Consider the following 126,251-nt stretch of genomic DNA (forward strand, 5'->3'; position numbering starts at 1 on the left):
GAAGTTGAGGCAGAGAATTCAGAACGTGAGATCTCCCACTCGACCGATGTCAACACCCAAATCAAGTCACTGACATCCCACTCGATCGAGCTACTGATCATGCCGCACTCCCACCGCTCGACTGTCGCCTCTCCAGACTCCCACACAGATGATTGGTCGGAACTGAAGGCTCCAAAGGTAGAACTTAAAACTCTCCCTTCCGGACTCAGGTACGTTTTTCTGGGAACCAATTCTACTTATCCTGTCATAGTGAATGCTAGATTGAGTGATGATGAATTGGGATTGCTAGTAACTGAGCTTAAGAAGTATAGAAAGGCAATAGGGTATTCATTAGATGATATCAAAGGTATTTCGCCTAGCCTGCATAGAATCAACCTTGAAAATGAATCTTATACTAGCATTGAACCCCAAAGGAGATTGAATCATAATCTGAAGGAAGTAGTAAAGAAAGAAATCCTAAAACTGCTTGATGTTGGAGTTATCTATCCTATCTCTGATAGTACTTGGGTATCTCCAGTGCATTGTGTACCTAAGAAGAGAGGAATAACTGTAATCAAAAACGAAAAAAATGAGTTAATCCCAACTAGGACCATCACAGGACATAGGATGTGCATTGATTATAGGAAGTTGAATGCTGTTTCAAGGAAAGATCATTTTCCTCTACCTTTCATTGATCAAATGTTGGAGAGACTAGCTAGTCATCCCTACTACTGTTTCTTTGATGGGTATAGTGGATTCTTCCAAATCCCTATTGACCCAAATGATCAGGAAAAGACAATCTTTACTTGTCCTTATGGCACTTTTGCCTACAGGCGCATGCCATTTGGTTTATGCAATGCTCCTGCCACCTTTCAAAGGTGCATGGCATCAATTTTCTCGGATTTGATTGAGGAGTCACTGGAAGTGTTTATGGATGACTTCTGTGTATACGGTTCCACTTTCTCCTCCTGTTTGTTGAATCTGTGCAGGGTATTGACGCGATGTGATGAGACGAACACGGTGCTGAACTGGGAGAAGTGCCATTTCATGGTTGAAGAAGGGATCGTTCTGAGACACAAGATTTCTGAGAAAAGAATTAAGGTTGACAAAGCTAAGATTGAGGTCATGGTTCAGCTTCAGCCGCCTAAGACAGTGAAGGACATCATAAGTTTTCTGGGACATGTTGGGTTTTACAGGAGATTCATCAAGAACTTCTCAAAAATTGCAAGACCATTAACACGTTTGCTGTGCAAGGAGGTTGAGTTCGAATTCGATGCAGCATGTCTAGAAGCTTTCAGCAAGATCAAGGAGGCCTTGGTTTCAGCATCCATAGTGCAAGCTCCGAATTGGGATCATCCGTTTGAGATTATGTGTGATGCTTCTGACTTCGCAGTTGGAGCAGTTCTGGGACAGCGTATTGACAAGAAGCTTCATGTCATCTACTTCACAAGTCGCACCTTGGACGAGACTCAAGGAAGGTATGCAAACACGGAGAAGGAACTCCTAGCAGTTGTATTTGCATTCGAAAAATTTAGGAGTTATCTTGTGGGTTCGAAGGTCATTGTGTATACCGATCATGCTGCTCTGAGACACATTTACTCGAAGAAGGATACCAAGCCAAGACTGTTGAGATGAGCCGTATCTGTACAAAAGAGGTTCTGATGGTCTGTTCAGAAGATGCATAGCAGAAGAGGAAGTGCAGGGAGTGCTTGAACACTGTCATGGTTCCACCTATGGAGGTCATTGTGCCACATTTAAGACAGCTCAGAAGGTTCTTCAAGCGGGTCTCTGGTGGCCAACCTTGTTCAAGTACGCTCACAGTTTCATCACTAAGTGTGATGCTTGTCAGAGGATGGGCAACATCACAAGGAGGAACGTGATGCCCCAGAATCCGATCCTGGAAGTAGAGATATTTGATGTTTATGGCATAGACTTCATGGGTCCTTTCAACCCTCCATCAAATGGTAATGTCTATATTCTGGTGGCGGTTGATTATGTTTCTAAATGGGTTGAAGCCATTGCCAGTCCTACCAATGATCACAAGGTTGTTCTGAAGCTGTTCAAAAGTATAATTTTCCAAGGTATGGGATACCCAGAGCAGTGATCAGTGATGGTGGAACTCACTTTTTCAACAAGGTGTTTGAGAGTATGCTGAGAAAGTATGGGGTCAAGCACAAGGTGTCTATTGCGTATCACCCTCGAATAAGCAGATCAAGGGTATCTTGTCAAGGATTGTTGGGGTTTCGAAGAAAGATTGGTCTGTCAAGCTGGACGAGACTCTCTGGGCGTACAGAACAGCTTTCAAGACACCAATAGGCAGAACACCATTTCAGTTGGTCTATGGTAAGGCATGTCACCTCCCTGTGGAGGTTGAGTACAAGGCGCTTTGGGCTATCAAGCTGCTGAACTTGGATATTGATATAGCTCAGGCTAAGAGGACTCTTGATCTACATGAGTTGGAAGAAATTAGACTTGATGCCTATGAGAGCTCAAAGATTTACAAAGAAAGAACCAAAAATTTTCATGATAAGAAAATTGTTGTCAAGGAGCTCAAGGCTGGAGATCAGGTTTTGCTTTTCAACTCCAGACTTAAGTTATTTCCTGGAAAGCTTAAGTCAAGGTGGTCTGGACCTTTTGAAGTCAAGGAAGTTCTGCCATTCAGAGCAATTACTCTTCTGGACAAGGATTGTAGTGAATTCACTGTAAATGGTCAGAGAGTCAAGAAATATTTAGCTGATCAAGTCCGAACAGAGGGGTCTTCTGTGCTCCTCTATAAACCCCCAAAACCTTAAAAGGTGAAAAGTCAAGCTAGAGACTTTAAACAAACTCACTTGGGAGGAAGTCCCAAAGGTATCACTGTAAATATATTTTTTTTAGGATCCTTGTGTTTTTAATTTTTGTTTCTTGTTTTCTTGTGTTCAGGAATCTACATAAGGGAGTTTAAGCAACAGAAAAAAAAAATGCAGTTAAACGAGTGAGTTTAGCGTAAAGTCGAGTATAATGAGTTTTACAGAAGAGATTGAGGATTAAAAAAATATAAGGGAGAAGCAGAGTCAAAAGAGTGTGTCGGTCTCATGGGGAACGGAAGAAAATACAGAGAAGAATCTCTATTACATCCCATTTATCACTTTTCTCCTCTCTCCCACGTGCCTATCATTTCAACCTCTCTCACCACTTGTTTCCCACCACTAGACATATCATCTTTATGTCTCATCTTCTCACATCACCCCAACATCAATCTCATTTTCTTCTCCCACTTGAACGACATTTTCACCATCCCCATTATTTAATCAACACTCTCCTCACTCTTTACTCCTATCAACCAAACACAATTTTATCTCCTCATAACATTCACTTCACTTCATCATCTCCACACTCCACTTGCTCGCCGACCAGTGCCCACTCGACTGCCAGACACTCTCGCTCGTGCCACTCTTGTCACTCTTGCCGAACACTCTCGCTCGAGCCACACTCGTCACTCTCGCCGGATATTCTCGCTCGAGCCAACAAGTCAACCTTCACTTAGGAGCTGTCATCAACTCGTCATTTTCACCACTCGATCCAGCTTCATCACCGTCACTCGAGCCAACACGTCGCGACTCGACCTCTAGTGCACTGTTCACGCTTATATCACTTGATCCTCAGTTCCGGACCGTCTTGCTCGAGCCACTTTCGAGGCACCGATCGAGTCACCGTCACCTCGCGAGCCACACACGAAGTATCCATCAAGCCGACTTTTTCCTACTCGACCAAGCAACTCATCTCCGAAGTCTCAACCGGCATCAACACGTCTCACTCGATTCGACATTCACAACCTCGACTCGAGATCCACTGATCGAGCCGACTTCGTCACCCACTCTCCCAACTTTTCACTCGATCCACACGGCGAAGCTACTACTCGATCTGTATCAACCTTCCAAGTGAAACACTAAGTCACGCCGACGACTTGAATCGACTTGCTACGTGATCGGTTTACTTTCTCTTTGCACTTGTTATTTGCTCACTAACATATTAACGTTTAGCTTTGAGTTCATTATGTCTCAGAGAAGCAGGAAGAGTACTGAGCTCATTCATGAGATGAGAGAGGCGTATGGTTGTGTAGGTGGAGAACACTCATCACCCGAATCCATGGCGAAGCGATTTTTAGAAATGAAGAACATGGTCAGAGAAGCTGTTGATGGTTCTAGGCAAGCAGCAGTGTCAAGCAGACCGGCAAAACCGCTTACCAAGAGCAAGAGTCGCGGGAAGAGACCGGTACCAACTTCTACCTCAAGACAAGAGGACAGTGATTACGAACAATAGGAACATGCATTGCGTCCAGAAAAAGCGCCAAGGAAATCTGTACGACGGAAAGCATCTGAGACGAAATTGACTCCCAAGGAGTACTACGAGCTGTTCCAACAGTTGGAGTTCAGTGGAACAAGATATCCACATGTTGAGACGATGGAGAAACTAGGGATTGCGGAGGATGTTCAGTATCTATTTAGGTGGTGCCATCTGGAGAGAATTATGAACACCCCCAAGAATGGATACATAGAGGAGACAATTCAGTTCCTTTCCACTCTGGAGATGCACTTATATGCTGATGAGCCAGACACGATGTCTGATGGAGGTCTGGACTACATTACCTTCCGCGTTCACGGCCAGTTCTACAATCTTACATTCCCGACCATCAAAGAGATATTTGGATTTCCCAGCAGAACGGGAACTATGCTGCAGTTTGATAGGAACGAGGTATCCGCACTCTGGGCAATGATCGGAAGCGCGCCAACATTTACTTTATCGAAAACAAAGGCGATGAACCTGAGAAGCCCAATGTTGCGTTACTTCCAGAAGGTGGTTGCCAATGCATTTTACGCCAAGGAGATTAAGGGATACATTACGAGTGGCGAGCTTGAGATGATTGATCTCGCTCTTAAAGGACTCTCGTTCACTGCCATGGATTGCACAGCGCTGGAAGGTGGCATGGCCACCACTTCCGTCTCGCTCTACCTTCTCAACTACATAATGTCATACAAGACTTGGGTTTCGAGACTCAACAGCAACCACACTCCAGGAGTAATGTGCATGGGAGGCGTGGTGACTTGGTTTCTTGAGGCTGCTGGTGTTCCCCTACAATCCGAGCCATCCCCACCACACTGGATAGACATAAACAACGTGCGGCAGCTACACACTTTGGACTGGGGTTTGAGGAATGGACGATTGCTATACAAGTTTGTGCATCCTGCGGTTGGTCCCTCGAGATTACTCCTCCCTTCCGTCGAGTTGACTACAATCTTGAGGGGTGAGCATATCGAGTTCATCCCTCCCGCGGATACCCTATACAATTCTGAAGCTGAGGAGCAACATGTGGACGTCGCGGAAGCAGAAGCCGATCCGATGGAGGAAGACGTAGTTGAGTACTGCCATGAGCAGTTCCACTTTGAGGAGTACTCAGAACCAAGAATGGCCAAAGGGGTTAGGATAGCTCATGAACACCTCAATAAGCTTCAGCAATGGGGAAGGCAAGAGACAAGGCGCTCAACAGCTTCACCAATAGTTCACGAACTTCATGCGGAAGTTCAGCTGCTCGACATCCACCACCGCCATCCCTAGGTCTGTCCCCGAGGAAACCAGAACCACGCAGGGTCTTGCTTCATCGAGCCTCGAGCGAACTCACCAACGAACACCTTCTCCAGTCCATTCTCCAGCTCGCCAATCTTCATATGTATCCCGGCAGCGTCAGCCTTCACTCGTCCCTTCACGCCACTCGTCACATGAATCTAGGGAGAGAAGGAGACAAAGTTCGCGTGGTTCCAGAGCCTCCTCAAGTCGTCCATCAGCGCGTCGTTCTGCAGCTCAAGCTGAGCAAGAGGTTGAGCAGCGAGATGAAGCTCAGGGTGATTATCAGGACATGCAAAAGGTTGAGCAGCAGGTCGAACATCAAGGCGATTATCCGCCTACCGAGGTGGTTGTGCTAGTATCGGACCATGGTGAGTCCAGAGTTGACGACATGCAGTGCGGCGAGCAGCCAAACACTTATCAGAACACACAAGCGGTGGAGCAGCAAGTTGACCCACCAGCTGAGGCCACTCCCGTGGATCCCAAACAAGGTGAAGGACAGAGTCAGCATCACGCACCAACTCCTTAGGCGAGCTCCGACTCCTTCTTCTACTACTGAGGTACTCCCACCTTCCCTTTGTATATACCATTTCATTCATGCATTGGTTTTGTTGTGATTCTCAAATCCTTCTGCAAATTTTTCTTACACAGGAGACTGTGTAATTTAAGTTTGGGGGAGGGTTTGAGATGATATATATGATGTTGTGTTTTGTGATTCTTATTTCAAAATTTTGCATAATATCATGTTTGAGTCTGCATCCATATATTTGCATAGAAAAACCATAAAAAATTTGAAAAACAAAATTTCGAAAATTTCCACAAAAACAGAGTGTTCATGTAGTTTACACTTGCATATCAGGATTGAGTCTAGTGTTATTCATATAGGGTTGTTGCATTTAGCATAGGGGTTGATGATGATTGTAACCTTGTAATCATGCTGGATTCAATAGGATAGGATCAAAGCCCTTATTATTAGTTCTTTGATGCTTGTTGATTGAACTTGAAATGCAAGACTAAACCAGGTTTTGATTTCTCGAAATTGCATTCTAGTCTTGATTGAAACATTTTTTGAATTGACATCATTCCCTATCTATCTGAACCTAATCTTGACTTGCAATTATCTTGTTATGCATTGAAGTTGAACTCATGGATACCATATACATACTTGGATTATCTTTCACATTTTTACCACCCTTGTCAATCCAAGTAGCTGATTCCCATCTTTGGAACAGTTTCCCGCACCCTTAACTAACCATTCTTTCAAGCCAATTGTATTCTTGAGTGTCAGGCCTTTTCCGAGTTGAGCTTGTTAGAAAGTGTTAGGTTCTAACCGACAAGAGTAGGATCCTGTGTAGTTCTAGTTCGCGTTATCTGGACTAGTAGGACTAGGTGAGAACTCAATTTTGGGTATTGGGTATGGATTTGTGCAGAAAAGTAAAGGGTAGAAATTCTTAAGGAGGGGGATGTGTTTTCAAAGTTTACAAGTCTAGTAAAGGATTTGGGTTGAGCAAAGTAAAAAAGAGTTATTGGTTCTGGGCATAAAATAAAAAGATTAGACAAAGAAAAGAAAGTAAAAATGCTTAAGATGTTTAGAGTCCTTAGAAGAAAAGAAAAAGAACCATAGTGATAATAAAGATTTCCCAATCCGCTAGAATGAAAAGAAGTGAGCTCCTCCTAAGACTAAGTGTAAAGAGTTTGAGATGATGTTTCTGATGAAGGGTAGAGATAGGACCAACTTCTGGGTTAGAATGTTAGAACTGAGTTTCCCTGGGGACCTTTGGGTAGACAGGGCGCTGCTCTTGTATGTATTAGTTGGTTTTAACCTTTAGCCTTCTCCTAAGCTCAACTCCTTTTCGTGAGAGAACCTTGTTCTGTATTGATAAAACCACTTGAAAAGGAGACCATCTTTGTCTCTGACCTTTTACCCTAGCCAAATGAGTTCAATGACATTGTTTAGCTTGATTCACGGTTCTCTGTTAATGAATGTTAAAGGGAGTAATTGATAGGATTGTATGTGTAGATTAAAGATCAGAATCGTTTCAATTAAGTTAAGAAATAAAATTCTTTCACCATGCATCATAGAACTAAAAACAAGGACCTTGATTCTAACTATTTTATTCAGCATGTTTTAGGTTCTGAGACCCCATCTTCACACCTCTCTTCCATACTTTGTTCTTGATCGTTTGCTTGAGGGCAAGCAAAGACTAAGTTTGGGGAGTTGATATGTCTATATTTTGTCTCTCCTTAGCATATATTTATCATTCATTTAGCTAGAATAACTCATTGTTTTGCATCATTTTCTAGTCTTTTCTATACACTTTGCATGTCTAGATAGTTCTTGCATCATCCTTGCACACATTGTGCATTTTGGAGTATTTCAGGTATCTAGGAGACGTCGGAAATGCATCGTTCGAGCCACCGTTCGAGCCGTCGTTCGAGTCACCGTTCGGGCCACCCATTCGAGTCACCGTTCGAGCCACCCGTTCGAGCCACCCTTCAAGTCACCTTCGAGCCGTCCGTTCGACCTCGCTCGAGCCAGCCTCACCACGCGTCACTCGAGCCATCTTGATCGAGCCACTGGATGCACACCGACTCGTTCGCATATGTCAGGAAGACGCTCCGTCTTACACGCTTGGGGAGATTGCCAAACCGACTCTTAGCCTTGTCGTTTTAAGTTTTAGAGATTTACATGTTTTTACTATAAATACATTTGGTTAAGTATTGGCTGGAGACATCTTTTATCTCGTTTTTTTCTAAGGTTTAACTAGCCACCAAAAACGTTCTCTGATCTTGTAGTCCAGATAACTTTGATTTTATTGAGTTTTTGCATTTGATTTCGTGTACAAAGTTTTTCACCTCATTTTTATCTATCTTACTATGCTTGGTTCAATGTTTTCCGAATTCGTATCTTTGATGATGATTTCTGGATCTGAGTAGTGTGATTGTTCTTGAGGACGGGATAGATTAGGTGGAGGATCTTAGTATGTAGGGTGTTTAAGCTTAGATTCGTATGATTCCCTTCTGGACTAGAGTTAGAAATACTAGTTTCTCTCTGATCAATTGGAACTAGGTCTTAGACATTTCCACACCCAAAAGGTGTTTGATGAAATGTCTGACCAACTAGTACCAGAGACTTACATTACTAGCCTAAGAGATTAGTTGTCTAGGATGTTTATTGACGTGAATGAACTTGTTTCTCATGCCATGTTTGATCATGTTTCTCTAGCGAGAGCTTGGTTTGGAAGTGGTTGAGTCTGAGTAGCTTCTGTCAAGAGATTGGATTAGCTAAGTCGTGATGTTCATTGTTTAGGGATAGTTTGCTTGTGGCATGTTAAACACTCTGTACACTAGGATACTCCATCGACATCAATTACTCCCATCCTTAGGACTTCTATCTTTCTGATTTTTATTACATCCTGAAACTGTTTATGATCTTGCTATCTAATTCTTGCCTAGACTCGTTTTTTGTTTTCATTTATTTTTGCTTCTTGTCATACATTCTCGTTTCTAGTCCTGTAGCTCATTTTCGTTTTGCATTCTGATCATTCTAGGATTGTTAGATAAAAACACTCTCTTTGAATTGGCTTGACTTGTAAAATCTTGATTGTATCTTGAGTGACTAGCATCATCCCATTTGGATTGATACCTTAAGTACTACAACTACATAAGGTTAATTGAACCTACTAGGATAGACACACAAAAAGCCTAGTATCAGTTAGATACATCAAATGCCCAACAAGACTTATGTACATTTCCCTAACTTCAAGTAACTCTCCAGATGTATTGGAAAGCGTTAAGTTGGGAATCATAGGAGTAGAAGCGGGTTTATAGGCCAACATACCAGCAGAAGAGAGCAATTCCAATGTATATTTACGTTGACAGATAGAAATTCTCTCTGTGTTCCGAGAAATTTCCAGGCCTAAGAAATACTTCAAAGGACCAAGTTCTCACATTTTGAAATAGATCTTGGGAACATTTGTCAATTGAGTTGCTGATGCTTCTATTGTACTCGCAATCACAATGTCATCAACATAGACAAGGACTGCCACAAACTCACTCTCACCATATTTGACAAATAAAGTGTGATCACCATGAACTTTAATGAAGCCAAGCTGTAGGCGACAAGCAGAAAACTTTAAAAACCATTGTCGAGACATCTGCTTTAGACCATAAATTGATTTCTTGAGACGACAAACAACATTCTTAGGCAATTGGTCCCCCTACCCTCCGGAAACTTCATATATATCTCCTCCTCCAAGTCGCCATTCAAAAAAGCATTCGAAATATCCAACTGATTAGGAAACCATTTATTTGACTGAGACCTTCAAAAGCAACTTCAAAGTAGCCATTTTAGCCACATGATCAACGTTTCATTTTATTCCAACCCTTCCTTCTATGTGTATCCTTTGGCTACCAAGCGAGCTTTGTATCTCTCTAGACTCCCATCAGCATGAAACTTCAACATGAAAACCCACTTACAACCCACTCCTTTCTTCCCCGGAGGTAAACTGGTTACATCCCAAGTGTTTGTCCTTTCCATAGCTCCAATCTCTGTATCTACAAAATCACTCTGTTTGGAATTCTTTGCCTCAGAATATGATTGAGGGATTGGAATTTGAGTGATATGAGTGACGTAAGAAAAATGTGAGGGATAGAGTTTGGAATAGGAAAGATAAGATGAAATGGGGAAACAACATCACTAACAAGAGAATAACAATGATAGTCTAGCAAGTGAGCAGGAGGTTTCTTAGCTCGATGAGATATGGAAATTTGTGTTTGTGGAGAAATTTGTGTTGGTGGAGAAGGTTGTGAAGAAGGGATTGAAAAACTATTAATTGGAGGAAAAGAATCCATCGATGTGATCATTTCAGCAGACAAGTCAGCTTGTCTCCCTTTTGCCAGTGGAAACACTTCTTCACAAAACTCAACATTTCTGGATATGAAAACTCTGTTACTTTCTGAATCCATTATCTTGTAACCTTTATAACTGGCAAGGTAACCAAGGAAGATGCAAGCCATTGATCGAGGTTGAAACTTATGTCTCTGTTTTGGAGAAAGGGATCCATATCAGAGACAACCGAGAGTTTTAATCTGATCATAAACGGGCTTCTTACCGGTGAGGATTTCAAAAGGAGTCATATTTGAGAGCAGAGCAGAGGGCAATTTGTTAATAAGAAACACTACAGTGAGAATGCAATCTCCCTAGTAGGCTAACGGGACTTGAGACTAAAACATGAGGGCCCTTGCTACATTGAGGATACGTTGGTGCTTACGTTCCACAATGGAGTTTTGTTCTGGTGTTTCCCGGCATGAATGGTAAGAGACGATCCCATGTTCTTGATAAAACTTGGTAAACCTCAATTGTTGAGCATTATCGGATCTTACTGCCTTTACTTTCACGTTATACTGATTCTCTACTTTTTTAATGAATCTGGAAACACTTTCAATACTTTTGACTCAGTTTTGAGAAGATAAACCCATGTAGCTCGTGAATGATCATCCACTAATTTCAAAAAATTCTTATATCCATCAACAGTTTCCACTGAAAAAGGTGCCCTTAAGTCAATCTGTAACAACTCAAAATTCGAATTACATAGATTGTTTGATGAGAGGAAAGACAACTTCTTTTGCTTAGCCAAATGAAAAACATGACACTAAGTTGAGCCTTTATTCTTATGTCTTGATGTTCCCCAAACTTTTGATATAGCACCCACTCGTGAATAAAAGGGTTTCCAAGCGTCTTGTGCCACATGTTAATGTCCACCACTGCATTCACTGAGACTGAGACTGATGGAGGTGGAGGTGTTGTGTCTAGCACATAGAGGTTTCCAATCCTTCTACCTTGTCCAATGGTCGATCCCCTAGTAAGATCCTGTATTTCACAACAAGAAGGATCAAAAATAACCTTGGAGCCTAAACAAGACGTTAAAGAGCTGATGCTGATCAGATTCAAGTGAAATTCAGTGATAAACAGAACATTGCAGAGAATCATGTCACTGTTAAGTCTTATTTTCCCTATACCACTGATTTTAACAGTTGATCCAGTTGGCATATTGACATAGCTTTCAATAGTAGTATCCAAAGAGATAAAACTGTTTCAGTCATATGAAACATGGTGAGTTGAACCAAAGTCAATCACCCATGTTCCACTTGAAAGGCTATGTTGAGAAACCGCTAGGATGCCAACAAAGTAAAAGGTAGAAGGAGAGAATGAGATAATAGTGTAATCAACCGCAGAGTGTGATGGTCCTGCATTAGTGTTAATGGAGGTAGAAGGTGTCTATAACTTTGCATTGAAGAGAGCCACAAAGTGTTGAATCTGATCCTTAGTAAGATTGCCAATCAAACTCTCTAGATTGTCATTTGATGAGGTAGGTTGTGGTGCCATGGAAACATGAGCAGCAACAATAGGCGGCTTCTGTGACTTATCAGAAATCTTGCCTTTGTATCCAGGTGGGAAGCCATGTTTCTTGTAACACCTCTCTACAATGTGACATCCTTTGTTGCAAAACAAACAGATAGGACGTCCTTTCTTAGGCACATTATGCACATAGCAAATCATTTGTGGTTCCGCATAAGTAATATTAACCATTAAAGTCATTTTTGAAACCTAACAGCCGGCTGAGCAACTGTGGGAGAGAAATTTTTCTGACTATCATCTTGGTCAAGAATGTTGTAAACTTCCACAAGAGAAGGAAGCACTTTCTTAGCAATGATCTGCCTTCTCACAATTGCATAAGATTCATTCAAACCTGCCAAGAATTTAACTGTCATTGATCTCTCTACTTTTTTCTGCCATCTAGCCGCCTTACCACAAATACAAGGCTCATCCAACTCCTTTGTATTGTCTAGCTGATCCCACAGTATCTTCAATTGAGTAAAGTATTCAGAGAGAGACATGGTACCTTGGCGTAAGTCTTGAATCTTCTGAATCAGATTGTATGTGCGTGGCAAGTTGGTCAAATGAAAACGACCATAAATGTCACGCCATATGGAGCTAGCATCACAGATACGTAGGATACTGCGATAAATCTGAGGAGACACAAAGTTCAACAACCAAGATTTGACCATGCTATTACATCTAGACTATAGACGAAAATTGCTATCTGATTCAAGAGGTCTAGGTGAGGTTCCATCAATAAAACCTATCTTGTTCTTTGCATCTAAAGCGATCAGCACAATTTCACTCCAATCATCATAATTTGTTCCATCTATATGATTAGAAACAATATTCAAATCTGGATGATCAGCACTATGCATAAAAAAACGGAGAATGGTTCGGATCGATGAAATTTGGTGTTGGTTCAGCTCGTGAAGCTTCAATAGCCTGAGATCCAGCTGCTAAAGGAGAGATGGGAGGAGAAACAACAGCACCAGTAGATCAAGGACGACTTCCGGGTAGCTGAGCTTGTCGAAGTCTTTGAACAAGCTGGTTTCCGAGAGGCTCGAGCAACCGTCACCATCGATGCTTGTAACAAACGAATGGGATGAAGAATCAAGCTCAAAAACAAAGAAAAAAGATTGAAATCAGAGTAGATCTGAGCTTGACGGCTCTGCTACTATATTACGATCAGAGAGAAGAAGATATAAGAAAAGTTTGTTAGAGAAAGTTCTAAAAAATTTTATTCTTCATTAAATGAATCAAAAGATTGTACATGTGAGTTGTTTATATACAAATACAAATATCTTATCTGAGTTAACCAATTAAGCTAACCAATCTATTAACTTGAAGCGAATATCAATTCCAATAAGGAATGTAGGATGACGGAGAGTCTGAACTATCGCCAGTAGTGACGGCTTCGACGAGGAAGATGGCGAAAATAAATATTAGAGGTAACTTGCCCAAGAAGTAACCGGAATAACAAGACCGTTCAGCTTTTTTTGCCATTGAAAAATAAAGTTATGATGGTGTTGTTGATCTCAACATGGTTCTTATATAGTAGTACTATTTACTATATACTTTGTCCGTTTCAAAATATAAGATGTTTTAACTAAAGCACGCAGATTAAAATTTTTTTACTTTTAACAGGTTCAACCAATCAAAAACAATACTACTTGATATAAAATACTAAACTAATCTAAAAGTTGCATAGAAACTTAAAAACATCCTATATTATGAAACAGAAAATTTCTCTAAAACATCTTATATTTTGAAAGGGAGAGAATATATAACTATTTAGATATTTTTTTCTGTCGGCAGGTTTTGTCTCAAGCTATTAATTACAGTAACTGGTGTGATTAAGATACATATAAATACATAGTAATCATATAAATTAATGACTCAGTCATCTAAACTACTGGTTGATAATTCTCGCACGTTTTTCAGGATCCTTCAAGAATTCAACGCTTACCTTCATTAATACTTAGGGACAGGTGGTCAACTTGTGATAAACGATATGCAGAGCCATGAGTTTTATTCAAATACTATTTTAAACCTCATACACTTTGATGTACAAGAAATGTGATCTGTGTGTTACATTGATTTGATAGTAAAAAATTGTACTAATTTAAGTTTATTTAAAATATTTTAAAAATAAATTTTTGACATTTGCAATCTTTGAAATTTATCGTTTGATTGTAAATAGGATTTTAAATACATTTTTAAAATTTATTGACATCATTTTTGCTTCCACAATCTTCGTTCTAGCCAACAAATCATAAATGAATTTTCTCTACATTAAATGGAGACCCTGTGAAGTCCTTGTCGCTTAGGTGCCAAGAAAATATGTAAAGTCTGTTGGATTCTTCAAGGAGAAGCAGGGCGATAACACTGTAATAAAGTCTATTACCCAAGCGTTGCTGCTGCCTGTGACTAAAATATCATTGACATAGACTAAGCAATAAAAAGCTTGATTCCCTTGGATCGATGTAAACGAAACCTGATGTATTTACAACAGAATTCAAAACCCCATAGAACAAAGGAAAATTTTCAACTCTTGGTACAAGCACGCATAGTTTGTTTCAGTCCATCAAGGGCCTTCTTCAAACGACAAACATGATGAGGACGTTCTGTATCCACAAAACCAGGCGGTTGATGATAACATCGTATTCTTGCCCACTTTGCTATATTTTTAATAGATTTCCAAATACGATTTCAAGTGACTGTGGAGAATTAAAGACCAATTTCAAGTATTTATGCTTCAAGATAGGTTTATAGGATTTCGTTGCTATAAATTTTATAAACATATATACAAATAAATTTTTTAATTTAATGACCGCCTGAGATTTAATTTTTAATTTAATTTGGTATTCACCATTCTTTGATTCTTGTGTGATAAAGTAGTCTTACGGTGTTTATGGTTATCAAAAAGAATCATACTAAGTATAACGTATTTGAAAAGGAACAAAGTTGAGGTGTTACAAGAACCAGGAAGATCTTTTAAGGAGTGTGAAGAGATGAAAAGTACAACACACACACACAAACTGTATTAGCTTTGAGCGATTTTATTATTGTTAATTGTGCATTATAGATGGCACATAATCACATTACAGATGATGTATTATGAATGTCAAATTCTTGATGATGTATTATGGATTATGAATTTTCACATGATTAGGCGATCCCTTCACTAAAGAAGTATTTCAATTAACCTATAGTTATTGCACTTAACCTATAGTTACGCGATCCCTTCGCCATAATGTTGCACTTATTGAAGCTCTAGCCTATAGCTGCTATGTCCGAGAAGGAAGCTATGGTATTACCTTTTTCAGTCCCATCCCATTACACTGCTTTAAAAACCCAAGTGGTCACCAATACCATATCTCGGTAAAACATCAGCAGAGAGTAATTTGATTGTATTAAATTCTTCTTTTTGTTTGGTAAAGTCTCCTTACATGCTAAGGACAGCCATATCTTGTGTAGTTTCATAAAACTACTATGATAATTGTTAAACTTTTATGTGAAATCAAATCCTTGGCTAAAATAATAAAATCTGATGAAAAATTATAAAATACAACTGGTTTTGCAAATAGCAATACATTATGAAAAGAATGTTAAAATTCAGAGATAACCTATAATTTTATTCGGATTCCCCAAATCAGTTAAAATTCACTAACCAATATACTCTACTGAAAACTACTCAACTCTAAAGTGAAAGTGTCCACTGTATCACAAATTTTTTGGTATCGCATATACATGTCTCACTCTCAATAAGGAAACTAAATCTAAAAGAATTAAGTAAAAGTGATTGCTTAAAACACTGCACTGCTTCGAAGAACATAACTTGGGCTTCCTGAATCTCTGAATTCAACTTCAGAATGGGATATTCGTGGATGTGATTGACGCCCTGATTTTGACAATGATCAGTATCGCAATTACGAGCCATAAAAATACACTATTGATGAATTTCATGTTACTAACCAAGCCTGCCTGCATTTAATTGCTTCTCCCCGAACTCTCCGTTTTGGATCATCGAGTGACTTTGCTATTGCTTGTAAAACCTTTTTAAGTTCAAAATTTCAAATTCATGAGACGCATTTCTTACTCTCTACATACTAAAACCTGCGTTTTCGATAACTAACCTGTATTCTGAAAGGATAAATTCTTCTATGCGGCAATTCCAACAGCGCAACAAGACACTGAATCGCTGTCTCCCTAACAACCTGCATTCAATTTAACATTGAACTATTATATCAAAAGATCCACGAATCAATCTCATTGAAAAAAAAAAGATGCAACTGAAGAGAAACTGATTAGTCACCATTAGATTTGGATATGATGTAAGCTTGACTAGGCATTCGATGATTATATGCGCATTATCTTCGGCAGATTGTTGTCCTGCAAACAGATCAAATGGTGGTTAATGGGAAATAAAAAAAAATGTTGTTTCTCAAAGAAAAAAATGAATATGAAATTCCTTTTGAGATTTAGTAGTTACTGAATCACTCAACCATCTGATCATAACCCCTAAAATCATTACCATATAATCATTCTTTACGGTTTGGCGCAAACGAATTAAAATCCTATAAGAACTACGTCATCTTCGACAAATGAAGCAAGATTTGATATTATAAGCTTTCGCCACGTTTCTTCTTACCTTTCGAATCAGTAAGCGTTCCAGATAAAACCAGTAATAAACTAAAGAGCGTTTCTTTCTCCACAGAGTCTATGCTTAAAACAGACAAGCCTTCCAGTATCATCGGTTGTAGCTACACAGACCAAGGACTGATAAGAAACTGTTTCTAAAGGTACAAAATACAAAGTCTATATGGAGGCTTACCTTTTTGGTATTGTCCAATATGACCGTTACTGGAACATTGGATATAACATGCGCGAGAGCTACATGCAACATTTTTCTGAAACAATGACGAAACCAGTAAGAAGAAAATCGATTAAAATCCACAATAAACTGGAACTTGCTTATTTATGATGAGTATTTGAAACTTGATGCAACAAAGAAGCCTAAACTAGTATGACTTTATTATGTGCTAGCTACACCTAGCGAAAATTAAACTATCAATCTCCAAGAGGTCTTCTTATTGTTCCAGAAAGGAACACTAATAAGGTTCTTTTAGGTGCAGTTGCATTTTTTCCTAGGGAAATGACATAGAAGGACTTATGGTGAAGGCACAGTACAACACAAGAGCATTAAAGATGTACCGAACTTTTTCTATGGAAGAGTAGTAGAACCAATCAGATATAACTTTATATAACAGAGTAACAGTATATATATATACTTAAAGCTTGTATACCTCGATAGTGGAGTCTGGAAATTCATAATCAAAGACTCCAAAATGGGAACTATTTTAGAGAAAAATCGCTGCTTATAGAGTGGCCGTATGACTGCATGAAACTTTCTGTTCAGACACACTTCAGAATCAGACATTAATATCGAGAATGCGTCTGCTGCATGTTTCATGGCAGAAGGATGTAGAGCATGCCCGGAACAATTGGTGGATTTTAAGCACTCCACTAGTAGCAGAGCTATTTCATTGACTCTTTCATCACCCCGCATGAGTAAACCTTTCCCAATCCATGCTAGTCCTGTGATAGCATGGGTTTGATGCTCCAGAGAACCACAGAAACCTAAACATATTTTTGATAAGGTTGTCTCACTTCCACATATAAATTTACCAGATCCATTGGAAGAAATCTTTTCTTCCGATGCAAAATCTGCTTGAAATATTATATCACATGCTTCTTCCATGGAACAACCGCTTGTGATATATGCTCCACCGGTACCTCGGCCCAATTTGTTAACCATTGACCCCAAAGCTTGAGCTGCTGGGATATAACCCTTATGAAGTGAGACCAAAAACAGATGTATAAGTGATTTCGCATCTGGAATGGATGCTGCGGGAGATGCGGCTATGATAACTGATGCGAATAGTGAAAGTATCAATTCATCCCTAGTGGACAGGTCACGTTGAAGATCCTCTAATGCAACAAAGGTCAAAGGAATAGACTTCATAGCTGCAAGCGTGCTTGGCAAGACCACTCTATAAGCTTTTTGGATTATACTGTTCTGTGAATCTACTAATGCAATTCCAACAATTTGGCCCATTGTTGTGATCGCTGCCTCAACAAACTCCTGCTGTAGAAGGGCAACTAAATTTATACCATAAATTCATAACATTAACAATAGATAAATCAAACCTACTTTGAAGAGAAAACAAAGGATATAAAGTTTGACCGAGCACTTACCCCACCATTAAAATCACAACTGAAAACTCCACAGGATTCAATTTGATTCCACATACTGATAGCGAAATGCACCAAGAGTTTCTCGAGACCATCTATCTCGCCCACACTATTTGAGATCAAAACAAAATAACACGAGTCAAAAGGACTGATACGAACTGACAGAAGATATAGAGAGAAACAATCTCCAATCAGATGAAAAACAGTGAAGCCCTGGATGCGCCACAAATATTTTGAAGTCTTCACCCTCTGAACGATAAAATTTGTAAATGAATAAAAGACAGAAAGAGGCTAAGATCACATCTTCGTAAAGTACTAACGTTTATCATCTCTTCTCCTCTCACAAAATAATCATAGTTATCATCTCTATTTTGTGAAGGACTAGTAGAAAAGACACTCGTGCTATTGCATTGCTTGTTGGTTTCCATGTGTTTTTATTATAAACATTCAGTGTTAAGTTGATGGGATATCTACTTTGTATGAGTTAGAAGGGGTTGACGAAGAGAAATAACACATTGAACCTTAACAGCGAGCCTAAATATTCTACCGAAGTATGATAGAGATTAACATGGAAACCAACAAGCAAGGCATACCCAAGTATCATCCAGAATTTTTGGTTGTTTACAAACAACTAAAATTCTAAACACACACGACGGCAAAGCTAGATTATCTATGAGATATAAGAAATTCAAGAAAAGTTTGGATACCGTGGAAGCAACTTGTTGGTTAAACACCCCAGGAGATGAGAGCAATTGTTAATTGACTTGAAGTTCCCATTGACCTGAAAAGTGTTATCCAAATAGTAGTTAGATACAAGGAAGCTCTCGATCCCTTGCTTGATGGAGATAGAAACAGTTATCTCGAATATAAATGAAAACTTTATGATCTGGAGTCATGGAAGCAATACATACATAGAAATCAGACAAACTGGAACAAAAAGCTTCTTCCAATCCTAGAACCAGTTTCTCCACATACTTTGGCCCAGTGGAGCAAACTTCTGAAGTTGCTTCTAGCATCATTGGATATGGAAGACCACAATGACCAGGACATGCCAATGAGACCAAATTGTCGACAACTATACTCATGTAGCTCATAGCCTTGTCAGTCTCATGATACCGATCAATAAATGAGCCGATGCAGACCAATGCTTTCAACGCCAGTTCCCACATCATTGTTTTACCACTCTTGGATGTGATGATTGATGTTAAGGTCACCAAAATCTTCTCGAATTCAGATCTCGATACAGGAGAAGAGCCACCACAAAACATACCCATAGTTAGCAAACCCTTTACTGTATTGATTCAGAAGAAAAAAAAAATAGAATTCAGTATTACATTAAAGTAGCACGGGTTCAGTATTACGTTAAAGTAGAGGCAAGAAAAAAGAGGGGAAAAAAACATTAAGATGGGATATATATCTATTAAGTAACGACACGCATTTACCTCCAAGATATACATCCGCAACAGAATCATCACTAGAGCTGTATACTGCAGAAGCAAACACCTGGATCAATGGAACTGAGAATCTTTTCACCATAGAGCACCATGATTCCTGTACACATTCAGGTGTTGGAGAACATTCCTCGAAACCCAGGGTAAGGTCTTTTGATGCTGCAAGAAGTTCGATGCAAAGATGAAGACCTCCATGATAGAGTCTGGTAGAGACCGTAGAGTTTCCGTTTTGAACAACATCGCCATTAGAAGTTTTCTCTACAATTCCTAGAGTGTTCATAAGGCGAAAGAAAAAGGTTTGAAAGATTATATTGCATGACTGAACCGAAGCTTTGGCAGAAACAGACAGTATCTGACTGATAACAAGAACCTCCAGTTTGCTTGTGTCAGGCATTCCCCTAAACTGAGAGTATCTAGAGATGGTATCAAAGACCGTGTTTATACGTATATCCTCAACGACGAAACCTAAAAAGGAGATATCTTGCTTAACAAGCCTCTGAAGAAGGCTAACAGCTTCATTGTGAATCTCATTCATTTCAAACCCTGGACTAGTGATGGATTCTAGAGCGAAGGACAAGTGTGTCCCAGTGGAAGAATAAAATGTATCTTTCAAAGCGGACCAAAGACCTCCATAATGCTTCTTCATTCTGTCTACTCCATACTTCATAGCGCAATCTTTCAGACATTTCAAAGAATCAACCTAGACAGATTTGAGTGGAACAAAAATAACTACACTTGTCCAGCATCCAGAGTGGCATATAATCTAGAACAGAAAACTACATGTTAAACACACACCTTTGCGATAGGTAGAGTAGAAGAAAGCTTTTCAAGAAGCAACGGAATAGCATAAGGTTCAAACAAAGGTGTCGAAGAGATCGCCAACTGCAAAATTGAACGACGTACATCAGTGAATTCATAATTTCTCCATTTAAACCTAATACCTTTTCACCCATTCTTGAAACTGGAAGCCATACTTAGTTAGATGTAGAAAAAATATATATATTCCTATCTACAAACCAGCATAGTAAGGAAACAGAGACAGATTTTCAAGATCAAGATTTACAGAAAATCAAGGCATCTATACCCTCAAAGCAGAGAAGCACAACAAAATCAGATATACAGGGTTAGTCACTGTATTCTGGCTTACAGCTTCCAGGGATGGACATGAGATGCAAAATAGTTATTCTGTCAAATCTTCACACCATTTTCTAAGGATCTAATTTTTTTTTTGAAGAACACTTAACCAGAATAATCAAACTTGATACTTAACCTTGAGAACCTAAACCATTGAGCTACAATAAGACAGTAAAAACTTTACTAAAATCATAAATACTGACAAGATACTCACCGATAGTCCCCTTGCGAGGTCCTCTCTTCTAATATTAGCTTCATCGTCTTTTGTCTAAAAAAAACAAAGAGAGCGCACCAAACAATTAAGTGAAAGAAAGAGAAACCCATCTATATATCAAATTAAAAAAAGGATAAGCTTTAAACTCACATGCGTAAAATGAAGTGGGAAGTAGCAACCAAAAACCTCAAAAAGATCAGATGCATCAGAAGCAAGCGGACCAGAAGGACTGGGGAACAATTGAGCCAAAAGCTCAATTAGATGAAAAGCTACTATTAAGCATTGAGGGTCTTTTTCTCCATCGATGGCTTCACATATAGCATAGACAAGTAGATTACCCTAGAAAACGGTTGTTTAGTCATAAGATTAGAACAAAGTAAGGAAAGGCCGCCAGTAGATCTAAACAAGAAACTAGACAAAAACACAAAAGTAAGATGAAATTGCGTGTGTTTTGTCTATATAGACTAGCCAAACTAGGAAAACCTGAACGTGACGCTTTTGACAAGCTGACCATATATTACATATTTGCATGTTTAGATTATTATTTGTCTTCTTAGAAGGCAGACACAAAAAGATTTAACGAGCCAAGAGCTATATATCACATATCTGCATGTTGATATTATTAATCTTTCCACCAAACTAACGCAAATAGATTTGCAAGAAACCACTCATACAATAGATCGAAATTTCAATTCTGAACTACATATCAGCAAGTAGAGGGTATTATAAACTAACATACATACATACCATAGTGGACATAGCTTCAGAGTATTGTTGTAGAAGGCACTCCAGAAGTTCAAAACCAAGCTGCAAAGTCATTTAGCAGAAAGTCGTGTATTAATTCAAGAAAAAACACCACCCAGTGTAGAACAAAGTAATTCAGATAACAGAATAGCGATAGTAACTGCTTCATACCTTGCGGTCAAGCGGTGCTAAAGCCTGCAGTTGCACATTCTGTACCATTGACTTCGCCATAGCTTGTGCATCAATGTCAGTGACCACACCAGCTACATCTTTCCTCTTCATTAAGGCCAAGCAACCAACAAGTGCCCCACGCAACGCTCTCCAATCTGCCTGATACAAGCAAATTGTTTCACTTATATGTTAAAAAAAAAAAAAAAAACCAACTAGACACATTGGAATTGAGTACAGTTCGATAAAAATCAAATTATAAAGTATCAAAATCACCAGCTTCTCGGTGAAGAATCCAACGAGAGTATGAACAATTGCATTGGCTAACGGCTTCGCTTTCAGAGAATCGAGAACCTCCGCAAGCAGGAGAATACCTAATGTTCCAATTCCGTTCAGATTGAGAGACAATATAAAAAACTAAAAAAGGCAGTGAATCGAAATAACCTCGTGCTCGAACAACGTTATCAGTTGTCGTCAAATACATCTCCATCTCTCTAATCTAAAAGATTAGCAAAATTAACAACAAAAACAACACTAGAACAAAAAGACTACAGAAGATGAAAAGTGAAGTGTGATAAAGTTTTTTTTACCAATTGGTTAATAGACAAAGAATCATTATCCAAGGAAGAAGCAATCGCTTTAAGACTATCATCCTGAGAGAGAACAAACGAAACTTGCGTAAATAAAAATATCCATGGAACTGTTCCAAGTCGTCAAATTCGAGAGCGAGAGAGAACAAAAAGTACCTGCTCAGTAGGGGAACGAGTAATGTCAACAAAAGTTCCGAGATACTGTGTGAGCTGATTCGTTTCTACCATCCTCGCACGCACGCAGAGCTTTGGGTATGAATCAATTGAGCTTTAGGGTTTTTTTATTTCTGAGGAGAGGTTTCGCGGAGCTCCGACGAGAAGAGGAAGAAGAGGAGGAAAATAAAAAAAAAGAGCCGCCAAAGGGAAGTGTGAGGAGAAGGACGGAGGAGTGGGTATTTATGTAATTTAGTTGGGTAATGGAGTCTGTTTCCGTAACCAAAAGTTTATATCATTACGTGGCGGATGTATATTATTTGGTCGCCTAAATACGCTCGCTATTTGCTTCTACTTGGGCTATTGTTAGTCAATTTCCATCTCAATGTTGGGCCTAAGATTTGAATTTTAAATGTTTCAAGCTATCTCAAAGATATTTTCCTTCATATCTGACATTTTTTTTATAATCTATATTAACATTTTTAAAAGTACATTGTGTTATGCCCTTTTACTTATAGTTATTTTAAAAAATTAACTCCTAAAAAATTACACAAGATAACCATAACTAAAATATGGCAAATCAAAATAGTTTCCTAAGATAATATGTCTATAAAATCGCATTTATGATTATGTCGAGATGTTTTCCCAAAAAAAATTTGATCATGTCGAGATTTTGGTAATTTGGTATTGATTTTACAATATTCAGTTAAGCATGAAATAATGCTTATAGTTAGCATTACTCTTATTAGTTAATTTCGCAAACCTTATGTGGTAAGCATTTCTTTGATTATGATAAGAAATATATATATATTGAATCTCAACTAATGCTAATGTATAAGGAATTATATTCCATATCTAGATTCTAAATCATAATTGTATTTTTCAAGATATTAACCCGTTGTACACCGATATTAAATCATAATGAAGTACCAAGATATTAACCCATAATTGTATTTTCCAAGATACTAAATCTAGATAAATTAAATATTGTATCAATTTTTTCTTTTAAAATAATCTTATTTTCTCTGCTTTTGTCTAATTAACTAACATTCTGGTTTCTCTATTATAATTTTCAAGGTAATTTATAATTTAGAAATTTATAATAATTTGTGTGATTTTAATAATTGACAATGTCAAACAATTACCTATGCATTTATTCTACATTTTAAACCAGTTAAATCTATATTAACATTTTTGAAACACATTTTTCGTTTAACCTTTTTAGTTTTGCTTATGTAAATTTTAATTTAAAATCTTAATCCTACAAAATTACACAAAAGTAAATAAATGACATATAGTAAATCGACCAAGATCAATAAATTTTATTCCCATAAATTATCTTTACTTAATTGCTATTTTCCTTTTAAAATTAAGCAATATTTTATTGTTTTATTTAAGAAACAAAAATAATATTAGCCTAAAGTATATATTAATATTTGGGTAGTTGTTTCCATATCTTAAATATAAATATATATTTACAATGTTATGTCTTAGGCGTGATCCATTATTTTGGCAAAGATGAGTTTAATTATAGTATTTTTTTTCTTCAAAATGAACATATTTTTAGTTCTTTTAAATTTAACCCACATATATTCAATAAAAAATACTATTAATTATTATAAATAAACCAAAATATATATAATATTGTAATATCTGTATTAGTTTTAAAAAAACTCAATCATTTTATAGAATAATAAAATTATACTGAAAATTACATTGTCTCTTGGTATACCACAAGGGTTAAATCCTAGTTCTAATAAATATTAAATACCACCGAAATAAATTATAATTAACAATTTATAACACGAAGTCTAAATGTTCTAGTTATACCACCCTTCCACTTTTCTAATGATTGAAAAACGCTCGCTTTGATTAACAATTAGACCCTATTACAATACAGTATAATATTTATTTTAAAAATGTGATATTGTAAGATTTAAGGGTAGTAACACATGTATGTTCTTAGTGTTAAAATTAGTCATCCAACTCAAAACCAATTGGCAATAAGTGGAGAGCTCTAATCTTTTATATATCACTTTGATAATTTATTCACTGGGATATATTACATTAACACCTCCCCCTCTCATGCTCAAGCATGATCATCTAAAGCATGGGCATATGTGGGAACAACATCCACGAGGTGGTCCAATAATCGTGGCTCTGATACCATGTTAAATTTGGGTTTTACTTTGGACTTCCAACTCAAAATCAATTGGCAATGAGTGGAGATGCCCTAACCTTTTCTATATCATTTGATAATCTATCCAACTACCGATGTGTGATATATTACACTAACACTTAGTTCTTACTTTTATAATCTTAAAATTTAAGAGTTCAATCCGATTTTATATATTATTAGGTTTTTTGGATTTTTTATTTATAAATAAAAGTATAGAAACAAAAAAAAAAGTCGAATATATAGTATAATTAGAATTCTTAATACAAATACCACTAGACTACTTATATACGCTTCAACAAATGTGAATGTAACATTTCATGGAATCTCAATTTCTAGGTTATGTATGATTTTACATGTAGAAACATTTCAAACATTTGTTGGTTCCATTACATTTCATTCCGATTTTAGGAGATATCTTCTTTGTCAAGACAAGAATTTAATTTGTCTTGATGCAGATAAAGTAAAAGTAACAAATAAAAATGTTACAAAACTTGTTGGAAAAAAAAACTATTTTAAAAGAAAAAGAACATATTAAGGATGCGTGCAGCCATATATATAGCTCCTCCAATCATATTTCGGCGCTCCATGAAAATTCTGCATTCGGTAAAGAAACAAAGAGATATGCATGGAGTGAGTAGAGATGTGGCCAGAGTCGGCCCAAAGGCCAAGCTGATGAAGCATAAGCTTGTGGTCTTTTTTTTTTCCTTGTATTTTATATATAATACAAGGAAAATACAAGGGAAAAAAACACCATATATATATACATATATCATTTTTAATAATTATCAAGAGTACTCGTGTTCAACCCTTACTGCTAGCAAAATAGTCTTTTTATTTTAATTTGATTGTGCCTTTATTGACATAGAGCCGGCTGTGGTCTGGCTCTAACTGTTGAAAAAGGAAGCCAAATAAATTAATAATGATTCTATGAAGGTTTTTTCGATTAAGTGGAATAAGATAGTTAAATAGAGAACTCTTGATAATATAGGAAGGTTTTCTAAAAGGTATTTTAGATGAAAGAGGGACAAAGAAATGAAAAAAAAACTTATCGGAATGTTCTAAAAATAGTTAAGTTCTACATGATGTGCACGGCTATCTTTGAAAAATTTGAGCTATTCACTCTATATGGTGGAGCTAGTATAGTTTTTCTCTCAATCTAGTCATATTTTGTTAGTTGGTTGGTTATTTCTCCACCAATCAATTGGATACATATATATATATATATATATATATGCAATGTTACAGACAAATTCATTCACTAATCTATATATAATAGCAATCCGAATAAATGCCACCAAAGGTTATGTTTTTTCAATTGTATATTTTTGATATTTTCCAAAAAAGTTTGTAGAAAATTTAAATTATGTGTTTTACAAAAAGTTGTGGTGGTTCATTGTAACCGTGTTTTGTAAAGTTGCAACTGTTCATTGTAGAGTTGTCTATTCGAATATTCGAATATTTGTGTGTTTGAACTGTTTTCATTTTTTACAATGTCACAAAAAAATGTAAACTTTCAATCTCAACGGTTTTTACAGCTCTCTAAATTATTCTATAGCATTCATTCTTTTAAAACTAAATAATTTCCTCCAATTCTTGATTTAGAATGATGAATCTAATTTACAACTTTTAGTTAATTTTCTATATAAAATTTTAATAAAAATACCTATATATAATAGCAATCCGAATAAATACCACCAAAAATTGTGTTTTTTCAATCATATCTTTTGGATAATTTTCCAAAAAATCTGTAGAAAATTTAAATTGTGTATTTTACAAAAAGTTGTGATTGTTCATTGTTATGACAACCCGTCCCGCGGACCCCACTAGCTCACCGCTAGCTGCCTCAATGGACCGTCCGTAGACCCCACTATCTCACTGCTAGCCGCCCAAACGGACTCCAAGCTGGCCATGCAGGGCATCGATCCTAACCAATCACTGTGGATATCCAAATCCACCAGTAGGTTATTGGTGCGACAGTCGTTCCTCGAATCCTGGTCCCCACCCTTTAACAACCTTCCCACAGGACAAGGTGTCACCAATTGATCAATTTTTATATGACAACCCGTCCTGCGGACCATACTAGCCCCCTGCTAGTTGCCCCAACGGACCGTCCGTGGACCCTACTAGCCTACCCGCTAGCCGCCCCAATGGACCCCAAGCTGGCCCTGCAGGGCATCGATCCTAACCCTTCACTGTGGATAGGAACTATTCATCCAAATCCACCAGTAGGTTATTTGTGCGGCAGACGTTCGTCGAACCCTGGTCCCCATCCTTTAACAACCTTCCCACAGGACAAACTGTCACCAATTGATCGATTTTTATATAACATTATTGATCAATTGAGATGTGTCCACAGTGATGGGTTAGGATCGATGCCCTGCAGGGCCAGCTTGGGGTCCGTTGGGACGGCTAGCGGGGGCTAGCAGGGTCCACGGACGGGCCGTTTGAACAGCTAGCCGAAGGGTAGTGGGGTCCACGGGACGGGTTATCATAATTGTAACGGTTTTTTTGTAAAGTTGCAACTGTTCATCGTAGAATTGTGTCTATTCGAATATTCATATCTTTTGAAATCTATATATATTTGTTTGTTTAAACTGTTTTCATTTTATTGTCATGACACAAAATAATATAAAATTTCAATCTCAACGGTTTTTACAGCTCTCTAAATTATTCTCTAGCATTCATTTTTTTAAAGTAAAGAAATTACTTCAATTCTTGATTTAACAAAAGATTTTGGAATGATGAAGATGTCTTCTATTTAAAAGCAGTTTATATCAATTTGTAGGTATAATCAAGTGTAGACACAACAATTGCGATTTTTCGTATTACCTTTTCATAAAAATTGTTTTTATTTGTTTTTTTTTTAATTCAAACAGTTGTATCTGTTCGTTGTAGAGTTGCGTCTTTTCACTATATTCTATTTATATTTTTTCATCACAACTTCTCGTTCTAATTAGTGTGTCTATTTAAATAGTCATGCTTTTTGAACTCTTTTTATATTTGTCTCTTCATCACTAACGAACAAGTTCGTCGAAACAAATTTATTACTAAATTTTAACGTTATTCTATAATCTAACTAAAATTTAAGAAATGAATATAGCAATAGAAAAATTTAATACAACTTAATATAGATTTTACAGTTGCGCCTATTTATCGTAACTTGTCGCTAAAAAAAAATTTAATATTTAAAAATAATAATAACAATCTGAATAAATTAGAACAATAGTTACGACTTTTCGTAGTACTTTTTGAAAAAAAATTGGTTTTATTTGTTTTTTTATAACTCAAACAGTTGTATTTGTTCATTGTAGAGTTGGTTCTTTTCAGTATATTTTATACATAATTTTTCATCACAACTTTTCGTTCTAATAGGTGTGTCTATTTAAATAGTCATATCTTTTGAACTTTCTATATATTTGTTTCTTCATCAATAACTAACAAATCATTGTTCGTTGAAACAAATTTTTCGTTTTATGTTGAATCTAAATAATTTGAATATTAATATTTAATATTCAACGTTATTCTATAATCTAACTAAAATTTTAGAAATGATTATAGTAATATAGAAATTTAATAAAACCTAATATAGAATTTACAGTTGCGTCTATTTATCGTAACTTTTCTTAAAAAACTATTTTAATATTTAAAATTTATTTTATTTTGTTTTTAAGAGTTGTGTATTTTAATTTTAATTTTTAGTTGATACAGTTTTACTCATTATTAAATATATTTTAATTATAGTTATTTAATAAAAATTTACATTTACTCATTACAACCATTAGTTCAATATTTGCAGTTAGGATCACTTTGTTATAATGATTTTTTTAATTGTAGCTCTTTACCGTAATTCTTCATAAAAATATCTTATATTTATAATATTTTAAACAATATGTTTTGCAAAGTTGCGTCTATTCTACATAATATTTTTTGTTATAAGTTTTCATTTTGATGGTTGTGTTTTTACTAATTGTTTATATATATTACTCAATGATACTAAAGTAAAACGTAAAACAAGTCATGATGAAAAACATTATAAGTAATTTAAAATATATATATATATATATCCCCTATATATATTAAAATAGAAGCATTCTGGAGAAAAATACGGGACGAGAATTTTGTGTGGGTATCCTACTATATTAATTGAGAAGTACATTTATAACAGTAACATTAATAGTGTAAAAAATTACAATAGAATGCCACTGAAAATAGTATAAAAAGGATATGATCATTAAGGATAATTAAGATAATTTAAATAGAGTAAACAAAAAATAATTTATTAAATTTGTTGCTAAAAATATATATATTTAGAAATATCCATTCAGTTAAACAACTAAATTTTTTTCTGATATAGTACCATAAAAATAATCAGATTTTCTACAGATTTATTTTTTGCAACAACCTCTGCAGCAATAATTCGATTTGTAAGTAGGATGTTGCATTCACATTTTCAAACGTTACTCACACGATACTCACATTTGCTTGCATTATGGATTTTATTTATTATTTGTTTCAAATTCAGTTAGTAGGATATCTTTTAAATTTATCCAATATAATAAAGATAAAGTTTCCATTTACGTTTAATAATAAATAAAGAGTAATGTTGAATAAATAAAAATTATTCTTCAAAATAAATTCTCATTTACATGTTGTATATAGACACAAATTATTGCAAATCACAAAAGATTATGAATAACAAAATAACAGAAAAATATATTTTACTTTACTTTAAATAAAATGTTCACGGTCCATCGTGGATAATTACCTAGTATTCATGTATAACAAAATACGGGACGAGAATTTTGAGAACAAGAATTTAAGTAGTTAATACTTAATTTCCGCTCTTGATTTCTCTGTTATTTACCATTTTCCCGTAATTCACTGATTCACTATTAGTTAAGTATTTGCATAACTCGAAGACTAGATAAAAAAAAAATCATTAATAATACTCACCAAAATAACTATTTCGAGTCTTTTAACATGTAACGTATGAAAAAGAAAAAAAAAACTTATGAAAAAGAAACAGAAATGGTTGGAGTAAAGAGCACAAAAACGTTGTTGAAAAAAGCAAATAAAAATGTTATAATACAAAGATTTTTCAACCCTTCTCAACACTCGAGGAACGTCGTCTTCAACTTATATAGCCTTGAACTTTGAGATCGTTAATTATTTTTTTTTGAGCTCAACACTCGTGTGCATCTGACTTTTGACCACATCTCTACAAAAAACGCATATATGTGTGTGTGCCCGCATGCAAGTAGGCATATATAGTTTAATGTTTGATAAAAACGAAACCAAAAGAAACTTGGTTTTTCTCAAATCTTCCGTAGCTTCCTCTTGTTTTGTGGATCCTAGAACCCTTTTCTTCCTCTTCAATCCCCGAAACACGCAAGTTTAGTTTTTTCTTCTGAAATTTTGAATGAGAAGAAGAATAAATGGACGACCAAATGTCTCTAGCTAATTTCATCATTACCACCATATTGGTTTTGATATATATACTTTTATCTAATTAGCTTTCACAAGTTGTATACTCTCAATAATGGAAACTTACAGCTTCAAGGATGGTTCGTCCGTTGCCTCCAGCCCGATTTCGTCTCCCAATATCAGTACCCTTTTGAAAATCAAAGTTCTTTCTTGGTATGTATCTCAACATTCATGTCTTCTTTGATGTCATATATGCAAGTCTGAATTATTCATGTTGTACGTAGACTTATGTAATGTATCTTTGTATGTGCGTGTGTGTCTCTGTCGCAGGAGTAAAGAGACCGGTCTACCTGCTTCAGTACATGTTCGAGTTTGCAACAAGACTTTTAACCTTCACAAGGTAATAATGTTAAACCAAACCTCTCAAGGAAATTTTTTTGGACCAAGAAATAATGTAGCCTATTGGTTTGTGTTAGTGTTCTAATGCCTCCTATGTTTTGTAGACTCTCTTGTGTACAAAGAGCGGATATTTTAAGGAAAGAGAGGATCAGCTATCAGAGATCGAGATACCACAAGATTTTCCTGGTGGAGCAGAGACCTTTGAGAAGATTATGCTTTTCATCTATGGCTGCCCAACATTAATACATCCTTTCAACATAGCTGGACTCAGATGTGCAGCTCAATTTCTGCAAATGACAGAGCATTATTCGACGAGTAACCTCTGCGAAAGATTTGACCTATATCTGAACCAAGTTGTCTTGCAAAACTGGGATGATACGTTAGTTGTCCTGAAGACATGTCAAGAACTATTGCCTTGGTCTGAAGATTTACTAATCGTAAGCCGGTGTATAGAATCTCTGGCTTTCACTGCGTGTATGGAGATTCTTGATCCCGAAAGACGAAGAGAAAAGCCGATGGTCATGCTTGAAGATTTGATGAATCAACCATGGGAATATACAACCGTAGAGAAAATTATAAACCAAGATACTTGGATCAAAGACCTCACAGATCTTCCATTTGCATTCTTCAGACAGGTTACTGGGTCACTTAGAAGACAAGGAATGAAAGAAAGATATGTAAGTCCGTTGATCGTCTTTTACGTCAACAAGTGTTTTATACCTGAAGATCAAACTAATACTGATATTCTGCAAAGAGCTCTAGATCTGCTTCTTACAAGAGACAAGGCGTATAGGTTTATTCCTGTAGGGTTTTATTTCGCGTGTCTCGCACGCAATTTGAAGCATGAAACTTTGGTGAAGCTGCAATATCAGATTGTATCTCTTCTTCACACCGCCCACACCGAAAACTTTATTTACCCGAAAGCCTGGAGCGGGAACGTTGCTTTCAGCCAAGAGTTGCTTACAATGGAAAACCTGTTTGTAGCATATGTATCAACGGAATCTGAACGTCATCTGACTTCCTCCCCAAGCAACGTGATGAGAGTTGGAAATTTGTGGGATATTTATCTCTCTAGTTTACCATATGATCAAGATATGGAAACGAAAAGGTTCATTGAGCTGATTGAGACAGTCCCAATGTTATTCAGAGAGAGTCATGACCAACTCTACCTTGCAGTGAACGCATTTCTGCAGGTATGCCTTCACTTTTTTTTCCCTTCTTCATTATGTATAAAATCAACATTGTACCTTATGTGGTGCTGCTCTCTTATAGGTACATAAGGCCATATCACAAGAAGAAAAAGGATCAATCTGCAGTTACCTAAACTGCCAAAAACTTTCAGAAGAAACGTCCCTCGAACTTGTGCAAAACGAGCAAATGCCATTACGTTTGGTTGTCCAAGCACTATTTGTTCAGCAGCTCAACACGCACCAAGCTTTCAAAGACTGTTCTGACTCATTCAGATTCACAAACTCAGCAGACTTCTCCGGTAGTGTTGTTCCAACCTCAAGACCCTTGACCTCCCAACACAGCCCTTGCACTGATGATGAAACCGGGCCTAGAAACAGACCCTTGTGCTTCTTGATGCAGAAAGATGCAACATTAGATGAGTACGAGTCAACAAGCTTCAGAATCCATAACCTTGAAGAACAACTAGTTTCTTTAAAGAAGACCCTTCAGTCCCAAAGCAATCCAAAGAAGCCAACTTGCCTTGGAAAAAGATCAGCGAGTAGAAACAGAAGCACTTTTGGACAAGTAACAACGGCTTGCATTGGCTCTGTAAGCTTTACTTCACAGAGAAAATATGCAAATAGGCTGCTCCGGGTACTACGTAGAGTTAACTTGTTTGGAAGTAGAAAAACTAATAAAAGTGAAAGATGATACATGTATCAAATGTAAGTATATATAGTTTTCATGAATAATCTCAAAACTATATAATATAGTCGCTTAACTATGTTGAATGCAGTATGGAAACAGACACAAATTATAAAAATAGTTTTTTTTTGTTTCCGAAGAATGATTCCTTTTTTACAATTTAGCCAAAAGCTCAAAAGAAACATACATATATTACAAAGATGTCAATTGAAAAAGCATACAGCATACACTAGGGTGTACATTATATTTATATATTCATATATACACTTCTCTACTTTAGTGTCTTTGTCACCGGGCTGCTACACGCTTTCGGAACCTGAGTTCCCATCAGTTTTGGGGATACGTTTGAGCATTGGAATGTCGCTGGACCGTCAGATCCTGTATATTTGATGTTAATGTTACCGAGCTCCACGTTCTGACATGGATGTCCCTTGCTGCACAAAAGCTTCACTGCGTCTTTGTTCCCTGATGTTCCTCTAATGTTCTTGAAGCTTATTTTGGACAGCTTGATCGTTGATGCTTTCTAAGAACAGAAAAAAACATAAAGCGTCATAACCTATACGAAGTTGGTTAAGTGTAACGAAGACCCCAAAGCCAAATGTCATTTGATTTTTTGAATCTGAAAGAGAAAATGATGATATATCACATTAATTTGTAGGTACCTTCTTGTCGCACTGGTTCCATGGGCAGTACTCTTGGTCAATGAGGATGGGGTTGCTGACGTTCTTGAGGAGGATGTTCTCGAAATGGATATCGGAGGCGCTTGTGCTGCAAGCTGCAGTAGGCCATGTTTTGATCCTTAGCCCATTGTCAGTCTCTTGGAGGGTACAGTTGACGATCTTGATGCCCATGACGTCTTGCTCGTGTCCGTACCTTCCGAGACTTCCAATACTGATTCCATGTCCGGGACCGCAGGTAACTCTTTCCACAAGAAGGTTCTTCATCCCGTCTCCGACAGAGACACAGTCATCTCCCGTGGAGATAAATGAATTGATGATCTTGATTCCATCACTTCTTCCCACGAGGATACCATCGGTGTTAGGACTCTCTGCAGGGGCCACGATCTTGACTTCTTCGAATGTCATGTTCTTTGCACCAATCACGTTAATGTGGAAGTGCTTTGCGTCTAATGAGGTTATGCCTCTAATTTTCGCGTTCGTAACAAAATCAAAACGGATGCTCTGTTCAACAATGACACCAAAACCATCAATATATTAAAAAAGCTTTGGTCATGACCTCGAAAAATGTATGGACCTAGACCAAAACCTTTTCGATATTAAAATAATAATAATAATAATAATAATAATAATAATAATAATAACGTTGAATGATCTTAATATAGTATGAAAAGATTTCATACGATGGGTAGTTTCTTGCACTTCCAAGTATGGTGGCAGTTATTGACCCTCCAAGCTGCGTTACCTTCACCGTCGAAGACACCACCTCCGTTCAACTTAAACCCATCAATGTTGTGGAAGGCGATCCATTTCTCACTATGAACAGCGTTTCCGTCAGCTTTCACGGTACCTTGAAGAGCAATCCTTATCGGAGCTTTGCATGGACCCATCATCTCGATTTCCCCAAGCTTGTATTCACCTTTTGGGATCAGAACGGTGCTCTTGGTCGGGAATTGGCATGCCTGGTTGAATGCTTTTAACAATGCCTGCACCGTGCAAAGATTTTTAAATTGCTTGGAGAACAAGAAGACAATGTCAATCAACAAAGATGGTTGTTAGGTTTTAGAATTTACTTTAGTGATGTCACAGCCTGGTTTAGAGCCAATGTTGAATACCTTTGCATTAGCTGATAAACCTAACAAACAAAAAACAAAGAACGCCAATACTCCAAAATTTACACGACCCATAACTGGGACTTATTTTAGTCACTAGCTAGTGATTACTTTTAAAATTTTTATTTTTATTTTTATTTTTATTTTTGTAATACACTAGTTTTGACTATTTTATTATTTGGAAGTTTATTTTTTTTTTATTTTTTATGTTTCGTCCTTAGTTTTGCTGCCATTATATATAGTATCTAGGAGGAGGAGAGATTTGAACGTTCACTTTCTTTCCCACCGTTCACCTTTTTAACCGATATTATTGAAAGTTTTAGAATTTCATTATTAGACACGAAGACTTTTTCCAGCCGTGATGGGGCCTAAATATTGATTGTGGGATTTGTGGAGTACCTAGGCCACCTCCAACGCAATGATCTAACAGGGGTTTTCAAAAAATTAAGGCCATGAATGGATGCTATTTTTAAAATCAATTTTTGGATATAGTTTTTAGTTTTAAAATTTTATATTTTGGTTTTAGATCTTTTCTTAATTTTTTTGGTTTTTGAGAAAAATTAACTTTTAAAAGCAAAAACTAGATTTTCTAAATTATAGGATAACTAAAAGTAACTAAAAGGATAGCTAAAAGAATAACTAAAAGTCTAGAATTGTGAATGTGAGATTAAAACAAAATAGTTTCTTTACAATTTAGGAAAAACAAAATTTAAAATCTTAATTGGTATAAAAATGAGTTTTTGAAAAACAAAAACCAACTCCAATCAGCCAGACGATTTCAGTTTGCTCAAGGCTTATTTTCCATTCTTTTTCAGAAAATTTTCTTGTCTAGGATTCCACGTGCGTCTAGTTTGCAGGCAGACTGCCTTGCTAGGTCCTTGAGATCTTTGTAACTACTTTTGTAAACTCGTTTACTTCTGTTTGAGCAATCAATCTTGAAATTCTCTTTTAATTAAATGTTTGGTTAAAAAAAAAACCAAAACCTCTTATCAAAATCTACAAAACATTCAAGGCCTAAATTATTATTTTTTTTTAAAGAAAAACTGAAGAGAGAGAACCAGTATCTAAGGAGATTTTAGAATCATTTCGAAGTAAATAATTAAAACATGTCACATATCTAATAATTTAGTTAATAAGAAAAGAAAAAAAAAAGTTATACTAAAATAATTTTTTTTTCTTCTTTTTTAGAAACTTTTCTGGGTTGTAGGTGGAGGTAGCTAGATTGGAAATAATGTAACACCCAAACTCGGTACCTGGAGCTGGTCAACGGTTTGACTTCCTAGCCCGGCCCAAAACACTCCTTAAATACAAAATCACCACCTAACAACGCAAAATTAACACTTCGCTTAACTAACCTGCAAAAAGAGAGGGGTGAGTAATTGATAATTACTCAGTGAGGGAAAGCCTTAGGGCTCCCTAATTCTCCACACCCAAACACGCTTAGACAATCACAAAATCTAAACCTAAGACAAGCAGCAATCATTGTGTGCTAAATCCTGTTAATATGTCTATATTTTGCATCTCCTTAGCATGCATTTGTCATACATTTAGCTAGGATAACTAGTCGTTTTGCATCATTTTAGAATCTTTTTTATACACTTTGCATGTTTGGAAGTTTTTGCATCATCCTTTCATACATTGTGCATTTCGGAGTATTTCAGGTGTCTAGGAGACGTCGGAAACGCAGACTCTCATACACGCAATCGAGCCACGCAATCAAGCCACTCTCAGCCACTCAATCGAGCCACTCTGAATTCACCAGTCGGAAACACTCAATTGAGCCACTCTCAAGTACCTAGTCGGGAACACTCAATCGAGCCATTCTCAGGTCACCAGTCGGGAACGCATCACCCAAGCCATTCTCAGGTCACCAGTCGGGAACGCATCATCCGAGCCATTCTCAGGTCACCAGTCGGGAACGCATCACCCGAGCCATTCTCAGGTCACCAGTCGGGAACGCATCACCCGAGCCATTCTCAGGTCACCAGTCGGGAACGCATCATCCGAGCCACTCTCAGGTCACCAGTCGGGAACGCATCACCCGAGCCATTCTCAGGTCACTAGTCGGGAACACATCACTCGAGCCATTCTTGAATCGCCAATTGAGCCACTGGTTGCACACCGACCAAATCTCGCATGTCAGGAAGGTGCTACATCTTACACGCTTCAGGAGATTTCCGAACCGACGTTCTATCTTGTCGTTTTAAGTTTTAAGGATTCACACGTTTTTTTATACTATAAATACGTTTTGTTGAGTCTTTGCGGAGACATCTTATCTTTTATCCCGTATTGTTTATTTTCCTTAAGGTTAACCTAGCCACCAAAAAACGTTCCGAGACTTGTAATCCAACAACTTTGAGTTTATTCAGTATTTTCATTTGATTTCTTCTACAAGTTGTTCATCTTATTTTTATCTACCTAATAATGCTTGTTTCAATGTTTTCTGGATTTGTATCTTTGGTGATGAGTTCCGGATCTGAGTAGTGTGGTAGTTCTTGAGGATGGGATAGATTAGGAGGAGGATCTTAGGATGTAGAGGGTTTAAGCTTTGATTGTACAATTCCCTTCTGGACTAGAGTTAGAAATACTAGTTTCTCTCTGATCAATTGGATCTGGGTTTTAGACATTTCCGCACCCAAAAGGTGTTCGATGAAATGTCTGACCAACTATTGCCAGAGACTTACGTTCCTAGCCTAAGAGATTAGTTGTCTAGGATGTTTGTTGACGTGAATGAACTTGTTTTTCATGCCATGCTTGATCATGTTTCTCTAGCGAGAGCTAGGTTTGGAAGTGGTTGAGTTTGAGTAGCTTTTGTCAAGAGATTGGATTAGCTAAGAAGTGATGTTCATTGTTTAGGGATGGTTTGCTTGTGTCACGTTAAATACTTTATAGACTAGGATACTCCACCGACATCAATTACTCCCATCCTTAGGACCTCTTTCTTTCTGATTTTCATTACATTCCTGAGACTATTTGGTTTCTTGCCTTTTTAGTTCATGCTTAGACTCGTTTATGTTTTTATTCATTTTCGCTTCTTGTCATACATTTTCGTTTCTAGTTCTAAGACTCATTTCCGTTTTGTATTTTGACCATTCTAGGATTGTTAGAAAAACACTTTTTTTTGAATTGGGTTAACTTGTGACTTCTTGATTGCATCTTGAGTGACTAGCATCATCCCATTTGGATTGACACCTTAAGTACTACAACACATAAGGTTAATTGAACCTGCTATGAAGGACATACAAAAATCTTAGTATCAATTTGGCGTCGTTGCCATTTGGGATTCGTTTTGCTACATTTAAGATTTCAAGTTTTGCAAGATTAAGTTCTATTACACTTATCACTCCGAGTACTGACTTGTTTTGGTTGTCTGCTTGTTTGTTTTGTATCTCAGGAACCTGTTAACCTTGCATGCACACCAGATCAAGAGGGCATCAGAATCTCTTTCCAGTTATCGACGACATTAATCGGTTACAACAACCACAACAAGCTCATCAACTCACTGATCATCCAGCACCAGTCAATATGGAACACCAGAATGAACCAAATCTGAGACCGTGAAACATTAGTGCTGGGGATGCACCGAATACTTATACTCAGCGTGCTGGTATCGTCCCTCCTGCCGTGCAGAACAACAACTTCGAAATCAAAGGCAGTCTGATCTCCATGATCCAGGGGAACAAGTTTCATGGGTTGCCTATGGAGGATCCACTGGACCATTTGGACGAGTTCGACCGTCTGTGTAGTCTCACCAAGATCAACGGCGTGAGTGAGGATGGTTTCAAGTTGCGCCTCTTCCCGCTCTCCCTGGGAGACAAAGCTCATCAATGGGAGAAAAACCTTCCCAAGGGATCAATCACAACTTGGGATGGTTGCAAGAAAGCATTCTTGGCCAAGTTCTTCTCCAACTCCAGAACAGCCCGTCTCAGGAATGAGATTTCTAGCTTTACTCAGAAGAGCTCAGAATCATTTTGTGAAGCCTGGGAGCGTTTCAAGGGTTACTACAACCAATGTCCACACCATGGTTTCAGCAACGAGTCACTGCTGAGCACTCTCTACCGTGGTGTACTACCAAAGATACGTATGCTGCTTAACACCGCTTCTAACGGTAATTTCCTGAACAAAGACGTTGATGAAGGATGGCAACTGGTTGAGAATCTCGCCCAGTCTAACGGTAACTACAATGAAGACTACGACCGCACGGTTAGAGGTGATGCTGGGTCTGAGGAGAAGTACAAGAGGGACCTTAAGAATGTAAATGACAAGCTTGACCGCCTCTTGCTAAGTCAGCAGCAGGCTGTCCATTTCATATCTGAGGATGACTCTTTTCAAGTTCAGGATGGGAAGGGTGAGCAGTTTGAAGAAATCAACTACGTCAAGAATCAAGGTGGATACAACAAGGGTTATAACCCATACAAGACGAACCCCAATTTGTCTTACCGAAGCACCAATGTTGCAAATCCACAAGATCAGGTGTACCCTCCTCAACAGAAACAACAAGGTCCACAAAAACCTTTTGTTCCTTACAATCAAGGATTCGTGCCTAAGCAAAAGTTCCAGCAAGGTTATCACGCTCCTTCCGGACCACCACGAGGATTTTCACCTCAACAAGTTCAAGCTACTCAAGCTCCAGATCAAGAAATGAAGCACATGATGCAACAACTTCTTCAAGGTCAAGCTAGTGGTTCTCTGGATACTGCTAAGAAGTTTGCTGAACTCAGTCAGCGGATGGAATGTTCTTACAATGATCTGAATGTCAAGTTTGAAACTCTTAACTCCAAGATGAAGTATATGGAAGACAAGACTGTTTCTACTTCTACCTCAACAACTGGCCAACTACCTGGAAAAGCAGTTCAAAACCCTAAGGACTATGCTACTATCCATGCCATCACCACCCAAGTTGTAGATGTACAGCTCACTGAGGACACTGAGAGTTTAGATGGGGAGGATTTTCTTCAAGATGAAGTTCAGATAAAGGATCCTATCGAGGTGCTCAAGGATCCAATTAAGTCAGCCAAGCAATCTGATCCTGAAGCTACTAAAGAACCCGCTGCTCCCAAGGATAAACCTGTGAGATGTATTCCTCCACCATACAAGCCACCTCTACCATTTCCAGTGAGGTTTAAGAAGCAGCTTACTGAGAAGTATAAAGCTCTGTTCGAAAAACAAGTCAAGGAGATTGAACTTAGGATGCCTTTGCTTGATGCATTTGCTTGATGCATTTGCATTTGTGCCTCAATATCAAAAGTTTTTAACTGATTTGGTAATAGAAAGGACCAAAGAGAAGGAGGAGAAAGCTAAAGGAGCTCAAGCTAAGGCTCTGGAAGATGAGAGGGTTGTGCATGTTGTAGTTGGGGTTATTCATGAATGCAAGGCTGTTATTCAGAAGATGATTATCCCAAAGAAGCTAGAGGACCCTGGTTCTTTCACGTTGCCTTGTTCTCTCGGTCCATTGGCCTTCACAAAGTGCCTATGTGACCTTGGTGCTTCAGTTAGCCTCATGCCACTCTCTGTAGCTCAGAGGCTAGGATTCAACAAATACAAGTCATGCAACCTCCACTTATTATTGGTTGATAAGACTACTAGACTGCCTCATGGTCTACTAGAGAACCTGCCCATCAAAATTGGACAAGCTGAGATTCCTACTGACTTTGTGGTGCTGGAAATGGATGAAGAGCCTAAAGATCCACTAATCCTGGGAAGACCTTTCTTAGCTACAGCTGGAGCAGTCATTGATGTCAAGAAAGGGATGATTGATCTCAATCTGGGTAAAAACTTCAAGATGAAGTTTGATATCAAGGATTCTAAGAAGAAACCAACTATTGATGGACAGATTTTCGTGATTGAAGAGAAAGATCATAAATCTGGGTTAGACATCTTTGAGGATGTGAATGAGGCAGAAATAGAGGTTTTGGTAACCAAAGAGAAAACTCAAAGTGTCACTCGACCATTCTCCAACTCGAGTGCAGTCGTTACCCTCCCTAAGCGTCGAGACCTACTTCCTAATCACCAACCGCAAGAGACAAGTCCTCCTGCGCTTGACAGTTTGTCTGAACCCCAAACAACCAAGATTTTAAGGGATACAATGACGGAGTTAACAGCCATGTTGGAGGAGATGAGAGGGCAAATCATGCCGCTCCAGGATAAAGTTAAAATTTCTTCTCCAAGAAAAGCAAGACAGAGGTTGGATAAATTTCTTCTCCAAGAAAATCATGTCTATATTTTGCATCTCCTTAGCATGCATTTGTCATACATTTAGCTAGGATAACTGGTCGTTTTGCATCATTTTATAACCTTTTTTATACACTTTGCATGTTTAGGAAGTTTTTGCATCATCCTTGCATACATTGTGCATTTCGGAGTATTTCAGGTGTCTAGGAGACGTAAGAAACGCAGACTCTCATACACGCAATCGAGCCACGCAATCGAGCCACTCTCAGCCACTCAATCGAGCCACTCTGAAGTCACTAGTCGGGAACACTCAATCGAGCCACTCTCAAGTACCCAGTCGGGAACACTCAATCGAGCCATTCTCAGGTCACCAGTCGGGAACGCATCACACGAGCCATTCTCAGGTCACCAGTCGGGAACGCATCATCCGAGCCATTCTCAGGTCACCAGTCGGGAACGCATCACACGAGCCATTCTCAGGTCACCAGTCGGGAACGCATCACCCGAGCCATTCTCAGGTCACCAGTCGGGAACGCATCATCCGAGCCACTCTCAGGTCACCAGTCGGGAACGCATCACCCGAGCCATTCTCAGGTCACTAGTCGGGAACACATCACTCGAGCCATTCTTGAATCGCCAATCGAGCTACTGGTTGCACACCGACCAAATCGCGCATGTCAGGAAGGTGCTCCATCTTACACGCTTCAGGAGATTCCCGAACCGATGTTCTATCTTGTCGTTTTCAGTTTTAGGGATTCACACGTTTTTTTACTATAAATACGTTTTGTTGAGTCTTTGCGGAGATATCTTATCTTTTATCCCGTATTGTTTCTTTTCCTTAAGGTTAACCTAGCCACCAAAAAACGTTCCGAGACTTGTCATCCGACACGTTTGAGTTTATTCAGTATTTTCATTTGATTTCTTCTACAAGTTGTTCATCTTATTTTTATCTACCTAATAATGCTTGTTTCAATGTTTTCTGGATTTGTATCTTTGGTGATGAGTTCCGGATCTGAGTAGTGTGGTAGTTCTTGAGGATGAGATAGATTAGGAGGAGGATCTTAGGATGTAGAGTGTTTAAGCTTTGATTGTACAATTTCCTTCTGGACTAGAGTTAGAAATACTAGTTTCTCTCTGATCAATTGGAACTGGGTTTTAGACATTTCCGCACCCAAAAGGTGTTCGATGAAATGTCTGACCAACTAGTGCCAGAGACTTACGTTCCTAGCCTAAGAGATTAGTTGTCTAGGATGTTTGTTGACGTGAATGAACTTGTTTTTCATGCCATGCCTGATCATGTTTCTCTAGCGAGAGCTAGGTTTGGAAGTGGTTGAGTTTGAGTAGCTTCTGTCAAGAGATTGGATTAGCTAAGAAGTGATGTTCATTGTTTAGGGATGGTTTGCTTGTGGCACATTAAATATTCTATAGACTAGGATACTCCACCGACATTAATTACTCCCATCCTTAGGACCTCTTTCTTTCTGATTTTCATTACACTCCTGAGACTATTTCGTTTCTTGCCTTTTTAGTTCATGCTTAGACTCGTTTATGTTTTTATTCATTTTCGCTTCTTTTCATACATTTTCGTTTCTAGTTCTGTGACTCATTTCCGTTTTGTATTTTGACCATTCTAGGATTGTTAGAAAAACATTCTTTTCTGAATTGGGTTAACTTGTGACTTCTTGATTGCATCTTGAGTGACTAGCATCATCCCATTTGGATTGACACCTTAAGTACTACAACACATAAGGTTAATTGAACCTGCTAGGAAGGACATACAAAAATCTTAGTATCACCTGTAACACACAAACATACACACACATCACACAAATGGAACTACGTCCCATAACCTCCCTAAAGACGGGTCGGATACAACGTGTCAACACACGCTATCCTCGTGCATTATCAGATCCCTCATGCTTTCGCACTTCTTCATGCACCATGCTTACGAAACCTCCATGCCTCTTGCACTTCATCCTAGCATCAATCACTCGTGCTCATGCTTACGGACCCCAAGCGCCTCTTGCACTTGTTCCTAGCATTGCACACATGTTGGCTCATCAGCCATCCTGATCTACCCGCATTCCGCGCCCGTAGACCACCACACAACTACAAGAAATTCTCCTTGCAGGACTCTCTGCGGCTCACCCGCATCTACGTGCCCTTGGCACCAATCTCCTCACACACAAGCACTTATTTTACCACAACAAAACATGCATTCACGCAATCATCAAACAACACGCATAAAATATCCATTTTAGTTCAATATCCAACTCTAAGATACTAGTTCTCTTTCTTATACTTTATGAAAATATATTTATATACTTATAAATATTAATACACTCAACAAACAAATACGGTTACTTAAAATATATGCAACTCGTAGGTATACTCAGCTTAACTCTAGCCTAAGCAACTATCCAAACATATTTGAATATGTAGAAGATACCAACTAGTCCTCACCTTAGCCACATGAATCGAATCCTCGGTTTAGCATTTGCAACAACAAATCCCGCTTTAAAAACAACCTCGGTCTGCAATGGTTTAAAGTTACCGGTCAAATATTAGTTTCCTAATAATATACAAAAATCATTATCCTTGATTTAATCCATTAAACCAACCCAATCCATAATCTCCATTCAAATTGATTTTGGCATCTCCACAAATAAATTAATTAGATCAAAATCTATTAATTTAATCTACCACAACTTCATTTCACGTGCCCATGATTCGGTTCAATAATAATGCTAAACCAACCAGAGAAACCATCACCACTACACGTTAACGATCAACACAAGTCAACGCCCTTCACAACCATTACGTTCAGCTCTGTACTTTAATTAAGGTCTCTGGTTTAGTTGGTTAAGCTTCTCGGTTCAATAATCAATGCAACACAACACAACGACACACACGAGAAAGAGTTTCGCCGTTTACCTTACTCGGCGTTTACACTCAACGACTCATGACGGATCAGCAACGCCGATCCACAAAGCTTCAAGCCCACGGTTGTCACGTCCTCATCTCTCACCAATCAAACAACAACAAAGCAACATATCCATCAGACGATAGAAACTTATTCCTCAAGTTAGAAAATAATCTAGGGTTTTCTTACCCATAACGGCCTAACCAATGGCTTCGACTGCTCCGGTGACCGCGGCTGACATCTTCGGTGACACAAAATGGCAGAGTAATCAACGGTGGTGACCGACGGTGGCCAATGAGAACTACGGGTCCGTACGGTATGAAAGCTTAAAGAGATATTAGAATAAAACTTGGAGAAGAAAAACTTTATTAATCTTGACAACTCAAGGTCTTTTACAAGAGAGACATTTCATATTTATATGAGGGGACTTGGACTGATGCCCTAGACAGATGTCCTATTGGCACATGATAACACTAGATCCAAAAACCCCAAATTTATTGTTGAGAAAGCTGTGTGGCAGAGTTCCTTTTGTCGAGAACACACCATTTGTGTGTGTGGTCCTGTTGCAGTGTTTTGGCGCCAATATTGAAGGCTTGTTGAGCTTCGCAGGATCCATAACTGGTGTTGGGTTTGGACCGGTTTTGCTGAGCAAAACCTCTGTAACAGTTGGAGGGTTGTTGTTGCTAATACACCCCCTCAAAGTTGGTGTCGGAGGATCGGAGACTCCAAGTTTGCATCGCAAGTCGTTGAAAGGTTCTCGAGGAAGAGATTTGGTAAAGATATCAGCAATCTGATATTCATCATGAATATGTTTAACCACCAAGACATCTTGCGCAACCCTTTCACGAACATAGTGAAAATCCACATCAAAGTGTTTAGACCTGGCATGTAAAGCTGGATTGGCAGTGAGATAAACCTGAGAGGTTATCACAGTATAACTCGGGAGTGTCCTGCTGATCTACACCAAGTGAGTTAAGTAATGCAGTAATCCACTTTAGTTCAGATGCAGCAAACGACATGGTTCTGTATTCAGCTTCAGTTGAGGACTTGGAGACTGTAGGGTGACATTTTGCAGACCAAGATATGATGTTTGTTCCAAGAAAAGTACAAAAACCTCCTGTAGAACGTATATTACAAAAACCTCCTGTAGAAATTCAGCTTCTTTTTGTTCTTCAAATGAAATGAATGTATTTTTTATTATAAAAAGAAATCCTTCCCCTTTTAATATGAATTGAAAGATATGAATTTTACTGATCAGTAATAATAATGGTAGTTTTTTTGTACAAGGATCTGAATTTAATTATCAACTTCTTAATTCTTCATTTTATATTATAATTATAAAAAAAATCTAAATTTAGATCTCAAAAAGGAGGATTCTATTAATTTTTTTATGGATCCGCTCTAATTGGTATCCATGTGATTAATTAAATTAATCTCATGTATAAAGATGGAATTTAAAAGAATCCCTCCTATTTGTGCATATAGTTGTTTTTAGATACCGTAACTTATTATATATAGTAAAAAGTCTCTATCATTAATGAATCGGAAATCGCGTATACATGCGTATTCTTATCATACTGAAACGATTTCTATTAGTAGTATTAAACCAATAGCGATTCATACAAGCTAAATCTTCTAATCTAAATTTGGGCCAAAGAAAGGATTTTAAATTAATTAGGTTTTTTTATCCTTATCAAGATCTTTCTTGTTATGCAAAACTATGGTCAAGTTTTGAATATTCTTATTAAATCTTGAATTTCTATCCCTCGCAGTTTTTTTTTTAAGTTGAAACAAATTAGAATTCGAAATTCTCTACGTCGTTTAGGGGATAGAATATTTTCAGGGACAAAGAAATCATAATTAGTTTTTTTTCTATTTACAGTTTTGTTTTGATATTTTGTAATGGATTTTTCATTTTTTTTTATCAATATAGCTTTTTTTTTATATCTTTTACTTATTTTTTGTTTTTTTTATGAACCAATGAAATACCTATGGTTCTGTATATAATAAGTTGTCTGTCGTTTTGTACAGACAAACGGACAGGTTCAATAATCAATATTCCTTTTTTCATTAATTTTGCAAAAGTGAAAATTTTCTCCATCATTAGAATGTCTAGGCGCATCTCACCTCTTTTAATAAACGATATCGCTATTTCGTTTGGATTGTTTAGTCTAACCAAGAGACAGTATACTTTTACATTATTGAGAATTTTTTGATTAAAAAAACCATTCCATCGCAATTGAAAACGCGATCTTGTGAGAAATAAATCAAGTTCCACTTCTGTATTGCTTTTATATTGTTTTTTATTTTTACGTTTTTTTATCGTTGATTCTGCAAAATTTTCTTCAATATTTTTTTCTTGGTTTAATATAGCTAATTCGGGATTTCTTTTTTTGTCTTTATCTGTTTCAAGCTCTAATTCACCGGCCGATTCTTTTTCTTCCTTATTCAGATTATAAACTCGTGGGGATTTTTTTTCATTTGATGGTATAAAACCTTTTTTTCTTTCGAGTGATCTTTTTATTAACATTTAAGTTTTCATTAAAATTTAAAAGAAGTAATTTGATTGGTATGACCCACGGTTTCATTTTATATGTACTAGAAAATAAGAAAAATTCCGGAAAGAAAAAAAAATTCAAAATTTGTTATACGACGATTTAATATTTCTTCATTCATTCCCATCCAATCAAAAAACATCCGTCTTATTTTTTTTTATCAATTTTTGGATAATTCTGAACTTTAGTATTAATAGATTTTTTTTTTACTCTTAGTATCAACCCAGGGCGCAATATTTACTTTTTTTGTAAACCCGAAGTTAAGAATTCTCCAATCCAAATATTTTCTATACCGAATTTTCCCCATACCCCGAATATTATATTTTTCTAAACAAGAAGAGACTAAACAATTATCTAAGGTAATCCCGATAGACATGTCAAAAAAAATTTCTGTAGAATGAATAGATTTATAGCAAAAAAGATTATATATATAATCTTTTTTTAAATTATGTTTTGGATTTAATAATGAGTCGGCCTCAAAAAAATTTTGTTTTTTGTAATTATCAAATTTCTTTTTTTCATATGAATCCTCTTTGGTTAAACTTGGGTTTAGAACTAGAGAGTCTTTTTTTTTTCTTTTTCCAATTTTGGGTTACTAATCTAGCCCATGCAATCTCGGGTAAATTGTATTGATAATGACTTCGTAACCAGTTTTTCCATTGATTTACTTCGGAATTAAAAATGGTTTTATTTTTCAATTCATAATGAAAGATTCCTTGTTCTTGAAAAAAAATCTTCATTTTATTCTTAACAAAAAAGGATGTTATGCATATGTTATATTCAAGAACAGCCTTTAATTTAGAAAAGTTACAAACTTTTATTTGTGATAATTTGTAAAATACATATGCTTGTGATAAAGAGCATAGGTCATAACTCATCTTTTGTTTATTTTGTTTATTGGATATTAAATTTTTTATAGTCGAAATAAAATAAATAGTTTTTTTTTGTTTTCTCCATTTTCTTTATTCATGTAAATATATTTATCATGAATCGTTTTTGTTGATTCAAAAAAAGTTGTGTAGTAATTCTTTGAATATTAATGATACATAGAAAAATAGCTATAGATAGTTGTTCGATGCAAAATTTTTTAAAAAAATGAATTTACGAATTAATCGGGTATTTTTTCTTTTGAATGTCTGCCAAAAATTTTTTGATGACTCAATTATTTTAGATTCATAACGCAGTTTGGTACAACTATTAGTTAAGTTTTGTTTTTCTTTGGAAATTCTTCTGTTTGATTTCTGATTGTCTTTATTCTATCAATCAAATTTTTTTATTTTGCTTTCGCTAAGTGAAGCATTTGCCCACCCCGTGGATTTATTTTGAACAGATAGTTCATGAATCATCTGATTACTTATTATTGAATCTTTTTTAGTTTCATTTAATTCATATATTTCTCTCGGGCCAAATAATGAAATTAGATTTCGTTTTGAAAGGTCTTTTATCTTTCCTTTTATAAAAATAAAATTTTTGAGAATCCAATTTTTAATTTCTTTTGCGACTTTTAGGAAAATGGTTGCTCTTTCTTTGAAAATCCTTAAAACAACCAAAGACTTCGTTTTGAATTTTTTGATTCTTTTTTTTAATTCTTTAGAAATAGGTTCAAAAAAAGAAGGCTTTCTTTGGGCAGAACCAAACGGTAGTTCGGTTTCCATTCCCCAAACTGTTAAGAAACAAAAATCATTTTTTTCTCCTTTGTCTTTTGTTTTTTTAGACGAGCCTTCTGAGATGCTTTAAATTTAGATTTATGCCAAGGTTTAAGATAAAAAGGAAATAGGATTTTTATCTGAATACCATCCGTTAACCAGTTTCTTGGAAATTCTGTTTCGGATAGTTGAACCACATTATAAGTGCATTAACATGCATTTCACGTTTCCAATCCTTTAAATCCTCGGACCACTCGGGAAATTGAAATAATAACATACGGGCGCTATTTTTAATTATTATCAATTAAGGTAATATAATATATTTTCTAAGAATCGATTGAGTTACTAAGAGAGAACCTCTTATTATTTGAGCAAGTAGGAAGGTATCCCAAGTTTCTGCAATTTCTATCCGTTTTTTTCTTCTATTTTTAATTGTTCTTCTTTTTTTTGATCAAAATTTTTTTTGTTCGTTTTCCACATGACATTTAAAAAAAAAAATTATTTAGCCCCCATATATCAAATGAAAAAAAAGTTTATCTATTTGATCAAAAAAAAATGGGGAATGTACTTTTACTTGAAAAAATTGCCAAATAACTGTTTTACGCCTTTAGGAACGCATGGATCCTTTAATTATCTCTCGACGAAAATCAGATTGTTGTGAATAACGGATCAAAGCCATTTCATTTTTTTGATTAGAATTTTGATTATCTTTGAGATTAGCATAAATCTCGTCATGTGGCTCTTTATCAGTAAAAACCACTACACATTTTGCTTTTCTTGACCGAATTCCAGGCTCCATTGGTACATTTTCTTCATTTTCGCCTTCCAATTCTTACAACTCACTTATTAATTTGTATGACCATCGAGGAAATTTTTAATGGATTTCATGGAAATTAATAAAAGAAATTTATAAGCGTTTGGTCGTTACTATCATTTCTAACGATATCAAATAAAAATTTAATTTTTATTTCTTCTTCTGAATGTGAATGAATTTTTTCTTCTTGTTGGGGTTCTGAAAAAAAGAAAGTTTTTTCTCTATTGACAAAGATTTTCTATTAAAATTTTCTATTGTTTGCTCAAATTTGTGATAATTAATTTTCATAAGTAGACCATGAATCTTGTTTATCCAGGATCCTCCTATATTATTTTTTCTATATGTTTCGGTTATGATTTTGAATCGAGGTAATTTTTTTATTCTTCCCCGAGAGATTCCATGCAAAAATGGATCATAATTTTTAGGTAAATATTCTTTTTTAGCTTCGTTATAACAAAATCGAGTCGTTTTTTCCAGTATATTTTCAACAGACCATTCCTTATCTAAAACCTTAATTCGATTTAAAAATTCTTTTTTTAAGTTTTCCTTTTTTTCTTCGTGGATCAAACTCCAATAAGTAGAAACTTGGTCAGAGGGTATTTTTTTCTTGTAAATGAAGGTATCCTTTGTTGAAAAGTACAGAGGTTTTGCTCAGCAAAACCGGTCCAAACCCAACACCAGTTATGGATCCTGCGAAGCCCAACAAGCCTTCAATATTGGCGCCAAAACACTGCAACAGGACCACACACACAAATGGTGTGTTCTCGACAAAAGGAACTCTGCCACACAGCTTTCTCAACAATAAATTTGGGGTTTTTGGATCTAGTGTTATCATGTGCCAATAGGACACCTGTCTAGGGCATCAGTCCAAGTCCCCTCATATAAATATGAAATGTCTCTCTTGTAAAAGACCTTGAGTTGTCAAGATTAATAAAGTTCTTTTTCTCCAAGTTTTATTCCAATATCTCTTTAAGCTTTCATGGTATCAGAGCTATGGAAAACTTAGCTTCAGTTTCTTTGTTTTCACAACCGGTTTCAGCTGCTGCAGTCATGTCATCTCAAACTGCAGCAGAAATTTCTCAACCCATCACATCTCAAATCTCAACTTCAATCTCAGTTCCTCTAAATCTGTCAGTCTCTTCACCGACCCCTCAACCTACCATCTCACCACCGATTCCTCAACCTACTATGCCGCCTTTCCCAGTTCCTTCTGCAGCAACGTTAATTCCACCGACAGTGACTATTTCTCAGTGTGTTACCCTGAAGCTAACTGACCACAACTACTTGCTCTGGAAAATGCAGTTTGAGCAGTTTTTATCCAGTCAAATGCTTCTTGGTTCCGTTATTGGTTCCACACCTCGTCCTTCTCCAACAATAATGGTTCAAACTGGAGATCGAGTTGCAGAGGTTAGCAATCCAGAGTTCATGAGATGGATGCACGCAGACCAGCTTGTTATGGCTTGGCTAGTTGGATCTCTCTCTGAGTCAGCTTTTAAAAGTGTCTATGGTCTTCGTTCTTCCTCTGAGGTATGGTTCTCTCTTGCCAAACGATACAATCGTGTTTCTACCACTAGGAAGCTAGATCTGCAGAAGAAAGTTTATGCAACAGATAAGTTGGGAAAGTCTATGGCTGTGTATCTTGCTGAAATAAAATCCCTGTGTGATCAACTTGACTCTATCAGATCTCCTTTGTCAGAACATGAGAAGATTTCTGGGGTTTTGACTGGTCTAGGTCGTAAGTATGAGTCTATTTGCACTGTGATTGAAGAGTCTATGGAAACCTATCCAGGTCCATGTTTTGATGATGTTGTTTTCAAGTTAACAAACTTTGAAGATAAGATTAAGGCATATGAAGCTGCAACCGCAGTCACACCTCATCAAGCCTTTTATACCGACAATAATGAAAACTCACACTCTTACTCAAGCAACAACAATGGTGGTTACAGCAATCGAGGTGGTAACTCTCGAGGAGGTCGTTCAAACAGAGGAAGAGGTCATAGTAGAGGAGGTCACAACAGAGGTGGTCGTGGTTATTCAACACAAGGCAGAGACTTTCATCAACAGTTTCAGTCTAATCGACCACCTTGTCAGATATGTGGAAAGTCAGGACATTCTGCTTACAACTGTTTTCACCGTTTTGAAGAGGACTACTACAACAACGACTTTGCACAAGCTTTAGCTGCAATGAGGTTGTCTGATCAGGAATATTCTGCAGGGCATGAATGGAGCTCTGATACCATGAAAGCTTAAAGAGATATTAGAATAAAACTTGGAGAAGAAGAACTTTATTAATCTTGACAACTCAAGGTCTTTTACAAGAGAGACATTTCATATTTATATGAGGGGACTTGGACTGATGCCCTAGACAGGTGTCCTATTGTCACATGATAACACTAGATCCAAAAACCCCAAATTTATTGTTGAGAAAGCTGTGTGGCAGAGTTACTTTTGTCGAGAACACACCATTTGTGTGTGTGGTCTTGTTGCAGTGTTTTGGCGCCAATATTGAAAGCTTGTTGGGCTTCGCAGGATCCATAACTGGTGTTGGGCTTGGACCGGTTTTGCTGAGCAAAACCTCTGTAACAGTTGGAGGGTTGTTGTTGCTAATACACCCCCTCAAAGTTGGTGTCGGAGGATCGGAGACTCCAAGTTTGCATCGCAAGTCGTTGAAAGGTTCTCGAGGAAGAGATTTGGTAAAGATATCAGCAATCTGATATTCAGCATGTAACAGTTGGAGGGTTGTTGTTGCTAATACGGTATGCTTCTCCTCCATGAGACTCATCATCACAACAACGTCTCTCCATCGTTTCCTTCTTACTGACAACAACACCAACAACAAGAACACAACTTAAGCTTTCCAAGACACAACGATCAAGTTGCTGGTGTGTTTCATCGACTCTCCTCTCTTACTGAACAAGGACGGCGATATAAGCTTATACACGTTTACACAATTACACACAATAAACCCTTGTCGTCCTTGTGACTTGCTCTTCTTGGGCTTTAATGGGCTTGAAAAGAAAACAAATCAGCCCAATTCCCAATTAAAAACCGGGATGTTACAGATAAAACCCAAAAAAAAAAAAAGGTTGGAAAGATTGGATGGTAATATCATAATGTACTTTGAATAAAAAATAATGTGCAGGTCGTAGTATTTGGGTTTGTTTACATTTAAAGAGATTTGTTCAGGATGTGGTCACAAATGCAGCTCCTAAAATTTGATGTGTATAGACTATAGATAGATGCTAATTACTACAATAGATCTTTTAACACACACAAAAAAAAATACTACAATAGAAAATCTAAAACTTTTTTTTTTGTAAATCAATAAATTTAACATTTCAACAAAAAAATAATGTATTGGGAAATGAAATGTGTAATGTTCAAATTTGAGTTTTATTTTCTTTTTAAAAATGAAAAGAAAGTTGAAAAGGTAATGCAGGTTACGATTTAAATTCTCAAATTACCAGTAAAATTTAATTATTGAAAATGAAGTGTGTGATGTTCAAATTTGAGTTCTGAAAAAAAATACCAACAAAATTTAAAATGTATTACGGCCGGGTTAAGAGTTAAGTTCATATATTACGAATGAAATTTAATATCTCTTTCTCATATATGTTTTATATGTAGACGTAATTTAGTTTTAAATAATATTAGATAAAGGCCCGCATGATGTGCGGGTTAATTGTTGAAGAAAATAAGTCCTAAATCTTAAAAATATATATATAAATATAACAAGAAATTTTACTTCCTGAATTAAATATATAAAAAAATTAGTTAGAGAAAAAATCATATTTGTATTTACCTTCATACACTTATTTATATTTATATATTATATTATAACAATTATTACAATAATTTAAAGCTAAATTATATCCCACCAAATTTTTTGCCAAATACTCATCATTACGAAGATTATTATTGTCAAATTTTAAAAACGTTACACAACTTAGTCATAAAATATTTTACATGCAAAGAGCTCATCAAAGCAACATCTAATTAGTAAGCATGTACAATTTTACTCTATGTTTTACCATTAAAAATATGTTCTTACACCTAAATTATTTTATTGTTAAAGTATGCTCTTTATCACCACCTATAAAATATCTTATGAACAAATTAAACAAATTTTATGTTGCTTTACTTTCATTTTGGGATAATTATTGTTCTTATAATTACTAAAATTGTTTTGTGACATAATTGTTTTAACCATTAATTTTTTTTTACTCCAAAGATATTTTGGATGAACAATCAGTAAAAATTATCTACTCTATTACAATGATTTTATGACCAACCTAATAAAAGTTAAGAAACTAAGAAAAAGTTAATATAACATAATAACTTTATAAACAATCCAAAACATGACATATGTCATAATCACATTAAGGATCGACGACTTATTTACTTCTTAGAAGTATCGCATTGTACCAAAACTACTTAAAACTATGACCTCGTCTCAAATATTTTTGAATCGTAAATTCTCAACTTATTTCTATCCGAATCAAAAGTTCTCATATATTTTTCCATATATCTAGGTTTAAATGATTTACAAACCAACTCCGATAGAAAACCACATAAATCCGGTTCGAAACCAACTTTAAAACGGTTTACCATTCCAACTTCCCAAATTTGAAAATCCCTTCTCAATTACTCGTTCAAACAGCTCTTGTTTCAGTACCAGAATGATCAACATTATTCAGAAGAGAAAACTCTAAATTTTGACCAGAAACATCAATCACCGACTAATCTTCCAAACTTATAATACTACTAACTGTATAATAAGTTTTGGAACCTCCATCAGTGTCTCCATCCTCAATAAATTAGCGGGATTTGTACACTTCGATTATATTTCATTCCATCTGATAGGTTCCATTGAAGAACCCGCACAAATCAAAGACCCACGCAATAGATCGGTAAAATTATATCGGAACAAAAAATCAAAGATCAAAGCTTTTGATATAAACATATAATTTGTTTATCAATATTTGGGCCACAATAGGTTGGCCCATTAGCTAAATCCCTACATTCATAGAGAGCGAAATCGATCTTTGGTGTGATGGTGCCTTTTACAATTGGACTTATCGATGGTCACTGCACTAAGGTCACTTCACAAACATAATTTTTATGTATATATAATATTATTTTCTTAATTAGGTGTTCTATTACGTTTCAAAAAAGAATAATTCTTTTAACATACCTTATGTTATTCTTTTTTAATTCGTTATTCACTATTTATTGATTAATAATAATATACATGCTTAATGAATTATTTTTTTTTGTTTATAAATGTCAAAATCTAATTAAGAAAAATGTATAATATAATTAGCGTAAAATGGAAAATATATTAGTTTTGTTAATTTTCCTTTTTGATTTAGGATTTTTTTAAGATATAAACATGTAAATTTATGTAGATTTAATGTTATTTTCTTAATTAGCTGTTTTGAAAAATAATAAATTTTGACACGTATTAAAATCTCATCAGTATATTTGACACGTATCATAATCCTTTTAATGGCTAACTTTGAAAATCCAAGATACACACTAATTAACTTGTTACGTTGAAAAAAATGTCACAAAGTAATTATTTAACTAGATAAAATTTATTTATATTATATTTTATATTTAAATTATTTAGAAATATGCTTATTTTAAGTTGGTGGATACGGTATAGAATATGGTTCGTATTCTTTTATCTTTTATGACATACTAGGTAATGAAATATTATCTTATAAAAAATTTAAATTAGTATTAAATAAAAAATTAAATTTCAGATACACAATTATATAAAATATAAAAATCATTTGTGCTATAAAATCAAATCTGATAAAAAAAATCATGAATTTAACTCGATGTCCAGGCGAGGCGGATCAAACTGGTGACCTCACTTATCCTAAACCAATTCTTTTACCCCCAGAAAAATGAAACAATTTTATAATCATGAATTTATCTCATTTTCATATTTAATTGATCGCTACCATGTATGTTTTCGTATTTTTTATTCAATGTTTTTTTATTCTTCATATTATTTATTGTCATTTTTACTGTCAAATTTTATGGTAACTGTCATCGTTACTTTTACCACCCGATTCTTCGTTATACTCTTCTTCTTTTTTCTTCTTCCTCGTCAACTTTTTCACATTCTTCCACTGAAAAACCTTTTTTTAGACTACCACACAATTTGTTAACCATCAAACTCCTAGACCAAAATCATTTCTTTTCTCATAAAATTTCTGCAATTCATGGAGACCAGCATAGTCAACACATGCACCCAATTATTGATAATTTCATCCATATACTTATTCGGTTTTAGATCCACACGTATTGAAACTTCTCAAACCAAAATCCTTACTTGCAGAGAAGAGAAAATAATATAAATACATGTATAGTTAAAGCAATATTTGTATTTTTTCGTCGATCCTTCTTCTTTAAATTCAAATAACATCAAATCAAGGTCTTGCGACATCAATCCTTCTTTCTTAGACATAAAAATAAAATTTTACTGCAAAAAATATCAAATCATATCTAAAGTCATACACAAAAACATGTTTTACAGCTCATAAGAGATATAAAGCACAAACGGAGATAAGTAAGATATTTTCAAGATTTTAAAAATTTTTGATATATAATATTTAGTAATTCTTAAACTTTCAAATTTTTAATAGAGGTTAAATATTTTAAACTTTAGATATAGTTTAAATATTTGTAACATTTTTTTTGTGTTAAATATTAATGACACTTTAACTTTGTATAGAGTTTAAATAGTTATAATATTTTAAACTTTTCAAGGAGGTATTTATAATATTTTTAAACATTCTATAAAGTTTAAATATAAATCTTTAAAAATTTTAATTTGTTAAAATAAATCAAATAAAACTTTTAAATTTGGAAACCTCATAAATCAAGCTTCCTACTAATTTATAGTTAAAAATATATTAGTTTTATTTATAATGATTCTCGGTAATTTTCTAAAATTTTCTAGTCGATGTGGGACGTTGTACATATTCTTTTATTTCTATAGATTTTTTTTTTTTTTTTCTAAAAAATCTTAATAATATAGATTACTACGTACTATATTTTCAAAAATGTTAATTAGTGAAATATCTAATTCTTATTGGTTGTTTTAAATCCTATATGGACACTTTGAGGAGTTTATAGCTTCAACTTTTTATTAGTATAGATATAATATTTTAAAATTTCTATGGAGGTTAAGTAATTGTAATATTTTAAAATATTTTATGAAGTTTAAATATTTTTAATATTTGAATCTTTTAAAGGTTTCAATATTTGTAATGTTTTAAAATTTTAAAATTTAATAATTACAATTTTTAAAAACCTTTTAAAAGCTAAGAATTTAAAAGTTATAATATTTTGAAACTTTTTAAAAGCTAAGACTTTTAGAAGTTTCAATATTTGTAATATTTTAAACTTTTAAAAGGTTTGGAAATATAATATTTGAACCTTTTAAAAAGTTTCAATATTTATAATATTTAATTTTAAAAAATTTAAATATTATAATATTTTTTTGAAACTTTTTAAAGTTTTTTTTTGATCAAATAAAAAACTGGATCAAACCGAATAAAACTTTTAAACTTAGACGCCTGATAAATCAAGCTTTCCTGCTCATTCGTTGTTGGAAGCATATTAATCTTATTTATAGTGGTTCTGAACCATTGTCTAAAACTTTTCTAGCCGAGGTGGGACGTTGTACATAGTTTTTTTATTTCCTTAAATTTAAAATTTTCCTTTTTCTCAAAATTTTTAATATAGAAAATTCTGAAAATTTTAAAAAATGTTAATGAATGACATGTTAAATCCTGATAGGTTGTTTAAAATAATTCTTAATATATAAAATTCAGTAAATTTAAAAAAAATATTAACGAGTGACATGTAAATCCCGATAGGTTGTTTAAAATCCTATGTGACAGCCTTAAAAACTTATATAGCTCCTACTTTTATTTAATATAGATTAAATAATCTTCCTCGTCTATTCTTACGGTGAGCACCACCATTTTTCAAAGACTTATTGGGTGAGTTAGGAAAGATTTCCAGACCTATAAGGCCATGAATGTTTGAGAGATTTTAGGTAGTTTTTAGATTATAGATTTTAGTTTTCAGATTTTAGTTTTTAGATTTTGGTTTTTAAATTTTGCAAAATAAATTTAAAAACAAATGAAAAATTAGAAAAAAAATGTTTCGTAGAAGAAATCTCAAAAACTCATTAAAATGGGATTTTGGATTTTGTTAAGAAATTAGTATAATCTTCAAGAATCTGGATTTCCTATTTTTTAGGAAAACTATTTTTCATAAAATCTTGAATGGTTAAAAAATGGATTTTTGAAAAATCTAAAACCAAAAACCATTTGAAAAACCACATCCAGTCAAGGCCTAAGAGAAATAGATGGGATCCATCGGACCTATTTATATGATCGCCCTAGCCGCAAACTCTCTCTGGCACAATCCCCGAGGCTCCCACTTCCGGCGGCGTCGACGTCAGTCGGTATTGCTGAGACATCGTTTCTTCCTCTCTGTCATTTCATCTGTCTTTTAATTTTGGTTTTTGCGTCTCTTGGTTCTATCGGAGTTCTGAGATCTCAAATCTCCGCTCTTAAATTGCTTCAGCTTCAGTCTCCCTTTCCTCAGCTTCAGACTCCCTTTCCTCAGCCGGTGGATCTTCTCGGCAAGTCTATCTTCTTGAGGCTCCCAGTGAAGAGTGTCCTTTTGGAGGCTGTTATCCCGCATCTCAGTCTTTCGCATCAAATCACCAACTTCAGATCCGGTCTTAACGCTCTGCAACTCCCACTCCTGATGCTTTGTTTCTCCGACCTAACTGGCCAAAGAATCCAACCTGGTCGGATGGCGACATCGAGACAAGGGTTTTGCGTGTATCTCTCTCCTTATCTGATTCACCTCCCAGAACCACCGCCACTTAACCTGATGAAGAGATCTCCAAGTCGAACCCAATTGCTAATGGTCGGCTCTGGTTATGGTCTTAACCCATGCGATTACCGCCCCCCCCTCCTTTCAATCTTTCAACCAAACTATCACATTCCCTGCAAACTTTAGCTGATTACAGCCCTCATCTCCAATGGTAAATGTTTGTTATTCACTCCTTTTCACGAACCATGGCCAATAGTTTGTTTTTGATAGGTTTTGATACATTTTTGATTTGGAAGCTCTTTAGACCCTCTAATGTTTTATTGAACCCAAATCTATTGGAACCTTTTACCCCTATTTTGGCTGGCGACACACACCATGATAGCAAAGTAGAAGGCTCCTTAGGATGGTTAGATACTTATTCCTGCCAAGGTCAGATTGAAAGCTTGTATAAAAATCTTTGTAAAACCCACAACCCCGACCACCACCAATTGCCTAATGTTTCCAACCTAGGGTCAGGTTTATTATTTCAGTGTACAACTGACTATTCCAGTGTACAACTGACTACAAGCTTTGTGTGGAATTCCTTAACTTCCATGGCCGATGGCTTCATGTGAGGGAGCATCCACCTGCTCTGTTACGGTATTACTAGAGATGTCAAACGGGCATGCCCGCGACCGCATGGACCGACCGCGATGGTCTTGCTTTTCTTCTCATCCGCTGCGGACTGGTCCGCCACGGGCGACGGGCAACGAATCACCGCCCATACCTGCCCCGCTTATTCTTGCGGACTAACGGGCATGCCCGCGGGCGTTGTCTTGTTATGTTTCGTTGACATCTCTATTAATGTGTTTGTTGTGAATTTGTCTCTTTGATGACTCGTTCGATCTTAGTATGGATTTGATTTGTTTCTTCATGATTTCTTGTTATGTGGAAATGAAGATGAGAGTGATATTGAAGAAGAAGTTCAAGTGGTTCAGAATAACGACTTCAATAACCATTATCGGCAAAGTGGTAGTGAAGATGATGAAAATATAGATACTAAATGTGTGGTTAAGCCTGCTAAAGATCAAACGTTTTTGGGGAGAAATAACACGGATTCTTAAGCAAGAGCCCAAGACTTTGTGTGCCTTCCAGAACAAACGGACAAGAACTTGATTCTTCTCCAATCTTGAAATTTTTTTGAAGAACAAAGAAGTGAGCAAAAGTTAACTATAGTAGATAAAACAGAAGATCAAAGATGTTTAAACTGAAATTTAAATCAAAGAAGTACTAAACTGAAGCATTAGTTGAGGTACTTAAACTGAAACATTAAACCAAAGTATTAAATTGAAATGGAAAGCTGAAAACAGAAGTCTCAAGGTTAAGATGTCTCTTCAACCAAATCAAGCTTCATCATCAACAACTGATTGGAAAGAAGGTAGTGTCTCATCTTCAGCAAATTCTTCATCCTCCTCTACATATGGCAAAGTAATAAGAAGGTCTAGGTAAATATATGTCACTTAAAAGTTACACAATCAATACCAAATTATGATAATTGTTTGCTTACCATTTTCATATGCTTCAAAACCTTTTAACCAATTGCGGCAACATATTAGTGCTTGAACATTTTTTGGGAGAAGACGGCTTCTATACTTGTTCAAAACTCGAGTTCCAATACTAAAAGAAGATTCAGATGCTACTGTTGTGATTGGTATACTAAGGAGGTCGCAAGTCATTGACGCCAGTTCTCCATACCGTTGAGAGTTATCTTTCCAATATTTTAAAATATCCAAACTCTCATACTCAATTATATCTATCGGTGGATCATCTAGATACATTTCCAAAGAAGACTTTCCACTAGTAACAACAGTTTGTTTGCGGAAGTTTATAAAATCATGCAAATGTATAAAACAAGACCCAAAACATTTTTTAAAAAAAACTGCAAATGTACAAAACAAAAAGAAACTATAACTAAACCTGAAAAAAGTCTAGACATCTATACACATTTCTCAAAACAGAACTTAAAAACCAATATCATAAGAGACTGAGAACTTACATCATAGTTGCCAAAACTCCCTTTTTTTCCTTCATTCTCATCAGTTTTCTGATTAGTTTCACGTGTCTCTGTAGAAGATGATGTGAAAATGGATTTATTCTCATAAGATCCAAAAAGAGTAGTAAGCTTACCATGCAAATGTTTAATCTTGCTCTGAGCAGAACCCTTGTCGTTCTTTCCAAAACAATAATTTACCATTGTTAGCTTCAACTTTGGATCAAACATTGTAGTCATTGCAAAGACATCACTAACCTCTTCCCAATATTTATCAAACCTTTCTCTCATTGGGACAATCATACTTCTGATGACTTCATCTTGATTCTGTGAATTCGATATCAACCAATTGTTGATCTTCCAAACTTGCATGAAATACAAGTTTGAAGTTGGATATGTTGAACATGAGATCAGATTAGTGATTTCATCAAAAGGCTCCAAAAACTCACAAATCTGCTTCAATCGGTGCCATTCAGCTTCTGTAGGGTGAAACTTGTAGTTTTTCCCATCAATGACTTTGAGATTACCAAAGGCAGCTCGATACTTGAGAGCCCTATCAAACATCTTGTATGTTGAGTTCCATCTAGTTTTCACATCCATAATCAACCCCGCTTTCAACTGTAGACCAACAACTTCAACACATTTTGAAAACAATATCTCACGTTTTTCAGAAGCTTGAACATATTTGATACTCTCTCTGATCTTTTCCAATGTATCATCTATATCTTTCAGGCCAATCTGAACAATGATGTTTAGGATATGTGCTGTGTATCGCACATGAAAATAGTCTCCTCCACACAACAAATCATACCGCAACATAAGCTGAGATTTCAGAATCTCTTGTGTTGTGTCATTGTTAGTAGCATTGTCTAATGTGATGGAAAACACTTTTTTCTCAATTCTCCAATCCTTCCACTTCTGTAGTATCTCTGAAATGCCCCTACCATCCGACTTCTTAAAAAGATCCTCAAAGTATTTTGTAACAATCTGTTCCATGCCCAAAGGTGAATCGTTCCAGACATCATCGACATCAAATAAACCAGTAATCCTATTTCTCACCCGCCTTTGCTTAGTAGAGGCTTGGAAATATTTAGTATTTTTGTCCCCACCCTTAACCAGAATTTCCTGCTTTTTTGTTGCCAGTATATTTCCTCATCACTATACACGCCTCTTTTAATTTCCTCTCCATACCCCGAATCTCCGCCTGAGAAATCGAATCATCCATCTTCGCCTCGTACAAAGCCTCCTTCAAGAAAGAAATAAGTGAGGGACCAGAACTTATATTATACTTCCGCCACCAAGAAATCGAGTTCCTACAATTCTTTATCTTATCCACAAAACCCGGTGTCCAAAAATTCCCTGTCCTATTCCACCCTGACTCGACCGCACCTAAAATACCCTCCTTACCTAACCAGCGTTATCAAATCGGAACTGTCTATGCCTTCTCCTATTTTTTTTAGACAAGTTGCTAAAATTGGACAATGATCAGAACCAATCATCTCCAAATAGTCTACCTCGAATTCAGATAAAGCCCATGCCAATCCTCATTACCCACTACACGATCTAACCGACAACGAACCACCTGATTATTACATCTATTACCTCTCCAGGATAATTGTTCTCCATAACAAAGAAATTTGAGCATCCCGCAATGGCGAAGCATTGAAATAAAAGGTGCAAAAGAAGAAGCAGGGCGCAAAGCACCACCCTTTTTCTCATGATTCCTCACCAATTCGTTAAAATCGCCGATCAAAAACCAGGGATCAACGCGGAAAGACCCAATATCTGTTAACCTATCCCAAACCTTTTCCCGATGTTGAGGAACACGGTCGCCATAAACAAAAGACATAAAAACCACTTGTTGTCCAATTAAACCTTGTGTATCAATAATACGATCACTATCAAAAAGAATTGAAAGTTTTATTTTATCCATAAAAAATAAAGCTAAACTACCACTAGATCCGCGGGGTTCAACAGTACACAATTTATTATAACCAAAGTTATTCTGAAATTTTTTTAAATAAGAAAAACATTTTTTTGTTTCTGATAAAAATAAAATGTCTGGTCGATGCTTTTTCCACAGATCACCCAAATAATTTTCTGTCAGGTCTGCCCCAATGCCCTGACAGCTCCAGTTTAAAATCTTCACGTTTGAGCCGGTGGTTTCGAGAGCGCCACCATGCCCTTCTTAAGAAGACGACTTCTTCCGCCCACAGGAATACCATCTTTTGTCTTTTGACCTTGATTCCCCACCGTCACTGATTTATTTCCCTTGCGTGCAGATTTGAGTGACAATGCTTTAGCTAAGAGACGTTTCCCAGGTGAAACCAGAGGCAATACAAATTTCTGCAAACTATTAAGACCTTTCCTACCCAAGGGACTACCCCCTTTAACCACACCACTAATCAGTATTCCCAAAGAAACATACTTCATAGCGGTATTCATAGCATTCAAACTAAAATTTAAAGAATCAGAAACAAGAGTACCTTGGATAGTATTACCATCCGCATTTACACCCAACTCAGTACCATCAATGATAGCTAACTCTAATTCTTGCTGTGAATCATCCGGATTATCAGCATCATCAAATTCACCATCCTCTAATAAGTCATCAGTACTTTCATTAAAAACCGGTTCCTCTAGATCCTCTTCCCTCCCCCTGAACCATTCTCCACTGACACCTCCATTGAAATATCCTCGGCCACCCCAGACAAAGCACCACCGTGAACAATACGTTGAGATTTTTTCTCACTAGAAGCTTGCTTAACCGTATACATTGGTTTCGGCCACACTGGCCTAATTCCCTTCCTATGTGGTGGTAAACCCGTACTAGAGTCCACCATGTCGCCTCCAGCCATCTGCGTATCAGAAGGAACATATCCCATATCAGTTCCCGACCCACTGCCCTGATATCTTAACTTTTGTCCCCAAACATGACCTTGATTCCTCACATGAAGAGGAAAACCCGGAGAAGTAGACTCACCACCGCGAAACTGAGGATGTCTCCCCTCATTGGATTGCTCATATTGGAAATCCAATGCCCGTTTAACATGATTCTTTGGTTTCTCCCACCCACCATCATGCTGAGCAGGACCCTATTGAGCCAGAACCTATTGCCTTTGTACCCCCCCCCCCTCTTATCCCCATGGGCCACAATCTCCCGACCCGCAGGACCATTCTTCAGCTCCGGACAGACCAACATATCATGTGCTAATCTGAGACAATGTTTACAAAAGCCTGACAGCTTCTCATACTCTATAGTGACCAACACATCATCACCTGTATCAAAGGGGACCACCAAGTTGAAAAGCAAAGGATTGAATCCATTTACCGTGACACAAATACATCTTGTTTCCTCATCGAGTTCCTTAATTTTACCAATCTTCTTCCCTATAGCCTCAAGTCTTGCCAACTCCCACAAATGCATAGGAATTCCTCCGACCTTCACCCATAAACTGATGGCTGAGGGATAAGAACCAGACATTATAGGTTCCCAACAAATCAGTAAGAACATACAACCATCAAAATGGTAAGGACCATTGAGCAAGACACCCTGAAGATCCTCCTCTTCTTTAAAGTTAATTTGAAATGTTCCCTGACCCAAGTCCGCTCCCATAACTTTTGCTTCCAACTTCCAAATCTTGGGCCATGATAAATCCCAGACACATATGCAAACAAAACCTCTGAGAAAACAGCAAGAATACGCTGACAATACTATTCCGACGAACCCACCAAGGATTGAGGAAGAACAGAGATATATCATGAAAAAAAAAAAAAAAATCTCGTGGCCAGTTAAATATATAACCACAGACCAAGACCACCAATCCCAGAAGGAACAAAGACAGTATCCGCTTACCTTCCAAAACTCCCCGTGACAGTAAATATCCGAATATTCTCATACCAGCTAACCACCAAAAGCAAGGAAAGAAAATCTCATTACCTGTTGCCAACAGAATCATATCCATTATAGCAAAGATCTCACAAAAACTCAAGAACAAATGGAGATTCGTATCACCCCAAACACCCAGAAATGGAAACCACAAATCCAATCAACCATCAACGCCGATTCGATCAGTTATAAATGCGAATTGCATAAACAAACACCCATCACCATGGGCCCGTGAATCTTTTCCCCGCGAAGCTCTCTGAACCCTTAACATAGAAACCCAATAAATCGAAGATCCCCCACATGGGGCCGGATCTGAGAGAAATGATCTCGTCTATCTAGATACAGGGATGGAAAACCAATCCATTCCCTAATTCGACAATCACTAAGAGCAACCGAGAGACCTTCTCTCATTCCTCCCTCATCGTTGTCCTCTATAACCATCTCAAGCCAAAACCCTAAAAATCGCAATCGCAGTCGCCATTGAGAGAGAAAAAAATTAATGCCGAAAATTAGAAATGCCTCTTTTGATATACCTTTTTTGAACATTTTCATTTTTGCCATTTTTTACACAATTACAATATGTTAAATTAATTTTTATAACTTTTTTTTAGGTTTGGATTCTCTATTTTTATATTTAGGGGTATAGTTTTTAAGGGGTAGGATTTAATATTTGGAGCTTAGGGTTTTGAATTTAGTCATTTTATATATTAAAAAAGGATATTTTTGAAAATAGACACCATGAAAGGGTACTTTTTGAAAATAGACACCATGAAAGAGGTATTTTTGAAAATTTCCCAAATTTAATTAAGTAATGTGTTAAATGACAAAAAATATGTTTTAGATCATAGATCTTCTCTCTTAAATCTCACACACTCAATAAGTTCCTCACAATGAAACACAAGGCCAAGGTAAATTAATTATAAAAGACCAATGTACTTGATGTTTGGAAGAGACATATTTTTAGTTTTCTTGACTCTCACATAACGATTTTTGTAATGCAGTTCCGTGGGGCTGCAGTTGCATTGGTAGGAATGATCAAGCGACATTTGAGAAGAGTCACCGGTGATTTGTTTTAATATTTTTCACAAATAATCTTATTGTCATTTTCACAAATAATCTTATTTTCTTAAATTTCTGATAAAATGTTATATTTATTTAGATTTTTTTGAACTCATGTGCGATGTGCCATTAAATTTACATCAAGTTTTCTGGATTATTGTTAATTGGAATCTTATTTTCTTGTAATTGTTTATTTTCTAATCTCCTCAATCGTATCTATACTTCATTTTCTCCTATCCTTAATAAAATGGTTAGGTAGAAGATATATATATATATATATATATATATATATATATATATATATATATATATATATATATATATATATAATATCTCAGTATCATTGACTTGTTTTATTTTTTTTTAACAAAAAAATCCAATCGCAACTGCTTGCAGAAAGTAACTTTTGAAATTTAGTGGTTTCAAGCGGTTGGGAGCGGTTTGTGTGATTGGTATCAATCGCTAGTAACCGTTACCACCCACAAACGCAACTACTGTGAGATGGATCGCGGGTTGAACATGTATTCGAACTTGTACTATTCTGAACTAAAATACCAGCTTAACCACTACACCAAAATAAACTTGTTAAATTAAATACTTTTAAAATTAATATATATGGTATATGTTTGGGAAAAAGTAATCGATTCGTTTAGAGACTACAGAAAACGAGAAAGAAATAGTTGAATAATATTTTTATTAATCAAAATATCGATTGCAAAGTACAAGAAATTAAGCGCAGCGAGTCAATCTATGAACTGAGTCGCGCGTCTTGTGGTTTCGTGAAGTATCTTGCCTTTGCTCTCGATTTTGTGTCGTATCACGAAGACGTAGCTCCATTTTTATAGAGAAACCTTGCCAACCCTAATCTTCATGGGACTTGGATTTGTGTAACCGCATCTTCATGAGATAAGCCGTTTTCCGATATTCCCTTCATAAGATAAGGTTATTTTCCAATATTCTTTTGATGAGATCAACTTTGAATATTCTCTTGACAATGTCGTTTGTCAAAGGAACGCAGTCGGTATCAAGGTCCAGTTACGGCCCGTACGGACTCAATGCTTGCCATTACAACAAATATCATTATTATATTCTAGAGAATACATAATTCTCTATTATTTATAGAATATAACATAATTATAATAGAATTTATCTATTATAATTTATATGATTAAAATTATGCCCAATAGTAGACTTCATTAAACGTACGTATAATAAAATTTCAGTTAATATAAAGCATATCTCCCCAATTCTAATCCTAGAATGTAGGCCTGGGCATTCAGTGATAACCGATTATTCTGGTTATCGGCATCGATTGTGGAAGAAGGCTTGAATCGATCGGCGAAATTATTTTGGGAATTCCGTTATCAGTTCGGTTCGGTTCAGCATCACATTACCAAACGGTTTTTCGGTTATCCCTCAATCGTCACCTGTCGTCAAAGCAGCTTCATGAACTCAGGCTAAGGGAAGAGGATGAATTGGGGATGTTGCAGATCTGCCATGGATGAAGCTCGAAGAAAAACGATAGACTAAAAGAAACTGATAAGCGAAATGCTTAGATTAGGTGCGTTTAATATATTTAGACTGCTTAGGCTTATTTAATAGAATATATGTTAAATGTAATATGGGTTGAACTGTATGTGCAGCCCCAAATTTATTACAGCCCATGATTTCGGGGGAGACATGACTTTAGAACGAAAGAAAAGGTGAATCGGCGTGAAAGGGATGAAGAACTTTCCTGCGAACGGCAAAAAACAAGGAAAGCAAGGGCAAAGAGAAATAATTCAACAAAAAGAAACCAATTCTGAAAATAACAAGAGAGAAGAGAGGTGACTACCTTTATACGTTGTGTCGAAAGGAAGCAATGATGACCTGGAAATACGAAAAGTCCCGGTTCAATTCTCTCTCTCTCTCTCTTATAGCGTGTTATGCCGCATGGTGGGCCCAATACTTGTTCGGGAAGGTAAAATCTCATCATTACCGCGATCAAATCATGGGATACGGGGTATATTTAGTTTCCCAAAACGATCGACAGAAGATCAAAAGTCCTCTGAACTGATCAGCTCGGAGGACTTGGGGGGGCAACTGTTGGTACCCGCGATCGGTCACCTCGGGTCATGGGCTTCGGCCCACAACCAACAAGCAAGACGGGCTAAAGCCACGAAAGAGTCCAGCCCATAAACTGTTGGTACCGCGATCGGTCACCTCGGGTCATGGGCTTCGGCCCATAACCAACAAGCAAGACGGGCTAAAGCCACAAAAGAGTCCAGCCCATTAAGCTTAACCGGAGAAGTGAAGTAGATTGAAACGTCGAACAAGTCACTTCGGAGGCCGGGAGGATTGGTCAAAGATTTCATTTATTATAGAGTGCGAGATTCACGGGATAAATTGATATGATATTAATTGTAATTAAGCAGTATAAGTAGAGAGGGGGAGATATTGTAAGGGGATGGAAAAACTCTCTAGAGCAATAATACTCGTTTTCATTTCACAACAGTCGGTCTTTAGATTCAGTTCGGAACTATAACGGTGGTAAGTCCCTCCGTTCAGAAAACACTTCGGAAGGTGAATCCAGTTTTGGTTCTCATAGTCTCCAATCTTTGTACATGTAATTTTTGTCCCCAATCATCCTTTTCTCTGTGTACTCTTGTTAGGTAGAGTTTTTCTAAATCTTATAGGTTCTAATATTGTTCTTAGTGGTTTCTTGGTAACAGGTGTCGGCCGTAATATGTCACCGTCGTAGTCTTATTTTTCTAAATTATTTTCGGTTAACCGAATAAACCGAAAAAAACAAGAATCGATTTATTTCCGAATAAATTTTAAAACACATAATCAAACCGATTATCGAACAAACCGAACCGAATAAAATTTCGGTTTAATTCGGCAAACTTTTCAATAAACCGAAAATTTAAAAAATGATTTAACCGAACTGATTAAACCGAAAAAACAGAATGCCAAGGGTTACTAGAATGCATAATTTTAAATATTTATCCTTTATTTCCAATATTCTCAAAATATTGTTCCTACCATTTTAATCTTCCTATGAATCTATTCACCAGTACTGAAACCTAACTCATTCCGCAATTCAAGAGGCTCATATCCCTACAAGCATGTGATAGTTGTCAACAATTACTTTATTAAGCTCTCTTTTGCTTACTTCACCTCTAACAATATTTGTTTGCTATTTACTTTTATATACAAAAAGACAAACAAATTAACTTAATTGGATATTTTCTTGTCCTAGTTTTCTTCTAGGAGCAGAAAAATAAATAAATAAATAAGTGATAAAGTGATAAATGGATGTACATGATTGGCCCTTTCCTCAAGACCTGTGGGGTGTGGCACCACCATTAAATCAGTCATGTGGCTCTAATCCTTAGATGGTCGGTCCAATGTTATATCAAAGTCATCTGTACTCAGCAGACTGTACCAATAATCACAATCCCTGAATTAGTCACGTTTCTGTGTGCTCTGCTCTCTCGTTTATAAAAATGAAAGCGACTCTCGCACCCTCTTCTCTGACAAGCCTCCCTTACCGAACCAACTCATCCTCTTTCGGCTCATCATCGTCATCGCTTCTCTTTCGGTCTCCATCATCTTCAGCCTCTATGACGACGACAGCACGTGGGAACGTGGCTGTGGCCGCTGCTGCTACCTCCACTGAGGCGCTACGTAAAGGAATAGCGGAGTTCTACAACGAAACGTCGGGTCTGTGGGAAGAGATTTGGGGAGATCACATGCATCATGGCTTTTATGACTCTGATTCTTCCGTGCAACTCTCTGATTCTGGTCACCGAGAAGCTCAGATCCGAATGATTGAAGAGTCTCTCCGTTTCGCTGGTGTTACTACTGGTTCGTGCATCCTCAATCCCTCGCTCTCTAATCTTTCATGAAAGAAACTTTGAGTTTTTTTTTTTTTTTTTTTTTTTTTTTTTTTTTTTTGACAAAAAGTAATCTAAATCATAATACTATTTCGAATGGAGTATAGGATATCAAAAATTATCGATACAATTAGACTCTATATCGTGAAAAAGGAGAGTTCAACAGACAAAATGATTCTTAATGATTCTTAAAATCTTGATTTTACACAACATTCTCATCTTTGTGGGGTGCAAAAATCAAATAGGGATATCTGTCTTTTTATTGTCAAATAATGTAATCTGTTAACCCATGAAAGGTGGTTTTATTAGCCACGTTCCATCCATAAGCACCAGGCCATCTCTGACTATATATATATATTTATGTAATTTTTACTATCTGTCATGTAATTTTTACTCTGTTTTTTTAACAATTGGAAATTTGGAATGACATATGATTGCAAAACTTAATAAATTACATAGCTGTAAACTCATAAGTGTATAGTTTACTGTTAGATGTTATTTTTTTATAGACTACTAACTTTTTAGTAGAGTTCGTAGGTGAATGTAAAACTCTTTCTTACTCTTGTAAGTTATATATTTATACACATGAAGTTGAGTTAATGCCATATAAATGATTGTGACTGAAGATGAAGAGGAGGAGAAAAAGATAAAGAAAATAGTGGATGTTGGATGTGGGATAGGAGGAAGCTCAAGGTATCTTGCCTCTAAGTTTGGAGCCGAGAGCATTGGCATTACTCTCAGCCCTGTTCAGGCCAAGCGAGCCAATGATCTCGCAGCTGCTCAGTCACTCGCTCATAAGGTATTTTAATTTCTTCTAGTTTGGGATAAAAATGAGCCGTTTCTCCCCCCCCCCCCCCCCCCTCTAATTCTACAGCATTGGACCTATGTATAGGTTTCCTTCCAAGTTGCGGACGCGTTGGATCAGCCATTTAAGATGGAAAATTCGATCTGGTATGGTCGATGGAGAGCGGTGAGCATATGCCTGACAAGGCCAAGTTTGTGAACGAGTTGGTACGTGTGGTGGCTCCTGGAGGAAGGATAATAATAGTGACATGGTGCCACAGAAACCTATCCGAGGGGGAGAAAGCTTTGCAGCCATGGGAGCAAAACCTCTTGGACAGAATCTGCAAGACATTCTATCTCCCGGCTTGGTGCTCCACCGATGATTACGTCCACTTGCTGCAATCCCATTCTCTCCAGGTTATTGTATTATATTTCTTACCCTTTTTTACCTACTGCCGAACTTAACTAAGAGTTTAATTGCTACTTAACTATAGTATCTGACATATATGTGTGTTTGTAGGATATTAAGTGTGCAGATTGGTCAGAGAATGTAGCTCCTTTCTGGCCGGCTGTTATACGAACAGCGTTGACGTGGAAGGGCCTTGTGTCTCTGCTTCGTAGTGGAATGAAGAGTATAAAAGGAGCGTTGACAATGCCATTGATGATCGAAGGTTACAAGAAAGGTGTCATTAAGTTTGGCATCATCATTTGCAGGAAGCCCCTCTAAGTCTAGAAAAGCTAAAAACAATTTGGCGCTGTAATCAGTTATTCACATACTAAAGAATTGAATAAGAGTCACTATGTGAAAGCATAATGAGATTCCGCCGTATTTTATTTTAGATAAGTCATCTGGCAAAAGAAATGGCGTTGTAACTGCCAGACCAAACCTTCAAAGACCTCTCATATACAGATACAACTTGGACTTGTTCTCTTCGGGTAGGATCAATTTCAATTTAAGAATTCAAAAGCACACTCTGATCCCGAATATGTGACAATGCATAAAAACTCTAAAACCAATCATTTTATGTTCCTATCTATTCTTCTTCTTCTTCCTCCATCATGCGAAACCTTCTGGTTTCGTAGACATGGTACATCCACACAGGTTGAAGCAAATCTCTTGCGGCCTCCAGTTTCTTAACTACATCTTCATCACTTTCTTCACCAATCTCTCGCTCTATGATCGGGTAGATTCTTGGAAGTAACACCAACATTGTGTCCAGCTCTCTCCACTCTCTATCTTCTCTACTAACCAATTTCACACATACAAAGTTCAACAATCCTAGGGCTGTACTGTAATCCTTCTTCTCTATACTCACTGCAGAACATATCAAAAGAAAATAACCAATTCCATCGACCACCTTACAGTTACCTTTCACCAATGAAACTATGGTGTTTCTCATTCTTTTGAATGCCGGGAATTGTAGATGGGATTCCGAGGTCTCATCTTCTTTGTTGATTTCAAGTAGTTCGATCTTCGCACATGTAAAGAGCCATGACGGAAAGCAGAGCTTAATGTGGTTGAACGAGCTGGTGTATGAGCTTTCTTCTTCCAAGTTGTTGTTGATGAAACAAGGTCCTAGTGCAAGAACCACATCTGGTATCCAAGGGTTTAAAGCTGTCACAAGTCTTGATGCATAAGCCGGGCCTAGAGATATCTCAACCGCGGTGAAGAGATCAAGCAGGTCATTTGCAAGGTCAAAAGCTTCAAACAAAGGTTGAGAAGCTTCGGTTGCGTTTCTCATCACTAGGTTTATGAACTTTCCGGCATAACTGGTGGAGCTTTTTGTACACAGAATCATGTCCTTCATATCTGCATCCTGAAATTGTAACTTACCGGTTGAATGGTCGTTCAAAATGGAGATGGCATACTTCAGATATGCAGATGTGAACTTCAACATCCTTGCTTGGAAATGGGAAGCTAGACCCATCTCTGTATACTCAACGAAAAACTTAAGAATTGCAGTTAGTATTTTGACCTTGTTTAGTACAACTCGTTCCTTTGATCCCTCAGAAGCTGCATGAAGCATGAAGACGATGTCAGAAACTTGAATTCTTAATCAGGATGTGTTATTTACCACAGGAAGAGATTTCATTATGTTGGGTAACATGTGGAATGAACTCAACCTCTCCACTCACCAGCATTTGAACGTTTTTGTTTCAGTTGGTTGCCATTACTTGTAGCGGGTTTCTTGCTAAGGTTAGCCTCTGGAGATGTGGTGGTGCCTGGCGTTCCACTGTCACCTGCTGCTTGAAATAGTTCATCTGTACAGCCTAAGATGTGATCCATTGTTTGGTCCATAATATCCTGCTACAAAATGGAAAAAACCCAATAATTAGTAATCTGATTGTTTGAAGAGGAAGGTGTCAAGAGGGAAAGCAAAAACTCCTTGCCTCAGCGATCCTCGTATCATTCTTCTGAGCATCCGTATTAAGATTCTGAAGGGTCATGTGCAAAGCAAGAGAAGTATATGCCAATACTGGGTACACATCCATGTATCTGCAACAAGTGGCTTGCAGAATGCTAGTCTGGGAGACAACTTTTAAGGCAAGGAGTAGCTCCTCAGCATCAGACTTGAGTATAGCTTTACGAGCATATTCGATAGCGAGTAAATCCTTTATTTGCCATGCTATTCCCACAGCAACCGAGTAATCTTCCTCAAAACTGATTGTATTTTTTCCACTAACATGTTTCCACCTTGCGGAAGATTTTCCAGAGGACTTTGATTTCTTCCTCGACATGGAATGCACATTCTTTCTTTCTACTTCATAGCCAAAATTGATTTGACAACGGTACGCAGTCTTCTGCATGATACTGGTAAAAGTTCCAATGAGGTCAGAAAAGGCATTAGAAGACAGGAATAACTTGTGTACAGACCTCAACTCAGTCTGTCGTCCTGGATCACCAGGCGAACCACCACAATTGACAACTAAATTCATGCAATCTTCTAGGACGTCAGAGACCATATCAGGGGAGATCATAGCGATTATATCGAAGACAGATGACTGAGCCTGTGCAGTGGGTGCAAATGATAGCAAGCTTTTCAATTTTACTCCAGGTAACAACTTTTTCAGGGAGGCCATACACCCAGAATCAGCAACCAAATCTTTACAGAGATAGTACGCAGAACGAAGCAAGCCTTCAGTCTGGTTCTCCTCTAGCTTATCACCTGACAAGACTGAATTCAACAAGAACCCAACAAGGTGCAGCACAGATTGAACGGTTGCTCCTAAAGATACTAAAAATTCGCAAAACCGTGCACCGGCCATTGGGTTTCTGTTTATGAGTGTTCTACATCGCTGGCAAGCCTCCTCAGCTCTCTTTCTTGATGGAAAGTATGATGGTATTAGCAGTCGAGCGATTCCCTTAGCAACATGAGTCTGATCAGAGGCAAGCACAGATAATAACACATCCAAGCTCACTACCTGCGTATAACAAGGAAACTGTTTAACCAGTAACTCAAGAAAAGTAAATTAAAAATTATCACGCATCTGAAACAAAAATGGAAGGCCCTCCTCCTACCGTGTTAAACTGGAAAGCACGAACATCTCGTAAAAGAAGCAGCAGATCTACCATGGCAACGCGTACTGAAGTAACACTATCTAGCATCAAATGCCCCAGTCTTGGCAGAACCACTTTAAGTATGCCATGGGATTGTGGGTTTGCGAGGAGGTAAGTTATACCATTAACCGTTGAAAGTCTAACCTCACTGCACGATTCATGTGACATATCATCGAAAATTTTTGTGAGGACCTTGGTAATTGTTGCTGATGGGATCACTTCCCAGAAAAGATAGAAAACTCGGCAGAGACCTTCCACAGCAACGGACCTCACATCTGGACATTCATCACTCATCAATTTTTCCAGCAAGTAGAACTGTTTGTCAAGTAGGCTATCTTTTGCTTCTTTTGTTGCATCAGGATCCTCCATGGGGAAAAGATCCAGAAGCAAATGTAAAGCATTTAAACGAACATTTGAATTTGCAACCTGAAAGAAGAAGATAAAGAGTAGCAAAATCATTTCCTGCTAGATAACGGCTCAGCTTATATCACCCCTATGTTTCTTCTTTGAGAAGAAGGCAAAGACTTAAAAGAAACAAACCTGCAATGATCGAAATATCATAGGCTCAGCAAGGCTAAAGAGAAGCTTCTCAACTCCTTGAGTCGTTCGCTGACTGATAAAGCCTTCCAAAACCCTCCTTAAAGAAGCAGCAAAGGCGCAAGAACTAGCGTGAATACAAGTATCAATAATCCCTTGTAAAAACCCATCTTCAATCTCACCTTTCAAATCTTGCTGCTCCACTTCTTTCCAAGCTCTAAATAAAATCCCACCAAAACCCTCAAGCACAGACTTCCTCGCCAAAGGGATCTGAGCCTTAACAACAGCAAGACCGGCCTTCATCAACTGTCGACTAAGCCCAAAGGCAAAGGAAACAAACCTCTGACCATCTTCAGTCTTCACATACAGAGGAGAAACCACACAGCGCATCAGCAACATCCTCAGATCTTCAATACTCTCATCCTCAAAATCAAACAACGTAAACGCTTCCCTAAGCATATACACTCTATGAACATCAACTTTCTTCTTCAACGTCAATGACCTCGAAAGCAAAAACGGTAACGACTGCGAAATCAAAGACTCTCTTCCCACTGAACCTTCCTTCCACCAACACTCGCAAATCCCAGCAATCTCGAGACACAGAACCGAATCCGACTCGAACAGTCTAAGATTATCATGCAAAAATTGAGCAGCGGGAAGTAAATCCGAAGTTGAAAACGCTTTTTTGGGATTCAGAAGGCATAGATGAACAGCATGAGAAAGAACCTGAAGAGAACTAAGGAGGATCTCGTGTTTACGCTGACCCGAATCGGGTACGGATCCAACTCGTTGGCGTTTCGGCGGAGGCGAATTGGAAGGAGAAGGGACGTAGGGAGTAGTGGTATCATCATCATCGAGTTTTTGGAAGGATTCTGTGTGTTGGTGGATTGAGTTGTGAAGAGCGAGTGGGAGAGAAGATGAGAGGTCCGACGAGGGTTTCACGGCGTAAATGATTGATTTCAGCGACGCCTTTGAGGTTTTTAGGGTTAATTTGATGGCCGTTGAGATGAATTCGTCGGCGGATGTCTTGAGAGATGACCGGAGCCTTTTCTCCATTTTCTGCAATTTCAAGTTTTTTTTTTTTTTTTGTTTTTTTTCAATTTTGTTGGAGGAAACGAAACTTTTTGAATTTGGTTTTTTTTTTCTTTGCCAATAACTTTTTGAATTTTTGTTATAAAACCTACGGAGCCGTGACAGACAAAACGTCGTCGTTTCCGCGTTTTAAACCAAAGGTCAAGAAGACATTAGATTTTGAAACCAAGCTGAAGAAGACGTTACTAACACACTTTTGTGTAATTAAATTGTGTACCCAATACTTTTGGATACGAAAGAAACTCATGCATTCATTGATATCACTTATCTTGTTTTTTGGTAACATCACTTATCTTGTTCACAGCATTTTCTTCTATAATAGTGACCAACCCAGTCATACATAAAATTATATCTCGTCCACAAATCACAATACACATTAAGTCTCTCTGTGATTTTTTGGAATGTTGTTACACTAAGGCAATATGATTGATTGTAATGAAACGTCTTGGCCACCAGACCTTCCAATCCTCTTGACATATTGCTTTATCTAGTATGGCCCTGTTCTTTTAGTTGTCGCCAAGCGACACTCAAAATAGCAGTAGTTTTTATTTTTTTTAATGATCCAGCGACACATCTCCTATTGAAAAACCTAAAGTAACGATGCAATTGTCGCTAAAATGAGACGCCAGATAAAGTGGCGACTCTGGATAAAACAGCGACATCAATTATTAAGAACAAAAGCTATAACAATGGAAGAAGGGAGGAAAACCAGCGACATTTAAAGAGGAAAAAACCAGCGTCTTCTGTCTAATTTTCTGGTCGCCGGAGCATGGTCGCCGGAGCATGTCGCTCGACAGAGAAAAGAACAGGTTCTATATCACAAATGCTTCCTTTCAATTTCTCAACAAAAGTACGCCCATCGTCAAGAAGTCACGTACGAAATATCTCGTCCACTATAAATCCTACTTTTCTAGCTCCAGCTGACAAAACACTAGGCATGGTACAAAGAAGAAAATAAAAGCATTGTTCTTAATTTATATCATTTGTTCCGAAGTACAAAAAATGTACTCCCTTCACTAAAACTTTGAATCCATAGTATCATCAAATATAACCTAGCCTTTGGTGTATTTATTACGCTAAACCGCGCAACAAAGCGAAGTAGAAGAGTACTAGCTAGTAATTTCTCCTAGGCACAGCAAGAGCCTTAAGCGGGTGTTTCATGACGACGGTGAACTCGAGCTTCTCCGTCAAGTCAACCTCATGACCTTGGACCTCTTTCCACTCAAACTCCCTCACCATATTCGCCACATAGTACTCCAGATGCAGCATTGCTAGCCCAATCCCTGGACATATCCTCCTTCCAGCTCCAAACGGCATCATCTTTATCCCTCTGCTACCGGTAATGTCCACCGATTCTTCTTGGGCCCCAATAAACCTCTCCGGGTTGAACGCCATTGGTTCCTCCCACACCTTTGGATCCCTCCCTATCTCTGCCACCATAAAGTTAATCGTCCCCTTCTTCGGTACCTTGTACCCTCCCAATACGGTGTCTTCCGTGACACTATGCGGTAGCACAAAGTGTCCCGGAGGATGCCTCCGGAGACCCTCCAGCACCACCGCCTTGAGATACGGCATCTTCTGCGCGTCTTCTTCTTCCACTTCCTTTGCTTGATCTTCTTCCTCCCCAACTACGCTTTTGATCTCCTCGTACAGTCTCTTCTGGATATTCGGGTTTTTGACGAGGTTGGCCATGATCCATTGCAGCGCCGTGGCTGTTGTATCAGTCCCAGCGTTGAGAAACTCAGAGCACAAACTCACAATCTCGTCCTCGTTCAACTTCCTCTTCTCATCTGGAAGCTCCACATCGAGCAGAGTATCAACATATGACTGTACATACTCTTTGTTGTCTCCCTCTGATGATCTCTTCTTTCTCTCTTCAACAATCTTCCTCCGAGCACGAATCAGCGGAAGCAAAACGTCATGCTGCTCTCTCCTCATCTGGAAAAACTCTTCCCATCTCTTTCGCAGAATCAGTTTAGTGAACTTAGGCCAGAGATTAAGGATGTTGAACCTAGTAAAGCCAAGAAGCTGTCTCCTCTGAACATATTCCACCTGTTTGATTTGCTTCTCGTCGAGCTTATCACCAAAACACATGAGGACAAGAAGCGCAAACATTGCATAGTGAAGATGATCAACCACAACGATCGGTTCTTCACCTCTGTTCTTACGAAACCGATCAAAGAGGATCTCAAGAACCCACCGCCGCGCGTGAGTGTAAGATACCACGCGCGACGGGTGGAGAATCTCAGAGGTGAGATTACGGCGGAGAAGCCGCCACGTGGCTCCATACGAACACGAGCTGATGTTATGTTGGTTGCTAGAAACAATCTTGCTGACCGGAGCCGCCGGTGGACGATCAGCGAAAAGGGCGCCGTTCAAGACGAGAGCCTGGTGAGCGAGAGAACGATCGGCGACGAAGATGGCGGGGCGGGAAGTGATGCGGAGAGTGATGATTGGACCTAGACGGTTGTGGACGGAGCGGAGATAGCTGTCTAGACCACCTAAGCCTTGCCGGAGCCACTGGAGGGTTCCAAGGAAAGGGAAGAAGTTAGGGTCAGGTGGTAACGGAAGAGAGGAAGAGTCACGGCGACGAAGGAAGAGGAGATTGACAAGGAGAGATATGGAGAGAGAGGCCAAAATGAGTAACCATATCTCCATTCCTTTTGCTTCTATTATTCTACGTCTACAATATTATGTCTTCCTTCCTCTATTTGTATATGTATATATATACACGTGTGTGGCTATCTAAATTCATGTATCAATATTTCATTTGTCAACCTACGTGTAACACTATTTATTCTTAGAGATTAAGCAACTTTTGTGATATCTTGATTTTTTTTTTTTTTTTGTCAACTTTGTGATATCTTGTTTTCTTATCTTTTTCCAGATTTTAGGAAATAAATCAATGTGGTTGGAAATAAAAGTTTTTTTAAGGTTATTTATGTGTATCATTTACAAATAAATTTTAAGGAGTTATAATTTCTTATGGCTGTCCACATCCGATTTTAACGAGCCAATAGAGATTCAACATGTCACTAATTAACATTTTTTGCTTAAAGTGTCCACGTAGTATTTTAAACAACCAATAGGGATTAGACATCTCACTTATTAACATTTTTGAAAATATAGTGGTTTTCTATATTATTAAGTTTTTTTAGAAAAAAGAAAAATTTAAATTTATAAAAATAAAAGACATGTACAACGTCCCACATTGGATAAAAAAGTTTTAAATATTGATTCATAACCATTATAAATAAAACTAATATGCTTCCAAATATGAATGAGCAGGAAAGCTTGATTTATCAAGCGTCCAAATTTAAAAGTTTTATTCAGTTTAATCTGATGTTTTAGTTGAGCAAATAAACACTTTTAAAAGTTTCTAATTATTATAATTTTTAAATTTTTATAAAGTTTAAAATATTATAAATATTGAAATTTTTAAAAGTTTCAAAAATATTATAAATATTTTAACTTTATAGAATGCTTAAAATTATTATAAATACCCCCATATAAATTTAAAAATATTATAAATATTTAAACTCTATCAAAAGTTTAAGTATCATTAATATTTTACTAATTTAAAGTTTATAATATTATAATCGATGAAACTTTTAAAAGGTTAAACTTTTATTTAGCATAGATTTGAACTTTATAGAATGTTTTAAAATAGTATAAATACTCTCATAGAAAAATTAAAATATTATAAATATTTAAACTGTATCAAAAGTTTAAGTATCATTAGTATTTTAGTGTAAAAAAATTTAAAACAATAGAAATATTTAAACTAATTTTAAAATATTATATATATTTAAACTTTTTTTTTTAAAAAATTTAAGTATTATTAATTATTATATATTTGATTTTTTCATGTCTTGAAAATATCTTATTTAGCTCTCTTTGTGTTTTACATCTCTTATAAGTTGTAAAACATGTTTTTGTGTATGACTTTATAGGTGATTTTGATATTGTTTCAGTAATATTTTTATTTTTGGGTCTAAGAAAGACGGATTGACGTCGCAAGACCTTGATTCCTTATTGTTTGAGTTTATTTTTGAGGTTTAAAGAAAAATAATCGACGACAATTGCAAGTAATTTGCAATTTTATAGTATTAAAGATTTTGGTTCGAGAAGTATTAATACATGTGGATCTAAAACTGAGTAAGTATACGAGTGAAATTATCAATAGTTGAGTGCATGTGGTGGCTATGTTGATCCATGAATTGGATAAATGTTACGAGAAAAGAGGCAATGATTTTGGTTTTGAAGTTTGATGGGTTAACAAGTTATGTTGTATTCTAAAAAAATTGTTTTAAATGATTATTCAATGGAAGAATGTGATGAAGCTAACAAGGAAGAGAAAGAAGAAGAGTATAAAGAAGAACCGGTTGGTAAAAGTACTGATGACAATTATCATGAAAATTTGACAATGAAAATGACGATAAAAAATATGAAGAGTAAGAAAATAATAGAAAAAAATACGAAGACATAGACGGTGGCGACCAATTATATATGAGAAAACGAGATTAATTCATGATTCTAAAAATATTTCGTTTGTCTGGTGGTCAAAGAAATGGTTTAGTATATGCAATGTCACCAATACAAATGTTCGATCCGCATCGCTTGGACGTCCAGTTAAATCCAACTAAATTCATGATTCTTTTTGTAAAATAATATTTCATAATTGTCATCAATTATATATAATTTTTACCAAAATATATCAAAAAAGAAGGATCGACGTCGCAAGACCTAGATTTGATGTTGTTTGAGTCAAGTTTTGAGGTTTAAAGAAGAAACATCGAAGACAAACACACATGTTTTATTAGCTATACATTTGTTCATATTACTTTCTTTCCAAGTAATTTATAATTTTGTAGTATTAAAGATTTTGGTTTGAGAATTTACAATTTTTATAATATTAAGGATCTTGATTTAAGTAGTTTCAATACGTGTGAATCTAAAACCGAGTACGTATACGGTGAAAGTATCAATAATTGAGTGCATGTGGTGATTATGTTGGTTTTCATGAATTGATCAAATTTAACGAGAAAATTGGCAATGATTTTGGTGGTGGAGTTTGATTGGTTAGCAAGTTGTATTGTAGTCTGAAAAGAGATTTTGAATTATTATTCAGTAGAAGAATGTGAGGAAACTGACGAAAAAAAGAGAAAGAAAAATAGTATAACGTTTAATTATAAATTCATGATTTTTTTATCAGATTTGAATTTTTAAAGAGTATAACTTTTAAGTATAATGTTATATATTTTATATTTTTTAAAATTGTGTGTTTGAAATTAAAATTTTTGTCTTAATAGTAATTGAAATGTTTTTATAAGATAGTATTTCATAACTATCATCAATCATATATAATATTCACCAAAATATATTAAATACACCCACGCGTAGCGTGGGTCCAAAACCTAGTATTTTATAATAATTAAAACTTTTTAAATCCTTAAAAAGTTTTTAATCTTTAATTTTGAAATTAATAACTTTAAAAAATCAATGGGATTGGAAATAAAAGTGCGCTTTTTAAGTCAATCTATATTGTTTTAAATAAATTTGGTAAATAGATTTTATAGTAATTAAAAACTTTTTGAATCCTTAATTTTTGAAATTAATATAATTGAGTTTAATTAAACCTTTTCTTCAAATTACTAACCACCTAATGAAAATTTATAGAGAAAATTCTAGATATCATTTTTTATATAAAACTTGTTTGTAAAAATTGTTGTGCTAATTCATACCCAAACGCACAAAATTTTCATACCCAAACTTTATATTTTAGTTAATGAATGTTAGTTAATTCCCTATTTTTAGAAATCGTTAGGCGCTAGTCGTGCGGTCGGGGAGGGCCTAGCGAGAAAATCAGAGATTAAAACGGGATTAATCAGGGATTAGTTTTAGAGTTATTTTATTAAATTAATAATAAAATAAAAATATATAGTATTAAATATATGTATAATTCTGTTTATGTTAAAATAAAAATAATAAATAATATATAAACTATAGTATTGTCTTTAAAATTATGGTAAACTGTTATGAAAGATGTGAAACTAGAGATTGTATTCTCTTGCGTATTATTCGTTCAATCGATAATAGTACATATATAGGAGTACACAAAACCCTAAGTACAATAGGATTCATAAACCGACAAGGAATAAGAGGAGGTAGGATGATGGGCCTTGTGGACTTGGACATGTATGGGCCGGTTATAGAGATCCATCTTCAATGGTTTACAACACTCTCTCTTGGATGACATAACCGTGCAGATGCTAAGAGATCATCATAATACGCTTGGGGATGCTGCCTCATTAAAACCTTACCAGGAAAACCCAGTGGGACAAAACTATGGTGAAGGAAAAAGAGTACAACACGTATTACTCCCCCTGTTCTGAACATCACTAAAAGTCCTTGAGTCTACGCATCCCAATCTGGTGCATGAGCTTCCTGAATGTTGATGTCGGTAATGAGTTGGTGAAAAGATCGGCTGAGTTGTCGCTAGATTGAACTTGCACCACTTGAACTTCACCGACCTTTTGTAGTTCATGTGTGAAGAAGAATTTAGGCAAAATATGCTTCGTCCGATCTCCTTTGATGTAACCTTCCTTGAGCTGTGCGATACAAGTGGTGTTATTTCATACATGATAGTCGGTTCCTTGTCATCGGCCATGCCACAATCTGATCTGATGTGTTGAGTCATTGATCTACACCAAACACACTCACGGCTAGCCTCATGCAGAGCCAAAATTTCTGCATGATTAGATGATATGGCCCCAATTGTCTTCTTCATCGAACACCATGAAATTGCTGTACCACCGTGTGTAAACACATTGCCAGTTTGAGATCTAGCATTATGTGGATCGGATAGATAACCTGCATCAGCAAAACCAACTAAACCTTCTTTGTTATGGTTAGTATCAAATAAACCCAAATCCATTGTTCCTTGTAGGTAACACAATAGATGTTTGATACCGTTCCAATACCTTTGGGTCGGACAAGAACTAAATCTTGATAGGAGGTTCACGGCAAAACATATATCTGGTCTAGTGTGGCTAGCCAAATACATTAAAGCTCCTATGGCACTAAGATATGGCACTTCTGGACCAAGAACTTCTTCATCGTCCTTCTTTGGACCGAATGGATCACTGTCCAAATTGAAGCTTCTCACAACCATTGGGCTGGTCAATGGGTGTGCTTGGTCCATATTGAATCTCTTGAGTACCTTTTCAGTATATGCCATTTGATGCACAAGGATTCCATCATTTATGTACTCAAGTTGCAATCCCAAACAAAACTTAGTTTTACCTAGGTCTTTAATTTCAAACTCTTTTTTGAGATATTCAATTGTTTGGGTAATTTCGCCAGAGGTTCCTAGGATATTCAAATCATCCACATATACTGCTATGATCACAAATTCTTTGTTTGCAAACTTCTTTATAAAAATACATGGACTGATGGGATCATTCTTATAGCCTTCTTTGACTAGGTACTCACCCAATCTATTGTACCACATACGCCCACTTTGTTTCAGTCCATAAAGGGATTTGTTTAGCCTTATGCAGTACTGTTCTCGAGAACCTTTCTTATCTTTGAGCTCAATACCCTCTGGTAATCTCATATATATTTCATTATCCAGTGGGCCATATAAATGCGGTCACTACATCCATTAGCCGCAGATCAAGACTTTCTCTTATAGCCAGACTTATTAAAAATCTATATGTCTGAGGATCTTGCCAATTCAAGGATGTTTGATTCTATGATATTTCTTTGACCAGCTTGTTTGTCCCTCCACCTAATGTAGGAAATTTGAATTCAGCAAACTGACAATCCGCATATCTAGCCTTAAATAGATCACCCGTGGTCGGCTCTAGATACTTAATAATGGTGGGAGAATCATATCCAACATATATTCCCATCCTCCTTTGAGGTCCCATCTTAGTTCTCTTTGTTGGTGCAATGGATACATAAACGGCACACCCAAATGTCTTTAGTTGGGATATGTCTGGCTCATGACCCATGAGTAATTGGGATGGTGAATATTTATTTTTACTAGATGGCATGATGCGTATAAGCTTTGCTGCATGTAATACTGTGTGTCCCTAAGCCGACACAGGAAGCTTCGACCTCATGAGTAATGGTCGAGCAAACAATTGAATTCGTTTAATGAAGGATTCAGCTAATCCATTATGTGTATGTACATGTGCCATGGGATGTTCCACACTTACCCCCATGGACATACAATAATCATTAAACGCTTGAGATGTAAATTCACCAGCATTATCAAGACGTATAGTCTTAAGTGGAAAATCTGGAAAGTGTGCACGCAGGCGTATGATCTGGGCCAGCAATCTAGCAAAGGATAGGTTTCTAGTGGATAATAGAAAAACATGCGACCATCTGGTCGATGCACCAATAAGGACCATAAAATATCTAAACATCCCACATGGTTGGTGTATTGGTCCACATATATCTCTTTGTACCCTTTCCAGAAAATTTAATGTCTCTTTAGTTATTTTGACTGGTGATGGCCTTACAATGAGTTTTCCTTGTGCACATGCTACACACGTGAGATTCTTAAGGATAACTCGTCTCTCTTTTAGAGTGTACCTTCTTGAATTTAAGATTAGCTTACGCATCATGTTAGAACTAGGATGCCCAAGCCGGTCATGCCATAAAGTGAATTGTTCATTTAACATCTTGTTCATTGCCATATTAGCTTCTATCATATTTATTTTGGCATAGTAAAGGCCAGTGGATAATGCGGGTATAGTCTCTAGGACTTTCTTAAAGCCTTGGGTGATCTCAGTAATATGTAAGAACTCTTGGTTCCCTTCACCCTTAGTTTCAATGTGGAAACCATTCAAATGAATATCTTTGAAACTCAATAAGCTCCTTTTTGAGCTAGGTGAATATAAAGCATCTGTTACTTCAAGATGCGCGCCCTTAGGTAAGAGAATATAGGCATGGTTGTAGCCTTCAATAAGACTAGCTACACCCGCTATTGTGCTAATATTGGCATTTTTCAAAGTGAGATTCACAAAAATATCTCTTGTCTTTCAAAATCGTGTGGCTTGATCCACTATACACCATAAGTATGTTCTTGTCCTCAGTCATTTCTTAAATGGACAAGGATCATGTTTTAAACATAAAGTAATAAAGCAAACAATTGTATGTTTAAAGGGAATAAAATAATTGAATTTAAACCAAAATCATAATTCAATAAAATCCAAATTCATAAACATGGTAAAATAAAAAATAAATCAAAACAATAGATGTCAATTTTAATTATCCTCTTTTAGGCAATCCGAAGTCTCATAATCCAATAGGTCATCCTTCTCATGGTCGAAATCTCCTTCACCATCGAGATGAACCAAGTTAGCTTCTGGATTCTTTTTCACACTTTCTTGATAGAGGTCAACAAGGTGCTTAGGTGTCCTGCACGTCTTTGCCCAATGGTTTCCCATACCACATCAGTGGCAAACCGATTTTGTTCTGTGTTGCTGTTTGAAAATTCCGCGGCCTCTACCTCGACCACGACCAAAGTCGGATCGGTTCCCACGGCCATAACCATCATAATGGTTTCCATGGTAATTGTCACGACCACCACGTCCTCTACCACAACCACAGCTGTGATACTTGTCTCTCTGGACTCTTTAGCCTCTTTAGGCTCTTTAGGTTCTTTCTTGGTCATATCAGCTTTGTGGGCTTCTGGTAATGGGGTAGAACCAGGAGGTCTCATTGCACTGTTCATCAGCAATAACTCATTGTTCTGCTCAACAAGTAGCAAACAAGAGATTAGACTTGCATATGTCTTAAAACCCTTTTCACGATACTGTTGCTGAAGCAGTATGTTATTTGTGTGAAAGGTTGCGAATGTTTTCTCTAGAAAGTCTTCCTCAGTAACCTCCTTACCACATAGTTTCAAGATTGAAACTATCTTAAACAGCTCTGAGTTATACTCATCCAAGGATTTAAAATCCTGGATTCTTAGGTTCTTCCAATCGAATTGGGCTTTTGGTAAAAGCATCGTCTTTTGGTGACCATATCTATTTCTCAACTCTACCTAAAGTTCAAGACGATTCTCAATGGTAAGGTTCTGATTTTTTAGACTCGGTGCAAGATGATGGCATATGAGAAGAATCACCTTATATTTTTCTTTTTCAGTGGTATCATTGTCATCCTCGATACATTCACATAAGTCCTTTGATTTCAGGGTAATCTTAGTATCCAATGCCTATTGTAAATAGTTGTCACCAGAGACATTAAGTGCAGCATATTGGAGATTGTTGATCTTTGACATCTATAGGACACAAACATACACCCGATTTAGATTATGCCATGCGGTTTTTAAAACCGAACCATGCAATCGTTTTAGTCTAGGCCATGCGGTTTTTAAGACCGGATCATGCTGGTCCTAGTAAGTAATTTCTTATATGATCATGTGGTTAGGTTATGCAAGAAACAATTCCAGACATAATTGATCTAGTATGAATAAGGAAATATGCAACATAATTTGGGAATTAGGGTTTTCTCTTTTAAGTTTTCCTTTTTTGAATAGGATTATGACAAGAGGTTTTAGGGAAGTAGTTTTCTCTAGAGTTCCGATTTTAAAGTTTTGATTTTAGGGTTTCATGCAAGACATAGAACAATCATACAATAACAATCAATCTATCCTAAGCAATGCTTAACCTCAAAACAATCGGATTTTAATGTTTTAGAATTTAGGGTTTATAGCTTTAGGGTTTTGATTTGTTGATTGTGTATATGTAGATTTTAGGGTTCTAATATTATTAGGGATCAGATTCGATATATGTGTCCGATGAGTTCGATTGTTTACCTTAACACCGATTGGGGTTTGAATGGATTGATCCGGGAGCTAAAGACCTCGGAAAACCTCGAGCTGATCACGAACACGGACTGATCACAAACAACGGACTGATCACAAACAACGAGCTGGTCACGAACACTGACTGCTCACTAGCTTAACCTCCGCTTGCGAGCTTGAACGAACAAGGGATGATGTGCGGCGGTTTTAAGGTTAGGGAATTTTCTCAGTTGAGTTTAGAGCAAACTTGTGATGATAACATGTTATGAAAGATGTGAAACTAGAGATTGTATTCTCTTGTGTATTATTCATTCAATCGATAATAGTACATATATACAGGAGTACACAAAACCCTAAGTACAATAGGAATCATAAACCGACAAGGAATAAGATGAGGTAAAACGATGGGCCTTGTGGACTTGGACATGTATGGACCGGTTATGGAGATCCATCTTCAATGATTTACAACATAAACACATAAAAAGGTAATTTTAAAAGAAAATTTATGATTTTCATTAAAAGTTTGTACATTAGTTATTGTAAAACATCATAAAATCTTAATTTAAATGTCTAAATGACAAAAATATACATATTTAATTTATATTTGGCTCTAAAAATAATCATTATATACAAATTAAGTGGTAAGTAATCGAATTAGACGGGTTATAATCAAATTAGATAGATATAATTGGATAATCGATGATAGGTGAGGATTAGTCATTAATCGAGATGGAGAGGATGGGCCTAACGATTTTGCGGGACGTAATCGGTGCTAGGCGGGAATTTTTAAAACAGGGGTTAATTCTAATGAATGTTGATTCAGATGACACATTTGTAGTGAAGTCGTATTCTCTTAGATTAGACGACATCGTTTTGGTTCTTTGATTTAAGGTTTTTTTTTTTATATGTAACAACCAAGGATTGAATTCAAGAGTCCAAGACTCTATTGTTTTATACACGTCATTACTAGTTAATCCACAAACATATTTGGAAAGATATAATTTTTTTTTTTGTTTTTGTTTCTGTTTTTTATAAGACTAAAATATATTATGTTATAAAAACAACGTTGTTTGCATTTATGGTAAATTAATCAAATATGGTATCACAGTTTGCGATTCCCTCGCGGCACCGGTAGTTGCTCTCTCTTTGACCTAATTTTGGCTTTGATTTGGCTTCATGGGCCTCTCTTTCATTGGGCATGATTTCCCCTTTTTGGGTTTAGGCCTTTTGTTATTTTGTTGTTTTTAAATTCTGTCTTTTAATTTCTGTTTCCACCTTGTAAGGGCCAAGCCCGTTTTGTTTTTTTACATCTATGATCCTAAAAAGTCAAGAAATAGGAAAACCCTTTAACAAAAAAAAAAAAAAAAAAAAAAAAAATCTACAAAGTGAGTATGATTTTGTTTATTTTTGTTTTGTTTTTTCACATAAAACATGTTATTTTGTTTTAGTAATTTATAAGGTCATAATTTTCAAGAAGCTCATTTTTTTCATGCTTTAAGATCTTTTTTTTTTGTCATCTTATTGATTATATATTGAAGAGAAAATATTTACAGTCTTACAACCCACATTTAGATCCTAGCCGATCAACTAAACTAAGCTAAGTCATTTGAGTGAACATGACCTTTGCAAAAGAATAAGCTCTCACAGCTGAGATGGGCATTAACCAGAAGCTAGTAAAGTAGAAGATTGAGACGATTATCTCTAGTAACACTTTGAGCAATGAGATGAACTCCTATATTTGCTGAAAACTTCTTCAAAACAACATGTCATTCCAAAAAACCTTCCAAGATCTTAAACAACTCCACCTATTCCCATTTAAACGCTAGCCAAGCTTGAGGCCTTTGTATGTAGCCTGTCATAGTAGCCGACTCTGAAGCGAAAATGACTCTGTTTACCTTGTGACTAATTATACTTTTCATTACCCACGATAACCCCAAAAAACATGCCTTATCTTTCGAAGATACATTAAAAAAGGCTCTCCGACTATGTAAGAGTACTTCTCCTCTTTCGTCTCTTAAAACCTATGCACATCCTACCAACTGATTCCTTTTTGACCAAGCTATACCAATATTACATTTAAGCCATCTATCAGGAGGATGATACCATTTACTATCATGAATTGACTCTGTAATATTGGGGCTTGGAATTGATGAGTTTCACTTGCCCTCTGGGCCTCAGAAACATTATGACCATCCACAATGTCTGTTATTTGTGCATAGAACCATTCCTCGACATCCCCAAGAATTTTCTCCACAGACTCCACCGGTGAGAACCTTCTACCCTCAAAGAGCAAAAGGTTTATGTTCTTGTAAATCCTCCATACTATCCAAGGGAAGCTTCTTTTGATATGTTGAGGCCAAGCTTTGTTATCCCTATTAACTAACAAATGGTGGATGTTAGAAAAGACAATCCCTTATCAAACCAAAACTCTAGAGAGGGATAGTCCGAAAGAGCCCAGATATGTCTAGCTCTTGCACAAGCAAAGATAACGTGATTTACTGATTCTTCTTCAACACCACAAATAACACAAGTGGGATTTAAACTCATACCTCTTATTCAGCCTAGTAGCTACAGGGATAGCACCACTAAGAAGTTTCCAGAAAAAAAGCTTTTATTTTGGGATCCGTTTGGAGTTTCCACACTTGTGCTTTAAGGATGTTGAGAGATGGTTGGACCGATGCTTCTTCAATCAAGGAAATCTTATTTACCTGACAGGCTAACCAATAAGCAGATTTAACAGAGAAGTCTCCACTTCTATTATGTCTCCACACATAGAAATCTTCTTTGGAGATGATAGGTTTGTACTTCTTTATCAGAATGATATCCATTGGGAACAAGTTATCCTATAACTTTTGATCATTCCATCCTCCTCTCGCAAAGTCTATAAGATCTTCCACCTTTAAGTCTATGTCAACTAGAAGATTCATCATCCAGGGAGGTCTTATCACTTCAGCTTCTAGCCATAAATCAGACCAAACCTTTATCGAGGACCCATTTCCCACTCTCTTGATCAGACCTTTAGTTAACAGTTCTCTTCCAAATAAGATACTTCTCCAGGCGTATGAAGGACAAGTACCCAGAGGAGCTTTCAAAAAGTCTAAAAATGGGAAGTACCTTGAATTTAAGAGCTTAGAAAAAAGACAATTTGGATATTGAAGGATTCTCCACGCCTGATTTGCCAACAAAGCCTGATTAAAGAAACGCACATCTTTAAACCCAAGGCCTCCAATCTCTTTAGGTAGAAACATTTTCTCCCAACTAATCTAGTGAATCTTCATAGTCTGTTCGCAAGAGCTCCACCAAAAATCTGCCATAGCACTTGCTAGCTTATCACAAGTAGTTTTTGGAAGTTTAAAACAAGACATAGGAAAGACTGGCATGGCCATAGCAACCGATTTCAGCATAATCTCCTTCCCACCCTGAGATAGTGATCTTGAGTACTAACCCGACAGCTTGAACTGAAGCCTATCTTCTATAAAGTTAAGCATTAGGACCTTAGAGCCACTGAAGCAATCAGGAAGCCCCAGATACGATCCTGCTCCTCCCTCTCTAACTAACCCCATATTGTTCTTAATATGCTGCTTTTGTTGCTGATGAATATTAGAACCAAAGGATATAGAAGACTTAGTTGGGTTGATTTGTTGTCCCGATACTTCACCATAAGCCTTCAAAATAGCAATTAAAGCTCTACTTTCCTCACTTGATGTCTTACACAAAAAAAAAACTATCATCCGCGAAAAGAAGATGATGAATGCTTGGTCCTTGATTTTGAATCTGCATTCTTGAGATTTTACTGGCCTGTTGAGCCAGATTCAGAAGGTGAGTCAAACCTTCCGCACATAAGACAAATAAGAAAGGTGATAAGGGATCCCCCTGCCTTATTCCTCTTTGTGGGAGAATCATCCCAAAAGGTTGATCATTTATAATAACCGAGTATGTCACAGTAGACACACACAACATCACCCACTGTACCCATTTACCATGAAAACCCAGAGCCAAAAGAAGAGATCTTAAGTAAATCCATTCTACTCTGTCGAAAGCTTTGGACATATCAGATTTGACCACCATATACTCAGAAGAGATCGTATTATCTGTGTTAAGACTATGGATAAGCTCATGATCAACAATAATATTGTCCAAAATTAAACGCTCTGAAACAAAAGCTGATTGGGTTTCTGAAACAATATCTGGCAAGAAGGGTTTCAATCTCTTCACCATGACTTTTGATATAACCTTATAAAGAACCGAGCAAAGACTAATAGGTCTCAAGTCACTCATAACAGAAGGGTTGATGATCTTTGGAATCAAGCAGAGATGAGTGTGGTTCCACTCCTTGGGAAAGACACCATTTAAAAAATAATTGTTACCTCAGCCACCAATTGGTCTCCAACAATACTTCAATATTGTTGAAAGAAAAAGGCAGACATTCCATCAGGTCCTGGTGCTTTAGATGGATTTATAGAAAAAAACGCTTCTTCTATTTCTTCTTTTGAAACTTGTTTTATTAAGCTACAATTCATTTCAGGGGTGACTCTTTCCTCCATACTAGAAAACCAAGCCGAGAAACTAGTTGGATTAGAGGATTTGAACAGATTTCGAAAATAAGAGGAAGCCACCTCTCCTTTTGCAGCCTCTGATCTATGGAGATGACATTCTGATCCCGCAGCACATCCAGTCTTTTTCTAGATCTGTTTCCTTTAACTGATGAGTGAAAAAACCTGGTATTTCTATCCCCTTTTTAATCCATTTGAACAGAGTCCTGGTGCTTTTCTGAGCCCAGTTTCTTCTTCACTATAAGCTTTGGCCAGATCAGACTTCAAATTCTTGACAACAATGAATCTTGGGAAAGAGGAAGATTTTTCTTGTTCTAAAGCCTGTTCCACTAACCGAATCTTTTCCTGAGAATTTATGTCATTTTTTCTCTTCCAAACACTTAGGGACTTCCTGCACTCTTTCAATCTGCCCGATATTGAGAGACCTCTTCTTATATCCCAAACCTTCTTTATTTCTTCCAAAACCTTCGGCTTGCTGAGAAATCTGCTATCAAATTTGAACTGACCCCTGTAATGATCTTGAGAGTCCATCAGTTTGATCAAAACTGGACGGTGATCCGACCCTCTCATGTCTAGAAAAGCCTGATTAGAAACTGGAAATTGAGTAGTCCACTCTTTATTCCCAAAGGCTCTATCCAATCTGCTCTGAATCCATAAGTCATATCTTCTTCCCACCCAGGTAAAGCAATTTCCTTGACTCGGCAATTCAATCATATCACAGGTTTGTAACATTTGAGAGAAAGACTTAACAACTGAATCAGATCTTCTAGGGCCTCCAACTTTTTTTCCATTATGAAGAATGTCATTAAAATCCCCTATCAAGAGCCAACTGTCTTTTCTTCCTACCCCGATTCTGCTCATTCTCTCCCAATCAACTTCCCTTTTCTTAAATATTGGATCCCCATAAATACAAGAGATAAAAAACGAAGATGCACCAAACTGTACTTGCAGATCCATAAGGTTCTTATCAAAAAATTTGAGATCCACCATAACCCCTGCTTTAATAAAGAGCTAGAGATAGACCACCATTCTTCCCAACAGGTTCCACCGTATATAACTGATCATACCCGACCCATACTTGAAGATCTACGAACGCGTTCCTACTGTGCATAGTTTCGATCAAGAACAACATCTCTGGAAAATGTTTTTTATGCATTTCTTTGAGACGAGGAATTGTCAAGTCATGAGACCGTCCCAATCCTTGATAATTCCAGCTTATAATGCTCATTGGGCGTTAGGCAATCCCCCCCCCCCCCCCATTGGGATCACCTCTAATGGGGTAAGCTTTGTAGACTTTGTAGTGCTTTTACCACCTTGAACTGCTTTCATCTTATCCTTTCTAACTCCTCCTACTGCTGACTGACCAATAAGAATCTCTGAGTCCCTCCCTGCTGGATTTGGCTTAAACTTTCTGATAAATTTTTGATAACGCTTTCTCGATTTTGTCTTTCCACAGATAGAGCAGGAAGGACCAGCTTCGAACAAGCCAGTCCTATAGTCCGTCGCAATATCCTGGAAAGGTTGAGATAAAGCAAGGAAAGGATCTGTAGCTTCACGAGGGTTGGATGAAGTCTCCTTCAAAAGCCAATTAATTTGAGAGCTATTACCATGATTTGAGTTTTCCAGGGCCACCGAAGACCTTACACGATTTTCAGAAGGCCGAGAAGCTTCAGAAAGATCAAAGCCAAAGACGATACCTTTTTCTTTATTTACATTTTGAAGGAAAATTGGAGGAGCTTCAAACCTTAGGATGGATTTTTTTAAACTTCACTGACCGTCTTCTTAACTCTATCCACTTTAATAATCCACTCTTCATTGTTATTCGCCAAAAGGTACTGTCTCATTCCTTCAAGAACTTCTGGACCTATTCTTTGTCTACCTGTGAGAGGGTCTATCCCAACTTGGTCCTCTCTTAGAACGCCCCAAAGGGGATCGCCTATCTTCAGGAAAGGAACTTTTATCGGCTTAGGTGCTGGGAGAAGATCGTCTATCTTCTCTAGAAGCTGCCAGTTCATCTTGTCTTTTCTTTAGCAAGATGAAAAATACTTAGGTTCATCCCTAGGGGTGAACCTTTGTATTCACCCCCCCTCTCAACCAATCAGAATGTTCTATCTAATATTTCATTTAAAAAATAAATCAAAATTAAATTAAAAAGCAAAACAAATGAAGGAAACAATTTCTATATACTTTTATTTAAGGAAAATTAAATATTGGTTTGGTTTAGATTTTACAATTAAATGAGTTATATACCGGTTTGGGTTTATAAATGAGAATTAGGGTTTAGATTTTACAATTAAAACGAAACTATATGTTGGTTTAGGTTTAAAAATGAGGTGGTTAGGGTTTAGATTTTACAATTAGAACAAAACAATATGTCAGTTTGGGTTTATAAATGAAGTGGTTAGGGTTTAGCTTTTACAGTTAAAACAAAATTATATGTCGGTTTAGGTTTACAAATGAGATGGCTAGGGTTTAGATTTTACAATTAGAACGAAATTATATGTCGGTTTGGGTTTACAAATGAGATGCTTAGAGTTTAGATTTTACAATTAAAACGAAACTATATGTCGGTTTGAGTTTTCAAATGAGATGGTTAGGGTTTAGATTTTACAATTAGAATGAAATTATATGTCTGTTTGGGTTTATAAATAAGATGGTTAGGGTTTAAATTTTAGAATTAGAATGAAATTACATATCGGTTTGGGTTTATAAAAGAATGATTTAAGTTTTTAATTTTATAATAATGTATATAGATTTTATTTCCTTATTTTAGAAAGGGGTAAATGAAGAGGTTCACCCCTAGAGGTGAACCCAAGTATTGTTCCTCATAGTGGAACTTAACATCGGTCAAGCCTCCGTTTGGCATATTGACCAGCTTTGATCTACGAAGAGGTCTAGAAACGTCAAACAGGACTTTAACCCGAACAAAATCTTGAGTTTGGGGTCTCTCAGGATCAAATGCTACTTCCTTCACTTCACCAATCAGCTCTCCCAGAGCCGTTATGGCTTTAGCTGTATAAAAACTAATGGGAAGGTTTGTGATCTGTACCCAAATCTGTATGAACTGGAGATAATTTGCAGAAGGATTCTCATACCATCTATCCACCGCCAAGGACCAATCATTATAAGTATGAGCCCCCTTATCCAACACTTCTTGCAAATTGTGCTCCCTGTTGAAAAGAGACTGAATTTTTTCACTTGAGAGTGTAACACCTCTCATTCTTCCTGGTTTCTGCCATTTTCTTGGCATATCTCTTATAAGATTCCTCATAGATTGACAGCCAGGATTAAGCGTGCGACCAACAAGACTAATTGCATTTCTTTCCATAGACTGAAACTCCGGCAAGTCCGACATCTGAAACGGAATGTCCTCTTCCTCATCTTCAAGAGACATAGTTAAGAGAGCGTTATCCATAGCAGATGACATTCTATAGATTTAGAAAAACTGGAGTAGAACTCGAGCACTTGTTCTACAATAGGACACTAAAATAGTGCTACCCAAACCTCTAGAAACTGAAAAGGCTTTGACTTCTAGCTGAAAAGATCACTTGTTCGAAGAACAAAAAGCAAGATCGAAAAACTGATTATTTTCTTGATGAAACAAGCAATTTAGGTCTAAAAGAGACTTAAAAAAGTGAATAACAGCTAAAGGGAAAGTGTTTTTTCCAGTCTGATGATCTATTCTTTATCTAGTGAAAGACACTGATAGAGAGAGAAGGTTCTATGCCCAAAAAAGGGAAACTTGCATCAGTCAATGTTGTTGTTTTCATGCTTTAAGATCTTTTAATTTGTTTTAGCTATCTAATACAGTACAAACAATTTTTTTTTTTGTTACATCATTAGTTACGTATGTAAATTATTGATTGTTTTTTTTCCTCTTTTTATTCTCTAAGCTGAAAATCAGACTTTGACCCAAAATTGAATGGGAAATTGGCATAAATAACCTTAAAAAAATTATAATTCACTCAATAACTACTCTAACCACTAAAAAATAACATACTCTATATAAACTATATTATATACTATTTTACCCTTCTCCTAACCACCACCCTCACCAGTCACCATCCTTACTTCCTTGCCACCACCACCCATACTCCCTACCACTACCATCACCACCCCCACCTCTTTACTACCATCACCCCTAGGGTTTAGATTTCATCCAGCCATCACCACCGCTGACCACCAGCCATGGCCATCTCCGGCCACCGGCTGCCGCCACCTCCCACCACCTCCAGTCACTGGCCGCCGCCATCTCCGGCCAACGGCCACCAATTCTGGCCACCCACCCTCCAGCCACCATTGCCACTAAACCATCAAAAGTAAATTTTCCTACTCCTCTTGTTATTCACTTAATTTTTTTGAATAGAATGCTATATTCTTAATTATATGTCTAAAGTTGGCTAGTTGGAAAATTGACCCAAATTGAATTATGCTTTCATGGAAACTTTGATAGAGTGCTTAATAAGAGGTCAGCCACTTAATAGCAATCATATCCTTTTTTTTTAATGGAGTAGTAGTTTTCCTCAATTCTTAATATTTGGCTTTTTATTGTAAGATTTACATAACTACACTTTTTTCGTTTGAATAAATAGCAAAATTTGAAGTTATTATTTGTAATATCCAAAACTATACTTAAATAATTCTAAAAAAATTAGTATTTATAATTTAAATATTTTATATACTTTTAACTTGCTAAAAAACGGGCTAGCACAGAAACTCATCCTGCTCTTCCAATGCCACATCCACCGCGTCAACCTGTGAACTGCCAGCTTTATAATCCAAGAGTCTCAGAGGTTCCCTCCCATACACCACTCGGAAGGGTGTAGCTTTAAGACCTGTATGAAATGAAGTATTATAGCAATATTCCACCTAAGGTAGCCAAGTGAGCCACTGGCGTGGAGAATCGCCGGTGAGGCACCAAAGATATATTTCCAGCATCCTATTAACGACTTCAGTTTGTTCGTCTGACTGAGGATGATAAGCGGTGGAGAAACAAAGGTTTGTGCCCAACAGTCTAAACAATTCTCGCCAAAACAAACTTTGAAAGATTTTATCCCTGTCTGTAACTATTGTTTCTGGTATCCCATGGAGGCGAACAATGTCCCGGAAGAAAGCTTGTGCCACACTACTAGCGGAGTAAGGGTGTCTAAGCGCAATGAAATGGGCGTACTTCGAGAACCGATCAATGACTACCAACATGACTGTTTTACCCGAGACACTTGGTAAAGCTTCCACAAAATCCATTGAAATGTCACACCATATCTGCGTAGGCACCGGTAGCGGTTGCAATAACCCCGTAGGTTGCAATGTTTCCCATTTATTTTTCTGGCAAACTTGACAGTTGCTAATAAAATCATGAATAGTCTTCTTCCACCCTTTCCAATAAAAGTCTCAGCGAGTCCGGTCCATTGTTTTCTGACACCACCTCCTGAACTAAGTCTGAATCAGACGACATGTAAGCACGACTGTGAGAACTCAAACTTGATTCTCCTTTCGAAGTGTTTTTTTGAACGGAGAAACTCACCACCGTAATAATTCCGGACTGAATCTAAAGGCAAAGTGCTGCCAGAATAAAAATGAGTGTTATTGCCTTTTCGAGAGTTTTTCGATCCCCCCTACAATTCCTACTTGGTCCATCTTTATACTACTAGAATACAATCAATTTCCCCAATCAATTCACCCCGTAAATCACGTTCGCTATTTATTACAATCTTAATGATGATATATTTGAACGAATTCCCGTGCTCTGACGTGATCCATCCCTTTATCTCAGCTCGCTCTTATTCCTCCTTCCTGGGCCTCGCTCAACCCGATGGGCCAGGCCTTCGGCCTGCTTTGCTCAGCTTGAAGTTGGACATGTGGTCGGGGTGAACTGATCGTGGTACCAACAACGACCATTATGGAATAACTCGCGTCGTCGTAGGATCCGAAGTTGAAGCAAGCGATGCTAAGGCATAAGCTGCAGAGTTTTCACCTCGTGGGATCTTTGTAATCTCAAAGTCATCAAACCTGGCCGCCAATTCCTTGGCGGTTGCGAGGTAAGCCTCCATGCGCCCATCCTTGGTCTCGTACTCCCCCAAAAACTGGTTGGCGACTAACTGCGAATCGTAGGAAGCCCAGAGTTTTCTTACTCCGATGCCCACAACGAGGCGGAGTCCAGCCAAAAAGCATTCGTATTCGGCTTCATTGTTTGACACGTTGAAGCCCAAGCGAAACGATTGTTCAATCACCTCACCTGTTGGGGAAGCGAGGCGAACTCCAATTCCTGCTCCTGTTTTCGTGGATGCACCATCCACATGTAAGGTCCATGGGACCTCGATGCTGTCTTCGATGGAATTAGCAAGTGGGAGCTCGATCAGGAAATCTGCTAAGACCTGTGTCTTAGCGCAAGTTCGAGTTTGGAACTCGATATCGTATTCTCAATTAACCATTTCGCCAACCTGCCGGATTGACTTGGGCTGTGGAGCACCATGCGAAGTGGTTGTGTTATTAATATGACTATTGAATGGGACTGGAAGTAAGGCCTTAATTTTCTTGCCGAGGTTCAGCTCCCGTGAAGGACTTGCTGATATAAAAAATTGGCCTCTATTCCCCCCTTTCTTCACGAACTAAGACTCCATTTACTGCGCTACCAGAGACTGCCACATACAGAAAAAGCGGTTCTCCGAACTCTGGCTTAGCCAGAATCGGAGGTTCGAACAAATAAGTTTTCAGTTGGGAGAAAGCCTCTTCGCAATTCTCGTTCCATTCGAAGTACTTCCCCCCTTTCTTCAACAATTGATAGAAAGGAAGGCATTTATCCATAGATCGGGAAATGAATCGGTTTAGCGCTGCAATCCGCACGTTAAGGCTCTGCACTTCCCTCAATGTTTTGGGTGCGCTCATGGACAGAAATGCATTGATCTGCCTCGGATTTGCTTCGATACCTCGCTCCGTAACAATGTATCCCAGAAATTCCCCTGAGGGAACTGCGAACGTACACTTTGTGGGATTAAGTTTCATCCCGAACTGATTTAGGATCTCAAAGCAAGTCTTCAAATCGGCGAGGTGCGAACTCACCTCCATGGATTTTACCAACATATCGTTAATGTAAACTTCCATGGTCTTCCCTAGTTGTTTCTCGAACATCTTGGTTACTAAACTTTGGTAGGTAGCTCCAGCGTTTTTTAGTCCAAATGGCATCACCTTGTAACAATAGGTTCTGCGATCCGTGATGAATGCTGTTTTCTCTTGGTCGTCCGGGTTCATGAGGATTTGGTTGTAGCCGGAAAAAGCGTCCATGAAAGACATCAGCTCGTGCCCTGAAGTCGATTCAACTAATCTGTCAATGTGGGGAAGTGGAAAATTGTCCTTCGGACATGCTTTAATCATGTCGGTGAAGTCTACACAGACTTGTGACTTCCCGTTCTTTTTCTTCACCACCACTGTGTTCGCTAGCCACTCGAGATATTTTACTTCGCGGATTTACCCAGCTTTGAGTAGCCGTTCTACTTCTTTATTGACTACATCATCCCGTTCGAGCCCCAATTTTTGCCGTTTTTGCTTCACAGGTCGGAAGGTCGGATCTACATTTAGTTCATGTGAGATGATGTCCGGACTGATCCGAGTCATCTCGTCCACTGACCAGGCGAAAGTTGACATGTTGGCTTCAAGGAAAGATATTAAGTTAACTCGGAGTTCCTTTCCTATACCAGCTCCTATTTTAATTTCTTGATCAGGGAACTTCGCATTGATGTATATAACTTCAGTGAGGTCGCCGTTGAGTTTCTTTCGAACTGGATTTTTGGCGACCTCGAGCTGTGGTTGCTATTGGACCAACAGCTTGTGGCTTGCGAGATAGCAGCTTCTTGCTACCTTCTGGCTTCCCAGAATTTCCCGAACTCCTTGCGGGGTCGGAAACTTGACACACTGATGGTACGTCGATGGGATTGCCTTCATTTGAAATAGCCACGGTGTCCCCATTATTGCGTTATAAGCCGCAGGTCGGTCAAAGACTGTGAACTCCACCATTTTAGCTACACCTTGAGTGGAAACAGGAAGAGTGATTGTCCCTAAGGACATTGACATATCGCTTGTAAATGAAACTAGAGGTGAAGGAGGACCTGCGATGTGTTCTTTCCCGATTCCCATTCTAGTGAGGGTTTCCAAGAAAATCAAGTCCACCGAGCTCCCAATATCTATTAGGATTCTGCACACCTCGTGATTCGCGATGTCGAGTGAAATGACCAAAGCGTCGTCATGCGGAGAGTTTAAATCCTCCGTCTCCTTCTCTGAGAAGGTGACTTCAGGCAGGTCGCTTGCAGCAAGCTTTATCCGCTTAGGTCCTGAGCTGGTTAGTTTTCGCTGGTGGTCTTTGATCGATGTTATCGAGTTGCGAAGCAAGCGTGATCCACCCATAATAACGTCTAACCTTTTCTTGGGTCCCCCGTCACCATCTGCCTGCTTTGCCTTCTTTAATGGTGGAGCGTCCTCCTCCGCCTCGGACACTATTTTTGGTCGAGCTCGTCAATAGACACGTCTGGCATTTTGCCAGACACGAACTTCTCAGCGAGAAGATGCATATTTTTCTTACAGTCCCGAGTTGAGTGCCCGTTGGTCTTGTGAAGTTCACAATATGCGTTTTCATCTCGAATCCACTTGTTACTTGGCAAGGGCGGCTTCGACGGTGATCCTCTCGGACAACCGTTTTGAGGAGACTTGTCTACTGCAAAAGTTCCAAACCCGGACTTTGGTGTTGAGGGAGGCGTCTTCTTAACCGGTGTTGGTGCCTCGAACCTAGGTTTGGACGTGGCTTTATGCTTCAGAGCGACTGCTGCCTTTTCTTTTTCTGCGACTATCCAATTCGAAGCTTGATGCAAGGTGTCCTGAATGGTAGCAAACTAGTTGACGGTTAATTCTTCGGGGAAGCGGGATTCGTGCCAGAGGCCGTTCTTCAGAGCGGCCAGGACAGTCGAATTCGAGAGTCCTGGGATCTGGACTTGAATTTCCTTGAACTTGGTTATATAGGAGCGAAGTGATTCCCAACTGCTTGGCTTAGGTTCCAAAGTTTGGCATCCGTTACTGCCGTTTCAATCAAGCTCGAGTATTGCTTGATGAAAGAGGTTGATAGTTCCGTGAAGTTAGTAATGGAACCGGCTGTTAAGGATGCAAACCAGAGCAGAGCAAGTCCACAAAATATTTCTGCAAACAGTTTACAGTATCCGGCATCGGCTTTGTGAGGTTGGAGGTCCACACGGCTGGCAGTAAGCAAGAACCCTTTGAGGTGGTCGTCGGATCTCCATTTCCTTTGTAGCTAGAGAAAGTTATCTTTCCTGTGTCCTTAACACGGACCCTAGCTATCTGAGCCAAGAATGGAGTTTGCTTAGATTCCTCAATTACTCGAAAATTTCTGGTGCCGAATTAGTTGCACTGTGCACCACAGATCGTATGTCTCAGATCTCGTCTTGCATGCGATGGAACTCAGGGTTTGAAACGTAACCTGGAGTTAGGTTTTCCTGAGGTAGACACCCTCCCACGAGCGGAGGGACCCAAACTAGGACTTCCGAGGAACCGGCACGCGACGGTGCCACCTGAGAAGTGGTTTGAGGTGGGAAAGTGTCTCTAGGGGCATCCTGCTGTGGAGTTAGTGGCTGGTTGGTGGCAGTGAAATCCAGAGCGCGCCGTCGTGGATTTTGCTCGGAGGAGAAGAGGTCAACGCGGTCGACGTATGCGCGGTGCGAGCCGAGAGATCGGTGACCGAATTGACGATTGTCTCTAACCGAGCGGAAACTTGTCCTTCCCGACCGTCAAAGCGGTCGGATAAGGTAGCGGAAGCTGCCTGTTGGCGATCTGATTTCTCCGCTAGATCCTGCAGTAATTTTTGAATTGTTTCCAAAGTTACCTGGTTGGAGGATTCTTGAGCCATAACAGCGTTGTACAGCGCAGATCTGCAAAAAGGTCGAGATTATCGAGAGTATAGGTGATAAGAGGCCCCCTCCTTCTAGCGCCAATGTGAGAACTCAGACTTGATTCTCCTTTCGAAGTGTTTTTTTGAACGGAGAAACTCACCACCTTAATAATTCCTGACTGAATCTAAAGGCAAAGTGCTGCCAGAATAAAAATGAGTGTTATTGACTTTTCGAGAGTTTTTCGATCCCCCCTAAAATTCCTACTCGGTCCATCTTTATACTACTAGAATACAATCAATTTCCCCAATTAATTTACCCCGTAAATCACGTTCGCTATTTATTACAATCTTAATGATGATATATTTGAACGGATTCCCGTGCTCTGACGTGATCCATCCCTTTATCTCTGCTCGATCTTATTCCTCCTTCCTGGGCCTCGCTGAACCCGATGGGCCAGGCCTTCGGCCTTCTTTGCTCAGCTTGAAGTTGGACATGTGGTCGGGGTGAACTGATCGCGGTACCAACAACGACCATTATGGAAAATCAACTCGTCACGAACTTCCCACACATCTGACATCTCCCCGCGAATAACCTTATCTCTTAACTCTGCGAGGGAAGCAACATGTTCTACCTCAGCTTTTAACCTTGCAAACAACCCTTTAGAAGACCCTGATAGCGCATAAACAGCACATTCTCCTTCAGGAGCCTCCTCGCCCCATCGGGAAAGGGCGTCAGCCACCTTGTTAGTTTGTCCCGACCTGAACTCAACACGAAAGTCAAAACCCAACAATTTGCTAACCCAATGTATCTACGGTGATGTGCACAATCGTTGTTCTAGGATAAACTTAAGGCTGTAGTGATCCGTTCTAATCAAAAAATGATGTCCCCACAGATAAGGTCTCCAATGAATTACCGCCTTATCTAGCCCAATCAGTTCACGTTCATAAGCCGCAAGCTTGAAATGCTTATCCGCTAGTTTCCGGCTGAAAAATGCAATCAGATAGTCTTGTTATTGTAAGACCGCACAAATTCCACTCCCCGACGCATCACACTCAACCACAAATTCTTTAGAAAAATTTGGAAGAGCTAGCACCAGTGACTATGATAAGGCCTTTTTTAGAGACATAAATGCTGTGTCGGTCGTGTCATTCCACAAGAACCCATTGCGGCGAAGCAAACTGGTTAGAGGAGAAACAATTATGCCGTAATCTTTTATAAACTTGCGGTAATATCCAGACAATCCTAAGAATCCCTGAACTGCTCGAACGGAAGTAGGGGTTTGCCAATCTTTAATGGCCGTAATTTTTTCTTCATCCACCTTCATGCCATCCCCTGATATGACGTGTCCCAGATAACCCACTTCTTTTTGTCCAAACGAACACTTTGCTCTTTTCAACAACAACTGATTTTTTTTCTTAGCAACTCAAAGACCCGGCGCACATGACAGACATGCTCCACGAATGTCATGCTATAAATGAGAATGTCATGCACAAAATTTTGAAGTTCACCTTGAAACACAGAATTCATAAGGCTCTGAAATGTGGACGGTGCATTAGAGAGACCAAAGGGCATGACTAAGAACTCGTAGTGACCATGGTGTGTCCTAAAAGCCGTTTTCTCAACGTTTTCATCGAACATTCGGACCTGATGGTACCCCAATGCAAGATTGAGCTCGGTATAATAGCAAGCTCTTTGTCGCTCATCTAGAAGCTCATCCACCACCGGAATTGGGAACTTGTCTTTGACAGTGACCTTGTTGAGGTCTCTATAGTCAACACAAAAATGCCATGTCTGATCAGGTTTCTTTACTAGCAAAACCGGTGAAGAAAATGGTGATGTGCTTGGACAAATGACACCATTCTGAAGCATCGCAGCACACTGTCGCTCGATCTCATCTTTTAAGAGATGTGGATAACAATATGGCCTTATGGCAACAGTATTCACACCTTGAATGAGACGTATTCGATGATCACATTTTCTCCTTGGTGATAACCTCGTCGGGTTTGCAAGTAAGTCCTGAAACTCCTCTAGCAACTTATCTATCTTGCCAAACGTGGTCTGAACACCCAACGTTTGCACTGTCTTACACTGCACCCCCTGATGTGGTACCTTGCGGTCATTGTCAACTCCATTAGTGGTAAATATTTCTTCTTCCTCATTGTCAAACCAGTTGCCTAACGGTTCTTCCTCATCTCCAATGGCATGTAATGCAGCTCCTTGGCCTAACTTTTCTGGAACTTCTCTGTGCCATTTAATGAGATTATCTTCATGTTGAAATTCAATGGTACGGGCTGGACCGTCCCATTTGACACGCCCAAGTGCATTGAGCCAACGAATACCAAGCACTACATCGAATCCGCCGAGAGGTATGGCAAAACAATCAGTGATAAAACGGTTTCCTTGTACCACCATAGGGAGCCCTTACAAAACCCATCAACCAGACATTTTCCTCCATCGGCTAAAGACACCATTCGACCTGGTCTGCGTTGAATGGGAATGCCCAGTTCTTCTGCAACGCTGCTTCTGATAAAATTATGTGTGCTTCCTGTGTCCAATAACCCATCCCGTACCCTTGGCAATATCTGCATTCACCTGAAATGTGCTCCCAATTTTTTCACCCTTCATGGCATGAAGAGAAACCTCCATCTCTTCCTCATCATCTGAGTCAGCTACCGGATTCTCGTCATCGTTAATGGTCTTTATGTGGAACAAAATCGGTTGACATTTGTGGCCTGGAGTAAACACCTCATCACAATTAAAACAGAGTCCCTTTTCTCTTCTTTCCGCCATCTCCTAGTTGGTTAATTTTTTGTAAATTTTGTTTTTAGACAATGGCCTTTGTCCTTCCTGTTTTGGACCTGGCGTTTCTCCCTCCTTAATCCCAGTGAATCCACGAGTTCCCATGGTAGTAGGCCGATTTGTTGGTGTCACAAAGCGTGACGGTGGAGCCAAATGCCCGCCAAATGTTCGAGTCCGCATATCCCCTTCAATTTTGTACTCATTGTCCCTTGCATATTCCATAGCTTCAAAGATTGTTTAGGGTGAAGGTATTCAACCTCTGTAATTTGTTTTTTTTTTTTTTTTTTTTTTTTTTTTTTTTTTTGTTTTTAGTTTTGTTGGAGAAACTTTTAGAAACTTTTTTTTTCCGCCAATAAACATTTTGAATATTTGTTAGACCAAGTCCCTCACTAGAAGCCATTAGCGTTTCTCAAAAAAAAAAGTACTTTAATTATTATTTTCTTTTTGAAATAACCACTAAATAACTGACATGTGTGTAGTATTAGCTGAGAAACGTTTCTAAAAGTTCCTAATTGGAGAAACGTTTCTTACTCTTTCTTCAGTTTTTAATATATTTATTAATTTAATTTTGTTGAACACCCTTAAAAAAATTTCTATTGGACATGCTCATAAAACCTACTGAGCTGTGACAGACAAGACGTCGGCGTTTTCGGCGTTTTAAACCAAAGGTCAAGAAGACATTAGATTTTGAAACCAAGTTGAGAGCATGCCCATCAGTAATACTTAGATCAGTGTCTTTAATTTTTAATAATATTAAAAATAATACTAATCTAAGTTTAGATCTCACTCTGTTTTTATTTTTTCTCCTCCCATTAGGCATCCTTAAATATACATATCTTATATAATTTCTAGTAAAAATGTGTTTTTAGTATATTTAATAATGTTATTAATGTTGGTTATAGAATTTATGCAAAATTTGTAAAATAAAACTCTAAACTGTAATTATAGTATAATACTAAAAAAAAAACAAATATATTACATTATAAACACCTTAAAACATATATTACAATAGGAAAAAAAATCAAGCTCTGTTATCTCAAAAATCAAGCTCTGGAGCACAAACTGAAACAGAGAAATCTTTACCAGCATTATATTATACAGTTATCTCAAAACAAAATGTAAAACTAACGAAACCGTACGTAGCAAATGAGATCAATGTCAACATCCAAAAATCCTGAACTCACATTTAAAAACCAAATGTAACAAACATTATGAAAAAAAAAAGAGAAATTATTGATCAAGATTTAGTGGTGCTGATTTACCTTAGGATTAGATAAAATAATACCCAAAAGATTAGCCATCAAGTCAAGAGCCGCTTGCAACAAGTTCTGTACACCTCCAACCACACAACGGTCTGGTTCCGGGGGCAAGATCCTAAACCAATGTTCCCAGAAGCATCACATACTCATCAAAGACCAAAGATTTTGAAGCAATAGTTAAACAGGGCAATACCATTTTTCAGTTTTGAATTCGTACCTGCATTTGTTGGATTACTGCAAAATCGAACATCCACAAGCCAAGCCTAGAAGCAGCAACTCCAGACATGAGCATGTATGATTATAATTTCTCCTTTTCCACCCAAATGGATCCAACACAAACTAAAAGACAGGTCCAATACAGAAACAAGAGCCCCACATTGATAACATATTCATATAAATCAAAGACCAGTTCAGATAAAGTGGTGTTCTGTTCTCCCCTGTTGATACACCTAAATTCGAGGATCACTCAGCCGGATTAGAAAAGATAGAAACTCGCCAAGGTGCAAGGTGCAACAAGGGAGATTTAATGGATTGAAGGATTGCACAGCAGTTGCGGAAGGCTGCTGATATTCCCAACTCCAATGGCTGCTAGATATGACTCACTAGTCCAGCAAGAGGAGGCTGTTGCTTGGATATTACACACCAAGAAACAAGGAAATGTTCTAGACAAAGAACAAAGAGATAGACTCATAAAATGAAAAGGAAATTGATTGATCATTCTCAAAAGAGATTACATGGGTTTATATAGGGATAAGAAACTTGGTAACAAAGCCAAGTATTGATTATTCTTGAAACTAAAAGATAATAAAGATAGTAAGTTGAATGAAGATTCAACTCTTGGTGCATGTTTCTCTTCCCAAGGTGTCCTTTCCAAAGTGAGTTGAACTCCATTTTCGTCACCCTTCTTTGACCACAAAATAAAGTGATTATTTTGGACTTTCTTAGGCTTGTTTTAGACTCAAAGTGGGCTTGTTTTAGGCTGCGGATGAGTTCTGATCTCAAGTCCAAGCTTCCTAACAAGAGTATCACTAGCAACGTTAGTACAACTTCCACCGTCAATGATTAAAGAACAAACTTTATTGTGAACTAAACATCTAGAGTGAAAGAGATTCTCCCTTTGTTCCCGGTCATTGGACTTAGGCTGAACACTCAATGATCTCCTATTGACCAGAAGTGTCCCTTGAGTTGGATAATCAAACTGCTCTTCCTCTTCGTCAAAGATTGGACCGAGATCTTCCTCTTTTTCTTTATCGTCATCAGACTCCATGTCACTGTTGTCTAGGAGGATCATTACCTTTTGATTCGGACATTTGTTGGCATAATGTCCAAGTTCTTGACATTTGAAACACCGAATATCTCTTGCCCGATTGTTGGTCTCGACTGCCTTTTCTTTATCAAGACGAGTAGGAGCATTAGTCTTAAAAACTGAATTTGATGGGGTTGGAGACTTACCTTCATCTTGATAACTTGGTTTTGGAGAAAAGGAAGGTTTAGAGAAACCCTTCCTCATGGTTTGTTGTTCGATTAGAACCGCCTTGTGCAACATTTCCTCCAAGCGTTTATATTCTTGAAGCTCCATTCTGTCCTGAATGTCCCGGTTAAGCCCTACAAGGAATTTGGCCATGGTAGCTTCTAAGGTTTCATCTACATCCGCCTTGATCATTAAGCTTTCCATTTCCTGGAAATAGTCCTCCACAAATTTGGATCCTTGAAGCAAGCGTCTGAGTTTTTGGTGGAGATCTCGGTGGTAATGAATCGGCACAAACCGTTTCCTCATCAATGTAGTGAGCTCATCCCATGAAGCTATTGGTCTTCCACCTGTCCTTCTCCTATGAGCCATAACTTGATCATACCAGTTAATAGCATAACCTATAAACTCAGTTGCTGCTAACCTAACCTTCTTGAGTTCAGAAAAGTTTTGACAATTGAACATTAACTCCATTTTCCTTTCCCATTCTAAGTAAACATCCGGATCATTTTTACCTTCAAAGGTTGGAATTTTAAGCTTTAAACCACCTAAATTGTCATTTCTTGTACCAAAATGATTAACATCACCTTGATCATGGTTTCTATGACTCCGTCTAGGTTGGTTGATGGATCGATCATCTTCTTCATGGAACTCCTCTTCTTCAATTTCCTCCTATGGCTGGTAAGTCCTCCTTGAACGTTCTCTCTTGGCTGTGGGTCTCAAACGGTTTGTTGGCTGTTCTGAATCTCGTCGAGCCTCTGGTGTAGTTCTTCTAGACCTGTATTCATAAGGTTAGTAATAGTTTCATTCAATGCCCTTATTTGCAAGTTAGATAGCCCGGCGACAGAATTTCCTTGCCGATCTCTTTCTCCATCACTTTCCATGGTTTCCTGAAAACTTAACACCAAAAGTTAGCAGATAAAAAATCCTCACACACAAAAGTGTTTCTCTCAATTTTGGTAGGTCACTCAAGAGCTTTATCTCTAAGTTCTAGGAGAACAAATCCAAGCAACCTAATGGAATTCTCAAGCAACAAGGGAAGAAGGAAGATAGAAAGACAAGAGGATTTTGAAATCTGTTTTAACCACTCCAAGGCTGGATTTCTCCTCAGCCAGCAGGATTTCTCTTCCACCACCTATCCAAATGCAAATCTTTTTTTTTTTTTTCAAATGGCCTAGGTAAGGAGATGGCCCAGATTTAAGATAGAAAGAAGAAGAAGAAGTATTTAGAAATGGAAGATGAGAAGATGAACAGACAAATACCGGTTGAGTGGCTATGATACCAGTTGATACGCCCAAATTCGAGGATCACTCAGCCGGTTTAGAATAGATAGAAACTCGCCAAGGTGCAAGGTGTAACAAGGGAGATTTTAATTGATTGAAGGGTCGCACAGCAGTTGCGGAAGGCTGCTGATATTCTCAACTCCAATAGCTGCTAGATATGACTCACTAGTCCAGCAAGAGGAGGCTATTGCTTGGATATTACACACCAAGAAACAAGGAAATATTCTAGACAAAGAACAAAGAGATAGACTCATAAAATGAAAAGGAAATTGATTGATCATTCTCAAAAGAGATTACATGGGTTTATATAGGGATAAGAAACTTGGTAACAAAGCCAAGAATTGATTATTCTTGAAACTAAAAGATAATAAAGATAGTAAGTTGAATGAAGATTCAACTCTTGGTGCATGTTTCTCTTCCCAAGGTGTCCTTCCAAAGGTGAGTTGAACTCCATTTTCGTCACCCTTCTTTGACCACAAAATAAAGTGATTATTTTGGGCTTTCTTAGGCTTGTTTTAGGCTCAAAGTGGGTTGGACTTGATAGATATCATCCCCCCATTTAGTGCATTCCTTAGCTGCTTAGCTTTTGGTCTAGTCATAGGTCCTTCAGGTACAAGCAATGGTTCCTCAGCTACAAGCTCCTCTGGTTCAAGCTCAGCTACATATTCCTCAGGTTCAAGCTCAGCTACTAGCTCATCCTCCTTAGTTCCATCCATGATCACATCACCTGTTTTCTTCGCAAATCCAGAAATCTCAAGGATTCTAAGCTTACTCTTGTTTCATTGATTAGCTATGCCACATTATGATTAGTATTTTATATACCTGAGACCAGAAGGACCATATTCCGGTTCTGAGGGGTGAGAGGCGGGAATGCATGAAAGGGTACACGACGGTAGCAGCTAGTCCAACACCAGCACTGATTCCTCTGCCTAAACCAATGATATAAGTAGGTATCCCTTACCACTCCAATGTCGCCGTCATCAATGTTCCAAAGCTGTCTCATAAGAAAATTATATACATACCAAGCGTCGATAACTCAATTGGTAAAGACTCTCTGGCAAAGTCTAGAGGTCGCTGGTTCGAGGGACGACGCTTGGGAGGGGACCATATAAAATGATCTGGTCCCTGGCCTGAGGGGATGTACGAGCCTAGGCCCTGAACCTTTTAGTAATTCAAAAAAAAAAGAAAACTATATACATATACGCAAAAGCAAAAACTAAACACATTGAGCTGAAAAGAGAGGCTAAAAGAAACCTGAGAACAATGAAGAACAATAGAGCTAGAGCAACTCCAGGGAGCACTATATTTTCACAGCCTAAGTGTGTGCTTCAGCTCAACTTTCCTGTTTATACTTTCGACAATTTCATTCCCAAATTCTCTTCTAGCATGCAATATAAGTCATTCCACAACTGAATAAACAGCTCTAATGATTAAGAATCAGAAGAAGAGAAGCAAAAACTAGGAACAACCAATCATTGGAAACCCTCGCTTATACATATGTTAGATTAAGTAAGCTAAGATAAGTTGAAGCAAACACTTAGGCTGAAGCAATATTCCTCAAAACAAAATGCAAACTTTGAACAATGACAAAGCATAAATATCTAAGGCAACCTAATGAAAAGAAAACCCAGAAACCACAATCTAAACTAGACGACGCAGTAAACACAAAGTTGAAGCAAATACAAGTCTCAGAATAACAAACCTTCGACTAAGGGCCTCACGGGTTCAACCGCAGCGTATGCAGTTGCGGTTGCGGAAGATTGCGGAAGCGGGTAGTTGCGGTTTCAAGTGTTATTAAGTGTTTTGAATGACTGGTTTAGGGTAGTGGGTGCGTTTGCGGGAGTTTTACGACTGGTTGACCAGCGGGTGCAATAGCGGTTAAAACATAATAAATGTAATATATAATTATATAAATGTTTTAAAACACCAAAATTTTTATTAAACTTTATTTATAATAAAATTCATTAAAAATACTAAAACAATTATTCAGAAAACAAATAAATTTCATATTAAAGCGAGAGTTGACAAGAGTCATTGGTGATTTGTTTTAATATTTTTATAAATAACCTTATTTTCTTAAATTTTTGATGAAATGTTATATTTATTTATTATTTTTTAACTTATGTGCGATGTGCCATTAAATTTACATCAAGTTTTCCGGGTTATTGTTATTTGGAATCTTATTTTCTTGTATAATTGTTTATTTTCTAATCTCCTCAATTGTATCCGTACTTCATTTTCTCCCATCCTTAATGGATAAAATGGTTAGGTAGAAGAAATATAAAAAAATATTTCAGTATCATTGATTTGTTTTTAGTTAAAAAAAAAATCCAACCGCAACCGCAAACGCTTGCGGGAAGTAGCTTTTGGAATTCAGTGGTTTCAAGCGGTTGGAGCGATTGGAAGCGATTGAGAGCGGTTTGTGTGATTGATACCAATAGCTAGCAAACGCTACCACCCGCAAACACAGCGTTTGCGGGAGGTAGCAGGAGAACCAATCAACACCTAAGATACCCATGAGAATGGCCTTCACATCTGACTTCACATCTGGTTTCAAGCGGTTGGGAGTGATTGTAAGCGATTGAGAACGGTTTGTGTGATTGATACCAATAGTTAGCAACCGCTACCACTCGCAAACGCAGTGTTTGCGGGAGGTATCAGGAGAACCAATCAACACCTATGATACCCATGAGAATGACCTTCATATCTGACTTCAAACTCGAAAAAACTCAAAATCGATTCCTAAATTTTGTTCACATAATCAAATTCGACATCAAATTGATCCAATTAACAAAGGGCTTTTCTCTAATAAGAAATCTACCCATGAATATGACGAAAAGAAAGATGGGAAAAATGCTAAAAAAAACCCGAAGTTATTTTTATTTGGACGTTTAATACCCAATTGTTTTGGATTGGAATAAAAATACACCAAATAATTAAAACGTATCATTTAAAACCTAAAATAATAAGTGTTGTTATTTTCATGCCACAATTTTTAACAAAATCAAAATTCCAATTTTATCCCGGTTATCTAATTAATTATTAATTTTTAATATAAAACTTTCGGTTTTCTAATAACCATATCAAACCAGAATCCAGGAATTGATTTTGATAAATCGATTCACAAAGCAGCAGAGTGTGTTCCTTGTTTGTATCGAGAGAGGAGCAAACGAAGAGAAACGAAAAAAAACAAAAAAAAAACAAAACCAATGCATTATTGACACGTTAGGTGTCTCACGGTATCTAAATTAGTCTGGGCAGATACACGGATCTAAAATATTGGGATTAAAACTTTTATTTTTTATTCATTTATTATTAAAAAATTTGGAGACATGGAGAAAGTATAACCATGGATGTTGGAACAACAAGCTCTTTTAGACATATAAAGGCAATAGGCCAAAACCATCTTGGTAAATTTTAGTTGTGTAATTAAATTGTGTACCCAATACTTTTGGATACGAAAGAAACTCATGCATTCATTGATATCGCTTATCTTATTCACAGCATTTTCTTCTAGAGTAGTGACCAACCCAGTCATACCTAAATTATATCTCGTCCACAAATCACGATACACATTAAGTCCCTCTGTGATTTTTTTAGAATGTTGTTTCTCTAAGGCAATATGATTGATTGTAATGAAAAGCCTTGGCCAATGGGCAATGGTCACCGGACCTTCCAATCCTCTTGACAACTAGTATTGCTTTATGTAGTATATCACAAACGCTTCCTTTCAATTTCCCAACAAAAGTACGCCCATCATCAAAAAGTCACGTACGAATTATCTCGTCCACTATAAATCCTATTTTTCTAGCTCCAGCTGACAAAACACTAGGCATAGTACAAAGAAAAAAATAAAAGCATTGTTCTTAATTTATATCATCTATTCCAAACTACAAAAAATGTACTCCCTTCACTAAAAATTTGAATCCATAGTAGACTTCACCAAACAAAATGCACATATATAACATCAAATATAACCATAGTCTTTGGTGTATTTATTATGCTAAACCCCGCGAGAAAGCGAAGTAGAAGAGAGTACTAGCTAGTAACTTCTCCTAGGCACAGCAAGAGCCTTAAGCGGGTGTTTCATGACGACGGTGAACTCGAGCTTCTCCGTCAAGTCAACCTCATGACCTTGGACCTCTTTCCACTCAAACTCCCTCACCATATTCGCCACATAGTACTCCAGATGCAGCATTGCTAGCCCAATCCCTGGACATATCCTCCTTCCAGCTCCAAACGGCATCATCTTTATCCCTCTGCTTCCGGTAATGTCCACCGATTCTTCTTGGGCCCCAATAAACATCTCCGGGTTGAACGCCATTGGTTCCTCCCACACCTTTGGATCCCTCCCTATCTCTGCCACCATGAAGTTAATCGTCCCCTTCTTCGGTACCTTGTACCCTCCCAATACGGTGTCTTCTGTGACACTATCAGCGAGCCTGGTGAGCGAGAGAACGATCGGCGACGAAGATGGCGGGGCGGGAAGTGATGCGGAGAGTGATGATTGGACCTAGACGGTTGTGGACGGAGCGGAGATAGCTGTCGAGACCACCTAAGCCTTGCCGGAGCCACTTGAGGGTTCCAACGAAAGGGAAGAAGTTAGGGTCAGGTGGTAACGGAAGAGAGGAAGAGTCACGGCGACGAAGGAGGAGGAGAGATATGGAGAGAGAGAGGCCAAAATGAGTAACCATATATCCATTTCTTTTGCTTCTACTATTCTCTACGTCTACACAATTTTAAGTCTTCCTTCCTCTATTTGTATATGTATATATATACACGTGTGTGGCTAAATTCATGTATCAATGTTTTATTTGTCAACCTACGTGTAACACTATTTATTCTTAGAGATTAAGCAATTTTTTTTGTGATATCTTGTTTTTTTGGTAAAGTAGATTTTATAATAATTAAAAAAAAAAAATCCTTAAAAAGTTTTTAAATCTTTAATTTTGAAATTAATGACCTTAAAAAATCAATGGGGTTAGAAATAAAAGTGCGCTTTTTAAAAGTCTCTCAATCTATATTATTTTAAATAAAATTGGCAAATAGATTTTATAATAATTATAAACTTTTTGAATCCTAAATTTAGTTTAATTAAAACCTTTTATTCAAATTAGTAACCACCTAATGAAAATTTATAGAGAAAAATCTAGATATCATTTTTATATAAAACTTGTTTGTAAAAATTGTTGTGCTAATTCATACCCAGATACACAAAAATTTCATACCTAAACTTTCTATTTCATGCGTAATTTAACATCTAAGTTAACAAATGTTAGTTAATTATAATAAATGCTGATTCAGATGACACATGTGTAGTGAGATTGGAGACCCTATTGTTTTATACATGCCATTACTAATTAATCCACAAACATATTTGAAAGAATATAATTTTTTTTTGTTTTTGTTTCTGCTTTTTATAAGTCTAAAATATAATATGTTATAAAAACGTCGTTGTTGCATTTATGGTAAATTAATCAAATATGGGGTCACAATTTGCGATTCATTTCTTCTTCTCCTTCTCTGAAATATGAAATAGAGAACGACAAAAAAGGTTTGAATTCCAGGATGATGTTACATAAGTAGAGAATAATCGAGGCAAATGAGGAAGAAATCAAGAAAATATCTACAAATTTGCAATAATAAATATGTGAGATTTTTTTTTTTCTTTTTCACAAGAGTGTTTTATTGATGATCTAAAGCCAAAGTATAACCGAACAACATTTCATGCAAAAATAAACAAGTTTGCCAAATAAAACAAAACCCACATGCTCAAATAATAAATCCTTCTTTGAAACTGAATAGTAAGCATTGTAATGCAGAGCATGTGGCAAGAGAGAAACATGATAGTTGACATATGAGAAGTCGAAGAGGTTGGAGTCTCCGATCACCAGCAGACAAAAGTAGCACCGGAAAACTTCAATTCTGTCCGAAATCGCCAAAAAGTTACAAGAAAATCTCAATCTAAGCTCAAAGAAAAAGACGAATTCCAATTTGCAGAGAATATGAATCCAAACCAAAACTTTCTCATCTTCGTCTTCAATAAACAGCTTTCCAATCTTCAAGAAAGTAGATCTACATAATAAACCTGCAAATCAAACAAACTCCATCGACCCATCAAGCATCGGCATAGAAGCAATCATCATCATCAATTACTTCGAATCAAACCAGATGAATGATAGAAGCAATCAAAAGCAGAGCCGGAGATTAACCGAATCAATTGAGACAACAAAAACAACTAAATCCAGAAAAGAATCCGGATCAAACACCGCCAAGAGAAGAGCGATGGATCTGATAGAGAAAAGCCAGTCAAAACGGTGCTAAGGTAGCCACCACTGCCGGAGAAAGAGCCAGCCAAATCAATGCTAAAATAGCCACTTCTGCCGGATAAAAACCAAACCCCGTTGAAAGAACCGCATATGTCAGAAACTAGCCCGATACACAGGAAACTAAGCTGGGAAATATCAACCGGCGAACAAAAAGATGATCAGAGTGTTTCTCCTTCTCTGAAAAATCGCAGAAAAAGAAGAGAGAGAAAACCCTAATTGTCGATAACTTTTCAATACTTTTTATTCTCTTTTTAATTATGTAAGATTCTACGAAGTAAGTATATGATTTTGTTTTTTTTCGTTTTTTTTTTTCACATCAAACATGCTATTTTCTTTTAGTAATTTATAAGGTCATAATTTTCAAGAAGCTCATTTTTTCATGCTTTAAGATCTTTTAATTTGTTTTAGCTATCTACTACAGTACAAACAAATATATATATATTTTTTTATAGATCATTAGTTAGGTATGTAAATTATTGATTATTTTCTTTCCTCTCTTTATTGTCTAAGCTGAAAATATCTCTTGAGGACAATATGAAGTGTAACATCCGCGAACCGAATCCCGGTTTAGGGATTGCATCGGTCGATGCAAGACCGGTTAAGAGTAGACGAGTTTACTTTAAACGCTGCGTTTTGGGTTAGGGAAAACCCTTAAGTCGTTTTTTTGTCTCATTCGGCGAGTTTAACCGTTTTTGAGAGAAAAGAAAGAGATAAAAGTGTTCTTGAGGATTTTGGGAGATTGGAAGCTGTTCTTGTAGAGATCTGTAGCTGAGATCGTTGTAGGAGCTTTCTATAAGTGTTTTCTTGTTTGTTTAAGATTCAGAATCATCTTGGCAAAGGTAAGTGCATGACCGTGGCTTATCTAAGCTAGAGATTTCTCTGGTCTGCTTTTATTTGTGTTGTTAGACTTGTTAGATTGTTGTATGGGACGTTATGAAGCTTTCTTGTGGCTTGGGATCGAGTTTTGTGGTTGTAGGAACGAAGATCCGGCGAGAAGTTTCGGGGAAAACGATCCTCGGCATGTTTTGTGCGTCGGTCGATGCAAGTGTGAGGACGGCGCGTAAAACTTTAGGGTTTTCGTGCTATGTGGAGCATGCGTCGGTCGATGCAGTGGGAGCATCAGTCAATGCAAGTGAGCCCTTGCATCGGTCGATGCATATCATGCGTCGGTCGACGCAACCCCAACTAGTGTCGGTCGATGCATGTTTGGTATCGGTCGATGCAGAGTCCTGGTTTGTTATTGTTGATTGTTGATTGTTGGTTGATGGTTAGAGATGTCTCTAGTGCTTGTGTGTATAGCCCAGCAGATGGGAGGATTGCCTTACTGAGTATTTATAAAATACTTATGCATTGCAATTTGTGTTTGTGGTGTAGGTAAAGGCAAAGTGTGATCGTGGAATCAAGGCAATGAAGAGGAAGATGTTCTAGGGACTCGATTGGTTGTTGTCTGGTATTGCTGGGTTGCTAGAGTTGGGTCATTAGAAATATTGCTAGGTTGCTGGTTCTATGATTCTTGTTGGTTGATTTTTGGTTATTGTTTATGTTATAATTATTGGATTATTATTGGATATTAATTTGATATTGGTATTGGTTATTTCCGCTGTTGGTTGTGATTGTGGTTAGGTGGCTAGTGGATATGGGACCACTAGTTGTAGTTTATTTATTATTATTATTACTATTATTTATTATTTATTAAAAAAACCGGTCGGGTCGTTTCAGTTTGGTATCAGAGCCCTTACGATTCTAGGTTTGGGTTCACTAGGCTTTGTGTTGTATATGTTTGGGATTGCATGTCTATTTATTATGTGAGTTAGTCAATTTTGTATGGCATGGAGTCCTAGAACATCCTCTTCGAGCCTACTGTGTGATTCCACGGTGAGTATATATTTTTGTGTTTGTATAATTGCGTGCTTAGCCTTCTGTTCATGGTAGTGCAGATGGTTAGAGTGGGTGCTGTTGCAGGTCGTGATTGTGGTCGTGGATGAGGACGTGTTCATGGTAGGGGCAGAGTCCCAGCGGTTAGTGAGACTGCGGACCAGAGTGTGACAGTTGAGGGTGTTGATGAGTCGCAGGGTGTCCAGGGGGATTCTATGAGTGTGGCCGGAGGGGGCAGTGTTGATGCTCCAGTGGCCGGTGAAGCTAGGGTCCCGGGTGTGGGAGTCCCAGTGGGTGGAGTCCCTGGTGTCAATCTTGCGGGCTTGTTAGCACAGTTGATTGAGCGGTTACTGGGAGTGGTACCGGCTCAGGCTCAGGTAGTGCCACCAGTGGTGGCAAAGGAGCGGCAGCCAGTGGCTGCGGATGTGGGAGGGCATAGTCGTTATTTGTCTATGCTCAAGGAGATGTGTGGTATCGATACTGCACCGTTTTCGGGTGGTACAGATCCTACTGCTGCAGATGCGTGGAGGGCGAATTTGGAACGTAACTTCGAGACTTTGAGATGTCCTGAGGAGTTTTGGGTGGACATAGGGGTCCACCATTTGCTTGGTTATGCTCAGGTATGGTAGATTTATGTGGCTGATAGGAGAGTGCAGAGGGTGATGTCTTGGGCTGACTTCGTCTTGGAGTTCAACCGCAAGTATTTTCCTAAAGAGGCACTAGATAGGTTGGAGGTGCAGTTCCTTCAGCTAGCTCAGGGGACTCGGTCAGTGCGGAAGCTTGACTTGGAGTTCAGTCGACTTCTGAGGTAGGGGAGTCGAGCTATTGAGTCTGAGGAGGCTCATATCAGAAGGTTTTTTAGGGCCCTACGTGACGATTTGAGAGTTCACTGTAGAGGGCGGAGTTATGCTACACGTGCAGAGCTGGTTGAGACTGCGGTAGAGATTGAGGAGGACATCCGGGCACAGTCAGTGGCGGTTAGTCTAGCAGTTCAGCCAAGTAAGGCTCAACATCATAGAGATTCTAGCAAGGGCGGAAAGCCTGCGCAGGGAACCAAAAGGAGGTGGGAGGCTATGCAGAGGCCGAGTGGTGCAAGTTGCTTCGGTTGTGGGAGCAAGGATCACAAGATTGCTAGCAGTCCCAAGAGGAGTGCTCCGACGGCAGCGGCTCGTGTATGCTATCATTGCAGGGAGCCAGGGCACATCAGGCCCTTGTGTCCCAAGTTGTAGCCGGTGGCAGTGGCAGCGTTGCAGCACGTGCAGCCGGGAGGGCAGCAAGTGGCACGGATTGAGCAGGCACCATGGGTTTACACGACTGCAGAGACTGGTGGAACCAGTGTCGGGGCGATCACATATATAATTTCTGGTACTTTGTCTTTGTGAATTCTTAGGAAGTTCAGATTTTATGGTTGCTTGTGATTAACTGTTAGGTTCTCAACACATGAGGTTTGTGTAGGGACCTTGTTGGTGGGCGGGTTTAAGTCCCATGTTATGTTTGATTCTGGTGTTTCATTACTCTGGAGTGTGCATAGAGTGCGGAGATCAGAGGGGATCCCGGGGAGCGTACATGAGTTGTCAAAGTTGCGGGAGGCAAGTTCCTGAGAGTTATTGGACGAGCTAGAGGAGTTGATATTCAGATCGTGGGAGAGTCGTGGCCAGCGGATTTGCTTATCAGTCCAGTGGAGTTGTATGATGTTATTCTCGGATGAATTGGTTGCATCAGTTTATGGTGCATTTGGATTGCCATTGGGGTAGAGTGGAGTTTGAGCGTCCAAGAGGGAAGTTGGTTTTTCAGGGTATTAGACCGACTTCGGGGAGTCTCATGATCTCGGCTATTCAGGCAGGGAAGATGATCGAGAAGGGCCGTGAGGCTTATTTGGTTACTATATGAATGTCAGAGTTAATGGGGAAGTCTACAGTTAGCGGTATTTCGATTGTTGAGGAATTTGAGGATGTGTTTCAGTCATTGCAGGGATTACCACCATCTCGGTCTGATCCTTTAACGATTGAACTGGAACCAGGGACGACGCCGTTATCCGAGGCTCCTTACAGAATGGCTCCAGCAGAAATGGCCGAGCTGAAGAAGCAGCTAGAGGATTTGTTGAGTAAGGGATTCATCCGTCCTAGTGTATCACCGTGGGGAGCGCCGGTGTTATTTGTCAAGAAGAAGGATGGGAGTTTCCGATTGTGTATTGATTACCGGGGTTTGAACTGGGTCACTGTGAAGAACAAGTACCCTCTTCCTAGGATCGATGAGTTGTTGGATCAGCTGAGAGGTGCTAGTTGGTTCTCCAAGATAGATCTGGCATCGGGTTATCATCATATCCCGATAGATGAGGCAGATGTGAGAAAGACTGCATTCAGAACGAGGTATAGGCATTATGAGTTCGTGGTGATGCCGTTTGGGTTGACTAACGCAGCAGCAGCATTTATGAGGTTGATGAACAGCGTGTTTCAGGAGTTTCTGGACATGTCTGTCATCATTTTCATCGACGATATCCTGGTTTACTCTAAGAGTCCCGAGGAGCATACAATGCATTTGAGAGCAGTTCTGGAGAAGCTGCATGAGCAAAAGTTGTTTGCTAAGCTGAGCAAGTGTAGTTTCTATCAGCGGGAGATGGGTTTTCTGGGTCATATTGTGTCTGCAGATGGGGTTTCTATAGATCCGGAGAAGATCCAGGCTATCAGAGATTGGCCTAGACCGCAGAATGCCACTAAGATCAGGAGTTTCCTGGGTTTGGCATGTTACTACAGGAGGTTTATGCAGGGGTTTGCGAGCAGAGCACGTCCTATGACTAAGTTGACAGGGAAGGATGTTCTTTTTGTTTGGTCACAAGAGTGTGAGGAAGGTTTTGCAAGCCTGAAGGAGATGTTGACTACTGCGCCAGTGTTGGCTTTGCCTGAGCAGGGAGAACCCTATGTGGTTTATACAGATGCATTTAGAGTTGGTTTGGGATGTGTGTTGATGCAGGATGGGAAGGTGATTGCCTACGCTTCGCGGTAGTTGCGGAAGCATGAAGGCAACTATCCTACTCATGATTTGGAGATGGGTGCTGTAGTTTTTGCCCTGAAGATTTGGAGATCTTATCTTTATGGTGCAAAGGTGCAGGTGTTTATAGATCATAAGAGCCTGAAGTATATATTCACTCAGCCATAGCTGAACTTGAGGCAAAGGCGGTGGATGGAGCTGGTGGCGGATTATGATTTGGAGATAGCCTACCACCCTGGTAAAGCTAACTCGGTTGCAGATGCTCTGAGCCAGAAGAGGGTAGCTTCGGCTCAGGAGCAGGAGATGGAGTCTCTGGTAGGAGAGATCGGTGTATTGAGATTGTGTGTTGTTTCTCAGGAACTGTTGGGTTTGGAGGCGGTTGATAGAGCAGATCTTCTGAGCAGGGTGCGGTTGGCTCAGGAGAAGGCTTGGCGCTGGTGAATGCCTCAAAGGATGTGGATTCATAGTATCACGTCTCAAATAATGGTACTATCTTGGTGCACGGTCGGATTTGTGTGCCCAAGGATGAGGAGTTGAGGCAGGAGATTCTGAGAGAGGCTCATGCGAGCAAGTTTTCTATTCATCCAGGAGCGACTAAGATGTACCATGATCTCAAGAGGTACTACCACTGGGTCGGGATGAAGAAGGATGTAGCTAGTTGGGTCGCGAGGTGCGATGTGTTGTCAGCTAGTGAAGGCTGAGCATCAGGTTCCAGGAGGGTTACTGAAGAGTTTTCCCATTCCAGAGTGAAAGTGGGATATGATTACTATGGACTTCGTGGTGGGTTTACCAGTGTCCAGGACGTTTGATGCTATTTGGGGCATTTTGGACTGGTTGACTAAGTCGGCACATTTTCTGGCTATTAAGAAGACTGATGGAGCAGCGGTATTAGCTAAGAAGTATGTGAAGGAGATAGTCAGGTTGCATGGGGTGCCAGTGAGCATTGTGTCTGATAGGGATTTTAAGTTCACTTTGGTGTTCTGGAGAGCGTTTCAGGCAGAGATGGGCACTAAGGTGCATATGAGTACAGCTTAATATCCCCAGACAGATGGACAGTCGGAGAGGACGATCCAGACGCTGGAGGATTTGCTGAGGATGTGTGTGTTGGATTGGGGAGGCCATTGGGCATATCACTTGAGCTTGGTAGAGTTTGCTTACAACAACCATTATCAGGCGAGCATTAAGATGGCTCCTTATGAGGCTTTGTATGGGAGGTCGTGTCGTACACTGTTATGCTGAACTCAGGTGGGGGAGAGGAGCATTTACGGGGCAGATTTTGTTTAGGAGACCTCAAAGAAGATTCGGGTTCTCAAGCTGAACATGAAGGAAGCTCAAGATCGGCAGAGGAGTTATGCCGATAGGAGGAGGAGAGATCTTGAGTTTCAGGTAGGATACAGAGTGTACCTCAAGATGGCCATGACCATGACTTATCTAAGCTGGAGATTTCTCTGATCTGCTTGTTTTGTGTTGTTAGACTTGTTAGATTGGTTTTTGGGACGTTAGGAAGCTTTCTTGTGGCTTCGGATCGAGTTTTGTGGTTGTAGGAACGAAGATCCGGCGAGAAGCTTCAGGGAAAACGATGCTTGGCATGTGCATCGCTCGATGCACTTTGTGCGTTGGTCGATGCAAGTGCGAGGACGGCGCGTAAAAATTTAGGATTTTCGTGCTATGTCGAGCATGCGTCAGTCGATGCAATGGGAGCATCGGTCGATGCATATCATGCGTCAGTCGACGCAACCCCAACTGGTGTCGGTCGATACATGTTTGGTGTCGGTCGATGCAGAGTCCTGGTTTGTTATTGTTGATTGTTGATTGTTGGTTGATGGTTAAAGATGTCTCTACTGCTTGTGTGTATAGCCCAGTAGATAGGAGGATTGCCTTACTGAGTGTTCATAAAAATACTCATGCATTGCAATTTGTGTTTGTGGTGTAGGTAAAGGCAAAGTGTGATCGTGGAATCAAGGCAATGAAGAGGAAGATGTTCTAGGGACTCGATTGGTTGTTGTCTGGTATTGCTAGGTTGCTTGAGTTGGGTCATTAGAAACATTGCTAGATTGCTGGTTCTATGATTCTTGTTGGTTGATTTTTGGTTATTGTTCAAGTTATAATTATTGGATTATTATTGGATATTAATTTGATATTGGTATTGGTTATTTCTGCTCTTGGTTGTGATTGTGGTTAGGTGGCTAGTGGGTATGGGACCACTAGTTGTAGTTTATTTAGTATTATTATTATTATTATTATTATTAATATTATTATTATTATTTTATTTTTTCAGCTAAACAAATTCATTCATTGATATCAACATGAGTTTACAAAGTGATTAGAGAAACTTTGAAAGCAAATTATTACATAAGCAGAAATATGCGCCATATACTGAAGATGATAAAACTAAAGAGTGAATTTGACGATGCTTTCTTTAAAGCCTTACTCGCTAACGGCCAAATGAAACCGTTATTTTCCTCTTCCGTAATCGATCTTCTTATACGAAAGTTGTGTTTGGCTATCTTTTCTTTGTAGAAATACCAAAATGCACATCGTATTACAAAACCCATTGCATTCGTTGATAGCTCTGAACAGTCAACAATCTGATACCAATTAGTCCGTATCAATGTTTTTCTAAGAAAAAGTGACCTTGTTTTCCTCTTGAAAATATCCCAAACAAGCATTAGTCTGTCCTGAGCCTCTTCGTTGACCATAATCTTGCCAATTCCTATGTCGAAAAACCAAATTGCATATCCAAACCAAAAGGTGGTGGGTAATGAAACTCGCTGAGAATATCGCTTCCGTCTCGGACCAAATACATAAATGAAATTCTCTTGAGTTAGTGAAGAACCCCATAATTTTTCCAACAATGGGTAGATTGTCGACCTTAAGAAGTAACCATCAACATCATCGCCAGTTAATGTTGATTTCTTTGTTTTGGAACCAGTGAACATATCTCTAAATCCAAAAGCATCAAACGATATCACCGTCCGACTGTAGTCGAAGCCAAGCATCCATAGTTCCATCCCCCAAGAGAATAAAACACAATCACATATTCCTGGATCCCAAGTCCAGAATGGATCTCCGTTTCTTAAATAGGATAGATCCAAATAAGAGGCATATCCCCTTTGATGTTGAAAGTGACACGTTTCTGTGATGAAACGACAAACACCGTTCGAAGACGGAAAGAAACCAACAGAAAAACTCTTGGATTGAGACCAGATTAGGGTCGGAATTAAACTCTCCCACAGGAAGAGAAAGATTATACGAGACTGAGACGACGACACTAGCAATCCCATCGTTTGATTCTGAGACCTCTGTTCCCTGCTGATATGAAGCGAGAGAAACACGTCCGACTGTGGATCCATTACTCTCGCGAAGTATAATGATCTTTGGGTTTTATTAAACATCACCCAAACAAGAGAAGATGAGATCTGAATTAGGAGTGAAATGGATGAGATTGACATAACGATATCGCCTTCGTTGATTTGGGATTTTTGAATTCGAAACAAATCAAAGTAAAAACAAGAAAGATTAGAAACTGAAGGAAAAAAGAAGGGACTGGCCGACGCCTGAGAAGCCAGCGCCGGCCAGAAACCGGTGATAATAGAAGTTGTGTTGCTGAAGTAACTGCCTTCACGATATCGCCTTCGTTGAGAGAGAAAGACTAAAAATATTATTGATGGTTTTTTGTATGCGAAGTGTTCTCTATAACGTGCACAAAGAACATAACTGAAGTAACAAAATGAGACAAAAAACAAAAAAAATCAGTTGATTTTATATATAAAAGAGACAAGATTTCATTAATTTATTTTTCAAAATAAAGATAGTAGTTATTATAAAAATAAAAGAAGAAGATTAGTTTATTATTATTATTATTATTATTATTATTTATTAAAAAAACGGGTTGAGTCGTTTCATGAAGATTTTGATCCAAAATGGTTGTTCTGGGCGTTCGGTAAGAACCGATCAAACCGAACCGATCAAACCGAAACATTCGGTTCTCGATAATGAGTGAGAGAGGAGAAGTAAACCGATCGGTAATATTATTTTGTCATTTCGTAACTCGGTTTTCTCGGTTCGGTATCCAATTACCGATCGGTTTATTCGGTTAAGGGGAACATGATATAAAAACTTAAAACCCTAGATCTAATTCATTTCATCGATCTTTAGTAAAACACCTCCTCTCTTTTATGTTACTCTTTCTTCCACTCTTTTCTCCTTAATGATCTTCATTCTTCTTCTCCTTCCTTCTTTTCTAGATTCTTCTACATCTTGCTCTTCTCTGTTCTGTCTTTCTCCTCATACTTTTTTCGTTTTTTCTGTTTCTTCCAAATCAAAAGCTTTAAACCGTACTCAACAATGACAGTTACGACCGGGAATCTCCCTCAACTTAATCCGCTTTTGATGTACTTACCGTCGTGAGGTTCGTTTTTAAATTTGATTATTGGTGTTACTTGCTTTTTTTTGTAATCATTTTTTTAAATCTTAGATCTTAGACTTCATAGGGCTTGATTGGAACCACATATACTATAGCATTAGCATTATGCAGCATAAGCATTAAACTGCATAAGCTGTATGCTCTGATTAATATAACACATTTAGTTGATTGGTATAACAGTGGAGTATTAGATATTATATTTATATTAAATATATGATATTAATTAAAAATATATAATTTAAAGTGTTTCATTAAAAAAATTAATTATCACTCATTGCTATATAATTTTAAAAAAATATATTTTAGATTTAATCAATTTTATAAATTGTTATATATAAAAATTTGTAATTTAATAATTTTTAATTATATATATTTATAATGTTACACATTAATTACAAATAATTAATATATATTATAATTTTTTATAAAAGTTTATATCTATATTTACATTTTTAAATTCAATAACTTTTTAAAATATATATAATATAACACATTAAACTAAAATAAAACAAAAATATATATTATAAACGTTATATCCACATTAATATTTTAATGTATTAAATAAATTATTATATTATTTTTAATAATAACATTAAATAGTTTCTCATATATATTATCTTATAACAAATAAATTTATCTTTTATAAAACAATAATTTTCTATTTTTACAAAATAAATTAATTATTTAAAATTAATTTAATATATATTTATATTTTAGAGTTAAATGCTTAGGAAATGCTTAGAAATGCTTCAAATGAGAGCATATAGGAAGAGAGCATATGAGAGCATCTGTAGCTTCTAAATGCTCCCTTATATGCTCTCCTAATAAATGTTGATTGGATGATAAAATTAAAAAAGCTTTTTCATATGCTCTTCCAATCAAGGCCATAGTCATTAGTTGTGTTCTTTCTTGTTTTAGTGAGAATGCGAGAAACAGATTCATCCTCGTTCAACGCAAGGCTGGAGTAGGATTGTCGGAGATCGTCCTGCTGTCACCTTTATCGTCACCGGCACACAATCGTTGCTGCCGCGGCACTGCATTAGCTCTATCTTTGTCAAACCCTAATATTTTATTGGGTTGTTGGGCTATTAATTGCATGATGGGCTTTTTGTTGGATTTGTAACAGGTTTTCTATTGGATTTGGATAATAGAGAAATTTTTTCTCTAATATCTAAACCGAATTAGAAACCGAATGAAAAAAAAATTCGGTTCAATCTCTGGAAGATAATTTTTAGCCAATAACCGACCCGAATAAACCGACTTCCGAACCGACCGAACCAAATCCCAGTTTCTGAACAACTCAAACTGCTAGCTTTCTTTGTAGATATCTCTCACCAACTGATCAAATGATTTAACCAACCTCACTGCTCGAAAAATCTTCTTTTAACTATGTTCCTGGTTTTTGAATCCTTTGCACATCTAACAAAATATTGCTCAAACAAATAAAATTTCTCTACAAAACTCACCTTTCTCGAGTTTGATTGATCCTCCTTTTGATGTTGCAGTTCAGATCTTCCTCGCCTTCATTTTTCCATGCTTATGTTAACCAAGCTTCAACTTCTAAAACATCTTTAATACCCACAAGCAACAAATTCATACCACAGAGACATAATCGATAGAGACTTCACCTTAGATTGATCCCAATCAACCTCTCATATAGAGTGAATCATTACGTAGGATTTTCTTTTCCAATGGTTTTCACTCTTGGTTTTTCTTCAAGATGAAACATTTTCTTCACAGTTTATCTCCATCATGACCCAAGCTTGATATTTCCTTGCAAATTTCTTTTGAAAACCTATGACTGAACATATGATAATCATTGATAATAGCCTCTTCTCCTTCACATCCATACTGGCTTGTCTTACACGTAGTAGAAGTTCTAAATTCTCAGCATAAGTCCTCAACAAGAATCTGTGAATTTTTCTCATAATCTGAAAAAACAATCTTCAATCACTCTTTGCCACATAATTTCATCTTTTTTCATGAACTCTTTTTATGAATCTCCTGCAAGTTCCAGCATTTTAGTCTCTCCTTTAGATAATTACTAAACCACTTTAACCATCACTCAACTCAAAATTCAGCTTGATCTGCTTTTGTGTTAATTTCTATATTTTTTTTAGATTTCTTTGTTATATCACTTTAAAATTTACTTATTTTTTTGCTAAAAAATATGAAATCATTGTATATAACACCAAAAATTTCCAAAACAATCGTATCAAAGAATTACAAAGATATTAAAAATATTAATTCAGGAACACTCTTAAAATGACATAATTATTAGTCTTTTGAATTATATATTTTAAGTCATTTAAATTAAATATTTGGAATTTTTTAACACAAATCAAACAGATTTCACTCTTAAAATGACATAATTATTAGTCTTTTGAATTATATAAGTCAATTAAATAAAAAAAATTGAAATTTTTAACACAAATCAAACAGATTCCTATAAATGATTATGTTTATATATTTATATTTCCAAAATCAGATCATTAATTTTTAAAAAATTAAAAATATATCAAATTGATAACCTTATTTCTTTTAGGCATATTACTATTCCAACAATCAATAACAAAATTACTAATCAATCTCAAATTTCTATATAATTAACAGAAAATTATTGTGACATCCCAGTTAGCAGAGATTTTTAAAATAATTGATTTGACCACCTATGTTACCAAAGTGCACTTATCTTTTCGGTCATGGGTCCTGAGAGAATTTCAGAGTTAAGCGTGCTTGTGCTGGAGTAGTTTCAGGATGGGTGATCTTCCGGAAAGTGATTGTCGGAACTGTGCGAGGGAGAACAAGACACTTGGAAAGATCATGTGGTGATTTGTCGAGACGCTAAACAAGTCTCTAAGGCCTTCCGGACGTAGCAAACTGACCGTCGGATATGGTTGGGCTCACAGTCCTAGTAAAAGGACGTGAGGTCCATGAAGGAAGGTGGGCCGTGAGTAAACATGGGGCCCACTAAGTGGTGGCAGTCGGAGCGTTACAAGTGATACTAGAGCCGAACCCAGATGAGTACAAAGTCGAGTGGACTCACACCACCAAGGGTGACGGTCTTTGTTCACAACGAGGACGTTGTGATCTGTTAGTGGGGGTGAATTGTGACATCACGGTTTGCGGAGAGGTTTAAAAGAATTGATTTGACAATTTATGTTATCAAAGTGCAAATATGTTTTTGGTCATGAGTCCTTATAGAACTCCATAGTTAAGTGTGTTTGAGCTGGAGTAGTTTTAGAATTGGTGACCTTCCGGGAAGTGATTGTCGGGACTGTGCGAGTGAGGACAAGATATATGGAAAGATCATATGGTGATTTTAGGAATGGTAAACAAGTTTTTAAAGCCTCCCAGACATAGCAAACCGACCGTCGGATATGATAGGCTCACGCGCCTAGTAAGAGGACGTGAGGTCCATTAAAAAGATGGGCCTATGGGCCATGAGTGGACATGGGATCTACTAAGAGGTGGCGGTCGGAACGTTACAATTATCAAACATTTCATTTATTTGAATGAAAACTTACCTATAATATACCTAAATTAAAATAAATATATCTGTTTTCATAGAGGCGGAATTGAAATAAATATATAATACAAATAATCATCAATTTGTAGACAAACTATCTACATATACATTTTTGGAGACATTTATAAAATAAATCCTGAAGTTGACACTGATTTACAGGTATGTCATTGGCATTAAATAATTAATTCAATAAACAAATTAACTTTACTTATATTCGTTTTTTTTTAGAAACTAAGTATTTTAAAAGGTAACAAACATAATTGTAAATGTATACAGATTTTATTTGCTTATTTTATAAGTAGGTGAGTGAAGAACTATTGTTCTTTAAAAATTTGAAAAACTGATTTGATAAAAAGTGATTTTTAGCCTCACATACTATATTTTACTTTCACGAGTTTCGTATGATAAGTTTTTGCGGATTAAAATTTTTTGAACATGTTGTGTGATCCGCCTAGCATGCCGGATTTGGACTATAGAACCAACACAAAAACTATTAATTTATTTATTTTATTTTGTTTTTTGTCAACAAAAGAAATCAGCTCAAATGAGCCAATCTGTGGGTAAATTGTTTACAAACAAAATAGGATGGGGATTGGAACGCGCTCGGCGTGCCAAAGAATCCGCTCGTACATTAGCATTTCTAGAAACCTGAACCAAAGAAAAAGAAGAAAACTCCTCCCTGTCAATCTTGATATCGTCTAGGTATGTTGCAAAGGCTGGCCAATCCTGAACTACAAAATATTACATATACTACAACACATTCTTAATATTCAAAAAAAAAAATGTATACACATAAAAAATTACACTAACATACCATATATATGCACATACCCTCTATTTAATTACGGAAAACAAAACTAAGTGTTTTAAAATTTTATATT

At 37.5% G+C, this 126,251-nt stretch overlaps 10 protein-coding genes, 1 non-coding gene and 2 pseudogenes across 24 annotated transcripts; 2 read left to right on the plus strand and 11 right to left on the minus strand.

Moving 5' to 3' along the window:
• Positions 1 to 9,263: 9,263 nt before the first annotated feature.
• Positions 9,264 to 12,181, minus strand: LOC147935123 (uncharacterized). Its single transcript, XM_087472865.1, has 8 exons — positions 11,868 to 12,181; positions 11,558 to 11,672; positions 11,234 to 11,452; positions 11,031 to 11,147; positions 10,285 to 10,623; positions 9,995 to 10,150; positions 9,590 to 9,692; positions 9,264 to 9,499 (listed from the first exon to the last, which is right to left on the minus strand). Exons 1-8 carry the CDS (start codon positions 12,179 to 12,181, stop codon positions 9,264 to 9,266), a joined length of 1,599 nt encoding a protein of 532 aa, XP_087328991.1.
• On the minus strand, positions 12,178 to 12,651 carry LOC147935124 (uncharacterized). Its single transcript, XM_087472866.1, has one exon. The coding sequence runs from the start codon at positions 12,649 to 12,651 to the stop codon at positions 12,178 to 12,180; it is 474 nt and encodes a 157-aa protein (XP_087328992.1).
• A 2,842-nt stretch (positions 12,652 to 15,493) lies between these two features.
• On the minus strand, positions 15,494 to 22,978 carry LOC104725294 (MMS19 nucleotide excision repair protein homolog). Of its 8 annotated transcripts, none has more exons than XR_015572149.1 (20): positions 22,678 to 22,936; positions 22,522 to 22,584; positions 22,376 to 22,430; positions 22,208 to 22,305; positions 21,935 to 22,089; positions 21,767 to 21,826; positions 21,170 to 21,358; positions 21,020 to 21,073; positions 20,467 to 20,553; positions 19,663 to 20,371; positions 19,132 to 19,511; positions 18,928 to 19,001; positions 18,224 to 18,329; positions 17,272 to 18,127; positions 16,800 to 16,875; positions 16,617 to 16,728; positions 16,281 to 16,357; positions 16,102 to 16,182; positions 15,941 to 16,020; positions 15,494 to 15,866 (listed from the first exon to the last, which is right to left on the minus strand). XR_015572149.1 is itself a non-coding variant. In XM_010443925.3 (20 exons), exons 1-20 carry the CDS (start codon positions 22,747 to 22,749, stop codon positions 15,833 to 15,835), a joined length of 3,408 nt encoding a protein of 1,135 aa, XP_010442227.2. In that variant the 5' UTR covers positions 22,750 to 22,978; the 3' UTR covers positions 15,494 to 15,832. The 8 variants fall into 8 exon arrangements, 6 of the variants coding, with proteins under 6 accessions (XP_010442227.2, XP_010442228.2, XP_087330916.1 ...); XR_015572148.1 differs by having other exon boundaries at positions 21,935 to 22,093; positions 22,678 to 22,891; XM_010443925.3 differs by having other exon boundaries at positions 17,272 to 18,113; positions 21,935 to 22,093; positions 22,678 to 22,978.
• Positions 22,979 to 30,234: 7,256 nt separating this feature from the next.
• Positions 30,235 to 32,630, plus strand: LOC104728678 (BTB/POZ domain-containing protein At5g48130-like). The gene is made up of 4 exons (XM_010447632.2): positions 30,235 to 30,490; positions 30,608 to 30,677; positions 30,781 to 31,869; positions 31,949 to 32,630. The coding sequence occupies exons 1-4, from the start codon at positions 30,393 to 30,395 to the stop codon at positions 32,555 to 32,557; spliced, it is 1,866 nt and encodes a 621-aa protein (XP_010445934.1). The 5' UTR covers positions 30,235 to 30,392; the 3' UTR covers positions 32,558 to 32,630.
• A 30-nt stretch (positions 32,631 to 32,660) lies between these two features.
• On the minus strand, positions 32,661 to 34,550 carry LOC104725295 (polygalacturonase-like). The gene is made up of 4 exons (XM_010443927.2): positions 34,302 to 34,550; positions 33,912 to 34,214; positions 33,214 to 33,732; positions 32,661 to 33,074 (listed from the first exon to the last, which is right to left on the minus strand). Exons 1-4 carry the CDS (start codon positions 34,413 to 34,415, stop codon positions 32,823 to 32,825), a joined length of 1,188 nt encoding a protein of 395 aa, XP_010442229.2. The 5' UTR covers positions 34,416 to 34,550; the 3' UTR covers positions 32,661 to 32,822.
• A 3,711-nt stretch (positions 34,551 to 38,261) lies between these two features.
• Positions 38,262 to 38,368, minus strand: LOC147935125 (small nucleolar RNA R71). The gene has a single exon (XR_015573269.1). It is a non-coding gene; the product is annotated as a small nucleolar RNA R71 (small nucleolar RNA).
• A 20,337-nt stretch (positions 38,369 to 58,705) lies between these two features.
• Positions 58,706 to 59,905, minus strand: LOC147935126 (zinc finger BED domain-containing protein DAYSLEEPER-like). Its single transcript, XM_087472867.1, has 3 exons — positions 59,361 to 59,905; positions 58,870 to 59,199; positions 58,706 to 58,776 (listed from the first exon to the last, which is right to left on the minus strand). The coding sequence occupies exons 1-3, from the start codon at positions 59,722 to 59,724 to the stop codon at positions 58,706 to 58,708; spliced, it is 765 nt and encodes a 254-aa protein (XP_087328993.1). The 5' UTR covers positions 59,725 to 59,905.
• A 7,768-nt stretch (positions 59,906 to 67,673) lies between these two features.
• Positions 67,674 to 69,805, plus strand: LOC104725296 (tocopherol O-methyltransferase, chloroplastic-like; annotated as a pseudogene). The gene is made up of 4 exons (XR_015572100.1): positions 67,674 to 68,149; positions 68,805 to 68,977; positions 69,071 to 69,378; positions 69,482 to 69,805. The product of XR_015572100.1 is annotated as a tocopherol O-methyltransferase, chloroplastic-like (transcript).
• Positions 69,765 to 74,247, minus strand: LOC109127408 (uncharacterized). 6 transcript variants are annotated; one of them, XM_087474572.1, is made up of 7 exons: positions 73,784 to 74,154; positions 73,061 to 73,682; positions 72,482 to 72,946; positions 71,353 to 72,384; positions 71,098 to 71,266; positions 70,938 to 70,975; positions 69,765 to 70,778 (listed from the first exon to the last, which is right to left on the minus strand). In XM_087474572.1, the coding sequence occupies exons 1-7, from the start codon at positions 73,909 to 73,911 to the stop codon at positions 69,996 to 69,998; spliced, it is 3,237 nt and encodes a 1,078-aa protein (XP_087330698.1). In that variant the 5' UTR covers positions 73,912 to 74,154; the 3' UTR covers positions 69,765 to 69,995. The 6 variants fall into 6 exon arrangements, with proteins under 6 accessions (XP_087330698.1, XP_087330696.1, XP_087330694.1 ...); XM_087474570.1 differs by having other exon boundaries at positions 69,765 to 70,975; positions 73,784 to 74,210; XM_087474568.1 differs by having other exon boundaries at positions 73,061 to 74,204.
• Positions 74,248 to 75,100: 853 nt separating this feature from the next.
• LOC104725297 (cytochrome P450 89A2) lies at positions 75,101 to 76,856 on the minus strand. The gene has a single exon (XM_010443929.2). It carries the CDS (start codon positions 76,805 to 76,807, stop codon positions 75,263 to 75,265), a length of 1,545 nt encoding a protein of 514 aa, XP_010442231.2. The 5' UTR covers positions 76,808 to 76,856; the 3' UTR covers positions 75,101 to 75,262.
• Positions 76,857 to 92,291: 15,435 nt separating this feature from the next.
• Positions 92,292 to 92,954, minus strand: LOC147935127 (uncharacterized protein At4g02000-like). The gene has a single exon (XM_087472868.1). The coding sequence runs from the start codon at positions 92,952 to 92,954 to the stop codon at positions 92,292 to 92,294; it is 663 nt and encodes a 220-aa protein (XP_087328994.1).
• Positions 92,955 to 104,353: 11,399 nt separating this feature from the next.
• LOC147935128 (uncharacterized) lies at positions 104,354 to 109,761 on the minus strand. The gene is made up of 5 exons (XM_087472869.1): positions 109,666 to 109,761; positions 107,246 to 107,384; positions 107,046 to 107,152; positions 105,666 to 105,830; positions 104,354 to 105,612 (listed from the first exon to the last, which is right to left on the minus strand). Exons 1-5 carry the CDS (start codon positions 109,759 to 109,761, stop codon positions 104,431 to 104,433), a joined length of 1,689 nt encoding a protein of 562 aa, XP_087328995.1. The 3' UTR covers positions 104,354 to 104,430.
• Positions 109,762 to 110,265: 504 nt separating this feature from the next.
• Positions 110,266 to 110,592, minus strand: LOC147935129 (cytochrome P450 89A2 pseudogene; annotated as a pseudogene).
• Positions 110,593 to 126,251: the final 15,659 nt, after the last annotated feature.

Source organism: Camelina sativa, chromosome 11 (genome assembly GCF_030686135.1).
Source record: "Camelina sativa cultivar CO46 ecotype springtype chromosome 11, ASM3068613v1".
Lineage (NCBI taxonomy): Eukaryota > Viridiplantae > Streptophyta > Magnoliopsida > Brassicales > Brassicaceae > Camelina > Camelina sativa.

What these genes read in the sequence shown, in the direction of transcription:
- LOC147935124 (XM_087472866.1), bottom strand. Translation starts at nt 12,651, where the DNA reads ATGGTCAAATCTTGGTTGTTGAACTTTGTGTCTCCTCAGATTTATCGC.
- LOC104725295 (XM_010443927.2), bottom strand. Translation starts at nt 34,415, where the DNA reads ATGGGTCGTGTAAATTTTGGAGTATTGGCGTTCTTTGTTTTTTGTTTG. An exon ending in AGTGCAAGAAACTACCCATC is followed by an intron (nt 33,733 to 33,911) that starts GTATGAAATCTT and finishes ATTGTTGAACAG; the next exon opens with AGCATCCGTTTTGATTTTGT. An exon ending in GGAACCAGTGCGACAAGAAG is followed by an intron (nt 33,075 to 33,213) that starts GTACCTACAAAT and finishes TTCTGTTCTTAG; the next exon opens with AAAGCATCAACGATCAAGCT.
- LOC147935128 (XM_087472869.1), bottom strand. Translation starts at nt 109,761, where the DNA reads ATGACTGGGTTGGTCACTACTCTAGAAGAAAATGCTGTGAATAAGATA. An exon ending in AATTGAGTTATCGACGCTTG is followed by an intron (nt 107,153 to 107,245) that starts GTATGTATATAA and finishes TCATTGGTTTAG; the next exon opens with GCAGAGGAATCAGTGCTGGT. An exon ending in TATGGTCCTTCTGGTCTCAG is followed by an intron (nt 105,831 to 107,045) that starts GTATATAAAATA and finishes TTAAGTTTTCAG; the next exon opens with GAAACCATGGAAAGTGATGG.
- LOC109127408 (XM_087474567.1), bottom strand. Translation starts at nt 74,113, where the DNA reads ATGGAGAAAAGGCTCCGGTCATCTCTCAAGACATCCGCCGACGAATTC. An exon ending in GTGCTTTCCAGTTTAACACG is followed by an intron (nt 72,385 to 72,481) that starts GTAGGAGGAGGG and finishes TGTTATACGCAG; the next exon opens with GTAGTGAGCTTGGATGTGTT. An exon ending in ATGATACGAGGATCGCTGAG is followed by an intron (nt 71,270 to 71,352) that starts GCAAGGAGTTTT and finishes TCCATTTTGTAG; the next exon opens with CAGGATATTATGGACCAAAC.
- LOC104725294 (XM_010443925.3), bottom strand. Translation starts at nt 22,749, where the DNA reads ATGGTAGAAACGAATCAGCTCACACAGTATCTCGGAACTTTTGTTGAC. An exon ending in CTCGTTCCCCTACTGAGCAG is followed by an intron (nt 22,585 to 22,677) that starts GTACTTTTTGTT and finishes GTTCTCTCTCAG; the next exon opens with GATGATAGTCTTAAAGCGAT. An exon ending in TAGCACCGCTTGACCGCAAG is followed by an intron (nt 21,827 to 21,934) that starts GTATGAAGCAGT and finishes ATGACTTTGCAG; the next exon opens with CTTGGTTTTGAACTTCTGGA.
- LOC104728678 (XM_010447632.2), top strand. Translation starts at nt 30,393, where the DNA reads ATGGAAACTTACAGCTTCAAGGATGGTTCGTCCGTTGCCTCCAGCCCG. An exon ending in AAAATCAAAGTTCTTTCTTG is followed by an intron (nt 30,491 to 30,607) that starts GTATGTATCTCA and finishes TCTCTGTCGCAG; the next exon opens with GAGTAAAGAGACCGGTCTAC. An exon ending in CAGTGAACGCATTTCTGCAG is followed by an intron (nt 31,870 to 31,948) that starts GTATGCCTTCAC and finishes GCTCTCTTATAG; the next exon opens with GTACATAAGGCCATATCACA.
- LOC147935123 (XM_087472865.1), bottom strand. Translation starts at nt 12,181, where the DNA reads ATGACTTTAATGGTTAATATTACTTATGCGGAACCACAAATGATTTGC. An exon ending in GTGACATGATTCTCTGCAAT is followed by an intron (nt 11,453 to 11,557) that starts GTTCTGTTTATC and finishes TGTGAAATACAG; the next exon opens with GATCTTACTAGGGGATCGAC. An exon ending in TTCTCAAAACTGAGTCAAAA is followed by an intron (nt 10,624 to 11,030) that starts GTATTGAAAGTG and finishes TCTCCAAAACAG; the next exon opens with AGACATAAGTTTCAACCTCG.
- LOC147935126 (XM_087472867.1), bottom strand. Translation starts at nt 59,724, where the DNA reads ATGCAAGTTTGGAAGATCAACAATTGGTTGATATCGAATTCACAGAAT. An exon ending in AGGGAGTTTTGGCAACTATG is followed by an intron (nt 59,200 to 59,360) that starts ATGTAAGTTCTC and finishes TTATACATTTGC; the next exon opens with ATGATTTTATAAACTTCCGC. An exon ending in TTTTGAAGCATATGAAAATG is followed by an intron (nt 58,777 to 58,869) that starts GTAAGCAAACAA and finishes TGCCATATGTAG; the next exon opens with AGGAGGATGAAGAATTTGCT.
- LOC104725297 (XM_010443929.2), bottom strand. Translation starts at nt 76,807, where the DNA reads ATGGAGATATGGTTACTCATTTTGGCCTCTCTCTCCATATCTCTCCTT.
- LOC147935127 (XM_087472868.1), bottom strand. Translation starts at nt 92,954, where the DNA reads ATGTCATCTGCTATGGATAACGCTCTCTTAACTATGTCTCTTGAAGAT.